The 113,731-nt window shown below is 47.5% G+C and overlaps 2 protein-coding genes and 1 pseudogene across 2 annotated transcripts; 2 read left to right on the top strand and 1 right to left on the bottom strand.

The window, feature by feature from the left end:
• Positions 1-7,501: 7,501 nt before the first annotated feature.
• LOC132808007 (zinc finger protein 585A-like) lies at positions 7,502-110,500 on the bottom strand. The gene is made up of 5 exons (XM_060821896.1): positions 110,357-110,500; positions 90,983-92,764; positions 57,391-58,422; positions 16,551-17,451; positions 7,502-8,697 (listed from the first exon to the last, which is right to left on the bottom strand). The coding sequence occupies exons 2-5, from the start codon at positions 92,354-92,356 to the stop codon at positions 8,663-8,665; spliced, it is 3,342 nt and encodes a 1,113-aa protein (XP_060677879.1). The 5' UTR covers positions 92,357-92,764; positions 110,357-110,500; the 3' UTR covers positions 7,502-8,662.
• Positions 33,667-38,305, top strand: LOC132808024 (zinc finger protein 229-like). Its single transcript, XM_060821921.1, has 2 exons — positions 33,667-33,754; positions 36,417-38,305. Exon 2 carries the CDS (start codon positions 36,825-36,827, stop codon positions 37,875-37,877), a length of 1,053 nt encoding a protein of 350 aa, XP_060677904.1. The 5' UTR covers positions 33,667-33,754; positions 36,417-36,824; the 3' UTR covers positions 37,878-38,305.
• LOC132808015 (zinc finger protein 239-like) lies at positions 76,472-82,523 on the top strand (annotated as a pseudogene).
• Positions 110,501-113,731: the final 3,231 nt, after the last annotated feature.

The following is a 113,731-nucleotide window of genomic DNA, read 5'->3' as shown; positions in this document are numbered from 1 at the left end:
TTAGAATGGGTGCGGGCTTTGGTTCATTACTATGTAACAATGTTCTTGATATGACTTAAGGTTTTATAAAACAAAGATATCTCCCCTCAGACAATGCATTAAAGATGTGAGATTTGAGTCTGTCAGTATTCCAATCTTGAGTCAGTTTCTGTTTCCAAAGTCGGAATTTGTAAAATATTACATGCATTGACAGCCTGCAGATTGTGTGCTTTTTGACCAAAATTGAATGTATCTGCAAATATAATTCTGCCAATACAATTTCACCCCAAAGAGTAGTGTGTGTGTGTGTGCATGAGAGAATGAGAGCATATGCATGTGAGTTTGTGTGTGAGTGTGCACAGAAGTGTGTGTGTGCATGCTTGGGAAAGTGAGAGTGTGATGGAGTATGAGGCTGCGAGTGTGAGAGTGTTGAGGGGGGTGTGTTGTCTGTCTGAGAGAGAGAGTATGTGTGTGAGAGAGAGGCTTAATAAAAGCAAGGGGTTGCATTTTTGCTAAAACAAGGACGTGTACAGATAATGATCGGGCCATGAGTCGTGTTATGGAACAGACAGACATGGGGCGGAGGTGTTCAGGTACATAGTTCTTTGGAGGTTGCATCACTGGTAGACAGGGTGGTTAAGGCGGCGTTTTGCAACATTGTCTTCATTGTTCACACCATTGAGGAGAGGAGTTGGGACATCATGTTGAGGTTGTACAGGATGTTGGTGAGGCCACTTTCAGAGTACTGAGTACAGTTCTGGTGGCCCTGTAATAGGAAGAATACTATTAGTGAGGGTTTAATAAAGATTTACCAGGATGTTGTAAGGACTGGTGGGTTTGAGTTATAAGGAGAGGCTGGGACTTTATTCACTGGAGCACAGGAGGTTGGGGGTTGACCTCATTGAGATTGATAAAATCATGAGGAGTGGAGGTAAGGTGAATAGCAAATGGCTCTTGCTTAGCGTAGGGAACTCAAAACTAGTGGGGGGGGGCATTTTTTTTAATGTAAGGAGAGAGATTTAAAAGGAAGCGGAGGGGCAACATTTTGAAAGAGGGTGAGTTGCATGTGGAATGAACTTGCTGAGGATGTGGTCGATGCAGGTACAGTGACAACATTGAAACAGCATTTGGATGGGTACATGAATAGAAAGGTTTAGAGGGAAATGGGCCAAATGCAGGCAAGTGGGATGTGGGAATATGTGTTTAAATGGAGCGGTGAGCTTTCCCAATGTAGACAGGGCTCCTCGAAACGTGGCAGTGTCCCCCCCTGCAGCTGCAGAGCGAGACAGGAGAGTTTGTTTTTGTGAATGAGCAGTTGTAGCGCGAGGTGGCTGTTGCTTGGTGACGGTGAGGCTCCCCCGGCCCCGCCCATCCCCCCGTGCAGACGTCACGCGGGGGCGAAGGCGGTTGGGAGGAGAAGTCGCTCGAGCGAGGAAGCGGCGGGAGGGCGGCCGTTAGGAAAATGGCTCCGTGCGGCCCGGGGCAGACACCGGTATTTTACACTCACTTTCCATCTGCTTTTACTGGCGCTTGTGCTGTTTACCCCTCACTGTGTGTTTAATCCTTGTGCTGTTTACCCCTCACTGTGTTTTTAATCCTTGTGCTGTTTACCCCTCACTGTGTGTTTAATCCTTGTGCTGTTTACTCTTTGCTGTTACTTGTGCAATTGCTGAGGGTAGTGTGTAAATACTAGTGAAGGATACTATGCACCAGCATGTACATGTTCCTCAGTCATTGAAGGGGCAGGACCTGTTGAGAATGGTTTGTGAAGCAGGTTGTGCACTAAGCCTTGTTAACATGGATATAGTTTGTTCATTGGAAAAGTTGACTTTTTATTATTGAGAGTCAGATGTAAAGCACGGAATCAGACCCCTTCAGTCCAACCTGACCACACCAACCAGATATCCTACATTAATCTAGTCCCCTTTGCCAGCACTATATCCCTCTAAACCATTCCTATTCATATACCCATCCAGATACCTTTTAAAGGCTGTAATTATACCGGCCTCCACCATTTCCTCTGGCAGCTCATTCCATATCTGCACCACCCTCTGCATGGAAACATTGCCCTTCAGGTACCTTTTATATCTTTGTGGCCTCACCCTAAACCTATGTCCTCTAGTTGTGAAGGTCACCCCAACACGGAGGAAAAGACTTAAAAACATTGCTTTTGCATTTGTCTGGCTGTTCAATCAAATATCGAGCCACATGGGGGAAAAAACTATCACTCTGCCCTTTTTGATCTCCGATAGACATATGGAAACTTCAAATCTGTCAATAACACCAGCATTGCTGCAGAGCATGTTGTGTACACTCCTCGGTGTCAACAAGCAGGGCACATGTTTGCCAGTGTCACCAAAACATTGGGTGTGTTCCTCATTGTCGGCAGAAAAGGGGCGAAACCTACTTTTGACACTGGAGGACCGGAAGGAGACTTGTCTTTTTGCCATTTGGAGCTCCCCTATTGGTGAATGCGGAAGTTGGGCCATGAGGTTCTGAAGCTCCTGCTCCTCCCCCTCTCTCATGATGAAGTGAGGATAGGTGGAGACAGGTAGAGGGTACAATAGACCATAGGTGCAGGAGTCGGCTCTTCTGCCCTTCGAGCCAGCACCACCAATCATTATGATCATGGCTGATCATCGTCAATCAGTATCCTGTTCCTGCCTTATCCCCATAACCTGGTTGGTGAATGGGAGGAAGGAATCTAGTTGGCAGGGAAGAGTGGAAGGGGCTGGGAATTGAGTTGGGGGATGGGATGGGAGATTATTTGAAGTTGGAGAACTCAGTGTCGAGTCCTCCGGGCTGTGGACTGCTCAGACAAGATGAAGTTTTGTTCCTCCAATTTGTCAGAAGGGGAGTGGGAAGCGACATTAAAATGGGTGGAGACTGGGAAGTCCGCTCAGCGTCTGCAGACCCGGCTGTGATGCTCGGCAAACCATTCCCCAAGTTTACGCTCGGTCTTCCTGATGTAGAGACGACCACAACTGGCAAAGCACAGTGGGTCGAGCAGTAGGACAGTCGTATTTTGGGGCACAAGCTCTTCATCAGGAATGATGCGTGGATGTTCCGAGGGGCATCAGTGTCCTTCTGTGCCAGTTGTCAGACAGGAGCAGCAGGCAATGAGCAAGGCAAGTGGTGTATTAGCAAGAGGAATTAAGTTCAGAAGTGGGAATGTCTTCCAGCAGTTAGGGGGTCATTGAATATATTCAAGGCTGAGTTCACATGATTTTTATGTGGATGCTTGTGGGGGAAGGCAAGAAAATGGTTTTAAGACCAGTATCCCGTTTTAAGACAGTTCCAGAGTCAGACAGCACAGAAACAGACCCTTCAGTCCAACTAGTTAATGCTGTCTATGTTCTCAAACTAACCCAGTCCCACCTGCCAGTGTTTCGGCCCATATCCCTCCAAACTTTTCCTATTCATGACGTTACTGTACCTGCATCCACCACTTCCTCTAGACATTTAGTCCTCACGTGAACCACTCTGTGTAAAAAAAATTGTGCCCTTCAAGTCTTTTCAAAATCTTTTTCTCCTGTCACCGTCAAAATTTGCTCCCTAATCTTCAAACCCCAACCCTAGGGGAAGGACACCCTTCGTTCACCTCATCTCTCCCCTCATGATTTTATAAACCTTGATAAGGTCACATCTCCACTTCCAATGCTCCAGTGAAAAAGTCCCAGCCCATCCACCTAGATGAAGGTAGAATCCTGTCTCTCGAGATTCCCTCCAACAATGTGCCCACCACTGATGTCAGGCACACTGGTCTATAGTTCCCTGGCTTGTCCTTACCACCCTTCTTAAACTGTGGCACCACGTTAGCCAACCTCCAGTCTTCTGGCACCCCACCTGACATGCACAGTATGCTCTATGGAGGTGCAGTTTCTGATGGATTTAAAGTGTCCAAATGCCACAATTTCTCCCCCACTCACTTGATATAACCGTGCAGGCTCTTCGCTATTTGATGTTCATGTTACTTAGAGCCCTCATGATTATATCAATCGCAATGAGGTCACCCCTCAACCTCCTGTGCTCCAGTGAAGACGGTCTCAGCTTCTCCTTATAACTCAAACCCTCCAGTCCTGGCAACATCCTGGTAAATCTTTACTGAACCCTCTGTAATAGTATTCTTCCTATTACAGGGCCACCAGAAGCCTTCTCAGTACTGTACAAGTGACTTCACCAACATCCTGTACAACTTCAACATGATGTCCCAACTCCTTTATTCAATGGTGTGAACAATTAAGGTAAGTGTGCTGAATGCTTAACATCAGTCTACATTTGTCAATATATCATATCAGTTGCATGACACTGTGACCTTTTGCTCTTAACTCTGCGTCTTATGATCCTGCTCCACAGCTACCCGCTGAAGGAGCAGCACTCCGAAAGCTAGTGCTTCCAAATAAAACTGTTGGACTATAACCCAGTGTTGTGATTTTTAAACGTTGTCCCACCTCCTTTCTCGTGAACACAGCCCATACCTCCCGGTGCTGCTAGTAAACTGCCAATGAAACGATGCAGTGCCTGCACTCCTGAAAAGTTTATGATTTCTAATGAAACCAGCTACTCATTCACTGCTCCATCTGATACACGACATTGGGAACGTAGTGCAGGAGGCTGCAAGAAATGAGCAGCTTTAAAACAAAAACCGCTTGGAGCTTTCAATGAGAGCCCGAGCCCAGCAGTACGTTCTGGTTACCTTTATTGTGGCCCAACATTGTTACAGCTTCAGATGCCCCCAGCAAAAGGGCAGAGAAAGAGTAGCTGTTTTTTAGACAGCTCAACAACAGGGGGAGGAGCAAGGGGCAGGGCAAGGCCAACAGCAGGCCCCCGCACTACGTCTGCATTGCCCTGCACAGTTTACAAAAATCCCTTCCCCTTCAGAGACTCCCCACAGTGTGGAAGCAGGCCACTCGACCCAAAGACTACACACCGATCCTCCAAAGGGTAACCCACCGCGCAATTCCCCTTACCCCTATTGCTCAACATTTACCCCTGACTAATGCACCTAACCTGCACATCCCTGGGCACTATGGGTATTTTAGTCCTGTCAATCCACCTGAACCTGGACAACTCGTATATGCCGACCAGATATCCCAACCCAATCTAGTCCCACCTGCCAGCACGGGGCCCATATTCCCCCAGTTGCCTTTTAAATGTTGCAATTGTACCAGCCTCCACCACTTCCTCTGGCAGCTCATTCCATACACGTACCACCCTCTAAATGAAAAGGTTGCCCCTTAGGTCTCTTTCATATCTTTCCCCTCTCACCCTAAACCTATGACCTCTAGTTCTGGACTCTCCCATCCCAGGGAAAAGACTTTGTCTATCTATCCTATCCATGCCCCTCATGATTTTATACACCTCTATAAGGTCACCCCTCAGCCTCTGACGCTCCAGGGAAAACAGCCCCAGCCTGTTCTGTCTCTCCCTATAGCTCAAATCCTCCAGTCTTGGCAACATCCTTCTAAATCTTTTTAGATTAGATTAGATTAGATTACTTACAGCGTGGAAACGGGCCCTTCGGCCCAACAAGTCCACCCCGACCCATCGAAGCGTATACCACCCAGACCCATACTCCGGGGGTTTGCAGGGACTGCCACAAACACTACGTAGGACAAACAGGAAGAAAGTTAGCCACCAGGATACACGCACACCAACTAGCCACAAAAAGACACGACCTTCTATCCCTCGTAGCCCTACATACGGATGAAAAAAAACCACCACTTCGACTGGGACAACATCTATCCTGGGACAGGCTGAGCAAAGACATGCCAGAGAATTCCTAGAGGCCTGGCACTCCAACCACAACGTCCTAAACACACACACAGATCTAGGTACCATCTATCAACCCCTCAGAAAATGAACAGGAAATGACATCACCACAAACCCCAGGAACCCTATCCAGGACAAACATATAAATCGAAAGCAGGAGACAACAGCTTCGCTTCATTTGGAAGTCGCCACTGATGATGTTACCTGGCCAGGTAATGAAACGTCTGGATATCAAACCTACAGTTCAGTGAGCAAACCTACACCCTAAACCTCAACCTGAGCTACAAACCTTCACAAACCTTGCAAAGTAGAATGTATTTGCAAACAGCATGCTGCAAAGACAAACTCACCCCCATGGATGATCTATCTCGTGTGTGCATGAGATAGAGAAACAGTCTATTTCCGTGCTGTTTATCTCTATTTGATAACCGATGCTTTATTTCTGTTGGTGTAAATGTTGTTGTAATTCATAGCTGGATCCTAATAGGTGTAAGGGTGACAGAATTCCTCAAGTAGGTCACTGTAAGATTCCTGGGAGACCTCTATTTCTGGTTTACTTCCTCATGAACAAACATTAAGCACGTGCACCTATTTATTTATGATTTTGCTTCATTTTTCTTGTTTAATTCCCTGCTATGACTACACCATCTAATAGGATAGTTGACAGGCTGGGAGATTGTGGCTTGGGTCTTGAAATATCCAATCATCATTCCAGAAGTTATAAAAGGCGGGGTCAAAACCTTAGCAGAAATCCAGCAGAGCTGAGAACAGACCGACATCTTAGTCTGTGGGAACAGGGAGATCAACAGAGGATAGAGCAATCAGGTCCTGAAACCAGACCAGCCTGTGATCAGTGCTTTGATTAGCAGCATCCTTCTACATCAGTCAATGCCAGTTGTCAGACAGGTGCAGCAAGGCAAGTGGTATATTAGCAGGCTGGACTGAGATTAGAAGTGGGGATGTCTTCCTGCAGTTAGGGGCTCATTGAATTTATTCAAGGCTGAGTTCATCTGAGTTTTTGAACAATAAAGTGTGGATTTTTATGTTGTGTGCATGAGGGTTTTTTTTTGTGGTTTGTGTTGGATGCAGGTACAGGAACCACATTTAAAGTGGAAGGCAAGAAAATGGTTTTAAGACCACGACAGAACAGTTACGGTCAGACAGCACAGAAGCGGACCCTTCAGTCCAACTATTCCATGCTGACGATGTTCTCAAACTAAACTAGTGCCACTTGCCAGTGTTTGGCCCATATACCTCCACACCTTCCCTATTCATGTACTTATCCACATGTCTTTTAAACGTTGCATCTGAACATGCATCCACCACTTCCTCTTTACATTCACTCAATACATGAAACACACTGTTTATAAACAAACTTTTCCCGATTCTGTCCATTCCATGGATTCATTCTCTTTCCTTTCAGTTGCTGCAAGTCATAAATTGAAGTCCAGAATGAAAAAAATGGAAAAGGAGTTGTGAAGAGAGTACCTTACTCACAGATGGTTGACAGAGTAAGGAGGTTGCAGTCTGGAGCAAACCCGAAATGTCGATTTTCCTGCTCCTCGGACGCTGCCTGACCTGCAGTGCTTTGCCAGCACCACTCTAATCTTGACCCTGATCTCCAGCATCTGCAGTTCTCACTTTCTCCTGTAAGAAATCAGCAGTTTTAAACCAAAAACCTGTTGCAGTTTAAAGCTCTCATTGAGAGTCTGAGCTCAGTGTGAAGTTCAGGTAATCTTTATTGTGACCCAACTTTGTTACAGCTTCAGAATCTCCCAGCAGAAAGGCGTAGAAAAAGTAGCAAATTTTAAAAAACAGCTCAAGGTCAAAGTGCAACCCCTCACTTTCTCCATTATTGGTCACCACTGAGTTGTCCCTTTGTAATTGGATCCTTGGTGTAGCCTTAACCTGGAGGAAGTATTGCCTCACTCAGCAATTTCAACCTGTATCCAAGTAAGTTGGATGAGCAGCGTAGAGTCAACCAGACTACTGTGGGTCTGGAGTCACGTGTAGGCCAGACCGGGTAAAGGATGCAGCTGGGACGACTGCTCTAATAACTGCTCAAGTCTTCCCTAAAAAAGAACTGAGTGAATCAGATGGGGGTTTTCTTCCACCCCCACCCCACCGACAATGGTTTCACCGTTAGATTCTGAACTCCAGATTTCTGACCAAATTCCAATTCCACCATCTGTCGCGGTGGGAATCGAACTCAGGAGCCACTGGAACTGGGTTGATAGTCCAGTTGGTAAAGGCACTCGGCCATCTTTCTTTCAATCCCCCTGCAATGCCACGTGATCCCGCTGGGAGGTCAGCAAGGAGGCGGCCTGGGTAAAGGCCTTCCTGCCTTAAGGGCCTCTTCCCCATGTGGATCCACTGGTGGGTCTGGAGGTTGGAGGAATCGCTGAAGTCCTTCCCACAGTCACGGCAGAGGAACGGCCTCTCCCCAGTGTGACTGCGCCAATGAGTCGCCAGGGCAGACGGGAAACACGCCTTTCCCACAGTCGCCACACTTCCATGGTTTCTCCACAGGGCGGGATTCCCCGGGTTTCTCCATGGCCGAAGCTTCAGCGCCACACAAACGCATGTGGGGCTTCTCTCCACCGTGAATTCCTCTTTCCAAACCGTATAGCTGTTACACGCTCCTCACTCAGTGCACTGCAACGGTAGGGTCTCTCATCCAGTCCCACTGATGCTGAAAACGTACCCAAACAGGAACCAAAAAGCTTTGCTCCTTCTCACAGAATCATAGTTGAAAACTGTTGCGGTTCTGATGGATTGAATGATTGTCAGACATGGACGTCAAAGTAAGGACTGCAGATGCTGGAGAGTCAGTTAGTGCAGTGCTGGAAAAGCACAGCAGGTCAGGCAGCATCCGAGGAGCAGGAGAGTCAACGTTTTGGGCATTAGGCCTTCATCTGTTGATTTTGAAACTTCCATCTTCAGATCCTGAAATGTAAAAAGAGATTACAAAAGTCATCACTGTCAGTGCAGGGTAGGAATTCTGAACAAGGAATTCTGCGGAAAGTTCTTTTCTTTTGTTATTCCACAAAATTGAAAGCACCATCCCACTCTCTCTTCCCCTCTGTTCTCACTCTGATCTAACTCATTCCCCTGAAGGTGCTGATTCAGGATCTTCCAGGGGCAGAAAAGCAAAAACGTCAAGACTGACATCTCTCTGAATTTTGGATAACTCCACCTGAAAGTTAATATCTTTCACAACATTGGGATACTGCTGAGAGGTGAGGAGGTCTGATTTTGGGAAGCAAAAAAAAAGATAATGAGTTTGTGCCAATCCCTTCCCTTCAGAGAATCCCCAGAGTGTGAAAGCAGGCCACTCAGCCCCACAAATCCATACCGACCCTCTGAAGGGTAACAGACCCACACCTATTCCCCTACCCCTATTGCTCAACTTTTACTCCCTGATTAACGCACCTCACCTGCACATCTCTGGGCACGGTCAATCCATTCTAACCTGGACAAAGTGAAAAATCACACCACCAGGTGAGTGTTCAACAGGTTTATTTGGAAGCACTCGCTTTCAGAGCGCTGATCCTTCAGGTGGTTGTGGAGAATAAGATCATAAGACACAACTTATAGAAAAACGTTATAGCGTCCTGCCACCGAAATGATATATTGAACAAACCTGGATTGTCAAGTCTTTAATCTTTTAGACTGGGTTGCAGCTATCATTCACATGTAAATCCCAGACCTTCCTGCAAGGCACCTTATCAAGGTAACTCGAGGTTTTACCGCAAAATGTGACATCTCAGTTCAGACAACGCATTAAAGGTGAGGTCAGAGTCTGTCTGTGTCCCAGTCTTGAGTCAGACTGGTTCTATTTCCAAAGTGGAATTTACAAAATATTACATGGATTGACTGCTTACAGGTTGTGTATTTTTTGAGCAAAATACAATGTATCTGCAAATATCATTCTGCAAATACAAATAGAGCCCTATTTCTGGTTTACCTCCTAATGAATAAACATTAAACGCGAGCACCTATTTATTTCTAATGTTGTTTCATTTTTCTTGTTTGATTCCCTGCTGTGACTATACTGTGCCTGGATGGTTCACAGGCTGGGAGATTGTGGGTTGGGACTTGATTGACTGAATGTTTTATTGTCCCAGAAGGTGGAAAGGGAGGTGGCGGGGGGTGTCAAAGCTTCAGCAGAAATCCAGCAGAGCTGAGAACAGACCACATGCCTTTTAAATGTTGTAATTGTGCCAGTCTCCACCACTTCCTCGAGCAGTTCGTGCCATACATGCACCACCCTCTGTGTGAAAAGGTTGCCCCTCAGACCCCAGTTAAATCATTCTGTTCTCACCTCAAACATATGCCTTCTAGTTTTCTTGGACTCCCCTACCCTGGGGAAAAGACCTGAGGTTTCCTCCCACTATCCATGCCCATTACAAAGGTCCATAAGTTTACCCCTCAGCCTCTGATGCTCCATGGAAAATGTCCCTGGCCTATTCAGCCTCTCCCTATAGCTCAATCTTTTCTGACCCCTTTCAAAGTTTCATAACATCTTTCCTACAGCAGGGAGACCAGAACTGAATGCAGTATTCCAGAATTGCCTTAACCAACATCCTGGACAGCCACAACATAACCTCCCAACTCATCTACTCAATGCTCTGACCAATAAAGGCCATCCTACCAAATGCCTCATTCACTATCCTGTCTACCTGAGACTCTACTTTCAAAGAACTATGGAACCTGCACTCCAAGGTCTCTTTGTTCTCCAACACTCCCCTTAACTGTGTCACTCCTGCCTGGATTGCTTGACCAAAATGCAACAACTCTCATTTCTCAAAATTTAATTCCATCTACCACACTTTGGCCCATCCGATCAATTCTAATTTATAGCAAACTCACTTTTCTCTCTCATTCTCTAGAAGCTGAAAATCTCCATCCCACACACTCTCCCTCCATTCTCAGTTTACTGACCCTAATCCCTGCTGTACCTCATCCTGAAGGGTCTGGTTCATGCTGATTCATAGGCCCACACTCGGGAGGGGTGGTGGGTGTCGGGGGTGGGCGGGTCTAAATGAAACATACATAATCCTGAACAGCCCAGACAGAGTGGACATTGTGAAGATGTTTCCATTGGTAGGACAGACTCAGACCAGAGGCACTGCCTTAGAGTAAAGGGAAGTCCTTTTAGAAAGGAGAAACTTCTTCAGCCAGAGAGCGGTGAATCTGTGGAATCTATTTCCATAGAAGGCTGTGGAGGCCAGGTCACTGGGGATATTTAAAACTGAGACAGATAGGTTCTTGAGTATCAAGGGGATCGAGGGTTACGGGGAGAATGGGGTTGAGAAACCGAGCAGCCACGATTGAATGGGGTGATTAGACCTGATGGACTGAATGGCCTAATTTCTGCTCCTCTGATTTAGGGCCTCTTGTTGTCCTGGACACAGAGTGAGAGAGTTGGGAGCAAGACTAGGCCATTCGGTCTTTCCAGTCGGCACCAGCATTGAACAATTCATAACTGGATATGAATATACCTACAGCTAGGTGGATAGGCTGGGACTTTTTTTCACTGGAACACATGAGATTGAGAGGTGACCTTAAAAGAGGTTCATAAAATCCTGAGGAGGGGAGATGAGGTGAACCGCAGGTGTCCTTTCCCTAGGATGGGGGTTTCAAGATTAGGGAGCAAATGAGGAAGGGGAGTGGAGAAAGATTTTCAAAAGACTGGAGTAGCGCCTTTTTTTTTGAGAGTAGTTTGTGTGTGGAATCAATGTCCAGACACGGTGGTGGATGTAGGTACAGTAACAAGGTTTAAAAGACATTTGGATAAGGACATGAATAGGAAAGGGTCAGAGGGATATGGGCCAAATACACACAGGTGGGACTAGTTTAGTTTGTGAACACAGTCAGCACGGTTTAGTTGGACTGAAGGGTCTGTTTCTGTGTTGTCTGACTCTGGAACTGTTCTAAACTGGTCTTAAAACCATTTTCTTGCCTTCCTCCATAAACATCCACTTCTTTCTTGTTCAAAGATCAGATTAACTCAGCCTTGAATTTATTCAAATGACCCCCTAACTGCAGGATGACATCCCCATTTCTAAACTCAATTCCTCTTACTAATTCCTGATGAAGGGCTTGTCCCTGAAACTTTGACTGTCCTACTGCTCAGATGCACCTTGTATGAATCTACCGTCCCCTCCTCTGCTGGCAATGCGTTCCAGGCACCTATCACCCTCTGAGTAATGTACTTTCTGTGTGCATCTCCAACATGATGTCCCAACTCCTGTACTCAGCATGTGAACAATGAAGGCAAGTGTGCTGAACACCTTCTTCACCCCTGTCTACCAGTGATGTAACTTTCAAGAACAATGAACCTGAACACCTCCAGGTCTCTGTTCTACAACATGACCCAGGGCCCTACCATTACCTGTTCAAGTCTTGCCCTCCTTTGTTTTAGCAAAATGCAACCCTCACTTATATCCATACCTCTCTCAGACACACACGCGCTCTCTCTCAGACATACACATACACCACCCCCTCAACACACACCCTCTCGCAGGTTCATACTCCATCACAATCTCACTTTATCAAGCAGGCACACATGTAAATACACACTCACAGCGCACAATCTTATACACAAACTCACACACACACACACTTCCCTGAAGGGAGTTTCCCCGAAACGTCAATTTTCCTGCTCCTCGGATGCTGCCTGACTTGCTGCAGCACCACACGCTCGATCCTAAACTTATTACCCTCTAGTTCTGGACTGCCCCATCCAAAGGAAAATACCACGTCTATTTACCCTATCCATGCCCCTCATGATGATATAAAAGTGTATAAGGTCACTCCTCAGACTCTGGCAAGCTACGGAAAACAGTCCCAACCTGAACTTCTGTCTCTCCTCACCCGGGTCACCCAGACACATACCTGAGGTCGCAAAGTCTGCTCCCTCTCTGGATTCACTCCAGTTGCTACAAGTGAGCCTGCTCCATCATTCATTAAGATCATGGCTGATCTATCCATCGTTTCATCTTCTCCTCCCTGCACTGTCACAAGGAACAGCACAAGGATTAATCAAAACAGTGAGGGGTAAACAGCACAAGGATTAAAAAACACAGTGAGGGGTAAACAGCACAAGCGCCAGTAAAAGCAGATGGAAAGTGAGTGTAAAATGTCACTATGATAGGACAGGCCCCACATTCCTTCCCCCCTCCCCGCCTCACCTTTCATGTCCCGGGCCCAGTACCTTCCAGGTGGCCCCATAGTTGACACAGGGGCCGCCCCACGACCAGTAGAACTCCACCACCCAGGCGCCTGACGAGTTTAGATTAGAGTGTAGGTTAGGGAGAATTGGCCGTGCTAAGTTACCCATAGTGACCAGGGATGTACAGGTTAGGGTGGATTGGCCATGGGAAATACGGAGTAAGGGGTTGGGTATGGGTGGGATACTGTTCAGAGGGCCAGAATGAAATAGATGGGTTGAATGGCCCACTCCCACATTGTCGGAATTCGAGACCCTCCCCACCAAGAGGCATTTTATCTGCATCTATCCTGTCAAGCCCCTTTCAGAATTCTACCGGTTTCAATAGAGGTATGCAGCCCAGAAACAGACACTTCGGTCCAATTCGTCCATGCCCACCACGATTCCAAACTAAACCAGTCCCACTTGCCTGCATTTGGCTCATATCCCTCTAAACCTTTCTATTCATGTACCCATCCAAATGCTGTTTCAATGTTGTCACTGTACCTGCATCTACCACATCTTCAGCAAGTTCATTCCACATGTAAATCACCCTCTTTCAAATCGTTGCCCCTCCACTTCCTTTTAAATCTCTTTCCTCATATTTAAAAAAAGTCCCCTAGTTTTGAGTTCCCCTACGCTAAGCAAGAGCCATTTTCTATTCACCTTCCCTCCACTCCTCATGATTTTATCAATCTCAATGAGGTCAACCCCCAACCTCCTGTGCTCCAGTGAATAAAGTCCCAGCCTCTCCTTATAACTCAAACCCTCCAGTCGTTACAACATCCTGGTAAATCTTTATTAAACCCTCATTAATCGTATTCTTCCTATTACAGGGCCACCAGAACTGTACTCAGTACTCTGAAAGTGGCCTCACCAACATCCTGTACAACCTCAACATGATGTCCCAACCCCTCTCCTCAATGGTGTGAACAATGAAGGCAATGTTGCAAAATGCCACCTTAACCACTCTGTCGAGCAGTGATGCAACTTGCAAAGAACTATGTACCTGAACACCGACTCCCCCCACCTCCATGTCTATCTGTTCTCTTACATGACTCATGGCCCAACCATTATCTGTTCAAGTCCTTGTTTTAGCAAAAATGCAACCCCTTGCTTTTATTAAGCTTCTCTCTCACACACATACTCTATCTCGCAGACAGACAGACAGACACCCCTCAACACTCTCTCACACTCACAGCATCATACTCCATCACACTCTCACTTTCCCAAGCATGCACAACACACTTCTGTGCACACTCACAGACAAACTCACATGCACACACTCTCACTCTCTCATGCACACACACACACAGTACTCTTTGGGGTGAAATTGTATTGGCAGAATTATATTTGCAGATACAGTCAATTTTGTTCAAAAGCGCACAATCTGCAGGCAGTCAATCCATGTAATATTTTACAAATTCCGACTTTGGAAACAGAACCAGTCTGATTCAAGATTGGAATACTGGCAGACTCAAATCTCACACCTTTAATGCATTGTCTGAGCGGAGATGCCTTTTTTTTAATAAAACCTTAAGTCATCTCAAGAACATTGTTACATATTAATGAACCAAAGCCTGCACCCATTCTAAGAGATGAAGAATATCTAAGTTTGTTCAATATATTCTATCAGTTGCATGACACTGATCTTTTGATATAAGTTCTGTGTCTTATGATGCTGTTCCATGAGGCTTATGTGTTGATGAGGCAAGATGGTACAGATGAGGCAATAGAGAATTACAGATCACCGAGGAAGGATTTAAAGAGAGAGTTAAGAAGAGCAAAGAGAGGACACGAACAGTCTTAGGCAAATAGAATAAAGGAGAACCCTAAAGCTTCCCATAGGCATGTGAGGAATAAAAGGTTGATTAGGGTAGGAATAGGGCCAGTCAAAGACAGAAGCAGGAAGTGGAGTGTGGACACTGTAGAGATCGGAGAGGTGCTACATGAACATTTCTCATCAGTTTTCACTCAGGAAAAGAATGAGGCACGAGATATTAGACTCGATAGGATCGAGGTTAGTTCCACACAGGTGTTATCAATTCGAGAAGGAGTGAAAGTAGACAAGTCCCTGGGCTGGATGGGATTTATCCGAGGATTCTCTGGGAAGCTAGGGAGGAGATAGCAGAGCCTTTGGCTTTGATATTTGAGTCGTCATTGTCTACGGGTTTAGTACCTGAGGACTAGAGGATTGCAAATGTTGTGCCCTTATTCAAGAGAGGGTATAACTACAAATTGAGGAGTGATAGCTTTAAGACAGATGTCAGAGGCAAGGTCTTTACACAAGAGTGGTATGGGCGTGGAATGCCCTACCTGCTAAGGTAGTCAACTCAGCCACATTAGGGAGATTTAAACAATCCTTAGATAAGTGCATGGATGATTTTGGGATAGTGTAGGGGAACGAGCTGAGAATAGTTCACAGGTCGGCGCAACATCAAGGGCCGAAGGGCCTGTTCTGTGCTGGATTGTTCTATGTTCTAAACTTAGTGCAGGAGGCTGAAAGAAATGAGCAGCTTTAAAACAAAAACCTCTTGGAGCTCAAAGCTTTCAATGAGAGTCTGAGCCCAGTGGTAAGTTCAGGTAACCTTTATTGCAACCCAACTTTGTTACAGCTTCAGATCCCCCCAGCAAAAAGGCAGAGAAAAAGTAGTTGCTTTTTGAACAGCTCAAGGTGAAAGTGCACACACCACACCTCCCCTGGCCCCATCCCCACCCCCCTCACTGTCTTTACTATTGGTCAGCACCAAGTTGTCCCTTTGTAATTGGATCCTTGGTACAGCCGTAACCCGGAGGAAGTATTGCCTCACTCAGCAATTTCAACCCATACCCTGTCTCCAACTAAGTTTCTCTCCGCTCTTTTGCCAGTGGGGGGAGGGCAGTGTAGAGTCAACCAGACTGCTGTGGGTCTGGAGTCACGTGTAGGCCAGACCGGGTAAAGATTGCAGCTGGAACGACTGAGTGTATCCTTTCCCACAATGGCCGTTCCCTTCCCTAACAAGGGAGAGAGGGAATCAGATGGGGGCTTTCTCCCCCTACCACCCCCTCCCTGAAATGATCTCATTGTTAGATTCCAAACTCCACATTTCTGACCGAATACCAATTCTGCCATCTGTCGTGGCGGGATTCAAACCCGGGAGTCCCCGGAACTGGGTTGATATTCCAATCGATAATGGCACTCGGCCGTCACTCCTTCAATCCCCCTGCGATGGCACGTGAACTCGCTGATGCTCCGCAGGTGGGAGGAGCAGGTGAAGCCCTTCCCGCACTGAGAGCAGATGTACGGCCTCTCCCCGGTGTGGATCCGCCGGTGGGTCAGCAGGGCGGAGGAAGTGCTGAAGGCCTTCCCACTTCCGGGGCAGCTGAAGGGCCTCTCCCTGGTGTGGACACGCTGGTGCCTCAGCAGGGTGGAGACCTGGGTAAAGGCCTTCCCGCACTGAGAGCAGGTGTGCGGTCTCTCCCCCGCGTGGACCCGCGGTGGTTCAGCAGGTGGGAGGAGCAAGTGAAGCCCTTCCCGCACTGAGCGCAGGTGAACGGCCTCTCCCCGGTATGGACCCTCCGGTGGGTCAGCAGGTCGGAGGAATACCTGAAGCCCTGCCCGCACTGAGAGCAGGTGAACAGCCTCTCCCCGTGTGGATCCGCTGGTGTCTCCGCAGGTTGGAGGAGCAGGTGAGGCCCTTCCCGCACTGAGGGCAGGTGTACGGTCTCTCCCCCGTGTGGACACGCTGGTGTCTCCGCAGGTTGGAGGAGCAGATGAAGCCCTTCCCACACTGAGAGCAGGTGAACGGCCTCTCCCCGGTGTGGACGTGACGGTGACTCCGCAGGGTGGTGGAATCGCTGAAGGCCTTCCTACACTCAGGGCAGCTGAAGGGCCTTTCCCCGGTGTGGACAAGCTGGTGCCTCAGCAGGATGGAGGCCTGGGTAAAGGCCTTTCCGCACTCTGGGCAGCTGAAGGGCCTCTCCCCAGTGTGGACCCGCTGGTGGGTCAGGAGGTTGGAGGAACAGGTGAAGCCCTTCCCGCACTGAGAGCAGGTGAATGGCCTCTCCCCCGTGTGGACATGCCGGTGGGTCAGCAGGGCGGAGGAATTGCTGAAGGCCTTCCCGCACTCAGGGCAACTGAAGAGCCTCTCCCCCATGTGGCCCCGCTGGTGGGCCAGCAGGTGGGAGGAATACCTGAAGGCCTCCCCGCAGTCAGTGCAGGGGAATGGCCTCTCCCCGGTGTGACTGCGCCGATGAATCTCCAGGGCAGACAGGAAACGGAAGCCTTTCCCACAGTCCCCACACTTCCACGGTTTCTCCACGCGGCAGGATTCCTCAGATTTCTCCATGGCCACAGCTTCAGCTGCACACAAACACGTGTAGAACCCCTCCCTGCCGTGAAATCCCCTTCCCAGGCCGTATAACTGTTTCAGGCTCCACACACAGTGCGCTCCAACAGTGGGATCCAGTCCCACTGATGCTGAAAATGTCCTCAAACAGGAACCAAAAAGCGTTGATCCCTCTCACAGAAATCACAGTCAAAAACAGCTGCTGTCCCGATGGATTGAGTGACTGTCAGACATTGACATCAAAGTGAGGACTGCTGACGCTGGACAGTCAGTCAAAAAATGTGGCGCTGGAAAAGCGCAGCAGGTCAGGCAGCGTCCGAGGAGCAGGAGAGTCAATGTTGCGGGCATAAGCCCTTTATCCGTTGATTTTGAAACTTCAGTCTTCAGATTTTCAAATACTCTGCAAAAAGAGATTACAAAAGTCATCACTATCAGTGCAGGGTAGAAATTCAGAACAAGCAATTCTACTTTCTGTGGAATATTCATTTGCTGTTCCACAAAATTGAAAGCACCATCCCACTCTCCCTTCCCCTCTGTTCTCACTCCGCTCTAACTAATTCCCCTGAAGGTGCTGATTCAGGATCTTACAGGGACAGAAAAGGCAAAAACATAAATACTGACATCTCTCTGAATTTTGGATGCCTCCACCTGAAAGTTAATATCTTTCACAACACTGGGATCCTGCTGAGAGTGAGCAGGTCTGATTTTGGGAAGCAAAACAAAGTGCCAATTCAGGGTGAACCTGCAATGCAGCTTCTTGAGGAAGGATCAGACACAAAATGGTTAATGACCCCGGGAAGGTGGGAGCAAAATGAGACATCAAGGCATTAACACCGACACACTTCAGTCAAACTCTTCTGCTCCCAGTCAGGGCAAAACATGCCCTGAAAGTCCAGCCTTCACAACCACACTTCTGCTTTCACTGAATTAGAATCTCACAGCACGGAAACAGACCCTTTGGCCCAACCTGCCCAGATATCTGAAATTAATCTAGTCACGTTTGCCATCACTTGGCCCCTATATGGGCCGGGTGCTGGCAGCTGGGACTAAATTGGGTTGGCTATCTTGTCAGCAAGGACGAGTTGGACCGAAGGGTCTGTTTCTGTGCTGTACATCTCGATGACTCCAGTTGCATTTGCCATCACTTGGCCCTGACCCATCTGAACCCTTCATATTCAGATGCCCGTCCAGGAGCCTTTTAACATATCATCGTACCAGCACCCACCACTTCCTCTGGCAGCTCACGCCATCGCTCAAGCGACTCCACGTTGAAAGTGTCTGGTCTGGTGCACCAGATGACATCAGGATAATCTCAGATCGTTCCAGATCGCATCGATACTCAGTCAGTGGCTTTCCCGATCAGGATGTTGTACGTGATCATACAGGTCAGTGGGTAGGCGATCCCCCACCTCTTAATTCAAGTATCTCTACGAGAACTCCCTTGTTGGAGGGTCCCTTGGAGACACTTCAACTGGACTTCATTGAGTTGTAGAAATGAGTTGAGTTGCTATAAATATGTTTTGCTTATTGTTGATGTCTTTTCTAAGTGGATTGAAGCCTACCCTCTTCCTAACGCTACTGCTGAGTCTGTGGTGAAGATTCTGTTTAAGGAAATAATTCCTTCAGTATACCTGCGTGCATTAGCTCGGACAATGGACCACACTTTGTAGGTAATATTAACGGAGAACTCTGTTCCCAGCTTTGTATTTGTCGGCAACTGCATGGTGCTTATCATCCTCAGGGGGCCGGCCTTGGTGAATGTTTTAACCAGAGTCAAGACTAAACTTGCCAAATTAATGGCTGAGTCTGGCATCTCCTGGTTATGCTAATCCCTGTGGCCTCATTCCAGATGGGATCCATGTCTGTGGGCAAGATACGACTGTCTTCAGCTGAGAATCTCTCTGGTCACCCCCTCCGTACCCCTTGGAACGATTCGGCTCCCTTCTCAGTCCACCTCCACCACATGACCGAAGAAATGGTTGGTTATGTTCTTGCTTTAACTAGTGTTATGCGTGCCTATCACTCCCAGGAGCGTGCGGCCTACAGCGATGTTCCCTCCCTTTCAGCCTCGTCACGGGTAGAGCCTGGTTCGTTGGTGCTCGTCAAGACCTGGACTTGCAAAGGTCTCCAACCTTGTTGGGATGGCCCCTTCCAGGTTTTACTTCCCATCCCTACGGTGGTCAAAGTCGCTGGGCACTCAGCTTGGGTCCAACTGCACCATTGTAAATTGATTGACCGCACCAATCAAAAGTGGGGAAGAGGAGGAGAGAATACTGGAATCCCAACAAAAGGAGTGGAACACTGTCCAGTTGGGTTTTTGAATTTTGCTGTTGTTCTAATGTTAATCTTATTACAGATACTTGAACTAAGAGGAGGGACATGGGGGGGGATCGCCTATCTCCTCACCTTTCTGATCACATACAACATCCTGATGGGGAAAGCCACTAAGTATGGATGTGACCAGGAATGATCAGAGATTATCCACCACCCATGCTGAGGAGATGTCGTCCAGTGCACCGGACCAGACGCCTTTGACGTGTGGGACGTGATGAAGATTGATTATTGCAATGGACTCTTACATCAGAAAGACCAGATGGTCCATCTGGACAGTAGAAATCAGTGGGAGTTACCATGTCGTTACCATGGTTTTTTGATTTTACCTGCAGACGCAAGCCTAGTGAGGATAAAAATGGTCAACCCCGTTATTATAAGGATGCCTGGGAACACCATCCCTTTTTGCAGTACGGGCCGACTCGAGAAAAGGGAAGCTTGATAGGGGAAACTCCACAATGCGCAAACAACTTTAATTTATACAGGCCCACAGAACGCTCTTCACCCCAGAGGCAGGAGTATGTTACTCCTCTCGATCAGGAGATGACTTACTTGCCCAGTCCCCAGTCCCCGATTCCGTACTATTCGTCAGTCTTCCTGCTGCCGACCCTGCGAAGTGAAATATCACGTTCCAATACCTCCGGTCTGTGTATACAACCAGCTGGAGTAACACTGGCTGGGGTACAGCAGGCCTTATGCGGTACATGAACCTGGAACGGAACCCTTCCCTTGCGCATTTATAGGCCTTTTCTCTTTTCAGAATCTGATATTGTCACCAAGACCACGTACAATAGAGCTAAGGGAGAGCCCAATGGGAACAGCATTCTGAGGACCATTGTCTCCTATACAGTGCGGGTGCTCGAATCACTTGGCCCATTTTTTACAGCGCTCAAGCGAATCCTCTTGCAAAACATCGACCCTTTGCTCCTGTATATCTGACCAGACCCCCTGCTGTAACATTTCAGTAACCTATTTTGACAAACTCTCCCTAATCTACCCCAAATCAGACTATTATTTCTTCAGCTGAGGTAAAGCTACCAATTTCCTTGTCATGGATGGCAAAGATGTCCCTCATAGCATCAATATCGGAGCCCTTGTTCCCACAACAGTACCTTGTCCTGGTCAGTGGACAAGTCGATGGAACCTCCATCTGAGGAGAATGCAGCGGTCGGTCTCAGCCAACTTTACTCCGACTGGAAGGATCCCAATGGACTGGGTGACAATACAGGACACCCAATAGGCTGGGGAATCCAGAATACCCTGAGGTTGGAAGGATCAGCAGGGGTGACAAGTCAAAAGAACCGCAATTCCCTTATTTGTGGCCTGACCATTCGAGGAAATAAGACTAAAGAGGCGCTGGAACAGAGTAACCTGGGATTATCAGACCTGTGTCTTTACTCTATGCAGAATCGGTATGGCCTAGACAATATACTCGCCCAGGAGGGTGAGGTCTGCACCACTGTCCAAGGTAAATGCACTATGGGCATTCCCGATCTAACTGGCAATATTACTAAGATACAAGAAGACATCCAGGTATTCCTTGACAGAATGACTGAAGGGACCAGTTGGGGAAACTGCAGGTCGGGCTGATGGTACAATTGACATATCAATTTAGATATTTATGTTTGTCGGTATTGGTATTGTTAGGTATTTAATTGCTCGGCTTATGAGGTCCCTTAGTGATATAGACTTGCCCCAGAAGATGCTCCTTTTGTGATCCGATGGCTCACCCACATGTGTCGATGGCGATGATAAATATGACCAGATGAGCCGTGAAGATGGTGGTGCCGCTCTACAGGATGTTGATGGCTGGACCACCTTGAAGGGCATTCGTTTGGACTAGCCTTCTCTTTCAGTGATCGCGGTGCAATCAAAGGGAGGAATGAGGGTGTGGGCATCTGGGTGATAAAGTCTACAGCCTTAAAACTTGTCATTAAACATTTAGACTAAAATGTAATGCTGAATTATTGAACACATTTACTGCACTAGAAAATAAACAGGCAGGAAGGCTCAGAAAGAGGAGAGAACTTAAAGATAGGGACACCTGGGCTCACCAAGTGATAACAGGATGCTGTAAGGCAATTAAGAAGGTTTGCCTCAGCATCGGTGAATCTGTGTGAACAGGACACCAAGTGATAACATTCACAGCCGTTCCCTTGTGAGACCATTTTAGTGCTGAGGCTGTTGAATCCCGTAGAAAATTAACTCTTAGTGCTTATCTGCTCTGGATTGTAATGAATGGCATTTTGGGACTTTATGATGATATTGAGTAGCCATTACTGGTTATTAAATACAAACTCTGTAAAAGGAAATATTGATAAAGTTTGACCTTACTTGCTGCAGCCGAGACTCCAGCGGAGGCAATAGGCCGCGGACACACTTCCGTCTTCGGGACGGCCTCGGCCCCGCCCCCTCCGGCGCCAATGCGACACGTAAACCCCGCCCCTTCCGAACAAAGCTCGAAAACCCCGCCCCTTCCGAACGCAGTGAACCTCGCCCCTCACGAACGCAGCTCATAAACCCCGCCCCTTCCGAAGGCAGCCCGTAAACCCCGCCCCTTCCGAACAAATCTCCTAATACCCGCCCCTTCCGAACGCTGACAGTAAACCCCGCCCTTTCCGGATGCAGCACGTAAAACCTCGCCCCTTTCGAACGCAACTCGTAAACCCTGCCCCTTCGAGACAAAGACCCGCCTCTTGGAACCACACCTCTTTTCCCGTCGCGCACGAAAACCCACCCCTTCCCTTGGTCCCCGCGTGAATCAAAACCATGCCACCTTCCCCCACGAGCAACCGCGCGGCTCCAGGCTCAACGCGCCGCATCGCCCGCTGAGCCTCGTCCCGCCCACTAGCGCGCGACCCTCTCCCGAGACACGCCCCGCCCATGAGCACCGCCCTCCCGCTAAAACCCGCCCCCAGGCTAAACCCCGCCCCTCCTGGTAAACCCCGCCCCCCAGGTGTATTTGGAAGCACTAGCTTCTGTCGCGCTGCTCCTTCTGCGAGGAGCTGTGCTGCAGGATCATAAGACACAGAATTAATAGCAACATACCACAACGTCATGCAACCGACGCAATATTTGGAACAAACCTGGATCGCTGCTGAGTCCTTTTCCCATTGTTCGGATAGCGTAAGAATGGTTGGACGGCTGTTCACAGCGCACACGCCAAAGACGAACTGAATGAGATCACGCGGGGCCCGAGAGCTTTTCTGTTCGTATCTTGAATTTCGTATGTACGTTGAAGCAAAATTTTCGTACAATCCTGTTCGTAAACCGATTTGTACGTGAACGGGTTTGTTCGTTTGTCGAGGCGCTACTGTGCTCTGTAAAAAGAGATTACAAAGGTCATTAGTGCAGGGTAGAAATTCAGAACAAGCAATTCTACTTTCTGTGGAATATTCTTTTCTTTTGTTATTCCACAAAATTGAAAGCACATCCCACTCTCTCTCCCCCTCTGTTCTCACTCGGCTCGAACTAATTCTCCTGAAGCTGCTGATTCAGGATCTTACAGGGACAGAAAAGCAAAAACATCAAGACTGCCGTCTCTCTGAACTTTGGATACCTCCACCTGAAAGCTAATATCTTTCACAACACTGGAATACTGCTGAGAGTGAGCAGGTCTGATTTTGGGAAGCAAAAATAAAGTGTCAATTCAGGGTGAACCTGCCACGCAGCTTCTTTAGGAAGGACCAGAGACAAAACAGTTAACGACCCCAGGAAGGTGGGAGCAAAATGAGACGTCAAGGCATTAACATTGAAAGTAGAGAGAAAGTCAACCTCCTGACTCTGGCAAATGCCAGAGTTATAGAGATACATAGCACAGAAGCAGACCCTTCTGTCCAACACAATTGTACTGACCAGATATCCTAAATTAATCTAGTCCCATTTGCTGGCATGTGGCCCATAGCTGGGATCATCCCCACCCCCTGTCCTGAGACCTTGATGCCTCCAAGCTGACCCTCGCAGGTTTCGTTTGTCCTCCATTCTTTCCCAGTTGTCTTTTGTAGGTTTTGAAAACTTTCCCAATCCTCTGAGTATAGGATTTGGGAAGTTATGTTGTGGCTGTACAGGACATTGGTTAGGCCACATTTGGAATATTGTGTGCAATTCTGGTTTCCTTACTATCAGTAAGATGTTGTGAAACTTGAAAGGGTTCAGAAAAATTTACAAGGATGTTGCCAGGGTTGGAGGATTTGTTCTATTTGGAGGCTAGGGCTGTTTTCCCTGGAGCGTTGGAGACTAAGGAGTAACCTTTATAGAGGTTTACAAAATTATGAAGGGCATGAATAGGATAAATAGCCAAGGTCTTTTCCCAGGAGGGGGTGGGTCCAGAACTAGAGGGCATAGGTTTAGGGTGAGGGGAGAAAGATACAGAAGAGATCTGAGGAGCAACCTTTTCACACCGAGGGTGGTACATGTTTGGAATGAGCTGTCAGAGGTGGAGGTTAGTACAATTGCAATATTTAAAAGGCATCTGGATGGGTATATGAATGGGAAGGATTTTGAGGGATGTGGTCCAGGTGCTGACAGGTGGGACCAGATTGTTGGTCCCACCATGGATGAGTTGGACCAAAGGGTCTGTTTCCATGTTGTATATCTCTATGACAGGTTGGACTAAAGGGTCTGTTTCTGTGCTGTATGACTCTGGAACCATTCTATACTGGTCTTAAACCATGTTCTCGCCTTCCCCCACAAACATCACTTCTTTGTTCAAAAATCAGATTAACTCAGCCTTGAATATACTCAATGACACCCTAACTGCAGGAAGACATCCCACTTGTGAACTCAATTCCTCTTGCTAATATAACGCGTGCCTTGCCGATTGCTTCCTACATCTGTCTGACAACTGGCAGTGACTGGAGTAGGAGGACACTGAGGCCTCTTTGCCCATCCACACATCAATCTAGATGAAGGGCTCGTGCCCAAAACGTCAACACTCCTGCTCCTAAGATGCTGCCTAACCTACCGTGCTCTTCCAGTACCACAATGTTTGAGCCTGATCTCCAGCATCTGCAGTTCTCACTTTCTCCACATTCAAATACATCTCCATTTAAACAATGCACCTCCTTTCTGTTTTTCTTTGCCACAGCCAAAGCTATAATTTCATATCGTGGTTCTGTGTTTGCCAATTGTGGTCCTCTCTATATCGGGGAGAGCGAGCGCAAACTTGGGGAACGGTTCACTGAGCATCACAGCTGGGTCCACAGAGCCGACCAGACCTCCCAGTCACCACCCATTACAATTCCCTTTTCTGACATGACCATCTTTGGCCTCCTCCATTGCCACAACGAACCTAACTGCAAATTGAAGGGACCACACCTCATCTTCCAGGCAGCCTGCAGCCTACAGCCTGAAGGACTCAACATTGAGTTTTCCAATTTCATAAAAACCTCCCTCCTTGTTCTTTGCCAGCAACCACATGCATTCCTCCCATTGACCAACCAGGTCGTAGCCTCTACCTGTCTTGACCTATCTCCACTTCACTCCAACCCCCTTCATCTGCAGCTTCTCCAGCCAGCCCCAGCCCCAGCCCCGAGGAAGGGTTACACCTGAAACGTCGACTTCTCCACCTCCTGTCTATTTTGCAAATTGAGACACAGACCTGGACCAGTGTTTCCAGAGTCTGTCCCCTTCCGGATTCACTCTCTTTTCTTTCAGTTGCTGCAAGTCAACAACTGAACCCCAGAATGAAAAAAGACATGGAATGGGAGCAAAATAGTACCGTACTCACAGATCTGGGACAGAGGAAGGAATGTGCAGTCTGGGTAAAGCTCTATCTTTATTCAGACAGAGAGGAACAGGAGCTGCAGCTTGAGTCCGACTTCCGCATTCACACAATGGGCTGCCTCTGATTGGCAGGAGGACCAGGCCCCTTCCGGTCCTCCAAGGTTGCCTATTGGTCAATCAAAAGAAGGTTTCGCGCCATTCTTGCATACAGCGATGAGCATGCTCAGTGTTTTGCTGACACTGGTAAGCATGCGCACTGCGTTGCTGACACCGGCAAACATGCGCAGTATGCTCTATGGGGATGTTGGTGTTCCTGACAGATTTTAAGTGTCCAAATGCCAACAGGGGAAAAAAGATAGAGCCACAATTTTTTTTTCCTTGCGGCTCGATATTTTATTCCTTTTGCATTTTGTCTGGCTGCTCAACTTTTGTGTGTCGTTTCCCCTTGTTGTGGGGGCAAGGCACCGAGACCAGAACTGGAGGGCATAGGTTTAGGGTGAGAGGGGAAAGATTTCTGAGGGTCCTAAGGGGCAAACCTTTCGCACAGAGGGGGTATGTGTATGGAATGAACTGTCAGATGACGTGGTGGAGGCTGGTACAATTACATCATCTGGATGGGGATATGAATAGGAAAGATTCAGAGGGATAAGAGGCGACATGCTGGCATCTGGTCGGGATAGACTGAAGGGTTTGTTTCTGTGCTCTACAGCTCTGTGACTCTATTTTTAGATAGTATGGAAAATAAAGGGCATGAAAGCATGGGAAGTGTTAGAGCATGGAGACCATTTCCGGTTCATAGAGTCATAGAGAGATGTACAGCATGGAAACACACCCTTCGGTCCAAGCTGTCCATGCCGACCAGATATCCCAACCCAATCTCGTCTCACTTGCCAGCACCCGGCCCATATCCCTCCAAACTCTTCGTATTCATATACCCATCCAAATGCCTCTTAAATGTTGCAATTGTACCAACCTCCACCACTTCCTCTGGCAGCTCATTCCATACATGTACCACCCTCTGCATGAAAATGTTGCCCCTTAGGTCTCTTTAATATTTTTCCCCTCTCATCCTAAACCTATGCCCTCTAGTTCTGGACTCCCCAGGGAAAAGACTTTGCCTATTTATCCTATCCATGCCCCTCATAATTTTGTAAACCTCTATAACGTCACCCCCCCCACCCAAGTCTCTGACACACCAGGGAATCAGCCCCAGCCTGTCCCTATAGCTGAAGTCCTCCAACACTGGCAACATCCTTGTAAATCTTTTCAGAACCCTTTCACGTTTCACAACATCTTTCCGATAGGAAGGAGACCAGAATTGCATGCAATATTCCAACAGTGGCCTAACCAATGTCCTGTACAACCGCAACATGACCTCCCAACTACTGTACTCAATACTCTGACCAATAAAGGAAAGCATACCAAACGTCTTCTTCACTATCTTATCTACCTGTGACTCCACTTTCAAGGAGCTATGAACCTGCACTCCAAGGTCTCTTTGTTCAGCTACACTCCCTAGGACCTCACCATCAAGTGTACAAGTCCTGCTAAGATTTGCTTTCCCAAAATGCAGTACCTCGCATTTATCTGAATTAAACTCCATCTGCCACTTCTCAGCCCATTGGCCCATCTGGTCCAGATCCTGTTGTAATCTGAGGTAACTCTCTTCGCTGTCCACTACAGTTGCAAAGGATCGTGGAACACTCTTACACCAATTAGCAGAGTAAGGTTGAGACTGAAAGGTCACTATGGCAAGATGAGATAACACAGTCAGTAAAGTTAGCCTCATCTGCTAACTATCATTATTGGGACAATAAATATTTGGGACATGACATTAAATATCTAATTGTTAGTGAGTAGAGTCAGCCTGCTTGAAACTACTGACAATAAATATCTAATCATGACATGAGGAAAATATTAAGTTGGGTCTAGAATGAAAGACCATTTTTGCAAAAGCTGACATTAAATCTCTGAGACATTGGAATAACATGAAGTAGAATGTACAACGAAAGAGATAATAGGAACTAACATCACTGGCTTATTGTGTAGCTCGGCTGAGGTACGTTGATAAATATAGTTGGACATGCTGATAAGCTAACACAAACATGATTAAAAAAAAGATATTTTAAAACCACAGACCCTGAGGTTTGTGGGCATTCGAGAATCTGCTTTTCGAGTGTCACGGTCTTTTTGTTTGCAAATAAACGACCTGCTTCTTGAAGAACTCTCTGCGTCTCCTGGTCGTTCTCTACATTTTATCCACGACAACAGTCGGAACCAATTTCATGGTACGAGGAGAAAAAGACTCGGGGGATGGGGGGCAAAGGGTGGGGTGAGAGAAAGACTGGGGGGGACAATGGTGGTGTGAATTTTAACTTCGTACACCCCAGTCCAACACCGGCATCTCCAAATCGGGGACATAGTTCTTTGAAAGTTGCATCATTGCTGGACAGGGTGGTGAAGGGGGCGTTTGGCACACTTGCCTTCATTGTTCACACCGTTCAGTGTAGGAGTTGGGACATCACGTTGAGGTTGTACAGGATATTGGTGAGACCACGTGTAGAGTACTGAGTACACTTCTGGTCGCCCTATCGACGACCACAAGTTGACTGGTGACCTTATTTCGACTTATAAAGACATGGGGCGTGTAGGAAAGGTAAATATCACAGGGGGGAAGAAAGGGTGGATCTCCTCTTTTTTTACTTCTCTTGGCACTTGGACACAAATTCTGTCAGTAACAGCAGCATCACCAGAGAGCATACTGCGCGTGCTCCTCGCTGCACGCATCGCGACTTTCTTTTGGTGGGCCAATCGGAAGCCCTGGAGGACCGGAAGGATATAGGTCCTCCTGCCAATCAGAGCCTTCCTACTGTCTGAATGCAGAAGCTGGAACACGAGCTTCGGAAGGTGCTGCTCCTCTCTCTGAATGAAGATTGAGTTTGTTCCAGACTGCAACCTCCTTACTCCGCCAGTACACCGCTCTCTTCTCAACACCTTTTTCTTTTTTTCTCATTCTGGGCTTCAATTTTTGACTTGCACCAACCGAACGGAAAGGGAAATGAATCCACGAAGTGGACAGAATCTGGAAAAGGTTTTCATAAACAGAGAGTGGTTCATGTATGGAATGAATGTCCAGAGGAAGTGGTGGATGCACGTACAGATGCAACCTTTAAAAGACATTTGGATAAGTACATGAATAGGGAAGGTGTGGGGGGATATGGGCCAAACATTGGCAAGTGGCACTGAAACATAGTCAGCATGGAATAGTAGGGCTGAAGGGTCCGTTTCTGTGCTGTCTAACTAACTGTTCTGTCGTGGTCTTAAAACTTTCTTGCCTTCCACTTTAAACGTGGTTATTGTACCTGCATCCAACACATAAACCACTGTCAACAAAAAAAATCACCTCATCCACACAACATAAAAATCCACACACTGTTGTTCAAAAAACAAATGAACTCAGCCTTGGATATATTCAATGACCCACTAACTGCAGGATGACATCCCCACTGCTAATCCCAGTTCATCTTCCGAATATACCACTTGCCTTGCTGATTGCTTGTGCATCTGTCTGATGACTGGTGGAGAAGGACGCTGAGGCCCCTTTGTACATCCATGCATCATTCCTGATGAAGGGCTCAGGCCTGAAATGTCGACTCTCCCACTCCTCCGATACTGCCTGTTCTGCTGTGCTTGTTCAGCCCCACACTTTTAGACTCTGATTCCAGCATCTGCAGGTCTCACTTTCTGCACATCGGACGCTGAGGGTTAACCTTTATAAGGGGCAAGGTCTTTCCCCAGGGTAGGAGAGTCCAGAACTAAAGTGGCATAGATTTTAGGTGAGTGGGGAAAGGGACATGAGGGACAACATTTTCACACAGAGGGTGGTGCATGTATGGAACCACTGCCAGAGGAAGTGGTGGAGGATGGAACAGGTACAACATTTAAAACCCATCTTGATGGGTACATGAATAGGGAGAGATTAGAGGGATATCTGGGCAAATGAGACAAGGTTAATTTCGGATATTTGGTCAGCACGGACGTGTTTGGCTGGAGGGTCTGTTTCTGTGCTGTTATCCTGGAATTGTCTCTGGTGAATGCAGAAGTCTGGTTGACTTTCAGAGCAGCTTTCCAAGATGGGTTGCCCTTACTGGGAGCAAAAGAAGTTACAATGAAGTATTTCGTTTGTGAGACAGCAACTGAGTGAGTGTGTACATCTGGGAGTTTGGTGGAAAGTGGGAATTTATTGCACTGTGGGGATGAAGCCCTACCCTACCCAGGATGAGACCAGGCCTTGAGTTGAGGAGAGTAGATTTAGGACAGAGATGAGGAGGAACTGCTTTTCCCAGAGAGTAGTCAATCTATGGAATTCCCTGCCCAAGGAAGCAGTAGAGGCATCTTCATTAAGAATATTCAAAACACAGTTGGATGGGTATTTGCATGGTATGGGAATTAAGGGTAGTTGGGACAATGCAGGGAGGAGGATCTCAGATGACGCATATATCAGCCATGATCATAATGAACGGTGAAGCAGGTTCGATGGGCCAAATGGCCAACTACTACTTCTTTTACTATGAAACTCTAACCCTGCATTTCCCATGGCTACCCCACCTAACCTTCACATGCCTGTACATTATGGACAATTTAGCATGGCCAATCCAAATCAAGGCCGGTGAGCAATGTAGTGATGTGGAAAATGAACATCAGAGAACGATAGAAAGGGACAAGGTGAGTAAATGTACCAGCAATCAAAACCGGATTCTGAAGATCACAAAACTTGAAACTTAAAACGATGTTTCTGAAAGTGTGCTGCATTGTAACAAAATTGACTGCACACATTGAAGAGAATAATTATGATCTGAGACTCCTTACAGAGGCATGGCTTCAGGATGACAAGGATTGGATCCTGAATATCAAGGTGATAGTCAAATGGGAAGCGAGGTGAAGGTAGAAGCTTGGCGCTGCTCATCAAAGCACTGATCACAGGGAAGTCTAGTGTTAGCTTGGATTCAGGTCCTGATTTCTCTGTCCTGTGATGTCCCTATACCCACAGAGTAAGATATTGGTCTGTTCTGCTCTGCTGGATTTCTGCTGAAGCTTTGACCCCCCCAGCCCTACACCTTCTGGAACAATAAAACATTCAGTCAATCAAGAACCAAGCCACAATCCCCAGCCTGTCAACCATCCAGACACAGTGTAGTCCTAGCTGGGATTTATGATTTATAACAGCTATGATTTATAACAATATTTACGCCAGCAGAATTAAAGCATCTGTTATCAAGTAGACATCGGGATATACAGCACGCAATAGACTTTACTCTGTCTCATTCACACACATAAACACGTAAATCCATGGGGGTGAATTTGTATTTGCAGATACATTCTATTTTTCTCAAAATATGCACAACCTGCAGGCTGTTCAATCCATGTAATATTTTGTAAATTCCACTTTGAAAATAGAACCAGTCTGACTCAAGATTGTGATACACACAATGTCTTTCAGGAATTTCTGGGATTTACAAATGAATGATACGAGCAGCCCATACTAAAAGATCAAAGACTTAACAATCCTGGGTTTTTCAATATATCATTTCAGTGCACTGTAATGTTTTTCCATCCATTCTGTGCCTTATGATTTTATTCTCCACAATCACCTGATGAAGGAGCCATGCTCCGAGTGCTAGTCATAGAGATGTACAGCTCGGAAACAAACCCTTCGGTCCAACCCGCCCATGCCGACCAGATATCCCAACCCAATCTCATCCCACCTGGCAGCACCCAGCCCATATCCCTCCAAACCCTTCCTATTCATATACCCATCCAAATGCCTCTTAAATGTTGCAATTGTCCCCATCTCCACCACTTCCTCTGGCAGCTCATTCCATACATGCACAACCCTCTGCATGAAAAGCTGTCCCTTAGGTCCCTTTTAAATCTTTCCCTTCTCACCTTAAACCTATGCCTTCTAGTTTTCAACTCCCCCATCCTGGGGGAAAAAGAACTAGGCTATTTGCCCTATCTATGCCCCTCATTATTTTATAAACCTCTCTACGGTCACCCCTCAGGCTCTGATGCACCAGGGTAAAATAAATGCCCCAGCCCCTCTCTCAGTCTGTGTAACTGGTTAAAGCTCCTTCCCATAGTCAGCTCCCTGGGACACATACACTCATTCTGTGTAACCAGTTAAAGCTCAGTTCACTGGTGTGTTCCTCTCTGAGTGTTTTCTGCTCACACTGATGTCCAGTACCTTTTGAAGCAGGTCAAATGGATTTCTCTTTCCAGACTCAACTCCCCAATGATATTGAGTGACCCTGTCAGATCTTGTTATGGAATTTCTTCCAAGATTTCTGTCTGCAGATCCTCCCCTTCTGATACCCTGTTAGCAAAGTTGAAACAAGTCATCACTGTCTGTACCGAATAGAAATTCTGATTATGATGCATATGTCTGTGTGTTTAAATTGCTAACCCAGTAACAGACAACCAGTATTATTGATTTAAAATGTACAGGAGACGTGAGGAAGGAGATGTCAGGACCTGGCACACTCTGAACCCTGACAGGGTGTTCCAAGTGGTAGTGAAAACATTTCAAAATGAAGTAGATGGACACAGAGCTGTACAGCACAGAAACAGTCCGTCTCGTCCATGCTGACTAGATAACCGAAATTAATCTATCCTATTTAGCAACACTTGGCTCATATCCCTCTAAACCCTGTCCTTTCATGCCCCCATCCAACTATATTTTAAATGTTGTATTTGGATCAGCCTCCACCACTTCCTCTAGCAGCTCTTTGCACACATGCACCACCCTCTGTGTGAAAAAGTACAAATCTTTGCCTTCCTCATCCCCCATTTGACCTATACTGATACCTTCAGGGATTTCTGAACTTGGACAGCAAGGACCCTTTGTTCCTCAGCACTCTGTAGGGATCTACTATTTATTACTTCCTTCCTTCTCTTATTAAATTTCCCAGAATGCCTGGAGATTAAATTCCATAGTTCTGCCCCATTTACTAGCTGATAGATATCAGAGTGTCGCCGGAGACCATCCTCCTCCCTAGGAACAATACAACCTTTCCAGCGTTTCCTCCTGGACAGAGGAGGCAGTGTTTTCTCCAGCTGAGCAGTGTGTTTGTTAGCTTATCAGCATGTCTAACTATATTAATCAAAAGTTCCTCACGCGAGCTACACAATAAACCAGTGATGTTAGTTCCCATTATCTCTTTATTTGTGCCCTTACAGCTTTTCCTACATTCTACTTAATGTTATTCTAATATCACAGTTGGAGATTTAATGTCAGCTTTTGCAACAACGGTCTTGCATTCCAGACCCTACTTAATATTTTCCTAATGTCATGATTAGGTATTTATTATCAATAGTCTCAAGCAGGCTGACTCTACTCATTATTAATTAGATATGTCATGTCATGTCCCAAATATTTATTGTTCCAGTCCTGTCAATCATATTTAGCAGGTGAGGCTAACTTTACTGACTGTTATCTCACCTTGCCATAGTGACCTTTCAGCCTCAACCTTACTCTGCTAATTAGTGTAAGAGCTTTCCACTATCCTTTGCAACAAATTGGCAGTAGTCTCCATGCTCTAACCCTTCCCATGCTTTCATGCTCTTTATTTTCCATACTATCTAAAAATAGACTCAGAGTTGTAGAGCACAGAAACAGACCCTGCGGTCCACGCTGACCAGATGTCCTAATTAATCTAGTGATCCATTTGTCAGCATGTCGCCCCTTACCCCTCTGAATCTTTCCTATCCATATCCGCATTCAGATGCATTTTAAATACTGTAATTGTACCAGCCTCCACCACTTCCTCTGGCAGCTCATTCCATACACATACCACCCTCTGTGCGAAAGGATTGCCCCTTCGGACCCTCAGAAATCTTTCCCCTCTCACCCTAAACCTATGCCCTCCACTTCTGGTCTTGGTGCATTGCCCCCACAACAAGGGGAAACGTCATACAAAAGTTGAGCAGCCAGACAAAATGCAAAAGGAATAAAATATCGAGCCGCAGGGAAAAAAAATTGTGGCTCTATCTTTTCACCCCGTTGGCATTTGGACGCTTAAAATCTGTCAGGAGCACCAACATCCCCAGAGAGCATACTGCGCATGTTTGCCAGTGTCAGCAACGCAGTGCGCATGTTTACCAGTGTCAGCAAACGACTGAGCATGCTCATCGCTGTACGCAAAAAAGGCGTGAGACCTCCTTTTGATTGACCAATAGGCAGCATTGGAGGACCGGAAGGGGTTTGGTCCTCCTGCCAATCAGAGTCAGCCCATTGTCTAAATGCGGAAGTTGGTCTGTGAACTTCTCAAGCTGCGACTCCAGATCCTCTCTCTCTGAATAAAGATAGAGCTTTACCCAGACTGCACATTCCTTCCTCTGTCCCAGATCTGTGAGTACGGCACTCTCTTATCTCGCTCCCTTTTCCATTCTGGGGTTCAATTGTTGACTTGCAGCAACTGAAAGGAAAGAGTGAATTCGGCAGGGACAGACTCCGGAAACGTTGATCCAGGTCTGTATCTCAATTGGCAAAATAGTTAGGCAGGAGGCATCAGATGGTGGAGAAGTCGACGAATCGGTTGTAATCCTTCTTCAGGGCTGGGGCTGGGTGCAGAAGCTGCAGAGAAAAGGGGGTGGGGATGAAGTGGGAAAAGGTCAAGACAGTTAGAGGGTACGACCTGGTTGGTCAATAGGAGGAATGAATCTTGTTGGTGGCAGGGAGGAGGGCGGGGATGGGAATGGAGTCAGGGAATGGAGAGGGAGGATTTTTGAAATTGGAAAACTCAACGTTGAGTCCTTCGGGCTGCAGGCTGCCCGGAAGATGAGGTGTTGTCCCTCCAATTTGCGGTTAGATTCGTTGTGGCAATGGAGGAGGCCAAAGATGGTCATGTCAGAAAGGGGGTGGGAAGGAAATTGGAATGGGTGGTTACTGAGAGGTCTGGTCGCCCTCTGCGGGCACAGCTGCGATGCTCGACGAATCGTTCCCCAAGTTTGCACTCACTCTCCGATACAGAGACCACAATTGGTAAACACATGCCAAATGCAGTACCACAATATGAAGTTATAGCCTTGGCTGTGGAAAACAAACGCAGAAAGGAAGTACATTGTTTAAATGTAGATGTATTTGAATGTGGAGAAAGTGAGAACTGCAGATGCTGGAGATCAGGGTCAAACAGTGTGGTACTGGAAGAGCACGGGAGGTTAGGCAGCATCCGAGGTGCAGGAGAGTTGACGTTTTGGACATGAGCCCTTTATCAGGAATGATGTGTGGATGGACAAAGAGGCCTCAGCGTCCTTCTACACCAGTCACTGTCATTTGTCAGATAGGTGTAGCAAGCAATCAGCAAGGCAAGTGGTATATTAGCAAGAGGAGAAAGCGAGGACTGCAGATACTGGAGATCAGAGCTGAAAATGTGTTGCTGGAAAAACGCAGCAGGTCAGGCAGCATCCAAGGAGCAGGAGAATCCACGTTTCGGGCATGAGCCCTTCTTCAGGAATGAGGAAAGTGTGCCAAGCAGGCTAAGATAAAAGGAAGGGAGGAGGGACTTGGGGGAGGGGCGTTGGAAATGCGATAGGTGGAAGGATGTTAAGGTGAAGGTGATAGGCCGGAGTGGGGGTGGGGGTGGAGAGGTCAGGAAGAAGATTGCAGGTTGGGCAGGTGGTGCTGAGTTCGAGGGTTGGGACTGAGACAAGGTGGGGGGAGGGAAAATGAGAAAACTGGGGCTCAAGGGCGGAGGAGCGGGAAGTGGTCCAACTAGTCATGGAGATGTACAGCTTAGAAACAGACCCTTCGGTTCAACCCGTTCATGCCAACCAGATATCCCAACCCAATCTAATCCCAACTGCCAGCATTTGGCCCATATCCCTTCAAACCCTTCCTATTCATACACCTGTCCAGATGTCTTTTAAATGTTGCAATTGTACTGGCCTCCACCATTTCCTCTGGCAGCTCATTCCATACACGTAATACCCACTGTGTGAAAAAGTTTCACCCAGATCTCATTTGTATCTTTTTCCCTCACCCTAAACATATGCCGTCTAGTTCTGGACTCTTTTTCCCCCCGACCCCCTCCCCTGGATAAGTCTTTGTCTATTTATCCTATCCATGCCCTTCATGATTTTATAGGTTACTCCTTAGCTTCCAACGCTGAGGGGAAACAGCCCTTGCCTCCCTATCGATCACATCCTCCAACCCTGGCAACATGCCTGTAAATTTTTTCTGAACACTTTGATGTTTCCCAACATCTTACCAATACTAAGGAAACCAGAATTGCACACAATATTCCAAATGTGGCCTAACCAATGTCCTGTACAGCCGCAACATAACTTCCCAAATCCTATACTCAGAGGATTGGGGAAGTTTTCAAAACCTACAAAAGACAACTGGGAAAGAATGGAGGGACAAACTGAACCTTTGAGGGTCAGCTTGGAGGCATCAAAGTCTCAGGACAGGGTGGGGATGACCCCAGCTATGGGCCACATTCCAGCAAATGGGACTAGATTGATTTAGGATATCTGGTCAGTACAGGCGTGTTGGACAGAAGGGTCTGTTTCTGTGCTGTACATCTCTATGACTCTGGCTTTCCACTAACTTTTGCCACGTCAATAGGTTCACTTTCTCTCTAATGTTGGCGTTAATGCCTTGACGTCTCATTTTGCTCCCACCTTCCTGGGGACGTTAACCATCTTGTGTCTGGTCCTTGCTCAAGAAGCTGCGAGGCAGGTTCACCCTGAATTGACACACTTTTTTTTTGCTTCCCAAAATCAGACCTGCTCACTCTCAGCAGGATCCCAGTGTTGGGAAAGATATTAACTTTCAGGTGGAGGTATCCAAAATTCAGAGAGATGTCAGTCTTGACATTTTTGCTTTTTCTGTCCCTGTAAGATCCTGAATCAGCACCTTCAGGGAAATTAGTTAGAGCGGAGTGAGAACAGAGGGGGAGAGAGAGTGGGATGGTGCTTTCAATTTTGTGGAATAACAAAAGAAAAGAATTGCTTGTTCAGAATTTCTACCCTGCACTGACAGTGATGACTTTTGTAATCTATTCTGACAGAATTTTTGAAGATTTGAAGAGGGAAGTTTTAAAATCAACAGATGAAGGGCTTATAACCGAAACATTGACCCTCCTGCTCCTCGGATGCTGCCTGACTCCCCTGTGACTTTCCAGTGCCACATTTTTCGACTGACTCTCCAGCATCTCCGGTCCTCACTTTGATGTCAATGTCTAACAGTCACTCAGTCCACTGGGGCCAGCAAAGATTTTCGCCGTGATTTCTGAGAGAGGAATCAAAGCTTTTTGGTTCCTGTCTGAGTATGTTTTCAGCATCAGTGGGACTGGACGAGAGACCCCACTGTTGCAGCGCACTGTGTGTGGAGCCTGAAACAGTTATACAGCCTGGGAAGGGGATTTCACAGCAGGGAGGGGCTCTACACGTGTTTGTGTGCAGTTGAAGCTTTGGCCATGGAGAAACCTGAGGAATCCCGCCCTGTGGAGAAACCGTGGAAATGTGGGGACTGTGGGAAAGGCTTCCGTGTCCCATCTGCCCTGGAGATTCATCGGCGCAGTCACACCGGGGAGAGGCCATTCCCCTGCACCGACTGTGGGAAGGCCTTCAGATATTCCTCCCACCTGCTGGCCCACCAGCGGGACCACACGGGGGAAAGGTCCTTCAGCTGCCCTGAGTGCGGGAAGGCCTTCGTGTTTTTCTCCGCCCTGTTGGCCCATCGGCGGATCCACACAGGAGAGAGGCCGTTCAGCTGCCCAGAGTGCGGGAAGGCTTTTACCAACAACTCCAAACTGCGGATCCACCAGCGGATCCACACAGGGGAAAGGCCATTCAGCTGCCCTGAGTGTGGGAAGGCCTTCAGCGATTCCTCCGCCCTGCTGATCCACCAGCGGGTCCACATGGGGCAGAGGCCCTTCAGCTGCTCAGAGTGTGGGAAGGGCTTCAGCACATCCTCCACCCTGCTGAAGCACCAGCGGGTCCACAGCGAGGAGAGGCCGTACATCTGCTCTCAGTGCGGGAAGGGCTTCAGTTTTTCCTCCACGCTGCTGACCCACCAGCGTGTCCACACCGGGGAGAGGCCGTTCACCTGCTCTCAGTGCGGGAAGGCCTTTACCCGGTCCTCCACCCTGATGAGGCACCAGCGTGTCCACACCGGGGAGAGGCCGTTCACCTGCTCTCAGTGCGGGAAGGGCTTCACCTACTCCTGCAACCTGCGGAGCCACCAGCGGGTCCACACCGGGGAGAGGCCCTTCAGCTGCCCTCAGTGCGGGAAGGCCTTCAACAGATCTTCCTCCCTGCTGAGCCACCAGCGGATCCACACCGGGGAGAAGCCGTACATCTGCTCTCAGTGCGGGAAGGGCTTCACCCGCTCCTCACACCTGCAGAGACACCAGCGGGTCCACACCGGGGAGAGACCGTACACCTGCTCTCAGTGTGGGAAGGGTTTCACCAGCCCCTCCCACCTGCGGAGACACCAGCGAGTTCACGTGCCATCGCAGGGGGATTGAAGGAGTGACGGCCGAGTCCCATTATCGATTGGATTATCAACCCGGTTCCGGGGACTCCCGGGTTTGAATCCCGCCACGACAGATGGCAGAATTGGTATTCGGTCAGAAATGTGGAATTCGGAATCTAACGATGAGACCGTTTCAGGGAGGGGGTGGTAGGGGGAGAAAGCCCCCATCTGATTCCCTCTCTCCCTTGTTAGGGAAGGGAACCGCCATTGTGGGAAAGGATACACTCAAGTCGTTCCAGCTGCATCCTTTACCTGGTCTGGCCTACACGTGACTCCAGACCCACAACAGTCTGGTTGACTCTACACTGCCCCTTCCTGGTAAAGGAGCGGGGAGAAACTTACTTGGAGACAGGGTATGGGTTGAAATTGCTGAGTGAGGCAATACTTCCTCCGGGTTACGGCTGTACCAAGGATCCAATTTCAAAGGGACAATTTGGTGCTGGCCAATAGTAAAGACAGTGAGGGGGGTGGGGATGGGGCCAGGGGAGGTGTGGTGTGTGCACTTTCACCTTGAGCTGTTCAAAAAGCAACTACTTTTTCTCTGCCTCTTTGCTGGGGGGATCTGAAGCTATAACAAAGTTGGTTTGCAATAAAGGTTACCTGAACTTACCACCGGGCTCAGACTCTCATTGAAAGCTTTGAGCTCCAAGAGGTTTTTGTTTTAAAGCTGCTCATTTCTTTCAGCCTCCTGCACTAAGTTTAGAACATAGAACAATCCAGCGCAGAACAGGCCCTTCGGCCCTCAATTTTGCACTGACCTATGAACTATTCTCAGCTCGTCCCCCTACACTGTCCCAAAATCAACCATGCACTTATCTAAGGATTGTTTAAATCTCCCTAATGTGGGTGAGTTGACTACCTTAGCAGGTAGGGCATTCCACGCCCTTACCACTCTCTGTGTAAAGACCTTGCCTCTGACATCTGTCTTAAAGCTGTCACCCCTCAATTTGTAGTTATGCCCTCTCGTACAAGCTAACGTTATCATCCTAGGAAAAAGTCTTTCTCTGTCTACCCTATCAAATCCTCTGATCATCTTTTATGTCTCTATCAAATCCCCCCTTAACCGCCTTCTTTCCAATGAGAAAAGACCCAAGTCTCTCAGCTTGAAATGTCGACTCTCTTGCTCCTTGGATGCTGCCTGACCTGCTGCGCTTTTCCAGCAACACATTTTCAGCTCATCAATATATAAGCCTCATGGAACAGCGTCATAAGACACAGAACTTATATCAAAAGATCAGTGTCATGCAACTGATAGAATATATTGAACAAACTTAGATAGTCTTCATCTCTTAGAATGGGTGCAGGCTTTGGTTCATTAATATGTAACAATGTTCTTGAGATGACTTAAGGTTTTATAAAAAAAGGGCATCTCCGCTCAGACAATGCATTAAAGGTGTGAGATTTGAGTCTGTCTGTATTCCAATCTTGAATCAGACCGGTTCTGTTTCCAAAGTCGGAATTTGTAAAATATTACATGGATTGACTGCCTGCAGATTGTGTGCTTTTTGAACAAAATTGAATGTATCTGCAAATATAATTCTGCCAATACAATTTCACCCCAAAGAGTCGTGTGTGTGTGTGCATGAGAGAATGAGAGCGTGTGCATGTGAGTTTGTGTGTGAGTGTGCGCAGAAGTGTGTGTGTGTGCATACTTGGGAAAGTGAGAGTGTGATGGAGTATGAGGCTGCGAGTGTGAGAGTGTTGAGGGGTGTGTGTTGTCTGTCTGAGAGATCGAGTATGTGTGTGAGAGAGAGGCTTATTAAAAGCAAGGGGTTGTATTTTTGCTAAAACAAGAACTTGTACATATAATGATCGGGCCATGAGTCGTGTTATGGAACAGACAGACATGGGGTGGGGGTGTTCAGGTACATAGTTCTTTGGAGGTTGCATCACTGGTAGACAGGGTGGTTAAGGCGGCGTTTTGCAACATTGCCTTCATTGTTCACACCACTGAGGAGAGGGGTTGGGACATCATGTTGAGGTTGTACAGCATGTTGGTGAGGCCACTTTCAGAGTACTGAGTACAGTTCTGGTGGCCCTGTAATAGGAAGAATACTGTTAGAGAGGGTTTAATAAAGATTTACCAGGATGTTGTAAGGACTGGAGGGTTTGAGTTATAAGGAGAGGCTGGGACTTTATTCACTGGAGCTCAGGAGGTTAGGAGTTGACCTCATTGAGATTGATAAAATCATGAGGAGTGGAGGTAAGGTGAATAGAAAATGGCTTTTGCTTCGCGGCAGGGAGCTCAAAACTCGGGGGGCATTTTTTTTAATGTAAGGAGAGAGATTCAAAAGGAACCAGCGGGGCAACGATTTGAAAGAGGGTGATTTGCATGTGGAATGAACTTGCTGAGGATGTGGTAGTTGCAGGTACAGTGACAACATTGAAACAGCATTTGGATGGGTACATGAATAGAAAGGTTCAGAGGGATATGGGCCAAATGCAGGCAAGTGTGTTATAGGTGACTTCTGTCTAGGTATTCTAAATCTCCGGAGAATAGTTCCTGACACTCGGCTAACTACTCTACACTAGGGCTATGGTTCAGATCAACCGGGTTCTGCCTCCACACTCTGCTTACCGCGGACTGTCCTTTAACCCTTGACTTCCGTGTGGCGGACAAACCGCTCCCACACACAGTCTAAAGGAGACTGTCCACAAGGTCCCGTCCTAGTAGGCGAACTCCAAGCTGTCAGCACCAGCCCTTATCCCCACCAGCTGCTGCTATCCCGTGGCAAATCGAAATGCTGCGAGACACACCGATGAAGCAACGAATGTTTATTCAAACTTGCAAGTTTGGGCGTCTTCCAAAAGAAAAGGGAAGGTTCGCGCCGAAAGGTTTACAGCAGTAATATTTATACATTATTTTTACATTTGAAAACGTTAGTAACAATTCCATTGGTTAAAACATTTCACGCTTCTCTCTGCCAAATTTTAATTATCTGTATGTTCTTAAACATTATATTGTTTTTAACAATTCTGCTGGCTAATGTTTCTAATATTCTAAAGGACTTCTATTGTACTCTGGACATCTGTGTCTTAATCATTACATCATTTTAACAATTCTGCTGGCTAAAGCATTCCTTGGTTATCTGTATGTCTTTTACATTCTAAAGGCTTCTATTGTATCTTGCTCAAGGTTACTTAGCTTCATAACAGCCTAGTTTTAATTAATAACTTATGTCAGCTTGATCCAAGGTCACAATTCGCCATGTTTTTTTTAACATAACAGTTCCTTCAAATTCCTTCATATTTTTCAAGCAGGCCTGCTTGCTTTTAGTCTCACAGTTAGCCCTTACTTATTAATCCTTAGTTAAACTGCAAAAATTACTTCACTGTGTGTTTGAGTGTGTGTGTGGTGTGTGTGAGAGAGAGAGAATGTGTGTGGGAGTGTGTGTAACTGCAGAAATTACATCATCCATATCAAGTGGGACAGGTTTGGTTTGGAATCCTGGTCGACATGGACGAATTGGACCGAAGTGTCTGTTTCTGTGCTGTATACCTCTATTGAAACCAGTAGAATTCTGAAAGGGGCTTGACAGGATAGATGCAGATAAAATGCCTCTTTGTGGGGAGGGTCTCGAAGTCCGACAATGTGGAAGCAGGTCATTCAGCCCATCTATCTCACTGGCCCTCTGAACAGTATCCCACCCATACTCAACCCCTTACTCTGTATTTCCCCTGGCCAATCCACCCTAACCTGTACATCCCTGGTCACTATGGGTAACTTAGCACGGCCAATTCTCCCTAACCTACACTCTAATCTATAAATTACCTTCTCAAGAATGTAATTTAAGTGCAGAGCTTTTCTAAGAAAAACGTCAGTTTGACTCAACATTGGGACACAGACAGAATTCACACCTATTGTCTCTACTTATAAACAGGGCAACGTCTCTTCGAAATGTAGATTCATTTAGATATAACTGCGTCACTTTACATATTAAGATATCCCTTTGAATGTGCCCACATCCCTTTGAAATGTAATCTCGTCCATTTACATCTCTGTATTTGCGGAAATACCCGTTAAAATGTCCATGTCCCTTTAAAATGCAGATTTCCCCCTTTAGATATGAGGCTGTTCCGTTAGATGTCGGAATATGTGTTTAAATGGAGCGGTGAGCTTTCCCAATGTAGACAGGGCTCCTCGAAACGTGGCAGTGTCCCCCCCTGCAGCTGCAGAGCGAGACAGGAGAGTTTGTTTTTGTGAATGAGCAGTTGTAGCGCGAGGTGGCTGTTGCTTGGTGACGGTGAGGCTCCCCCGGCCCCGCCCATCCCCCCGTGCAGACGTCACGCGGGGGCGAAGGCGGTTGGGAGGAGAAGTCGCTCGAGCGAGGAAGCGGCGGGAGGGCGGCCGTTAGGAAAATGGCGCCGTGCGGCCCGGGGCAGACACCCGGCACTGGCCGCCGCCGCCGCCTTCCTGGCGCAGCTGCTGTGTCACGGCCACCGGCCGGCTGTACAGCAGCCAGGAGCCGGTGAACATTCTGGAGGCGGATGGGGTTAAGGACCTGCTTGGGAACTGGTCGGGCGCCTGGGTGGTGGAGTTCTACTGGTCGTGGGGCGGCCCCTGTGTCAACTATGGGGCCACCTGGAAGGTACTGGGCCCGGGAGGTGAAAGGTGAGGCAGGTTGTGGGGGGGACGGAGGGGAAGGAATGTGGGGCCTGTCCTGTCATAGTCACATTTTACACTCACTTTCCATCTGCTTTTACTGGCGCTTGTGCTGTTTACCCCTCACTGTGTGTTTAATCCTTGTGCTGTTTACCCCTCACTGTGTGTTTAATCCTTGTGCTGTTTACCCCTCACTGTGTGTTTAATCCTTGTGCTGTTTACCCTTTGCTGTTATTTGTGCAATTGCTGAGGGTAGTGTGTAAATACTAGTGAAGGATACTATGCAGCAGCATGTATATGTTCCTCAGTCATTGAAGGGGCAGGACCTGTTGAGAATGGTTAGTGAAGCTGGTTGTGCACGAAGCCTTGTTAACATGGATATAGTTTGTTCATTGAAAAAGTTGACTTTTTATTATTTAGAGTCATAGAGATGTACAGCACGGAAACACACCCATTGAGTCCAACCTGTCCACACCAATCAGATATCCTACATTAATCTAGTCCCCTTTGTCAGCACTATATCCCTCTAAACCATTCCTATTCATATACCCATTCAGATACCTTTTAAAGGCTGTAATTATACCGGCCTCCACCACTTCCTCTGGCAGCTCACTCCATACCTGCACCACCCTCTGCATGGAAACATTGCCCTTCAGGTACCTTTTATATCTTTGTGGCCTCACCCTAAACCTATGTCCTCTAGTTGTGAAGGTCACCCCAACACGGAGGAAAAGACTTAAAAACATTGCTTTTGCATTTCTCTGGTTGCTCAATCAAATATCGAGCCACATGGGGGAAAAAAAATCGCTCTGCCCTTTTTGATCTCCGATAGACATTTGGAAACTTAAAATCTGTCAATAACACCAGCATTGCTGCAGAGCATACTGTGTACACTCCTCGGTGTCAACAAGCAGGGCACATGTTTGCCAGTGTCACCAAAACATTGGGTGTGTTCCTCATTGTCGGCAGAAAAGGGGCGAAACCGACTTTTGATGGACAAATAAGGATCACTGGAGGACCGGAAGGAGACTTGTCCTCCTGCCATTCGGAGCTCCCCTATTGGTGAATGCGGAAGTTGGGCCATGAGGTTCTGAAGCTCCTGCCCCTCCTCTCTCTCAATGAAGATTGAGCTTCACTCAGACTGCAGCTTCCTTCCTCTGTCCAACATCTGTGAGTACAGCATTCTCTTTTCTCACCCCCTTTTCCATTTACGTTTCATTCTGGGGTTCAATTGTTGACTTGGAGCAACTGAAAGGAATGGGAGTGAATCCAGCGAGGGGACAGACTCTGGAAAAGTTAGTCCAAGCCTTTGTCTCAATTGGCAAAATAGACAGGCAGGAGACTGGAAGAACGCAGCAAGCCAGGCAGTATCAGGAGGTGGAGAAGTTGAGGTATCTGGTGGAACCCTTGTTCAGGATTGGGGGTGGGTATAGGGAGAGCTGTGGAACAAGGGTGTGCTGGGGGCAGGGTGATGAAGTGATGATAGGTGGAGACAGGTCGAGGGTACAATAGACAATAGGTGCAGGAGTTGGCTCTTCTGCCCTTCGAGCCAGCACCACCATTCATTATGATCATGGCTGATCATCCTCAATCAGTATCCTGTTCCTGCCTTATCCCCATAACCTGGTTGGTGAATGGGAGGAAGGAATCTAGTTAGCAGGGAAGAGTGAAAGGGGCTGGGAAGTGAGTTGGGGGATGGGATGGGAGATTATTTGAAGTTGGAGAACTCCGTGTCGAGTCCTCCGGGCTGTGGACTGCTCAGACAAGATGAGGTTTTGTTCCTCCAATTTGTCAGAAGGGGAGTGGGAAGGGGCATTAAAATGGGTGGAGACTGGGAAGTCCGCTCAGCCTCTGCGGACCCGGCTGTGATGCTCGGCAAACCATTCCCCAAGTTTACGCTCGGTCTTCCTGATGTAGAGACGACCACAACTGGCAAAGCACAGTGGGTCGAGCAGTAGGACAGTCGTAGTTTGGGGCACAAGCTCTTCATCAGGAATGATGCGTGGATGTTCAGAGGGGCATCAGTGTCCTTCTGTGCCAGTTGTCAGACAGATGCAGCAGGAATGAGCAAGGCAAGTGGTGTATTAGCAAGAGGAATTAAGTTCAGAAGTGGGAATGTCTTCCAGCAGTTAGGGGGTCATTTAATACATTCAAGGCTGAGTTCACGTGATTTTTATGTGGCTGCTTGTGGGGGAAGGCAAGAAAATGGTTTTAAGACCAGTGTCCAGTTTTAAGACAGTTCCAGAGTCAGACAGCACAGAAACACACCCTTCAGTCCAACTAGTCAATGCTGACTGTGTTCTCAAACTAAACCAGTCCCACCTGCCAGTGTTTTGGCCCATATCCCTCCAAACCTTTCCTATTCATGACGTTACTGTACCTGCATCCACCACTTCCTCGAGACATTTAGTCCTCACATGAACCACTCTGTGTAAAAAAAGTTGTGCCCTTCTTTTAAAAATCTCTTTCTCCTGTCACTGTCAAAATTTGCTCCCTAATCTTAAAACCCCAACCCTCAGGGAAGGACACCCTTCGTTCACCTCATCTCTCCCCTCATGATTTTATACACGTTGATAAGGTCACATCTCCACTTCCAATGCTCCAGTGAAAAAGTCCCAGCCCATCCACCTAGATGAAGGTAGAATCCTGTCCCTCAGGATTCACTCCAAGAATGTGCCCACCACTGATGTCAGGCACACTGGTCTATAGTTCCCTGGCTTGTCCTTACCACCCTTCTTAAACTGTGGCACCACATGAGCCAACCTCCAGTCTTCTGGCACCTCACCTGACATGCACAGTATGCTCTATGGAGATGCTGTTTCTGATGGATTTGAAGTGTCCAAATGCCACAATTTCTCCCCCACTCACTTGACATAACCGTGCAGGCTCCTCGCTATTTGATGTTCATGTTACTTAGAGCCCTCATGATTATATCAATCTCAATGAGGTCACCCCTCAACCTCCTGTGCTCCAGTGAAGACAGACTCAGCTTCTCCTTATAACTCAAACCCTCCAGTCCTGGCAACATCCTGGTAAATCTTTACTGAACCCTCTGTAATAGTATTCTTCCTATTACAGGGCCACCAGAAGCCTTCTCAGTACTCTACAAGTGACTTCACCAACATCCTGTACAACTTCAACATGATGTCCCAACTCCTTTATTCAATGGTGTGAACAATTAAGGTAAGTGTGCTGAATGCTTAACATCAGTCTACATTTGTCAATATATCATATCAGTTGCATGACACTGTTACCTTTTGCTCTTAACTCTGCGTCTTATGATCCTGCTCCACAGCTACCCGCTGAAGGAGCAGCGCTCCGAAAGCTAGTGCTTCCAAATAAAACTGTTGGACTATAACCCAGTGTTGTGATTTTTAAACGTTGTCCCACCTCCTTTCTCGTGAACACAGCCCATACCTCCCGGTGCTGCTAGTAAACTGCCAATGAAACGATGCAGTGCCTGCACTGCTGAAAAGTTTATGATTTCTAATGAAACTAGCTACTCATTCACTGCTCCATCTGATACACGACATTGGAAACTTAGTGCAGGAGGCTGCAAGAAATGAGCAGCTTTAAAACAAAAACCGCTTGGAGCTTTCAATGAGAGCCTGAGCCCAGCAGTACGTTCTGGTTACCTTTATTGTGGCCCAACATTGTTACAGCTTCAGATGCCCCCAGCAAAAGGGCAGAGAAAGAGTAGCTGTTTTTTAGACAGCTCAACAACAGGGAGAGGAGCAAGGGGCAGGGCAAGGCCAACAGCAGCCCCCCGCACTACGCCTGCATTGCCTTGCACAATTTACAAAAATCCCTTCCCCTTCAGAGACTCCCCACAGTGTGGAAGCAGGCCACTTGACCCAAAGACTACACACCGATCCTCCAAAGGGTAACCCACCACGCAATTCCCCAACCCCTATTGCTCAACATTTAGCCCTGACTAATGCACCTAACCTGCACATCCCTGGGCACTATGGGTATTTTCGTACTGTCAATCCACCTGAACCTGGACAACTCGTATATGCCGACCAGATATCCCAACCCAATCTAGTCCCACCTGCCAGCACGGGGCCCATATTCCCCCTGTTGCCTTTTAAATGTTGCAATTGTACCAGCCTCCACCACTTCCTCTGGCAGCTCATTCCATACACGTACCACCCTCTAAATGAAAAGGTTGCCCCTTAGGTCTCTTTCATATCTTTCCCCTCTCACTCTAAACCTATGACCTCTAGTTCTGGACTCTCCCATCCCAGGGAAAAGACTTTGTCTGTCTATCCTATCCATGCCCCTCATGATTTTATAAACCTCTATAAGGTCACCCCTCAGCCTCTGACGCTCCAGGGAAAACAAACCCAGCCTGTTCTGTCTCTCCCTATAGCTCAAATCCTCCAGTCTTGGCAACATCCTTGTAAATCTTTTTAGATTAGATTAGATTACTTACAGCGTGGAAACAGGCCCTTCAGCCCAACAAGTCCACACCGACCTGCCGACGCGTATACCACCCAGACCCATACTCCGGGGGTTTGCAAGGACTGCCACAAACACTACGTAGGACAAACAGGAAGAAAGTTAGCCACCAGGATACACGAACACCAGCTAGCCACAAAAAGACACGACCCTCTATCCCTCGTAGCCCTACATACGGATGAAAAAAACCACCACTTCGACTGGGACAACGTCTGTCCTGGGACAGGCTAAGCAAAGACATGCCAGAGAATTCCTAGAGGCCTGGCACTCCAACCACAACGCCACAACCAAACACATAGATCTAGATACCATCTATCAACCCCTCAGAAAATGAACAGGAAATGACATCACCACAAACCCCAGGAACCCTATCCAGGACAAACATATAAATCGAAAGCAGGAGACAACAGCTTCGCTTCACTTGGAGGTCGCCACTGATGATGTTCCCTAGCCAGGTAATGAAACGTCTGGATATCAAACCTACAGCTCAGCGAGCAAACCTACACCCTAAACCTCAACCTGAGCTACAAACCTTCACAAACCTTGCAAAGTAGAATGTATTTGCAAACAGCATGCTGCAAATACAAACTCACCCCCATGGATGATCTATCTCGTGTGTGCATGAGATAGAGAAACATCTATTTCCGTGCTGTTTATCTTTATTTGATAACCGATGCTTTATTTCTGTTGGTGTAAATGTTGTTGTAATTCATAGCTGGATCCTAATAGGTGTAAGGGTGACAGAATTCCTCAAGTAGGGCACTGAGATTCCTGGGAGTCCTCTATTTCTGGTTTACTTCCTCATGAACAAACATTAAGCACGTGCACCTTTTATTTATGATTTTGCTTCATTTCTCTTGTTTAATTCCCTGCTACGACTACACCATCTAACAGGATAGTTGACAGGCTGGGAGATTGTGGCTTGGATCTTAAAATATCCAATCATCATTCCAGAAGTTATAAAAGGCGGGGTCAAAACCTTAGCAGAAATCCAGCAGAGCTGAGAACAGACCAACATCTTAGTCTGTGGGAACAGGGAGATCAACAGAGGATAGAGAAATCAGGTCCTGAAACCAGACCAGCCTGTGATCAGTGCTTTGATTAGCAGCATCCTTCTACATCAGTCAATGCCAGTTGTCAGACAGGTGCAGCAAGGCAAGTGGTATATTAGCAGGCTGAACTGAGATTAGAAGTGGGGATGTCTTCCTGCAGTTAGGGGATCATTGAATTTATTCAAGGCTGAGTTCATCTGATTTTTTGAACAATAAAGTGTGGATTTTTATGTTGTGTGCATGAGGGTTTTTTGTGGTTTATGTGTTGGATGCAGGTACAGTAACCACATTTAAAGTGGAAGGCAAGAAAATGGTTTTAAGACCATGACAGAACAGTTACAGTCAGACAGCGCAGAAACGGACCCTTCAGTCCAACTATTCCATGCTGACTATGTTCTCAAACTAAACTAGTGCCACTTGCCAGTGTTTGGCCCATATACCTCCACACCTTCCCTATTCATGTACTTATCTACATGTCTTTTAAACGTTGCATCTGAACATGCATCCACCACATCCTCTTTACATTCACTCAATACATGAAACACACTGTTTATAAACAAACTTTTCCCGATTCTGTCCATTCCATGGATTCATTCTCTTTCCTTTCAGTTGCTGCAAGTCATAAATTGAAGTCCAGAATGAAAAAAATGGAAAAGGAGTTGTGAAGAGAGTACCCTACTCACAGATGGTTGACAGAGTAAGGAGGTTGCAGTCTGGAGCAAACCCGAAATGTCGATTTTCCTGCTCCTCGGATGCTGCCTGACCTGCAGTGCTTTGCCAGCACCACTCTAATCTTGACCCTGATCTCCAGCATCTGCAGTTCTCACTTTCTCCTGTAAGAAATCAGCAGTTTTAAACCAAAAACCTGTTGCAGTTTAAAGCTGTCATTGAGAGTCTAAGCTCAGTGTGAAGTTCAGGTAATCTTTATTGTGACCCAACTTTGTTACAGCTTCAGAATCTCCCAGCAGAAAGGCGTAGAAAAAGTAGCAAATTTTAAAAACAGCTCAAGGTCAAAGTGCAACCCCTCACTTTCTCCATTATTGGTCACCACTGAGTTGTCCCTTTGTAACTGGATCCTTGGTAAAGCCTTAACCTGGAGGAAGTATTGCCTCAGTCAGCAATTTCAACCTGTATCCAAGGAAGTTGGATGAGCAGCGTAGAGTCAACCAGACTACTATGGGTCTGGAGTCACGTGTAGGCCAGACCGGGTAAAGGATGCAGCTGGGACGACTGCTCTAATAACTGCTCAAGTCTTCCCTAAAAAAGAACTGAGTGAATCAGATGGGGGTTTTCTTCCACCCCCACCCCACCGACAATGGTTTCACCGTTAGATTCTGAACTCCAGATTTCTGACCAAATTCCAATTCCACCATCTGTCGCGGTGGGAATCGAACTCGGGAGCCACTGGAACTGGGTTGTTAGTCCAGTTGGTAAAGACACTCGGCCGTCTTTCTTTCAATCCCCCTGCAATGCCACGTGATCCCGCTGGGAGGTCAGCAAGGAGGCGGCCTGGGTAAAGGCCTTCCCGCCTTAAGGGCCTCTTCCCCATGTGGATCCACTGGTGGGTCTGGAGGTTGGAGGAATCGCTGAAGTCCTTCCCGCAGTCAGGGCAGGGGAACGGCCTCTCCCCAGTGTGACTGCGCCAATGAGTCTCCAGGGCAGATGGGAAACAAGCCTTTCCCACAGTCGCCACACTTCCATGGTGTCTCCACGGGGCGGGATTCCCCGGGATTCTCCATGGCCGAAGCTTCAGCCCCACACAAACGCATGTGGGGCTTCTCTCCACCGTGAATTCCTCTTTCCAAACCGTATAGCTGTTACACGCTCCTCACTCAGTGCACTGCAACGGTAGGGTCTCTCATCCAGTCCCACTGATGCTGAAAACGTACCCAAATAGGAACCAAAAAGCTTTGCTCCTTCTCACAGAATCATAGTTGAAAACTGTTGCGGTCCCAATGGATTGAATGACTGTCAGACATGGACGTCAAAGTACAGACTGCAGACGCTGGAGACTCAGTTAGTGCAGTGCTGGAAAAGCACAGCAGGTCAGGCAGCATCCGAGGAGCAGGAGAGTCAACGTTTTGGGCATTAGGCCTTCATCTGTTGATTTTGAAACTTAGATCTTCAGATCCTGAAATGTAAAAAGAGATTACAAAAGGTCATCACTGTCAGTGCAGGGTAGAAATTCTGAACAAGGAATTCTGCGGAAAGTTCTTTTCTTTTGTCATTCCACAAAATTGAAAGCACCATCCCACTCTCTCTCCCCCTCTGTTCTCACTCTGATCTAACTAATTCCCCTGAAGGTGCTGATTCAGGATCTTCCAGGGGCAGAAAAGCAAAAACGTCAAGACTGACATCTCTCTGAATTTTGGATAACTCCACCTGGAAGTTAATATCTTTCACAACACTGGGATACTGCTGAGAGGTGAGGAGGACTGATTTCGGGAAGCAAAAAAAAATGAGTTTGTGCCAATCCCTTCCCTTCAGAGAATCCCCAGAGTGTGAAAGCAGGCCACTCAGCTCCACGAATCCATACCGACCCTCTGAAGGGTAACAGACCCACACTTATTCCCCTACCCCTATTGCTCAACTTTTACTCCCTGATTAATGCACCTAACCTGCACATCTCTGGGCACGGTCAATCCATTCTAACCTGGACAAAGTTAAAAATCACACCACCAGGTGAGTGTTCAACAGGTTTATTTGGAAGCACTCACTTTCAGAGCGCTGATCCTTCAGGTAGTTGTGGAGAATAAGATCATAGGACACAACTTATAGAAAAACATTGTCGTGTCCTGCCACTGAAATGATATATTGAACAAACCTGGATTGTCAAGTCTTTCATCTTTTAGACTGGGTTGCAGCTATCATTCACATGTAAATCCCAGACCTTCCTGCAAGGCACCTTATCAAGATAACTCGCGGTTTTACCGCAAAATGTGACATCTCAGTTCACACAATGCATTAAAGGTGTGAGGTCAGAGTCTGTCTGTGTCCCAGTCTTGAGTCAGACTGGTTCTATTTCCAAAGTGGAATTTACAAAATATTACATGGATTGACTGCTTACAGATTGTGTATTTTTTGAGCAAAATAGAATGTATCTGCAAATATCATTCTGCAAATACAAATAGAGCCCTATTTCTGGTTTACTTCCTAATGAATAAACATTAAACGCGAGCACCTATTTATTTCTCATGTTGTTTCATTTTTCTTGTTTGATTCCCTGCTGTGACTACACTGTGCCTGGATGGTTCACAGGCTGGGAGATTGTGGGTTGGGACTTGATTGACTGAATGTTTTATTGTCCCAGAAGGTGTAAAGGGAGGGGGTGGGGGGGGTCAAAGCTTCAACAGAAATCCAGCAGAGCTGAGAACAGACCGACATCCACATGCCTTTTAAATGTTGTGATTGTGCCAGTCTCCACCACTTCTTCTGGCAGTTCGTGCCATACATGCACCAACCTCTGTGTGAAAAGATTGCCCCTCAGACCCCTGTTAAATCATTCTGCTCTCACCTCAAACATATGCCTTCTAGTTTTCTTGGACTCCCCTACCCTGGGGAAAAGACCTTCGGTTTCCCCCCACTATCCATGCCCATTACAAAGGTCCATAAGTTTACCCCTCAGCCTCTGATGCTCCATGGAAAATGTCCCTGGCCTATTCAGCCTCTCCCTATAGCTCAAATCTTTTCTGACCCCTTTCAAAGTTTCATAACATCTTTCCTACAGCAGGGAGACCAGAACTGAACGCAGTATTCCAAAATTGGCTTAACCAACATCCTGGACAGCCACAACATGACCTCCCAACTCATCTACTCGATGCTCTGACCAATAAAGGCCATCCTACCAAATGCCTCATTCACTATCCTGTCTACCTGAGACTCCACTGTCAAGGAACTATGGACCCTGCCCTCCAAGGTCTCTTTGTTCTGCAACACTCCCCTTAACTGTGTCACTCCTGCCAGGATTGCTTGACCAAAATGCAACAACTCACATTTCTCAAAATTTAATTCCATCTACCACACTTTGGCCCATCCGATCAATTCTAATTTATAGCGATCTCACTTTTCTCTCTCATTCTCTAGAAGCTGAAAATCTCCATCCCACACAGTCTCCCTCCATTCTCAGTTTACTGACCCTAATCCCTGCTGTACCTCATCCTGAAGGGTCTGGTTCATACTGATTCATAGGCCCACACTCGGCGGGGAGTGGTGGGTGGTGGGTGTCGGGGGGGGGGGAGGGAGGGGAGTGGTGGGTGTCGGTGGGGAGTGGTGGGTGGTGGGTGTCGGGGGGGGGAGAGGAGTGGTGGGTGGTGGGTGTCGGGGGGGAAGTGGTGGGTGTCGGGTGTGGGGGGAGGTCTAAATGAAACCTACATAATCCTGAACAGCCCAGACAGAGTGGATGTTGCGAAGATGTTTCCATTGGTAGGACAGACTCAGACCAGAGGCACAGCCTTAGAGTAAAGGGAAGTCCTTTTAGAAAGGAGAAACTTCTTCAGCCAGAGAGCGGTGAATCTGTGGAATCTATTTCCATAGAAGGCTGTGGAGGCCAGGTCACTGGGGACATTTAAAACTGAGACAGATAGATTCTTGAGTATCAAGGGGATCGAGGGTTACGGGGAGAATGGGGTTGAGAAACCGAGCAGCCACGATTGAATGGGGTGATTAGATCTGATGGACTAAATGGCCTAATTTCTGCTCCTCTGATTTAGGGTCTCTTGTTGTCCTGGACACAGAGTGAGAGAGTTGGGAGCAAGACTAGGCCATTCGGTCTTTCGAGTCTGCACCAGCATTGAACAATTCATAACTGGATAGGAATATACCTACAGCTAGGTGGATAGGGCTGGGACTTTTTTCACTGGAACACATGAGGTTGAGAGGTGACCTTAAAAGAGGTTCATAAAATCCTGAGGAGGGGAGATGAGGTGAACCGCAGGTGTCCTTTCCCTAGGATGGGGGTTTCAAGATTAGGGAGCAAATGAGGAAGGTGAGTGGAGAAAGATTTTCAAAAGACTGGAGTAGCGCCTTTTTTTTTTGAGAGTAGTTTGTGTGTGGAATCAATGTCCAGACACGGTGGTGGATGTAGGTACAGTAACAAGGTTTAAAAGACATTTGGATAAGGACATGAATAGGAAAGGGTCAGAGGGATATGGGCCAAATACACACAGGTGGGACTAGTTTAGTTTGTGAACACAGTCAGCACGGTTTAGTTGGACTGAAGGGTCTGTTTCTGTGTTGTCTGACTCTGGAACTGTTCTAAACTGGTCTTAAAACCATTTTCTTGCTTCCTCCATAAACATCCACTTCTTTCTTGTTCAAAAATCAGATTAACTCAGCCTTGTATTTATTCAAATGACCCCCTAACTGCAGGATGACATTCCCATTTCTGAACTCAATTCCTCTTGCTAACACACCACTTGCCTTGCTCATTGCCTGCTGCTCCTGTCTGACAACTGGCACAGAAGGACGCTGATGCCCCTCGGAACATCCATGCATCATTCCTGATGAAGGGCTTGTGCCCAAAACTTTGACTGTCCTACTGCTCGGGTACACCTTGAATGAATCTACCGTCCCTACCTCTGCTGGCAATGCGTTCCAGGCACCTATACCCTCTGAGTAATGTACTTTCTGTGTGCATCTCCAACATGATGTCCCAACTCCTGTACTCAGCATGTGAACAATGAAGGCAAGTGTGCTGAACACCTTCTTCACCCCTGTCTACCAGTGAGGTAACTGCCACGAACAATGAACCTGAACACCTCCAGGTCTCTGTTCTACAACATGACCCAGGGCCCTACCATTACCTGTTCAAGTCTTGCCCTCCTTTGTTTTAGCAAAATGCAACCCCTCACTTATATCCATACCTCTCTCACACACACGCTCTCTCTCAGACATACACATACACCACCCCCTCAACAAACACACCCTCTCGCAGGTTCATACTCCATCACAATCACACTTTATCAAGCAGGCACACATGTAAATACACACTCACAGCACACAGTCTTAAACACAAACTCACACACACACACACACACACTTCCCTGATGAAGGGCGCTTCCCTGAAACGTCAATTTTCCTGCTCCTTGGATGCTGCCTGACTTGCTGCAGCACCACACTCTCGATCCTAAACTTATTACCCTCTAGTTCTGGACTGCCCCATCCAAAGGAAAATACCACGTCTATTTACCCTATCCATGCCCCTCATGATGATATAAAAGTGTACAAGGTCCTCAGACTCTGGCAAGCTACAGAAAACAGTCCCAACCTGAACTTCTGTCTCTCCTCACCCGGGTAACCAAGACACATACCTGAGGTCGCAAAGTCTGCTCCCTCTCTGGATTCACTCCAGCTGCTACAAGTGAGCCTGCTCCGTGATTCATTAAGATCATGGCTGATCTATCCATCGTTTCATCTTCTCCTCCCTGCACTGTCACAAGAAACAGCACAAGGTTTAATAAAAACAGTGAGGGGTAAACAGCACAAGGATTAATAAAAACAGTGAGGGGTAAACAGCACAAGGATTAATCAAAACAGTGAGGGGAAAACAGCACAAGCGCCAGTAAAAGCAGATGGAAAGTGAGTGTAAAATGTCACTATGACAGGACAGGCCCCACATTCCTTCCCCCCTCCCCCCAACCTGCCTCACCTTTCACCTCCCGGGCCCAGTACCTTCCAGGTGGCCCCATAGTTGACACAGGGGCCGCCCCACGACCAGTAGAACTCCACCACCCAGGCGCCCGACGAGTTTAGATTAGAGTGTAGGTCATAGGCAGAATTCGCCGTGCTAAGTTACCCATAGTGACCAGGGATGTACAGGCTAGGGTGGATTGGCCATGGGAAGTACAGAGTAAGGGGTTGGGTATTGGTGGGATCCTGTTCAGAGGGCCAGAATGAAATAGATGGGTTGAATGGCCTGCTCCCACATTGTCGGAATTCGAGACCCTCCCCACAAAGAGGCATTTTATCTGCATCTATCCTGTCAAGCCCCTTTCAGAATTCTGCCGGTTTCAATAGAGGTATACAGCACAGAAACAGACACTTCGGTCCAATTCGTCCATGCCCACCACGATTCCAAACTAAACCAGTCTCACTTGCCTGCATTTGGCCCATTTCCCTCTAAACCTTTCTATTCATGTACCCATCCAAATGCTGTTTCAATGTTGTCACTGTACCTGCATCGACCACATCCTCAGCAAGTTCATTCCACATGTAAATCACCCTCTTTCAAATCGTTGCCCCTCCGGTTCCTTTTAAATCTCTCTCCTCATATTTAAAAAAAGTCCCCTAGTTTTGAGTTCCCCTACGCTAAGCAAGAGCCATTTTCTATTCACCTTCCCTCCACTCCTCATGATTTTATCAATCTCAATGAGGTCAACCCCCAACCTCCTGTGCTCCAGTGAATAAAGTCCCAGCCTCTCCTTATAACTCAAACCCTCCAGTCCTTAGAACATCCTGGTAAATCTTTATTAAACCCTCTCTAATAGTATTCTTCCTATTACAGGGCCACCAGAACTGTACTCAGTACTCTGAAAGTGGCCTCACCAACATGCTGTACAACCTCAACATGATGTCCCAACCCCTCTCCTCAGTGGTGTGAACAATGAAGGCAATGTTGCAAAATGCCACCTTAACCACCCTGTCGAGCAGTGATGCAACCTCCAAAGAACTATGTACCTGAACACCGCCACCCCCCACCTCCATGTCTATCTGTTCTCTAACATGACTCATGGCCCAACCATTATCTGTACAAGTCCTTGTTTTACCAAAAATGCAACCTCTTGCTTTTATTAAGCCTCTCTCTCACACACATACTCTATCTCTCAGACAGACACACACACACACACACACAGCTCTCAACACTCTCTCACACTCACAGCCTCATACTCCATCACACTCTCACTTTCCCAAGCATGCACAACACACTTCTGTGCACACTCACAGACAAACTCACATGCACACACACTCACTCTCTCATGCACACACACACACACTACTCTATGGGTTGAAATTGTATTGGCAGAATTATATTTGCAGATACATTCAATTTTGTTCAAAAAGCACACAATCTGCAGGCAGTCAATCCATGTAATATTTTACAAATTCCGACTTTGGAAACAGAACCAGTCTGATTCAAGATTGGAATATTGACAGACTCAAATCTCACACCTTTAATGCATTGTCTGAGCGGAGATATCTTTTTTTTCATAAAACCTTATGTCATCTCAAGAACATTGTTACATATTAATGAACCAAAGCCCGCACCCATTCTAAGAGATGAAGACTATCTAAGTTTGTTCAATATATCAGTTGCATGACACTGATCTTTTGATATAAGTTCTGTGTCTTGTGACGCTGTTCCATGAGGCAAGATGGTACAGATGAGGCGATAGAGAATTACAGATCACCGAGGAAGGATTGAAAGAGAGAGTTAAGAAGAGCAAAGAGAGGACACGAACAGTCTTAGGCAAATAGAATAAAGGAGAACCCTAAAGCTTCCCATAGGCATGTGAGGAATAAAAGGTTGATTAGGGTAGGAATAGGGCCAGTCAAAGACAGAAGTAGGAAGTGGAGTGTGGACACTGTAGAGATCGGAGAGGTGCTAAATGAACATTTCTCATCGGTTTTCACTCAGGAAAAGAATGAGGTACGAGATATTAGACCCAAAAGTATCGAGGTTAGTTACACACAGGTGTTATCAATTCGAGAAGGAGTGAAAGTAGACAAGTCCCTGGGCTGGATGGGATTTATCCGAGGATTCTCTGGGAAGCTGGGGAGGAGATAGCAGGGCCTTTGGCTTTGATATTTGAGTCGTCATTGTCTACGGGTTTAGTACCTGAGGACTGGAGAATTGCAAATGTTGTGCCCTTATTCAAGAGAGGGCATAACTACAAATTGAGGGGTGATAGCTTTAAGACAGATGTCAGAGGCAAGTTCTTTATACAGAGAGTGGTAAGGGCGTGGAATGCCCTACCTGCTGAGGTAGTCAACTCAGCCACATTAGGGAGATTTAAACAATCCTTAGATAAGCGCATGGTTGATTTTGGGATAGTGTAGGGGGACAAGCTGATAATAATTCACAGGTCAGCACAACATCGAGGGCCAAAGGGCCTGTTCTGCCCTGGATTGTTCTATGTTCTAAACGTAGTGCAGGAGGCTGAAAGAAATGAGCAGCTTTAAAACAAAAACTTCTTGGAGCTCAAAGCTTTCAATGAGAGTCTGAGCCCGGTGGGAAGTTCAGGTAACCTTTATTGCAACCCAACTTTGTTACAGCTTCAGATCCCCCCAGGAAAAAGGCAGAGAAAAAGTAGTTGCTTTTTGAACAGCTCAAGGTGAAATTGCACACACCACACCTCCCCTGTCGATAATGGGACTCGGCCGTCACTCCTTCAATCCCCCTGCGATGGCACATGAACTCGCTGGTGGCTCCGGAGGTGGGAGGAGCGGGTGAAGCCCTTCCCGCATTCAGGGCAGCTGAAGGGCCTCTCCCCGGTGTGGATCCGCTGGTGGGTCAGCAGGGTGGAGGAAACACGAAAGGCCTTCCCACACTCGGGGCAGCTGAAGGGCCTCTCCCCGGTGTGGATCCGCTGGTGGCTCTGCAGGTGGGAGGAGCGGGTGAAGCCCTTCCCACACTGAGGGCAGGTGTACGGTCTCTCCCCCGTGTGGACACGCTGGTGGGTCAGCAGGTGGGAGGAACTGCTGAAGGCCTTCCCGCACTGAGAGCAGGTAAAGGGCCTCTCCTCTGTGTGGACCCGCTGATGCCTCATCAGGGAGGAGTTGTTGGTAAAGGCCTTCCCACACTCGGGGCAGCTGAAGGGCCTCTCCCCGGTGTGGATCCGCTGGTGCCTGAGCAGGGTGGAGGAGCAGATGAAGCCCTTCCCGCACTGAGGGCAGGTGAACGGCCTTTCCCCCGCGTGGAAACGCAGGTGGGTCCGCAGGGTGGAGGAATACCTGAAGGCCTTCCCACACTCTGGGCAGCTGAACGGCCTCTCTCCTGTGTGGACCCGCTGGTGGGCCAACAGGGCAGAGAAAAATATGAAGGCCTTCCCACAATCTGGGCAGCTGATGGGTTTTTCCCCCGTGTGGCTCCGCTGGTGGGCCAGCAGGTGGGAGTAATCTCTGAAGGCCTTCCCGCAGTCGGTGCAGGGGAATGGCCTCTCCCCGGTGTGACTGCGCCGATGAGTCTCCAGGGCAGACGGGACACGGAAGCCTTTCCCACAGTCACCACACTTCCACGGTTTCTCCACAGGGCGGGATTCCTCGGGTTTCTCCATGGCCACAGCTTCAGCTGCACACAAACACGTGTAGAGCCCCTCCCTGCCGTGAAATCCCCTTCGCTGGCCGTATAACTGTTTCAGGCTCCACACACAGTGCGCTCCAACAGTGGGGTCTCTCGTCCAGTCCCACTGATGCTGAAAACGTCCTCAAACAGGAACCAAAAAGCATTGATCCCTCTCACAGAAATCACAGTCAAAAATTGTTGTGTTCCCGATGGATTGAGTGACTGTCAGACATTGACATCAAAGTGAGGACTGCAGACGCTGGAGAGTCAGTCAAACAATGTGGCGCTGGAAAAGCGCAGCAGGTTAGGCAGCGTCCGAGGAGCAGGAGAGTCAATGTTTCGGGCATAAGCCCTTCATCCGTTGATTTTGAAACTTCAGTCTTCAGATTTTCAAATACTCTGCAAAAAGAGATACAAAAGTCATCACTATCAGTGCAGGGTAGAAATTCAGAACAAGCAACTCTACTTTCTGTGGAACATTCTTTTGTTATTCCACAAAATTGAAAGCACCATCCCACTCTCCCTTCCCCTCTGTTCTCACTCTGCTCTAACTAATTCTCCTGAAGGTGCTGATTCAGGATCTTACAGGGGCAGAAAAAGCAAAAACATCAAGCCTGACATCTCTCTGAATTTTGGATGCCTCCACCTGAAAGTTAATATCTTTCACAACACTGGGATCCTGCTGAGAGTGAGCAGGTCTGATTTTGGGAAGCAAAACAAAGTGTCAATTCAGGGTGAACCTGCAATGCAGCTTCTTGAGGAAGGACCAGACACAAAATGGTTAACGACCCCAGGAAGGTGGGAGCAAAATGAGACATCAAGGCATTAACACCGACACACTTCAGTCACACTCTTCTGCTCCCAGTCAGGGCAAAACATGCTCTGAAAGTCCAGCCTTCACAACCACACTTCTGCTTTCACTGAGGACAATTAGAGTCATACAGCACAGAAACAGACACTTTGGCCCAACCTGCCCAGATATCCTAAATTAATCTAGTCACATTTGCCATCACTTAGCCCCTATAATAGGCCGGGTGCTGGCAGCTGGGACTAAATTGGATTGGCTATCTTGTCAGCAAGGACGAGTTGGATCGAAGGGTCTGTTTCCATGCTGTAGATCTCGATGACTCCAGTCACATTTGTCACCACTTGGCCTCTCTCTGTCTGAACCCTTTGTATTCATCCGCCCATCCAGATGCTTTTTAACTGTAGGAATTGGACCAGCCCCCTCCCACTTCCTCTGGCAGCTCATTCCATATACGCACCACACTCTCCATGAAAAAGTTGACCCTGAGGTCTCTTTTCCATCTCCCCATTGCCCTCACCCTGAACCTATGACCCTCCAGTTCAGGACTCCACAATTCCAAGGGAAAGACCTTGTCTATTTACCCTATCCATGCCTCTCATGAAATTAGAAATGTCTCAGGCTCTGGCGCGAGAAGGAGAGGCACCATCCTTCCGTTCCTCCTCACCCGGGTAATTAAGACACATACCTGAGTTTGCAGCATCTGCTCCCTCCTTGGATTCATTCTAGTTGCCACAAGTGAACATATTTCCACCCCCCCACGCCCACTTGCTCCCAGGATGAAGAATTGCCCAGAGGGAGGGGGTTCATGCAAACTGACAGGGCCACTTCCACGTTGTGATGCCTTCAATGGGTCGGGGGTGGGGTAGGGAATGGGAGAAGGGGCGAGAGGAAGGGGTGCGGTGCGGTCGGCTGGCTGGCCATCCCACACTGCCCTGCACAGTTTGCGGGAATTCCTTCCCTTCACAGAATCCCCACAGTGTGGAAGCAGGCCACTCGGCCCGACGAGTCCACACTGACCCTCCGAAGGGTAACCCACCCACACCCATTCCCCTACACCTGTTGCTCTACTCCCTGACTATCACACCTCACCTGCACGTCCCTGGGCACGATGGGTAATTTAGCATAGCAATTCCCCCCTAACCTGGACAAAGTTAAAAATCACACAACACCAGGTTACAGTCCATCAGGTTTATTTAGAAGCACTAGCTTTTGGAGTGCTGTTCCTTCGTCAAGTGGTTGTGGAGAATAAGATCATAAGACACAGAATTTATAGAAAAACATGACAGTGTCCTGCCACTGAAATGATACATTGAACAAACCTGGATTGTTAAGTCTTTCATCTTTACAAATGGGTTGCAGATATCAGTAAAATGCAAATCCCAGAACTTCCTGGAAAGCACCTTATCAAGTGAACTTAAAGTTTTATTACGAAAAGTGACATTTCTGCTCAGCTCTGCAAATGTTCATTCACTCCCGCGGGGGTGTGTGTGTGTGTGTGTGTGTGTGCACATGAGAGAGAAAATGTCTATTTCCATCCTGTATATCTCTCTGTCTATTTGAGAACAGATGCCTTACTTCTGTTGACGTAAATATTGTTGTAAATCATAGCTGGGTTCTCATAGATAGATGCAAGGGAGAGAGAATTCCTCAAGTAGGATAGTATAAGAATCCTGGGAGACCCCCATTTCTCATTTACTTCCTAATGAATAAACATTAAACAACAGCTCCTATTTCTTACAAATTTGGTTTCATTTTTCTTCTTTGATTCCCTGCTAAGATTTAAGGGAGACAAAATTCCCCTGAGAATCCTGGGGGAGCCCTATTTCTGGTTTACTTTCTCATGAACAAACATTAAACACGAGCACCTATTCATTTCTAATTTGGTTTCATTTTTCTTGTTTGATTCCCTGCTGTGACTACACTGTACCTGGATGGTTGACAGGCTGGGAGATTGTGGGTTGGGGCTTGATTGACTGAATGCTTTATTGTTCCAGAAGGTGTAGAAGGGGACAAAGCTTCAGCAGAAATCCAGCAGAGCTGAGCACAGACCGACATACTCCTTGGGAACAGGGAGATCAACAGAGGACAGAGAAACCAGGACCTGAAATCTGAGCTGACACCAGACTACCCCGTGCTCAGTGCTTTGATTAGCAGTGCCAACCCTCTACCTTAACCAAGCTTCCCATTAGACAACACCCTCAATATACAGGATCTAATCCTTGCCATCCTGAAGCCATGTCTCTGTGAGGAGTCTCAGACCATAATTCTTCACTTCAATGTGTGCAGTCAATTCATTCACTTTTGTCACAATGCAGCACATATTCAGACTCACCATTTTTAGTTTCAATTTTTGTGATCTTTTTGATTGCTGGTACATTTACTCTCCTTGTCCCTTTCTCTGATGTTCATTTTCCACATCACCTCACTGCTCATCGGCCTTGGTTTGGATTGGCCATGCTAAATTGCCTTTCATGACAACGGATGTGCAGGTTAGGTGGGTTAACCATGGGAAATGCAGGGTTACACAGTTACATAGCAATAAAAGTAGGAGAAGGCCATTTGGCCCGTCCAACCTGCTCTGTCATTCATTAAGATCATGGCTGATCTATTCATCATCTGAGATCCTCCTCCTTGCATTGTCCCAACTACCCTTAATTCCCTCACCATTGCAAAAACCCATCCAACTGTGTCTTGAATATACTTAACAAAGCTGCGTCTCCTGCTTCCTTGGGCAGAGAATTCTATAGATTCACTACTGTCCAGGAAAAGCAGTTCCTCCTCATCTCTGTCCTAAATTTACTCCTCCTAATCTTGAGCCTGGTTTCATTCACCAGTAGAAATGACTCAATAAGTAGAGCTTCATCCCCACATTGCAAAGAATTCCCACTTTGCACCAAAACCTGGGATTTACTCACTCACTCAGTTGCTGTCTCACAAATGCAAGATTTAATTGTAGCTTCTTCTGCTCCCATTAAGGGCAAAACATCTTTGAAAGCTGCTCTGAAACTCCAGCCTTCACAATCACACTTCTGCTCTCACTGAAGATGATTAGAGTCATATAGAACGGAATCAGACCCTTTGTCCATCCAAACATCATTCCTGATGAAGTGCTCGGGACTGAACTGTCGACTCTCCTGGTCCTCAGATGCTGCCTGACCTACCACCTTTTCCAGCGCCACATTTTGACTCTAATCTCCAACATTTGCAGTTCTCACTTTCTCCACATCCCAAAGTATCACCATTTAAACAATAAACCGCCTTTATGCTTTTTTTTCATAGCAAAGGCTATAACTTCACATTGTGGTACTGCATTTGCCACGTGTTTGCAAATTGTCATCTTCTCTACTTCGGGGAGACCGAGAGTAAACTTGGGGAACGGTTTGGTGAGCATCACAGCTGGGTCTGGAGAGGCCATCCTGACCTCCCAGTCACCATCCATTTTAATTCCCCTTCCCACTCCCTTTCTGACAAAAATATCTTAGGCTTCCTCTATTGTCACGACAAACCACCTGCAAATTGGGGGAACAACACCCCATCTTCCGCCTGGGCAGCCGACAGCCTGCAGGACTCAACATCGAGTTCTCCAATTTCAAATAACCTCCCTTTCCATCCCCCGACTCCCTCCTCAGCCCGGTGCCCCTCATTTCCACTCCTTCCTGCCACCAACCTGATTTCTTCCCCCCATTGACTAATCAGGCCGTACCCTCTCCCTGTCTTCACCTATCCCCACTTTAGCCCCAGCCCGAGCCCCAGCCCCTGCCTCAGCACCCACCTCCAGTCCTGAAGAAGGGTTCCACCCGAAACATCAACTTCTCCACTTCCTGATGCTGCCTGGTTTGCTGGGTCCTTCCAGCCTCCTGTCTGTCTATTTTGCCAATTGAGACACAGACCTCGACCACGTTTCCAGAGTCTGTCCTCCCCCTGGGTTCACCCCCTTTCCCTTCAGTTGCTGCAAGTCAACAATTGAACTCCGGAAAGAAGTAGAAATGGCAAAGGGGGCGAGAAAAGAGAGTGCCGTACTCACAGATCTTAGACAGAGGAAGGGGTTTGCAGTCTGGGTGAAGCTCAATGTGGATTCAGAAAGAGAGGAGCAGGAGGAGCACCTTCAGAAACTCATGGTCCAACTTCCGCATTCAGACAATGGGATGGCTCTGATTGGCAGGAGGATCAATTTCGTTCCGGTCCTCCACGGTTCCCTATTGGACCATCAAAGGAAGGTCGGGCGCCTTTTTTTTGCGGAACGCGATGAGCATCCCCAGAGTTTTGCTGACACCGATAAGCATGCGTACTGCGTTAATGACACCAGGAAACATGCGCAGTATGCTCACTGGGGATGCTGGTGTTCCTGTCAGATTTTAAGAGTCCAAATGCCAACAGGAAAAAAGGGGTCGAGCTACAATTTGTTTTTCCCTGTAATTAGACATTGTATTGTTTTTGCATTCTGTCTGGCTGCTCAACTTCTGTATGTCTTTTCCACACGTTGGGTGGCGAGTCCGGAACTGGAGGGCATGGGTTTAGGGTGAAAGGGGGATGGTTTCTGAGGGGTAACCTGTTTACACAGACGGTGGTGCGTGTCAGCCAGAGGAAGTGGTGGAGGCTAGTACAATGATAATATTCAAAATGTATCTGGATGGGGATATGAATAGGACAGATTCAGAGGAATAAGGGGCCAAATGCTGGCAAATGGTTCACTAGATTAATTTAGGATATCTGGTCGGCATACACCGAAGGGTATGTTTCTGTGCGCTGTGACATTATTTCTAGATAGTTGGAACAACTTCACAAGACAAAGACTAGACCATTCACCCCTTACATTCAAGATCAGAGTGGTGCTGGAAATGCACAGCAGGTCAGGCAGCATCCAAGGAGCAGGAAAATCGACATTTCAGACAAAAGTCTCGAATGCTGCCTGACCGGCTGTGCTTTTCCAGCACCACTCTAATCTTGACTCTCATCTGCAGTCCTCACTTTCGCCCATTCACCCCTTCCAGCCTGTCCTGAGCAGTGGCCTGACTGTGCTGATTTCAGTGAAAGTTTCAGATGGATTTCAGCAGCTCTTTAAAAAAAAACTTGAACGTGCTTTCTGGCGTTAACGGTGTTTCTGAAGATATCATTTTAGGTATTCTCAATTTTGAAGATCAGCCATTTCTCACCCCTCCGGACTCCCAGGTAGAGTCATCGCGACCCATTCTCTCTCTTTCTCTCTCTCTCTGTCTGTCTTTTGAAGGGCTTGATACAGAGGTCAAAGATGGTTCGAGGCTCGAGAAAGGATGGGTGGGGTGTGGTGTGGGCTGGGGAGGAAAGAGACAGAATGGATGGGGGACAGAGAGAGAGAGAAAATGGAGGGGGTAGAGTGAAACTGTGGCGGGGGGGGACAGAGAGAGAGAATGAGTGGGGTTGATAGAGAGATTGAGCGGGGGAGAGAGAGTGGGCGTGGCGGAGAAGTGGGCGATGGCACAGGGCAGGGTGACACTAGGCACACGGATACACAAGATGGTCACTGAGCCATCAGTTGGCCAAGTTGACACACAAGATGGCCGCCGGATCACAATACTGAGAGAAACAGCAGAGCAGATACAGACACTGCCTGGGGGCCACCAGAATGCCCGCACAATGGTCTCACAACCCAGGTGATTAGTTTAAGGCGGGTGGGGGAGAGAATACACATGAGTAATGAACACTGCCCGCCGAAGTGTCTGGGTCCGGCCAACACCTCTTATAGAAGTGCGAACAGCTTGATACAGACTCAATCCCAAATGCTAATAGCCAGGGCTGCAGGAATCCTCCTTCTCAGGAAGAGCAATTAGCGCCCATTACTACAACAATGGGTTTCCATTCAGACATTGAAATGGACAATGTCTTCACTGAAACTGACAACGACTGTGCGGAAATTAACAAAGGCTGTGCCTGAACTGACAATGATTGTATCAACTATCAACGATTTTGCAAGGACTACCACAAACACATCATGTTACAAAGACAAGAATCTCATCCCTGACCGATTGTATCACAAGATGGATCAAAGTTTCTTGACGTGTGCTCCGGGTGGAGAGAAGTCTCGCAGCTGACACTGTGCTGTTGGTGTCTTTCTCTCCCCGGAGCCCCGGGATTTCCTTGTGCAATAAACTCTGTCATTGAACCGCAATTCTGACTCCGAGCCTGGTGTTTTTCCCCACAGCAGGGGAGAGAGAATGGGGGTGAGGGGAGAGAGAATGGGGGTGGGGAGAGAGAATGGGGGATTGAGGAGAGAGAATGGGGGGTGGGGAGAGAGAATGGGGTGGAGGGATGGGGGAGAGAGAATGGGGGTGAGGTGCGGAGAAAGAATGGGGGGTGGAGAGAGAGAATGGGGGTGGGTGTGGAGAGAGATTGGGGGGTGGGGAGAGAGAATGGGGGGAAGGGGAGAGAGAATGAGGGAGGGGAGAGAATGGGGGTGGGGGAGAGAAAATAGGGAGGGGAGAGAGAATCGGAGAGAGGAGAGGAAATGCGAGGGTGGCAGAGGGGAGAGAGAATGGGGATGGGGGAGAGAGAATGGGGGAGGGGAGAGAGAATGGTGGGAGGGGAGAGAGAATGGGGGGAAAGGGGAGAGAGAGAAATGGGGGAAGGGGAGAGAGAATGGGGAGGGGAGAGAGAATGGGGTGGGGAGAGAAAATGGGGAGGGGGAGAGACTGAGGTGAGAGAGACTTGGGGGAAGGGAAGAGAGAATGGGGGAGGGGACAGAGAATGGGGAGGGGGAGGTGAGAGAAAATGGAGAGAGATAGAATGGGGAGAGAGAGAAAGGGGGAGAATGGACATTGGACAGAGGGTATGGTGAGAGAGAATAGTAGGGGACAGATGGTGGGGAGAGAATAGATGGAGGGGACAGAGGATGGGGAAAGAAACGACAGGGATGCAGAGGGTTGTGTGAGGGAGAATGGACAGAGTGTTCAGAGGAAAGAGAGAATGGACAATAAGCTGGGGCTGGAGAGAGAATGGACGGGGGCACTGCAATTGGCGGGGGCAATGGACAGTGAGCACTGAGGGTGGTGGGCAGAATAGATGAGGGGCTGTGAGTGGCGGGGAGAATGGATAGAGGGTGCTGGACTGGCGGGGAGAATGGACAGGAGGCACTTTGAATGGCGAGGGCTAATGGACGGGGACACTCAGAGTGGCAGGGGATAATGGATAGGGAACGCTTGAGTGGCAGGGGAGAATGGATGGGGGTGCTGTGGGTGGCAGGGGAGAAATGGCCAAGATCAAAAGGGTTCATGACAGTCAACACTTATCAGATTGTTCCTGGAACAGAAAAACTTGCACTGAAGGCTCCCAGAAGAGGGGTGTCTCATATGTATTCCTTCAATTAGTTTTGAAATATTATTGTGTATCTTAAGTGTTAAGGTATACCTGCCATATAGAGAGATGGCTGTGGTTGTTGGAGGTCACTCATCTCAGTTCCTGGACGTCTATGCAGGAATTCATAAGGTAGTGTCTTAGGCTCAATCATCTTCATCAATGACCTTCCTCCATCATAAGGTCAGAGGTGGTGATATTCCCCAATAATTGCACAATGTTCAGCACGGTTCACAACTCCTCACAAACTGAAGCAGTTCAGTTTGAAATGCAACAAGACCTTAACAATATCCAATGGGCTGATGAGTGACAAGTAACATGTATGCCATTCCAATGCCAAACAATGACTCATCCCCAAAAGAGATAATCTGACCACTGCCCCGTGATATTCAACAGTGTTACTGTCATTAAACACCCCACTATCAACATCCTTGGGGTTTACCATTGACCTGAAACTCAAATAGACTAATCACAGACACAATGGCAACAAGAGCAGGCAACAGGCCAGGGATACTGTGGCGAGTGTCTCACCTCCTGACTCCACAAACCCTGCCCATCTTCTACAAGGCACAAGTCAGCAGTGTTATGGACTACTCTCCCACCAGCTTGGATGGGGGCAGCTTCAACAACATTCAAAAAGCTTGATACCATCCAGGACAAAGCCGCCTGCTTGATTGGCCCCATCTCCACATACACCCACTCCCTCTGTCCCACTGTTAAGAAGCAGGAATGTGTTCAGTGTGTAAGATGTACCATGGAAATTCACCAAATATCCTGAGAAAATACCTTCCACACCAACAACCACTTCCATCCAGAAGGATCAGGGCAACAGATACTTGGGAACACAACCTCTTGCAAGTACCCCTCCAATCCACTCACCATCTTGACTTGGAAACATATTGCTGTTCCTTCTGTGTCCCTGGGTCTAAATCCTGGAATTCCCACCCAAAGGACATTGTGGGTCACCGTACCATTATGGATCACAGCAGTTGAAGAAGGTGGGTCACCACCACCTTCTCAAGGGGAACTAAATGCTAGCCAGCTCCACATACACCCACTCCCTCTGTCCCACTGTTAAGAAGCAGGAATGTGTTCAGTGTGTAAGATGTACCATGGAAATTCACCAAATATCCTGAGAAAATACCTTCCACACCAACAACCACTTCCATCCAGAAGGATCAGGGCAACAGATACTTGGGAACACAACCTCTTGCAAGTACCCCTCCAATCCACTCACCATCTTGACTTGGAAACATATTGCTGTTCCTTCTGTGTCCCTGGGTCTAAATCCTGGAATTCCCACCCAAAGGACATTGTGGGTCACCGTACCATTATGGATCACAGCAGTTGAAGAAGGTGGGTCACCACCACCTTCTCAAGGGGAACTAAATGCTAGCCAGCCAGCGATGCACATGTACCATGAGTAACTTTTAGTAAATGATTGAAACAGAGGGTTGGAACCCGCAAACTAAACAAAAATCGAGGTTCTCGTGGAACAGATATAGGGCTTTGATTCTGTCCTGATGTAAGGACAAATAAAGAGTGCTGCACTGACACTGAATTGGAAATAGTGTTTAGAGTTGAATGCCTGCAGTGTTTCACTCAGTGTATCAATCTAATATCGATTAAAGATTAGTTCCTGACGAAAACATCACCAACATACAACAAAAGACGTTTAAGAAGGCATATGGAACACTTGATTACATCTCTTTAATGGTTGATGTAACACCCACAATCCCATGCGATCAAGAAACCATTCTATCGGCCCTGAGCAGTGCTTATGGTGCGCATGTGTGAAATCGATCTGGGGCCCCGCCCCTCATCGCTCTGATGGACGGAGAGACGAACCTTTGGGAAACCCTGAAGGACCGGAAGGAACCTGGTCCTCCTGCCAATCAGAGCCCTCCTATTGTCTGAATGCGGATGGGTTTGACCATGAGCTTCTGAAGTTGCTGCTCCACCTCTCTCTCTGAATGAAGGTTGAGCTTTATCACCGATTGCAACTTCCTTCCTCTGTTTAACATCTGGGAATACCGCACTCTCTTTTCTCGCTCCCTTTCCCATTTCTTTTCACATCCTTGGGTTCAGCTGTTGGTTTGTAGGAGCTGAGGGAAAAAGAAAGTCAATCGAGGTGAAGGGACAGACTCTGGAAAAGGTTGGTCTAGATCTGTGCCTGTTAATGTTTGACAGGCTTTGTTTCCTGAGTTTGAGACATTTACTTGTCTGGCAAAAAAGGATGGCCTCTTGATCCATGTTGGGGATGGAAGGGGATTATGCTGTGGGTGACTTGCTCGTAGTAGTCCAATAAGTATTGGATAAGTAATCATGACACACAAACCTTGAGTTATTGACTGTTTATTCGGGAGCTCACAGGGAGAGCCAAGACAACCTAATAATCACAAGTCACTCCGATGACAAACAAATTTGTGTGATTATACAGGTCACAATCATTTAACAATTAGCAATCTGTTAATTGCAGGATATTGAGCAAACTGAGGCACTTTGCCCAGTCACGTAGTGTCTGGACAGTGTTGGTTAGAATCTGTTAAGTATACAATAGGTCCTTGCAAAGAGAAGGATATTCCCAGGGAAGGAAAGAATTTGTTTATCAGGTAGCAGTACAGCTGCAAGGCCGAGTGTCTCTGTTGAGCCTGGGAAACACAATCTTAGCCTGGGAAACAGAAGCTTTGGCAAGCAGGCACTAAGCTGAGATTGAAAGTGGTTTCCAGGTTTTTAATATGTGACAAAATGGCTGACCAGAATATAATAATTCTCCCACAATTCCTTCCTCCTTTCCTTTCACCAAATCAGGAGGTCAGTTCAGAGGAACCGGCAAAAGGAGGGATGTAGCAGACCCAGTGGGGCTTGTTGGCGATGGGGGTTTAGAGTCGCCAAGGTAACTGTCATAGTCCAGGTCACCAGGATCAGGAGAGAGAGTGTCAGTGAAACCATCCATTGGTGCGGAAATGTCAGAAATGAGAAGCGGCACAAGTTGGGAAGATGCTGGAATATTCGGCATCAGAAGGCAGCTGAAATGGGCACAGCACTGTTTCTGGAAAATAATGCCATGTGCCCGCAGAACAAAACCAGCAATGAGAAGCACAAGGCCCTGGGAGAGAGCGGTAGCCCAAGAGCCAAGCCAGCCACCCATCCATGTCCAAAGGCCCCAATGGGGAGTAGTGTCATGGAGGGAGGAGGCTGCCTTGCCAATGTGGGCGGCAATGTTAGTAATGTTGTCACTGGAGTCAGGGATGTAGGTACAGCAGTCAGAGTCGATAAGGGAACAAGTGCCTCATTTCTCGACTAACAGGGAGTCGAGGGCCATGTGACTTTGGAGAGCAATGGTGCGGACAGTGACCATCCCTGCATTGAGCAGGTCAAAGGCTGAAAATGTGGCATTGGCAATCTCTTCCAGAGTGGTAGCAATTCACTAACCCTCAACCTCAAGGTGGAGGGTAACATAGGGAGGGGAGAAGGTAGAGAAAAGGTGCTGAAAAGTTGTGAGCGCTCTCTTGATTTGTGGTTTGGAAGTCTCAAAAGGCAAAGTGTGGGAGTGGTAAAGGAAAGGGACAACATAACTTAAATCCCAGCTGCCAGTCCAGGAGGTAGGCAGCCAGGGGGAGGCCGTATGGCCACAAATGAAATCAGTGCCATTGAAGGGCAACAAATAATTGCATTGGGTTCCAATCCAAAAGGTGGGAAATGGGGAATTGATGGCAGTCTTGTTGGGAACCCTGAGGTTAAGTATGCTCCTGTCTGCAGTGGGCTGGTAAGCAGTTAAAGTAAGGAGTAGGGAGTGCAGACACTTACTGAAACCAGCCTGCCATCCTGAGGGATGCTTCCTCTTGATGCAAATACTTCCTAGATGTGGAGTCCTGGCTGTGAGATTGGTGAGGAACAGGGAGGGGGGTGTACGGGAGGGGTTGTATTTTTTCTCTTCTCTACTCCCACACTACTGCCTAACTGCGGGAGTGCTTATATTTCCCCCCCACACCCATGTTGTGTATGTGCAGGTGTGAGACACAGTGAGAGACAACAAGTGCACAAATCTTTATTCACCTTCCACAACCAGGAAGAAAGGAAACACCTGAGTGGCCAGTGACAAGCAGTGCCCCTCTCAGAGGGCAATGCTGCATGATCACATAGTGAGGGGGAGGGCAGGGATCAAATCCAAATAGAGTTGGAGGGGGAAATAATACACTCCACTCCCTGCGGTGCCCACCTCTCTCTGAACAGCCCAAAGATGTTGGTGGGCACCGCGTGCTCCTTCTCCAGAGACACCCCGGCTCTGACATACCCACAGAGGAGTGGCAGGCAGTCAGCCCTAATGACCCCCTCCACGGCCTGCTGCCTGGACTTGTTTATGGTCAGTTTGGCCAGGCCCAGGAGCAGACCCACGAGGAGATCCTGTGACCTGTCCTCCCCACTTCACACTGGGTGCCCAAACATCACAGGAGTGATAGTATTGAGGCTGGAACCAACCCTTGAATGTATCCATTGTATATCCCACTGATTGCCAGCGGAGGTGGGTATTATCCCCGTCAGAGTTTGGGGTGCTCACCCACTTAGGAAACCAGGGGGATGTGAAAAGTTGTGACAGCAGCAGAATGACCCTGATGCAGCCCCCATTCAGCCGGGTCAGACTCATTAAAAGGTATGGATCTCAGGGGGATCCTTCCCTTGGAGTGGGTGGGAATATGGGCACAAACCCAGCAGCTAGAGCGGCTGTCCTTTTCTGCATAAAGGTATGTCCTGTAATGAAAAGTATTACACAGTAATTCCCATTTACTACAGGTTATCAGGCTATCCATTGTGTCCCAATCAAACATAGTCAGTGACAGAAAGATAAGGAAGAGTGCAGTGCCAGGCAGAATGATGAGACTGAGCCATTCACGGATGAAGGCTGAAGATGTGTCTCTGACGGGGTCTTCTGGTGTTCCTCCAGGAGGTGGCGCTGGTTTGCATTGTGTAGTGTGTGTCCATGCGGCCTCCCCATGACCTTGCCTGCTGAACGGGGAACCAGCAGGACTAGGGACAGGCCTTTCCATCTCAGCTCCAATATACCCCGGGGCCTAATGCTGAGGCTTGGCGGACCCGTGAATGTAAACTCTGAAGAGTTTTGGTTAACTGATGCAAATATTTCCCACTTGTCCAACACCGTAGTGGCAGTTGCTTCAGTCATTGGGATGGTTTTGATTCATCTACAAAATACATCTAGTCTCATTAGACAATATTCATAACAATGTACACGACATAATTCTATAAAAGCAAGTTGTAGACAGGCAAAAAGGCTGACCAGGCAAGGAGGGGGTTAACAACCTCAGGGCATCCCTCTTACAACATGCATCCTGTTTGTTTACAAATTAAACACCCTTCAGCTCTTTTCCCAGCTGCTTTCTGGAAATCTGGGTGACACCAGGTTTGTAATACAGTATTAACCATTTCCTTCTTGCCCAAGTGTGTACAATAAAGCACATAATTAACTGAAGTGAGCAGCAGCAAAGAAGGAACACAAACCAGTCCATCAGGGATCACCCACATTTCAGTTTGAGTATCGAGGGAGTACCCTATTTGAGGCCATAGTTTGTGCTGCTCAGCAGGGGGCTTCCCCTGTGATTTCAGTCCCATACCCAGGCCTGGCATTCCTATCCCCATATTGTCTCTATCCGGGTTTTACTGGGGACCCAATGGGACCAGAAGTTTGGGGTGTAAGGCTGCCTGCTTGGCAGCAGCATCCATCTGCTCATTCCTTTGGAAGACTGTATCCATTGCCTCAGCGTGAGCTGAACATCTTGATAGCTGCCAGATTGATTGGACAAAACAGCATTACTATTCGTCTGCCCCGTGGGGGTTACAAATCCTCTAGGTTCCCACAAGGCTCTGTAATCATGGGTCACACCAAAAGCTCAGTGAGAGTTGCAGATCTCAACCCCGGGAGGGGTCTCTCAGTTCCGAGATCAGTTAAATGAACACTAGGAGTATGGTCTGCTTCAGTAAGGTTTCACACTTTAATTAGTAACAGCCGGGCAAAGATTTGTCCAGCAACACAGATATTAAAGATTCTGTGTTCCTTGGAGAAAACTGTGTGATTAACTTGGAATGAAATATCAATTTTCATATGTTTCTTAAGAGACTGTACAGCCTTAATTACAGAGTAAATCCAATAAAATTTAATAAAATTACATAATGAACAACAGCTTAACCCAATGATATTTCCTGGGAACAATCTCCTCATACCTGTGCTTCAAGGCTAGCTGGGATGGTCAGTAATGCCCTATCTAGCTTAATTAGATCCATACTATGAAGAAGACATTGTTTGCTTAATCTGTGATTCAGTTAGCTCAGGAATGCAGACATGCAGCTTTTAGCCATTTTAAACACAGTGTTAATTTACAGCCTGAAGCCATGTTGTTATATTACTTTATATTGAGATGCCATTTTGTGGTTAATAAAAGCTCCTGACAACAGCCTAAATCCAGGTATTAGATCCTCATCTGGTGTGGACCTGCTCTGTCACTCAAAAGAAAACTAGATTTACAATTTAAAGCCATACGTGCTATTCTGCTAAATTAATCCAGTTGATTTGTTTTTGTTTAAAAATATGAAAACCTCATGAATAGTTCTTCCAGTTAATCACTGGATATTCAAATTTCTCTTCAAAATTGAAGATCACAACAAAACTGGGTGTCATTGTGGGATTTTGAATCTGGAGGGTGTGCTTGGTAAAGTTTGAATGAACAATATTTCAAAGTGAATGTTATCGTGTTCAGTACTAAGACTTTCTGGAGATGAAAAATTTGCCCCTGTGTGTTTTGCAACACTGAACCAAGGTCAGTTCCATAGAATATGCAGTCAGGTTGATGCGAGAGTTAAGAGCTGGGGCAAACCTCAGAAATAATGGAGGCAGGAGCACAGCAATTAGAGTTAGAAAGTTAGCCAAAAATATAAAAACAGGAAGGAAAGTTTCATCAGCTTTTCTTAAAAAAAACTAACAAATTAAGTGTTGGTTCATTTAAAAATGAGTCTGGGAATTCAATAACAGAGGATAAAGAGATGGTCGGAGAATTGAAAAGAGCTTGAATCTGTCTTCACTAGAGAGGATGCAAGTAACCGCTTAGAACGAGATGGAAATCAGGAATTGAAAGGGAAGGAGGAACTGAAGACAATTACAATTCCAGGGAAGTAGTACTGAGTAAACTGTTTGGAACTATGAGTTCACAAGTCCCAGTTGGCCAAAGTATTTCATTCTAGACCCTTAAAGAAAAACTAGCTAGTGAAATAGTTAATGCATTGGTTTTAATTTTCCAAACCTCATTAGTTTCAGGGAAGGTTCCTTTAGATTGGAAAACTCCTTTCTTCAAAAAGGCAGCTGAGAGTCTACCTCCTTCCCAAGATCCACAAGCCTGACCACCCTGGCCGACCCATTGTCTCAGCATGCTCCTGCCCCACTGAACTCATCTCTACCTACCTCGACACTGTCCTTTCCCCCCCAGTCCAGGAACTCCCCACATATGTTCGAGACACCACCCACGCCCTCCTCCTCCTCCAAGACTTCCGTTTCCCCGGCCCGCAACGCCTCATCTTCACCATGGATATCCAATGCCTCTACCTCCATCCACCATGACCAGGGACTCCAGGCCCTCTGTTTTTTTCCTCTCCAGACATCCCCAACAGTACCCTTCCACCGACATTCTCATTCTTTTGGCCGAACTGGTCCTCACCCTTAACAATTTCTCCTTTGAATCCTCCCAGTTCCTCCAGACCAAAGGGTAGCCATGGATATATGTATGGGCCCCAGCGATGCCTGTCTCTTTGTTGGTTGTGTAGAACAGTTGATCTTCCATAATTACACCGGCACCACTCCCCACCTCTTCCTCCGCTACATTGATGACTGCATTAGCGCCACCTCATACACCCGCGAGGAGGTTGAGCAATTCATCAACTTCACCAACACATTCCACCATGACCTTAAATTTACCTGGACCATCTCTCACACCTACCTCCCCTTCCTGGACCTCTCCATCTCCATTAATGACGACTGACTTGACACTGACATTTTTTACAAACCCAACGACTCCCTCTTCCCACCCTACCTCTTGCAAAAATGCCATCCTGTATTCCCAATTCCTCCGCCTCCGCCATATCTGCTCCCAGGAGGACCAGTTCCACCACGGAACACACCAGATGGCCTCCTTCTTTCGAGACCGCAATTTCCCTTCCCACGTGGTTAAAGATGCCCTCCAACACATCTCGTCCACATCCTGTACCTCTGCCCTCAGACCCCACCCCTCCAACTGTAACAAGGACAGAACACCCCTGGTGCTCACCTTCCACCCTACAAACCTTCGCATAAACCAAATCATCCACTGACATTTCTGTCACCTCCAAAAAGACCCCACCACCAGGGATATATTTCCCTCCCCACCCCTTTCCGCCTTCCGCAAAGACCATTCCCTCCGTGACTACCTGGTCAGGTCCACGCCCCCCCCACAACCCACCCTCCCATCCTGGCACTTTCCCCTGCCACCACAGGAACTGTAAAACCTGGACCTACACCTCCTCCCTCACCTCTATCCAAGGCCCTAAAGGAGCCTTCCACATCCATCAAAGTTTTACCTGCACATCCACCAATATCATTTATTATACTAGTTGCTCCCGGTGCGGTCTCCTCTACATTGGGGAGACTGGGCACCTCCTAGCAGACCGCTTTAAGGAACATCTCCGGGACACCTGCACCAATCAACCACACTGGCCCGTGGCCCAACATTTCAACTCCCCCTCCCACTCTGCCGAGGACATGGAGGTCCTGGGCCTCCTTCACCGCTGTTCCCTCACCACCAGACACCTGGAGGAAGAACGCCTCATCTTCTGCCTCGGAACACTTCAACCCCAGGGCATCAATGTGGACTTCAACAGTTTCCTCATTTCCCCTTCCCCCACCTCACCCTAGTTCCAAACTTGCAGCTCAGCACTGTCCCCATGACCTGTCCTACCTGCCTATCTCCATTTCCACCTATCCACTCCACCCTCTCCTCCCTGACCTATCACCTTCATCCCCTCCCCCACTCACCCATTGTACTCTATGCTACTTTCTCCCCACCTCCACCCTCCCCGAGCTTATCTCTCCACGCTTCAGGCTCATTATTCCTGATGAAGGGCTTTTGCCCGAAATGTCGATTTCGCTGCATCTTGGATGTTGCCTGAACTGCTGTGCTCTTCCAGCACCACTAATCCAGAATCCGGTTTCCAGTATCTGCAGTCATTGTTTTTACTTCGAGAACAGGAAACTGCAGACCATTTAACTTAACATGTCATAGGGAAAATGTTCAAAGCTATGATTAAAGATGTGATGACAAGGCACTTGTATAAGTTCAGGCAGCGTGAATCTGTTTTTGTCAATGAGAAATAATGTTGTAATAATGTTTTGAAGAACTGCCTCTCCGCACTGCGACGGAGCTGATGAATCTCCAGTGCTGACAGGGAATGGAATCCCTTCCCACTGTCCCCACATGTCCAGGCTTCTCCCCAGTTCTGGTATCCTTTTAGCTCCCTGTTTCTGATGAACAATTGAAACTGTGACCACACTCAGGAAACGTGTACAGTCACTCCCTGCTGCGAACAGGGTAATGTTTCTTCACCTGTGTAACTGGTTACAGCTCCTTCCCACAGACAGCTCACTGGGGCACACTCTTTCTCCCAACAAGGGGAAAAGACATACAAAAGTTGAGGAGTCAGACAAAATGCGGAAGCAATAAAATGTCGAATCACGGGGGGAAAATATTGTGGCTCTCCCCCCTTTTTTTCCCTGTTACCATTTGGACACTTAAAATCTGTCAGAAACACCAACATCCCAAAGAGCACACTGCGCATGTTTGCCGGTGTCACCAACGCAGTGCGCATGTTTATCGGTGTCAGCAAACATCTGGGCATGCTCGTCACTGTGCGTTAAAAAAGGTGCGCGATTAAAAGTCGATTGCCCAATAGGGAGCCCTGGAGGACCGAAAGGACGTTGGTCCTCCTGCCAATCAGGGTCACCCCATTGTCTGAATGCGGAAGTCGGACCATGAGGTTCCGACGCTGCTGCTCGTGTCTGAATGAAGAATGAGCTTTATCCCAGACTGCAAATTCCTCTGTCCGTTATCTGTGAGTACGGCACTCTCTTCTCCTGCCACCTTTTCCATTTAATCTTCATTTTGGGGTTCAGTTGTTGACTTGCAGCAACTAAAAGAGAAGGGAGTGTGTCGGGGTGGGGACAGACCCTGGAAACGTTGCTCCAGGTCTGTGTCTGAATTGGCAAAATAGACAGGCAGGAGGTTGGAAGAACACAGCAAGCCAGGCAGTATCAGGAGGTGGAGAAGTCAATGTTTCGGGTGTAACCCTTCTTCAGGATTGGGGATGGGTGTAGGGGGTGATGCAGATAAAGGGTGTGTTGGGTGGTGAAGTGGGCATAGGTGTAGACAGGTAGAGGGTTCGACCTAGGCAAAAGTGAGGACTGCAGATGCTGGAAACCAGAGTTTAGATCAGAGTGGTGCTGGAAAAGCACAGCAGGTCGGGCAGCATCGAGGAGCAGGAAAATCGACGTTTCGGGCAAAATCCCTTTATCAGGAATTTCCCCAGGTTAGGGGAGTCCAAAGCTAGAGGGCATATGTTTGAGGTGAGAGGGGAATGATTTAAAAGGGACATGAAGGACAACGTTTTCACAGACAGTTGTGCGTGTATGAAACGGACTGCTAGAAGAGTTGGTGGAGGCTGGTACGATTATATTTAAAATGCATCTGGCTGGGTACATGAATCGGGATGGTTTGGAGTCGTGTGGGTCACGTGCTGCCAAACGGGACGAGATTAATTTCAGATATGTGGTCGGCACAGACAAGTTGGGCCGTAAGGTCTGTTTCCATGCTGTGAAAGCAGAAGTGTGGTTGTGAAGACTGGACTTTCTGGGTTTATTTGGAAGTACTCGCTTTTGGACACTGCTCCATCATCAGGTGGTTGTGGAGTACAAGATCATATGGAAAAAGATTAAAGTGTCCTACCACTGAAATGATGTATTGAACAAACCTAGATAGTTACGTCTTTCATCTTTTAAAGTGGGTTGCAACTATCATTCATGTGTAAATCTCGATAACATAAGGTTTTATAACAAAAGGTAACAACATCTGGGCGGCATGGTGGCTCAGTGGTTCTTAATTCTGCCTCACAGCGCTTGGGACCCAGATTCAATTCCAGCCACTGGCCACAGTCTGTGTGGAGTTTGCACATTCTCCCCGTGTCTGCATGAGATTTCTCCAGGTGCTCCGGTTTCCTCCCACAATCCAAAAATATGCAGGTTCGGTGAATTGGCCATGCTTAAATTGCCCATTGTGTTCCATCCATTGGTCAGGGGTAAATATGGGGAATGGGGCCTGGTGGGTTACTCTTTGGAGGGTTGGTGTGGATCTGTTGGGCCAAAGGGCCTGTTTCCGTACTGTACAGAATCTCATCCAATCTCAGCTCAGACAATGTGTTCAAAGTGTGAGGTCAGAGTCTGTCTTTATCCCCATCTTGAATCTGACTAGTTCTGTTTCTAAAGTAGGAATTTATAAAATGCAACATGTTCTGATAGCTTGCAGATTGTGCATTTTTGAGCGAAATAGAATTTATCTGAAAATATAATTCTGCAAATGCAAATTCACCCCCATGGACCTGTGTGTGCTTACATACATGAGACAGCAAAAACGTTTATTTCCGTGCTGTGTATCTCTGTCTATTTGGTAACAGATGCTTTATTTCTGTTGGCGTAAATATTGTTGTAAGTCATAGCTGGGTACTAATAGTTAGATATAAGGCAAAGAGAATTCCTCAAGTCGGGCACTATCAGAATCCTGGGAGACCCCTATTTCTGGTTTACTTCCTATTGACAAACCTTAAGCATGAGCACCTATTTATTTCTATTTTTTTGTTTCACTTTTCTTGTTTGATTCCCTGGTACAACTACATTCTGTGTCTGGTCGGTTGTCAGGCTGGGAGATAGTGGATTGGGTTTCGATTGACTGAATGTTGTATTGTTCTGGAAGGTGTAAAGGATGTGGGGGGGGTTGGGGAATCAAAACTTCAGAAATCCAGCAGAGCTGAGAACAGACCAACATCTTATTCTGTGGGAACAGGGAGATCAACAGGACAGACAAACCAGGACCTGAAATCCGACCTGACACCGGATTACTGTGATCAGTGTTTTGATTAGCAATGCCAACCCTCTTCGGGCATGAGCCCTTCTTCAGGAATGAGGAAAGTGTGTCCAGCAGGCTAAGATAAAAGGTAGGGAGGAGGGACTTGGAGTAGGGGTGTTGGAAATGCGATAGGTGGAAGGAGGTCAGGGTGAGGGTGATAGGCCGGAGCTTCCTGTTTGACTACCCCCTCGATATTCAAGATCCAATTCTTGTCAGCCTGAAGCCATGTCTATGTAAGGAGCCTCAGATCATAATTATTCTCTTCAATGTGTGCAGTCAATTCATTCACTTTTGTAACAGTGCAGCACACATGCAGACGCACTGTTTTCGGTTTTAATTTGTATGATCTTTGCAATCCGGTTTTGATTGCTGATACATTTACCCTCCTTGTCCCTTTCCATCATTCTGTGATGTTCATTTCCCACATCACTACATTGCTCACTGGCCTTGATTGGGATTGGCCGTGCGAAATTACCCATAGTGCCCAGGGATGTGCAGGTCAGGTGTATTTGTCAGGGTAATGTAGAGCAGTAGGGGTATGGGTGGGTTCCCCTTCAGAGGGTCGGTGTGGACTCGTTGGGCCGAGCGGCCTGCTCCCACTCTGTGGGGATTCTCTGTAGCGAATGAATAGGAGCAAACGGTGCAGGACAACGCAGGCGCAGTGCGTGCGCCCGGCTTGGCCACGCCCACCCTCTCAATCGTCTGAGTACAGGATTTGGGAGATTACGTTGTAGCTGTCCAGGACATTGGTTAGGCCACATTTGGAATATTGTGTGCAGTACTGGTCTCTCTGTTGTAGGATGTTGTGAAACTTGAAAGGATTCAGAAAAGATTGGCAAGGATGTTGTCAGGGTTTGAGCTGATCAGGATGGGGCTGTTTTCCCTTGAGTACCAGAGGCTGAGGGGTGACCCTACAGGTTTCTATAAAATCATGAGTGACATGGATAGGATAAATACACAAGGCATTTCCCTGGAATGGGGGAGTCCAGAACTAGAGGGTAATAGGTTTAGGGTTGGGGGGAGATTTGAAAGGGCCCTAAGGGGCTACTCTTATATTCAGAAGGTGGTATTATGTAAGGAATGAGCTGTCAGAGGAAGTGGTGGAGGCTGGTACAATTACAGCATTTAAAAGGCATCTCGCTGGGTATATGAATAGAAAGGGTTTAGAGGGATATGGGCCATGTGCTGTCAAATGGGACTAGATTGATTTAGGATATCTGATCGGCATGGATGAGTTGGACTGAAGACTATTTCTGTGCTGTACATCGGGTAGACAACGGTCCTCAAAATTCTGATCCCATTAGGCTCTCCCTTAACTCGATTGCACATGATAGCCGACCCAATTTAGTCCCAGCTGACAGCATCCGGCCCATATAGGGGCCAAGTGATGGCAAACGTGACTAGATTACTTTAGAATATCTGGTCAACTGGGACAGATTGAGCTAAAGGGTCTGTTTCTGTGCTGTGTGACTCTAATTGTCTTCAGTGAAAGCAGAAGTGTGGTTGTGAAGGCTGGACTTTCAGAGCATGTTTTGCCCTGACTGGGAGCAGAAGAGTTTGACTGAAGTGTGTCGGTGTTAATGCCTTGATGTCTCATTTTGCTCCCACCTTCCCAGGGTCATTAACCATTTTGTGTCTGGTCCTTCCTCAAGAAGCTGCATTGCAGGTTCACCCTGAATTGGCACTTTGTTTTGCTTCCCAAAATCAGACCTGCTCACTCTCAGCAGGATCCCAGTGTTGTGAAGGATATTAACTTTCAGGTGGAATTATCCAAAATTCAGAGAGATGTCAGTCTTGATGTTTTTGCTTTTTCTGTCCCTGTAAGATCCTGAATCAGCACCTTCAGGGGAATTAGTTAGAGCGGAGTGAGAACAGAGGGGAAGGGAGAGTGGGATGGTGCTTTCAATTTTGTGGAACAACACAAGAATATTCCACAGAAAGTAGAATTGCTTGTTCTGAATTTCTACCCTGCACTGATAGTGATGACTTTTGTAATCTCTTTTTGCAGAGTATTTGAAAATCTGAAGACTGAAGTTTCAAAATCAACGGATGTAGGGCTTATGCCCGAAACATTGACTCTCCTGCTCCTCGGATGCTGCCTGACCTGCTGTTTTGCCAGCGCCACATTTTTTGACCGACTCTCCAGCGTCTGCAGTCCTCACTTTGATGTCAATGTCTGACAGTTACTCAATCCATCGGGACAGCAACTGTTTTGGACTGTGATTTCTGTGAGAGGGATCAACGCTTTTTGCATCCTGTTTGAGGACATTTTCAGCATCAGTGGGACTGGACGAAAGACCCCACTGTTGGAGCGCACTGTGTGTGGAGCCTGAAACAGTTATACGGCCTGGGATGGGGATTTCACGGCAGGGAGGGGCTCTACATGTGTTTGTGAGAAACTGAAGCTGTGGCCATGGAGAAACCCGAGGAATCCCGCCCTGGGGAGGAACCGTGGAAGTGTGGGGACTGTGGGAAAGGCTTCCGTGTCCCGTCTGCCCTGGAGACTCATCGGCGCAGTCACACCGGGGAGATGCCATTCCCCTGCACCGACAGCGGGAAGGCTTTCAGCACATCCTCCCACCTGCCGGCCCACCAGCAGCACCACACAGAGGAGATGCCCTTCAGCTGCCCAGAGTGCGGGAAGGCCTTTACCCGGTCCTCCACCCTGCTGAGGCACCAGCGTGTCCACACCGGGGAGAGGCCTTTCAGCTGCCCTGAGTGCGGGAAGGGCTTCAGCGATTCCTCCACCCTGCTGACCCACCAGCGGGTCCACACGGGGGAGAGGCCATTCACCTGCACTCAGTGCGGGAAGGGCTTCAGCGATTCCTCCAACCTGCGGAGCCACCAGCGGGTCCACACGGGGGAGAGGCCCTTCAGCTGCCCTGAGTGTGGGAAAGGCTTCAGCAATTCCTCCACCCTGCTGACCCACCAGCATGTCCACACCGGGGAGAGGCCGTTCACCTGCTCTCAGTGTGGGAAGGGTTTCATCTGCTCCTCTACCCTGCGGATCCATCAGCGGGTCCACACGGGGGAGAGGCCCTTCAGCTGCCCCGAGTGCGGGAAGGCCTTCAGCACATCCTCCACCCTGCTGAGGCACCAGCGGGTCCACACCGGGGAGAGGCCGTTCAGCTGCTCCAAGTGTGGGAAGGCCTTTAACCAGGCCTCCACCCTGCTGACCCACCAGCGGGTCCACACCGGGGAGAGGCCGTTCACCTGCTCTGTGCGGGAAGGGCTTCAGTACTTCCTCCCACCTGCTGACCCACCGGCGGATCCACACGGGGGAGAGGCCCTTCAGCTGCCCCGAGTGTGGGAAGGCCTTCAGCGATTCCTCCACCCTACTGACCCACCAGCGGATCCACACCGGGGAGAGGCCCTTCAGCTGCCCCGAATGCGGGAAGGCCTTCACCTGCTCCTCCAACCTGCGGAGACACCAGCGAGTTCACGTGCCATCACAGGGGTATTGGAGGAGTGACGGCCGAGTGCCATTATCGATTCGATTATCAATCGACCGGTTCCGGGGGACTCTCGGCTTTGAATCTCACCACGACAGATGGCAGAATTGGTATACGGTCAGAAACATGGAGTTTGGAATCTAACGATGAGACCGTTTCAGGGAGGGGGTGGTAGGGGGAGAAAGCCCCCATCTGATTCCCTCTCTCCCTTGTTAGGGAAGGGAACCGCTATTGTGGGATAGGATTCACTCAGTCGTTCCAGCTGCATCCTTTACCCGGTCTGGCCTACACGTGACTCCAGACCCACAGCAGTCTGGTTGACTCTACACTGCCCTCCCCCCACTGGCAAAGGAGTGAGGAGAAACTTAACTGGAGACAGGGTATGGGTTGAAATTGCTGAGTGAGGCAATACTTCCTCCGGGTTACGGCTGTACCAAGGATCCAATTACTAAGGGACAACTTGGTGCTGACCAATAGTAAAGATAGTGAGGGGTGGGGGGGGGAGGGACAGGTTAGGTTTGTGCGCTTTGACCCTGAGCTGTTCAGAAAGCAACTACTTTTTCTCTGCCTCTTTGCTGGGGGGATCTGAAGCTGTAACAAAGTTGGGTTGCAATAAAGGTTACCTGAACTTACCACCGGGCTCAGACTCTCATTGAAAGCTTTGAGCTCCAAGAGGTTTTTGTTTTAAAGCTGCTCATTTCTTTCAGCCTCCTGCACTACGTTTAGAACATAGAACAATCCAGCGCAGAACAGGCCCTTTGGCCCTCGATGTTGCGCTGACCTGTGAACTATTCTCAGCTCATTCCCTGACACTATCCCAAAATCATCCATGCGCTTATCTAAGGATTGTTTAAATCTCCCTAATGTGGCTGAGTTGACTACCTTAGCAGGTAGGGCATTCCACGCCCTTACCACTCTCTGTGTAAAGAACTTGCCTCTGACATCTGTCTTAAATCTATCACTCCTCAATTTGTAGTTATGCCCTCTCGTACACGCTAACGTCATCATCCTAGGAAAACGTCTTTCTCTGTCTACCCTATCTAATCCTCTGATCATCTTGTATGTCCCTATCATATCCCCCCTGAGCCGCCGCCTTTCCAATGAGAAAAGACCTAAGTCTCTCAGCCTTTCCTCATAAGACCTTCCCTCCAGTCCAGGCAACATCCGGTAAATCTCCTCTGCACCTTTTCCAATGTTTCCACATCCTTTCTATGATGGGGCGACCAGAACTGTACACAATATTCCAAGTATGGCTGCACCAGTGTTTTGTATAGTTGCCGCATGATATTGCGGTTCTGGAACTCAATCCCTCTCCCAATGAAAGCTAACACACCGTGTGCCTTCTAAACAGCACTGTACACCTGGGTTGCAACTTTCATGGATTTATGCACATGGACTCAAAGATCCCTCCGCACATCCACAATGCCAAGAATCTTTCATTGACCAACTACTCTGCCATCCTGTTATTCTTCCCGAAGTGCATCATCTCACATTTAGCTGCATTGAACTCCATTTGCCACCTCTCAGCAGTTTATCCAAATCCCCCTGCAATCTGTAACATTCTTCCAAACTGTCCAGTTCTCCACCGACTTTAGTGTCGTCTGCAAATTTACTAATCCATCCACCTGTGCCTTCATCTAAGTCAGTTATAAAAATGACAAACAGCAGTGGTCCCAAAACATCCTTGTGGAACACCACGAGTAACTTGACTCCAGACTGAGTATTTTCTATCAACCACCACTCGCTGCCTTTTTCCAGTTTCTCATCCAAACTGATGAAGGGCTCTGGCCCGAAACGTCAAATTTCCTGTTCCTTGGATGCTGCCTAACCTGCTGTGCTTTAACCAGCAACACATTTTCAGCTCTAATCCAAACTGCTAAACCACCCTCAATTCCATGCCTCTGTACTTTCTCCATCAGCCTACCATGTGAACCTTATCAAAGGCTTTACTGAACCAAGTATACCACGTCAACTGCTCTACCCTCATCTGCATGCTTGGTCACCTTCTCAAAAAACTCAATGAGGTTTGTGAGACACGATCTGCCCTTGACGAAACCATGTTGACTATCTGAAATTAAATTGTTGCTTACTAGATGATTATAAGTTTTATCTCTTATAATCCTTTCCAAAATCTTTCATACAATAGAAGGAAGGCTCACTGATCTATAATTACCTGGGTCATCTCTGCTGCCCTTCTTGAACAAGGGCACAACATTTGCAATCCTCCAGTCCTCAGACTAAACCCGTAGACAATGATGACTCAAATATCAAAGCTAAAGGCTCTGCTATCTCCTCCCTAGCTTCCCAGAGAATCCTCGGATAAATCCCATCCAGCCCAGGGACTTTTCTACTTTCACTCCTTCTTGAATTGATAACACCTGTGTGCAACTAACCTCGATCCTTTCGAGGAGAAAGTGAGGACTGCAGATGCTGGAGATCAGAGCTGAAAACGTGTTGCTGGAAAAGCACAGCAGGTCAGGCAGCATCCAAAGAGCAGGAGAATCGATGTTTCAGGCATAAGCCCTTCTTCAGGAATGAGGAAAGTGTGTCCAACAGGCTAAGATAAAAGTGGGGGAGGAGGGACTTGGGGGAGGGGCGTTGGAGATGCGATTGGTGGAAGGAGGTCAAGGTGAGGGTGGTAGGCCGGAGTGAGGTGGGGGTGGAGAGGTCAGGAAGAAGATTGCAGTTTAGGAAGGCGGTGCTGAGTTTGAGGGATTTGACTGAGACAAGGTGGGGGGAGGGAAACTGGAGAAATCTGAGTTCATCCCTCGTGGTTGGAGGGTTCCTAGGTGGAAGATGAGGCGCTCTTCCTCCAACCATCGTGTTGCTATGGTCTGGCGATGGAGGAGTCCAAGGACCTGCATGTCCTTGGTGGAGTGGGAGGGGGAGTTGAAGTGTTGAGCCACGGGGTGGTTGGGTTGGTTGATCCGGGTGTCCCAGAGGTGTTCTCTGAAACGGTCCGCAAGTAGGCGGCCTGTCTCCCCAATATAGAGGAGGCCACATCGGGTGCAGCGGATGCAATAAATGATGTGTGTGGAGGTGCAGGTGAATTTGCGGTGGATATGGAAGGATCCCTTGAGGCCTTGGAGGGAAGTAGGGGGGGAGGTGTGGGCGCAAGTTTTGCATTTCTTGCGGTTGCAGGGGAAGGTACCAGGAGTGGAGGTTGGGTTGGTGGGGGGTGTGGACGTGACGAGCGAGTCACGGAAGGAGTGGTCTTTCGGAACGCTGATAGGGGAGGGGAGGGAAATATATCCCTGGTGGTGGGGTCCGTTTGGAGGTGGCGGAAATGACGGCGGATGATACGCTGTATATGGAGGTTGGTGGGGTGGTAGGTGAGAACCAGTGGGGTTCTGTCCTGGTGGCGGATGAAGGAGTGGAGCTCAAGGGCGGAGGAACGGGAAGTGGAGGAGATGCAGTGGAGGACATCGTCGATCACGTTGAAGAAGGAGGCTATCTGGGTTGTATGGTATTGAAACTGGTCCTCCTGGGAGCAGATGCGGCGGAGACGAAGGAATTGGGAATATGGGATGGCGTTTTTACAGGGGGCAGGGTTGGAGGAGGTGTAGTCTAGGTAGCTGTGATCGTCAGTCGGTTTATAGTAAATGTCCGTGTTGATTCGGTTATCCGAGATAGAAATGGAAAGATCTAGGAAGGGAAGGGAGGGATCTGAGACGGTCCAGTTGAATTTGAGGTCAGGGTGGAAGGTGTTGGTAAAGTGGATGAACTGTTCAACCTCCTCGTGCGCTGATACAGTCATCGACGTAGCAGAGGAAAAGGTGGGGCTGGTGCCAGTGTAGTTGCGGAAGATGGACTATTCCACATATCCTACGAAGAGGCAGGCATAGCTGGGGCCCATGCGGTTGCCCATGGCTACTCCTTTGGTTTGGAGGAGTGGGAGGATTGGAAAGAGAAGTTGTTCAGGGTGAGGACCAGTTCAGTCAGTCGAAGGAGGGTGTCAGTGGAAGGGTACTGGCTGGGTCGATGGGAAAGGAAGAAGCGGAGGGCTTTGAGTCCTTCATGATGGGGGATGGAGGTGGAAAGGGACTGGATGTCCATGGTGAAGATAAGGCGTTGGGGACCGGGGAAGCGAAAACCATGGAGGAGATGGAGGGCGTGGGTGGTGTCCCGAACTTATGTGGGGAGTTCTTGGACTAAGGGGGACAGGACCGTGTCGAGGTATGCAGAGATGGGTTCAGTGGGGCAGGAGCAGGTTGAGACAATGGGTCGGCCGGGGCAGTCAGGTTTGTGGATTTTGGGCAGGAGGTAGAAATGGGCAGTGCAGGGTTGTGGGACTGAGGTTGGAGGTGGTGGATGGGAGATCCCCTGAGCTGATGAGGTTATGCATGGTCTGGGAGATGATGGTTTGGTGGTGGTCAAGGGGGCAGAAGGAGGAGGTGTCCATGAGCTGGCGTTTAGCCTCACCGGTGTAAAGGTCAGTGCGCCAAACTACTACCGCACCTCCCTTGTCTGCCAGTTTGATGGTGAGGTTGGGATTGGAGCGGAGGGCTGCATATTCAGTGGGTGAGAGGTTGGAGTGGGTGAGAGGGGTGGAGAGGTTGAGGCGGTTAATGTCGCGGCGGCAGTTGGCTATAAAGTGATCAAGGGCAGGTAAGAGGCCAGCACGGGGCGTCCAGGTGGATGGGCTGTGTTGGAGGCGGGAGATGGGGTCATCAGAGGGTGGGCGAGAATCTTGGTTGAAGAAGTAGGCAGGGAGGCGAAGGCGGCGGAAGAATTGTTCGATGTCTCGCCGTGTGTTGAACTCGTTAATCCAAGAGCGTAGGGGAATGAAGGTGAGGCCTATGCTGAGGACTGATTAGACTTACAGTGTGGAAACAGGCCCTTCGGCCCAACAAGTCCACACCGACCCGCCGAAGTGCAACCCACCCATACCCCTACATTTACCCCTTACCTACCTCTACGGGCAATTTAGCATGGCCAATTCACCTGACCCGCACATCTTTGTGACTGGGGGAGGAAACCGGAGCACCCGGAGGAAACCCACGCAGACACGGGGAGAACGTGCAAACTCCACACAGACAGTCGCCTGAGTTGGGAATTGAACCCGGGTCTACAGGCGCTGTGAGGCAGCAGTGCTAACCACTGTGCCACCGTGCCGCCCATCTTTTATCCTCAGAGACGGGGAGGGCTGGAGGGATGGTGAAAACACGGCAGGGCTGGGAGCTAGGTCCTGCTGTGGGGCTGGAGCTGGGAGTGAGGGTGGGTTTAGGGGCGGGGACGGGGACGAAGATCGGTGTGGGGGCGGAGTTGGGCATGGTGACAGAGATCGGCATGGGGGTGGGGGTGGGAGCGGTGACGGAGATCGGCGCGGGGGCGGAGACACATGCGGCGTTGTGGTCGTGCGGGTTAGTGATGTCACTGGGGGGTGGAAGTGGCTGCGGCGATGGCAACCCAAGGGGTTAAAGCGGCTGTGGCGACGAAAGAAACCATGTTATTCCCGATAGCCGCGGAGGTCGCAAATTGGCCACAAACAGGTCCAGGCGGTGGGCCGTGGAGGGGGTCGTTAAGGCCGACTGCCTACCCCTCTTCCGCGGTTACGTTAGAGCCCGGGTGTCCTTGGAGAAGGAGCACGCGGTGTCCACCAACACCCTGGAGTTGTTCAGGGGGAGGTGGGCGCTGCAGGGAGTGGAGTGCATCATTTCCCCCTCCAACTCTATTTTGATTGAGTCCCTGCCCTCCCCTTCACTGATTGATCACACAGCATTGCCCTTTGATGTGAAGGGCGCTGCTTGTCACTGGCCACCCGGGTGTTTTCCTATCTTCCTGGTGGTGGGAATTGAATAAAGATTGGTGCACTTTGTTTCTCTCACTGTGTCTCACACCCGCTCACACACAACATGGTCAATGTGACTATGACAGGACAGGCCCCACATTCCTTCCCCTCCGTCCCCCCCACAACCTGCCTCACCTTTCACCTCCCGGGCCCAGTACCTTCCAGGTGGCCCCATAGTTGACACAGGGGCCGCCCCACGACCAGTAGAACTCCACCACCCAGGCGCCCGACCAGTTCCCAAGCAGGTCCTTAACCCCATCCGCCTCCAGAATGTTCACCGGCTCCTGGCTGCTGTACAGCCGGCCGGTGTGGCCGTGACACAGCAGCTGCGCCAGGAAGGCGGCGGCGGCGGCCAGTGCCGGGTGTCTGCCCCGGGCCGCACGGCGCCATTTTCCTAACGGCCGCCCTCCCGCCGCTTCCTCGCTCGAGCGACTTCTCCTCCCAACCGCCTTCGCCCCCGCGTGACGTCTGCACGGGGGGATGGGCGGGGCCGGGGGAGCCTCACCGTCACCAAGCAACAGCCACCTCGCGCTACAACTGCTCATTCACAAAAACAAACTCTCCTGTCTCGCTCTGCAGCTGCAGGGGGGGACACTGCCACGTTTCGAGGAGCCCTGTCTACATTGGGAAAGCTCACCGCTCCATTTAAACACATATTCCCACATCCCACTTGCCTGCATTTGGCCCATTTCCCTCGAAACCTTTCTATTCATGTACCCATCCAAATGCTGTTTCAATGTTGTCACTGTACCTGCATCGACCACATCCTCAGCAAGTTCATTCCACATGCAACTCACCCTCTTTCAAAATGTTGCTCCGGTTCCTTTTAAATCTCTCTCCTCGCATTAAAAAAAAATGCCGCCCCAGTTTTGAGTTCCCCTACACTAAACAAGAGCCATTTTCTAGTCACCTTACCTCCACTCCTCATGATTTTATCAATCTCAATGAGGTCAACCCCCAACTTCCTGTGCTCCAGTGAATAAAGTCCCAGCCTCTCCTTATAACTCAAACCCTCCAGTCCTTACAACATCCTGGTAAATCTTTATTAAACCCTCGCTAACAGTATTCTTCCTATTACAGGGCGACCAGAACTGTACTCAGAACTCTGAAAGTGGCCTCACCAACATCCTGTACAACCTCAACATGATGTCCCAACCCCTCTCCTCAGTGGTGTGAACAATGAAGACAATGTTGCAAAACGCCGCCTTAACCACCCTGTCTACCAGTGATGCAACCTCCAAAGAACTATGTACCTGAACACCCCTGCCCCATGTCTGTCTGTTCCATAACACGACTCATAGCCCAACCCTTATCTGTACAAGTCCTTGTTTTAGCAAAAACTGCAACCCCTTGCTTTTATTAAGCTTCTCTCTCACACACATACTCTATCTCTCAGATAGACACACACACACCCCTCAACACACTCTCTCACTCACAGCCTCATACTCCATCACACTCTCACTTTCCCAAGTATGCACACACACACTTCTGTGCACACTCACACACAAACTCACATGCACACGCTCTCATTCTCTCATGCACACACACACACGACTCTTTGGGGTGAAATTGTATTGGCAGAATTATATTTGCAGATACGTTCAATTTTGTTCAAAAAGCACACAATCTGCAGGCAGTCAATGCATGTAATATTTTACAAATTCCAACTTTGGAAACAGAACCAGTCTGACTGAAGATTGGAATACTGTCAGACTCAAATCTCACACCTTTAATGCATTGTCTGAGCAGAGATATCTTTGTTTTATAAAACTTTAAGTTATCTCAAGAACATTGTTACATATTAATGAACCAAAGCCTGCACCCATTCTAAGAGATGAAGACTATCTAAGTTGCATGACACTGATCTTTTGATATAATTTCTGTGTCTTATAATGCTGTTCCATGAGGCTTACATATTGATGAGCTGAAAATGTGTTGCTGGAAAAGCGCAGCAGGTCAGGCAGCATCCAAGGAGCAAGAGAGTCGACATTTCGAGCTGAGAGACTTGGGTCTTTTCTCATTGGAAAGAAGGCGGTTAAGGGGGGGATTTGATAGAGACATAAAAGATGATCAGAGGATTAGATAGGGTAGACAGAGAAAGACTTTTTCCTAGGATGATTACGTTAGCTTGTACGAGGGGGCATAACTACAAATTGAGGGGTGATGGATTTAAGACAGATGTCAGAGACAACTTCTTTACACAGAGAGTGGTAAGGGTGTGGAATGCCCTACCTGCTAAGGTAGTCAACTCAGCCACATTAGGGAGATTTAAACAATCCTTAGATAAGCGCATGGATGATTTTGGGATAGTGTAGGGGAACGAGCTGAGAATAGTTCATAGGTCAGCGCAACATCGAGGGCCGAAGGGCCTGTTCTGCGCTGGATTGTTCTATGTTCTAAACTTAGTGCAGGAGGCTGAAAGAAATGAGCAGCTTTAAAACGAAAACCTCTTGCAGCTCAAAGCTTTCAATGAGAGTCTGAGCCCGGTGGTAAGTTCAGGTAACCTTTATTGCAACCCAACTTTGTTACAGCTTCAGATCCCCCCAGCAAAGAGGCAGAGAAAAAGTAGTTGCTTTCTGAACAGCTCAAGGTGAAAGTGCACACACCACACCTACCCTGTTACCCCCACCCCTCTCACTGTCTTTACTATTGGTCAGTACCAAGCTGTCCCTTTGAAATTGGATCCTTGGTACAGCTGTAACCCGGAGGAAGTATTGCCTCACTCAGCAATTTCAACCCATACCCTGTCTCCAAGTAAGTTTCTTCCCACTCCTTTGCCAGGAAGGGGCAGTGTAGAGTCAACCAGACTGCTGTGGGTCTGGAGTCACGTGTAGGCCAGACCGGGTAAAGGATGCAGCTGGAACGACTTGAGTGTATCCTTTCCCACAATGGCGGTTCCCTTCCCTAACAAGGGAGAGAGGGAATCAGATGGGGGCTTTCTCCCCCTACCACCCCCTCCCTGAAATGGTCTCATCGTTAGATTCCGAATTCCACATTTCTGACCAAATACCAATTCTGCCATCTGTCGTGGCGGGATTCGAACCCGGGAGTCCCCGGAACCGGGTTGATAGTCCAATCGATAATGGGACTCGGCCGTCACTCCTTCAATCCCCCTGCAATGGCACGTGAACTCGCTGGTGGCTCCGCAGGTTGGAGGAGCAGGTGAAGCCCTTCCCGCACTGAGAGCAGATGTACGGCCTCTCCCCGGTGTGGACCCGCTGGTGGGTCATCAGGGAGGAAGATGTGCTGAAGCCCTTCCCACACTGAGGGCAGGTGTACGGTCTCTCCCCGGTGTGGACCCGCTGGTGGGTCAGCAGGGTGGAGGATGTGCTGAATCCCTTCCCGCACTGAGAGCAGGTGTAAGGTCTCTCCCCAGTGTGGATCCGCTGGTGGGTCAGCAGGGAGGAAGATCTGCTGAAGGCCTTCCCGCACTCGGGGCAGCTGAACGGCCTCTCCCCGGTGTGGACCCTCCGGTGGGTCAGCAGGTGGGAGGAGCAGATGAAGCCCTTCCCGCACTGAGAGCAGATGTACGGCCTCTCCTCGGTGTGGACCCGCTGGTGGGTCAGCAGGGTGGAGGAATACCTGAAGCCCTTCCCGCACTGAGAGCAGATGTACGGCCTCTCCTCGGTGTGGACCCGCTGGTGGGTCAGCAGGGTGGAGGAATCCCTGAAGGCCTTCCCGCACTCAGGGCAGCTGAAGGGCCTCTCCCCCGTGTGGACCCGCTGGTGGGTCAGCAGGGCGGAGGAGCACATGAAGCCCTTCCCGCACTGAGAGCAGGTGAACGGCCTCTCCTCGGTGTGGACTCGCTGGTGCCTCATCAGGGTGGAGGAGCAGATGAAGCCCTTCCCGCACTGAGAGCAGACGTACGGTCTCTCCCCTGTGTGGACCCGCTGGTGGCTCCGCAGGGTAGAGGAGCAGGTGAAGCCCTTCCCGCACTGAGAGCAGATGTACGGCCTCTCCTCGGTGTGGACCCGCTGGTGGCTCCGCAGGGTAGAGGAACAGATGAAGCCCTTCCCACACTGAGAGCAGGTGAACGGCCTCTCCCCGGTGTGAACATGCTGGTGGAACAGCAGGGCGGAGGAATTGCTGAAGGCCTTCCCACACTTGGGGCAGCTGAAGGGCCTTTCCCCCGTGTGGATCCGCTGGTGGGTCCGCAGGTTGGAGTTGTTGGTAAAAGCCTTCCCGCACTCTGGGCAGCTGAATGGTCTCTCTCCTGTGTGGACCCGCTGGTGGGCCAACAGGGCAGAGAAAAACACGAAGGCCTTCCCGCACTCGGGGCAGCTGAAGGGTTTTTCCCCCGTGTGGTCCTGCTGGTGGGCCAGCAGGTGGGAGGAATGTCTGAAGGCCTTCCCACAGTCGGTGCAGGGGAATGGCCTCTCCCCGGTGTGACTGCGCAGATGAATCTCCAGGGCAGACAGGAAACGGAAGCCTTTCCCACAGTCTCCACACTTCCACGGTTTCTCCACAGGGCGGGATTCCTCGGGTTTCTCCATGGCCACAGCTTCAGCTGCTCACAAACACGTGTAGAGCCCCCCCCTGCCGTGAAATCCCCTTCCCAGGCCGTATAACTGTTTCAGGCTCCACACACAGTGCGCTCCAACAGTGTGGTCTCTCGTCCAGTCCCACTGATGCTGAAAACATACTCAGACAGGAACCAAAAAGCGTTGATCCCTCTCTCAGAAATCACGGCGAAAATCTTTGCTGGCCCCAGTGGACTGAGTGACTGTTAGACATTGACATCAAAGTGAGGACCGGAGATGCTGGAGAGTCAGTCGAAAAACGTGGCACTGGAAAATCACAGGGGAGTCAGGCAGCATCCGAGGAGCAGGAGGGTCAATGTTTCGGTTATAAGCCCTTCATCTGTTGATTTTAAAGCTTCCCTCTTCAAATCTTCAAAAATTCTGTCAGAACAGATTACAAAAGTCATCACTGTCAGTGCAGGGTAGAAATTCTGAACAAGCAATTCTACTTTTTGCAGAACATTCTTTTCTTTTGTTATTCCACAAAATTTAAAGCACATCCCACTCTCCCTCCCCCTCTGTTCTCACTCCGCTCTAACTAATTCCCCTGAAGGTGCTGATTCAGGATCTTACAGGGACAGAAAAAGCAAAAATGTCAAGACTGACATCTCTCTGAACTTTGGATACCTCCACCTGAAAGTTAATATCTTTCCCAACACTGGGATCCTGCTGAGATTGATATGGGTGATGTAATTTCTGCAGTTTCACACACTCACTCACACACACACACACACACACACACACACACACACACACATCACACACACACACATCACACACACTCTCTCTTTCTCTCTCTCACTCTCACACACACACACTAATACACTCACACACATCTCTCTCTCTCTCACACACACACACACACACACAGTGAGGTAATTTTTGCAGTTTAACTAAGGATTAATAAGTAAGGGCTAACTGTGAGACTAAAAGCAAGCAGGCCTGCTTGGAAAAAACATGGTGAATTGTGACCTTGGATCAAGCTGACATAAGTTATTAATTAAAACTAGGCTGTTATGAAACTAAGTAACCTTGAGAAAGATACAATAGAAGCCTTTAGAATGTAAAAAAACATACAGATAACCAAGGAATGCTTTAACCAGCAGAATTGTTAAAATGATGTAATGATTAAGACACAGATGACCAGAGTACAATAGAGGTCCTTTAGAATATTAGAAACATTAGCCAGCAGAATTGTTAAAAACAATATAATGTTTAAGAACATACAGATAATTAAAATTTGGCAGAGAGAAGCGTGAAATGTTTTAACCAATGGAATTGTTACTAATGTTTTCAAATGTAAGAATAATGTATAAATATTACTGCTGTAAACCTTTCGGCGCGTTCCTTCCCTTTTTCTTTTGGAAGACGCCCAAACTTGCAAGTTTGAATAAACATTCGTTGCTTCAGCGGTGTGTCTCGCAGCATTTCGATTTGCCACAGGATAGTGGCAGCTGGTGGGGATCAGGGCTGGTGCTGACAGCTTGGAGTTCGCCTCTTAGGACGGGACCTTGTGGACAGTCTCCCTTAGACTGTGTGTGGGAGCGGTTCGTCCGCCACATGGAAGTCAAGGGTTAAAGGACAGTCCGCGGTCAGCAGAGTGTGGAGGCAGAACCCGGTTGATCTGAACCATAGCCCTAGTGTAGAGTAGTTAGCCGAGTGTCAGGGACTATTCTCCGGAGATTTAGAATACCTAGACAGAAGTCACCTATAACATTGATCCGCCGAGAGAGTGAGGCCGAAGGCTCGGAGCCGCGCGCTTATATAAGTAAAAACCCTACCCAGGTAACCTAGCGCGACACCAGCTTCCGGGTCCGCTAGTCCCTTAAAAAGAAAACTGTAAATTTTTAGCTGTTTAAAAAAAAAACACGAACTGGAACTTACCCGCGACTCAAAAACACCACCGGACAGCCGTTACTTGATCCGCCAAGAGATAACACCGTTAGTAAAGTTAGCCTCATCTGCTAACTATCATTATTGGGACAATAAATATTTGGGACATGACATTAAACATCTAATTGTTAGTGAGTAGAGTCAGCCTGCTTGAAACTACTGACAATAAATATCTAATCATGACATTAGGAAAATATTAAGTAGTGTCTAGAATGAAAGACCATTGTTGCAAAAGCTGACATTAAATCTCTAACCGAGACATTGGAATAACATGAAGTAGAATGTACAACTAAAGAGATAATGGGAACTAACATCACTGGCTTATTGTGTAGCTAGACTGAGGTACGTTGATAAATATAGTTGGACATGCTGATAAGCTAACACAAACATGATTAAAAAAAAGATATTTTAAAACCACACACCCTGAGGTTTGTGGGCATTCGAGAATCTGCTTTTCGAGTGTCACGGTCTTTTTGTTTGCAAATAAACGACCTACTTCTTGAAGAACTCTCTGCGTCTCCTGGTCGTTCTCTACATTTTATCCACGACAACAGTCAGAACCAATTTCATGGTAATAGGAGAGAAAGACTCGGGGGGGGGGGGGGGGGGGGGCGGGGGGGGGGGGGGGGGGCAAAGGGTGGGGTGAGAGAAAGACTGGGGGGGACAGAGGGTGGGGTGAGAGAAAGACTGGGGGGGGGGCTGATAAGTTGGAAATAAACACAGTGACCATATAGAAAATGGCGCCCGGCATGTCGGGTAAAATGGTCAATGTTTGTGGGGCATTGGCTGTACTGACCGACATGCTGAGCGACACATAAAACTGCTAACACTGCAACTTCATATAAACTGCTAACACTGCAACTTGTAAGCTTCCCAGAAAGAAGTCCGAATAAACAAGTCCATAGTACACCCACCAAGTCAAGGGGCAGTCACCAGAACAATGCTGATGTCTGAATGATTAACTTTAGAAGAATGTTGATGTCTAAATGTTTAACTTTAGAGTGATTCTGATATCTGAATGTTTAACTTGAGAGCAGTACAAGAATGCTGATCTCTTAACTCAAGAAAATGTTGATAGCTTATCTTCAGAAAAATGCTAATGTCTTAACTTGAGGTAATGCTGGCGTCTGTATGTCGAACTTAGAACATTCCTGATGTGTACGTTTACATTTAAGTATAACTTGATTAACATACTTTGTGATAACCCCATGATACGGGATTCTGCCTTGCGTGAGAAGTTATGTATAAATATGACAACGTTCCCAATTGAGAGCGAGAGACCACTGTCTAGCAGCCGGCGTGGGCTAGAGTGGATCTTCTCCCAAGCTTGTTTGTATACGTGTATACTGGCAATCTTGAATAAAGACTGTACTGTTGACTCTATTAATCAAGTGGTGGTTCTCTGTTCTTGGACAGGCGTTCACAAGAAGCCAGCAAGCTCGGGGCTGGGCTTCCACATTTTGGTGGCAGCAGTGGGATCCCAATGGAAGGCGGCTCCTGGTGACGGTTGAACAGGATACGGTCTTGCCGAGGCAAGGTGGACACGGGCCCAACTAGGACGTGAGTGTACCATTTGGGACTCGCGACTAGTGTCTCCCCAAGCCAGGGGCGGACCTGGATCCAACTCACCGCAGCAGGAGCTTCTACCGGACGGGATCCAGAACGAACCCGTGAACAGCTTTTGGGAGCGCTATAGAAGGCAGGAAACTTTAAAAAGCGCTGGGAGCGCGGGTAGAAATAAGAGTAGTTAGATACATACGGGTTTAAAGTCCCTTGGGGTTAGAGTCCCCATAAAAGCACCACAGTACCTTTGTGTGAGAGGGTTTAAGGTCCTTTGAGCAGAATCTCATAAAAGCACCACACACAAAGTTTAGGGAAAGTTTAGGGAACATTATGGGACAGTTCATGGATAAATGTGAGGATCCGGGATCATTGATTGTAACAATATGTGCAGAATATCCTGAGGATGCACAATCACTTAGGAAACTATCAGGATGGCTAACAGAAAAATTGGGACGGGGGTAAAAAGGGCAAGAGAATTATGGCCAAACTAAGAAATGCATGCTTAAGAAAGAGAGAGGAAGCTAAACAACAACATGAAAAGGAGGTATACAACAGTTGGTTAAATAATACTGCAAAAAGAGGGTTAAGTGTTACCAACGATGGGCTTCCTTTGACCCTCCATGACCTCAAGGTTGCTTGCGCAAGGTTTAACGAGAACACCAATGAAACTAAACGACTGGCCAGTTAGGCGGTGGGGACGGCCTTGTCCGACCTGAGGCTAGGTACGGGGTGGGAGGATAAGGGAACCAGCACAAGGAATAGGGAGTCTCACCCTCAACCCCCACCACCGGGCACAACACCCCCGAAGACACGTAGCGAATCAGGCTACGGAGCTCCCTTGCACCTCTATGATGGTTCAGAGGAAATCTATTAGGGCCTCGGTTCCTGACAAGCAGCCTCCCTCCACCGCTGATATTGTTGCTTTACAGGGGGACGCCCCTGACAATGTACTTCATGAATGGACTGATCTGGGATGTTTCAAAGACGTTGACGGTCTTTGGAAAACCCCAGCAGGCCAGGTGTGTATGACTGATGTTTTAGCCGTCTGGGTGGTCGATGTCGTCCATCACTTAACGCACTGTGGGGCTAGACAAACTGCAGATTTAGTCTGGGAATCTTGGTGGCATCCCACTGTTTTGCAATTGGCTAGAGCACAAACCAAAAAATGCTTGACATGCATGCAGCATAACCCCGGCAAGGGGGTCCCCTGTGAACAGGGTAGAACCCCGCTGCCTGAAGGCCCCTTCGACACGTTGCAAATGGACTTCATTGAGCTACCCAGGACGGCCAAGTGTAAATATGTTTTAGTTATTGTGGATGTTTTTAGCAAATGGATTGAGGCTTATCCTGCAGCCGATAACAAGGCTGACACTGTTGTTAAGACTTTGCTCAAGGAGATTATCCCTAGATTTGGTGTGCCGCGGACACTCAGTTCTGATAACGGCCCTCACTTTGTGGCCCTTGTTAGTCAAGAACTTTGTAAAGTTCTTAATATCAAGCAGCAGTTCCACTGTGCTTACCACCCTCAGAGCGCGGGGGTGGTGGAACGTGCTAATCAGACCTTGAAATCCAAATTGGCCAAACTGTCAGCTGACAACAGTCTCTCGTGGCTCCAAAATTTGCCCATTGCCTTGTTTCAGCTCCGGGTGTCTCTGGCAGGGGCCCACCGTCTCTCCCCTGCCGAGATTTTGTATGGCCGGCCCCTTCGCACTCCCTTTAGCTCTGACTTCTCTGATTCTCATGTTAACATCCATCAGATGTCGGATGGCATGATCTCCTATGTTTTATCCTTAACTGATGCCTTACGCATGAACCATGCGATGGTTAAAGCTGCCGTCCGGCCTCTGCAGTCGGATTTGTCTTTGCCTCCAAACATCCGACCTGGCACCTTTGTATTGATCAAAAACTTCACCAGAAAGCACGGCCTGGAACCCCGGTGGGAGGGTCCTTTCCAAGTCCTCCTTACCACCCCTACTGCTGTTAAGGTTGAGGGTCATAAAGCCTGGATTAGCCTACACCATTGCAAGCTTATTGGGGAGGAATGATAATAAGGGGCAGCTACTGCTGTATGTATTTTCTCTTCCCTTGACATAGGTGCCACTAAGGAAGGAAAGTTGAAACGATGAAAACTACCATCTTCCTCTTTGGCCTCTGCCTAACTGTGGCATGGACATTGACGCAAATCAGTAATACCACCAGCGGTGCACCTTCTACTCTCCAAGGGTCTACAAGCAACTCCAGTGCAGTCACCGCGGATACTTCAACAAGAACAGGCACCCCTGCGACAACTTCAAACTCTACGGCTGCTACTACTAATATGACTAATGATTTTGAGTATGGCATCAAGCATCGTTTCTGGTGATCCCAATGGTGCAGTGACAACCACTAATAACTTGTTCATGCCAGCCACCCTCGCGAGAAATATGATTGACAATCAGACCACCAGCACCCAACCAATAAGCTCACCACTGCCAAATGTGACAGATACCCAGTCTAATAATATAAGTGATTCCAGTCAGGCCCTAGCTATCCCTTGCAACCTTACCGGGGATTGGTGGGTATGGAAATAGGAGAATAGCATAACGCTGAATAACACAGGCTCCACGAGAATAGTTCAGGTCAGATTGAACGCCACGTGTATCATCATGGCTCAGATAGCAGTGGTTGCAACCAGACGATTTGTCCCTTGGTCGGCTCCCCCGACTACCCCAATGCCACTCTTAACTATAGCAGCATAGTCATCCAAAATATTACATGGTCGCAGGATTGCGTAAAGCATTTACAAAACTTAACAGGACTTAGACAGTGATGCCCTGAATATAATATCACAACTCTGAATGCCATGACAGAATGTCCCCATAATATAACAACTCATAACACTGGCACCTGCCAGGAAGTAATGTATGTATGCCTACGGGGAATACCGGTGATACTTATACACACCTAAATGATACACGTACTTGTTGCCATGCCTTTGTGAATGATACCTCAGCAGACCCCAGAAACTATTATTTTAACTTTCCCGGCTGCTTAAATTCCAAAAACCTCGCCCACCTACCGCACCGTTTCCTTGAGATCCACCGAAAGAAACGACGCTATCAACCTGACGCGACGGGTCTTCTTGGCAACACCTTTACTGGTTTCATTGAAAAATTAAAAGATCATCGCGACAATCAGACTAATGAAGGAAAGAATACCAAAATAGTCTGCGTCCCAGGCCCACACTCAGTAGGGTCAGGATTCCTCATGATGGCAGTCCCTACGAGTCAGGATGAACTCTGCAGTCTTACCTATAGGCGTACCCATCAAACCCCAAAACTTATTCCCTATAGAGACATTTCTGACCAGTACCCGATCCAGTATGGTTACCTCAGGCATTGCTATAACACCTGGCAAGTGATACCGAAAGGTTTTTGCAGTCGCGGTAATGCCAGAATTTAAATGGTGCATTCACAGTGCTACAGTAAAACATGCCATGGGAGACTTAGAAGACAACAGATGCCAGGTAAAAATATCTCATGACCAAACCAAGTCAGACCCCTTTGGGGGGCTTCCCTGAAGACGATTGGGACGATTGTGTTAACGAAAAGACTCGCCCCGACGCACCTACAAGCCGCATGGGTGCCATTCTTTTTCATGCCAAACACTGCATTACGCCTGCACTTAACAGGACATTTTGGTTATGCAATCACACAGCCTATGAATATCTACCCATTGACTTTAAGGGCACCTGTGCGCCTGTGCCTGGTGGAATCTATTGTGTCAGTTGCTAAAACGGCTAAAGTCTATTGGACTGGACATTCTCTCCATTCTGGCCACCATTCTTGGTATCTACGTTGGTATCCAAATCGCTTGGGCTCTTATCATAAGACGCGGTTGGACTTGTCCCTCACGATGTCGACGTGACAAAAAAGCAAACTTGATATAGGCTCCGGGGAAAGGGTTGACATCTACGCCTATGGATGATGACGGTTCAGATGTCGAGACGGGCAAGGAATTTCACAGACTTCAACGTATCGATATCTGAGGTTTATCATAAAATGATAAAAAGGGAGGAATGATAAAGATAAATTAAGGATAAAACATTGACCATATTGACCGACATGCTGAGCGACTCAAACTGCTAACACTGCAACTTGTAAGCTTCCCAGAAAGAAGTCCGAATAAACAAGTCCATAGTACACCCACCAAGTCAAGGGGCAGTCACCAGAACAATGCTGATGTCTGAATGATTAACTTTAGAAGAATGTTGATGTCTAAATGTTTAACTTTAGAGCGATTCTGATATCTGAATGTTTAACTTGAGAGCAGTACGATGGGGGATCCAAGATGGCGGCGACCCAGCAAGACTGAGTCCACAGTGCTCTACCCAAAACTTGGGAAAAGTGGGCTATCCACCCCCACCACACTCACTAAACCATTTATAATAGTTGTTAACCTTAAATAGTTACCTATTAGTACATTTAAATAGTCTAATACTAGCTGGAAAATGAGTAAAAGGAAGGGAACAGGCGGCTCTAAGAAAGCAGGGACCCCTTCCCCACCCTCTCCCTCTTCAGCTGCAACAAAGGTGTCTTCAGCTACTTCAGGAGATTTACCAATGAAGATGAGCTTTGAGGAGATGTTTGCCAGGTGGGAGGCGAAGATTGATGCTTTTATCGATGAGTCTCGGCAGAGCAGAGAAGCACTATCAGCCGAGCTGCAGAAGCAGGGCAGAGACATTCAGGAATTGGAGTGCCGAGTCAGAGAGGTGGAGTCGAAGGCCGCAGCCTCAGAGACTGCGATAAAATCAACAGCCGACCACATCCGTTTTCTCGAGAATCGAGTCCAGAACCTAGAAAACCACATTGATGACCTCGAAAATCGATGTCGTAGAAAAAATATTCGGTTGTTGGGCCTGCCCGAGCAGGAAGAGGGAGGTCAGCTGACAGCATTCTTAGAGCATTGGTTGCCACAACTTTTAAATCTGCCTGCTGGATCAGGCCAGGTAAGGGTAGAATGGGCCTACCGGGTCACAGTACGTGGGCCCGGCTCAACCCAGCGCCCACGCCCGGTCCTGTTCCAGCTGCAGAGCTATAGGGAGAGGCAGATGCTCCTGGAAGCCTCAAGAAATCTGGGAAAAGATCCCCAAGCTATGACCCACAAAGGATCCAGGATCATGCTGTTCCAGGACTTCTCCCCAGCTTTGGTCCGAAAGAGGAAGGCATTCGATGAGGCGAAGAAGCGTTTAAGGGACTTAAATATTCAGTACTCCTTACGATATCCAGCGACGCTACGCCTTAGCCACGAAGGATCCATATATAACTTCGGATCACCGGAGAAGGCTAAGGAATTCTTGGACTCTCTTAAATAAACTGTAAGAGATTGTGGACGCTGGTCTGCCTTTCCCATTATTTTGGTTTACATCCCTTCATCTTTTCTTATCTTTCCCCCTATGTGTGTATGTGTATATATATATATAGGGGCGTTTGGTTAATGTTGATGGGGAGAGGTGGTTACCTTATTCTATTTTACTTCTGTTTTTAGGAGCGGGGTTGTTTTTCTTTCCCCTGTTATTTTGTGGTATTATATTTAAGTATTACATGTTGAGATTGTAATCTTATAGTTATATATGGTATTAATATTCCCAAATATATTTAGATGTGGGTGTGGGTGGGGGTGGGGTGTTCACTGTTAACTCTAGCTTTATATTATATTTGAATTCTCCTCATTTTATTGAGGAACACCTGGGTCAAGGGTGGGGCACTGGTTGGAAGAGGGTAGGATGGACTGTGGGAGAGGAAGTGACGCTCCCTGGGAACAAGGGAGAAAATCTCCAATTCGGAATGTTTTATATTTTTTATACTTAGAAAGAGTTTTTTGTTATATTGTTTTGAGTGTATCAGAGAATCTTTACTTTTGTAAATCTTGTATGCTCCATGCTCGGGATGTTCTAGATAGGGTTTCCCCTCCCGAGGGGTCTCGGATCTGTCCAGATGATTATGGCTGAACAGTCGGTTAAGTGGTGCACCTGGAATGTCAGGGGGAGTAATTTGCCAGTTAAAAGGAAGAAAATATTATCAAATCTTAAGAAGGAGAGAGTTGATATAGCTCTCCTACAGGAGACACACCTGTCGGATAAAGAACACTTAAAATTACGACAGGGCGGATTTGATCAGGCCTTTTTTTCCTCTTTTAATTCAAAAAGCAGGGGAGTCGTTATCCTTGTCCGGAAGAACTTCCCTTTGAAAATTCTAAATCAGATAAAAGACGAATCTGGACGATATATTTTGATTAAAGCCCTCATAAATGGAGAGGAATATGGGATCTTAAATGTATACTGCCCCCCGGCACACCCCTTTAAATTCATAACGGAAGCCTTTTCAAAACTGATGGCCTTTGGTGCCCGTCATACAATTATAGGGGGAGACTTTAATTGTATTATGGATCCGGAAATAGACAGGATTCCCAAGAGTGCCGCTGGAGTATCTCCCAGATCTAGACAACTGGCGGACCTGAATAAAGAATTAGGATTGGTAGATGTATGGAGATGTCTCCATCCACAGGGTAGAGATTTTTCTTTCTACTCTAATCCACATAAATGTCACACAAGAATTGATATGTTTTTTGCCCCATCGATTTTTCTAAACTCTATAGCAACCTGTAAAATAGGTACTATAGCAATCTCTGACCATGCCGCTGTATACATGGAAACTAAGGTAAAGAACAATGGGACATCTGCTCGGCATTGGCGTATGGACCCCTTCCTGATAAAAGATAGCAAATTTTTAAAGTACTTCTCCCAAGAACTTAAAACTTTTTTAGAAATTAATACTGGTACGGCTAGCAATCCGTCAATGATGTGGGAGACCATCAAAGCTTATGCACGAGGTTTGATCATCTCCTATTCAGCGACCCAGAGGAAAATGAAGGGAGAGCAACAGCGTCTGCTCGAAGCTCGCCTAAAAGCAGCCGAAACAGCATACGCTGAAAAACCTTCTATCACAAAATTGCAGAGGATTACAGCTCTTAGGACAGCTTTAAACACCGCGCTTACTCAAACGGCTAAAAGGGAAATATTATTTGCGAAACAAAGATTATATGAATATGGCGACAAACCGGGTAGATACTTAGCATTTCTTGCAAAGAAAAAGAAAGCCCCTCAAACTATTCCGACCATCAAGGAAAGTACAGGTACCCTGACTCATGATCATAAAAAGATCAATGCGACCTTTAAAGAATTTTATTCTGAACTATATAGATCGCAGGATTGTGAAGATAGGATTAGGAGGATGCAGTCATTTTTAAAAAATTTGACCTTCCCGGGCCTGACTCCGGAACAGGTGTCGGCCCTAAATACCCCTTTAACAGTCCAAGAAATACTTGAGGCAATTAGGCAACTTCAGAGCGGAAAAGCACCGGGCCCGGATGGTTTTCAAGCTGAATTCTATAAAGAATTTACAGGAATATTGGTTGACCCACTTATGGATATGTATAATTTTGCGCATAGTCAGGTCTGTCTCCCGCCCACGCTGAAAGAAGCAAATATTTCTCTTATCCTCAAAAAAGGAAAAGACCCAGAAGATTGTGCATCTTACAGACCAATATCCTTACTAAATGTAGACTTTAAAATTCTCTCAAAAATGTTAGCACTAAGACTAGAAAGGGTACTGCCATATATTATAAAGGAGGACCAGACGGGATTTATTAAGGGCCGCAGATCATCCAATAATATCAGAAGGGTCTTGAATATGATCCAAGCCTGTCATCAGGGAAAGATACCAGGAGTAGTAATTTCATTGGATGCGGAAAAGGCATTTGATAGGGTTGAATGGTCATATTTATTTTACACATTGGAAAGGTTTGGCGTTGGACAGGTGTTTACCAAATGGGTTTCAACATTGTATAATGACCCCAAAGCAGCTGTTATTACTAATGGGTTAAGATCAGATGGCTTCAGTGTGGGTAGGGGCTGCCGTCAAGGATGTCCTCTCTCACCATTGTTGTTTACGCTGATAATCGAACCATTAGCAGAAGCCATCCGGACTGATCCTAATATAATGGCCCCGAGGATTGGTACAGGTAAACACAAAATTACCCTCTATGCAGATGACATTCTCATATTCCTCAGTAATCCTTTAATGTCAGTGCCTCGTCTAATTCAAGTTATTAATACATTTAGTGCATTCTCAGGCTATAAAATTAATTTTTCAAAATCGGAAGCCATGCCAATGGGTGGTCTGGCTATGATACCCCACTTAATGGACGGATCCCCTTTTCCCTTCCGTTCGTCCCTGGAGGGCTTCTTATATTTAGGTATTTTTATCACGCCAGTATTTGATCAGCTGTATAGGGCTAATTTTGTACAATTAATGGAAAGGATAAGGCAGGACCTCCAGCGATGGAGAGACCTTCCGATTTCCTGGCTAGGGAGAATAGCATTAATTAAAATGAATGTTCTGCCCCGTCTCTTATATCCTATGAGAATGCTCCCGCTGATGCTGCCAAGGCTAGCCCTACGTAAATTATATGGCTGGTTGGGCTCCTTTATTTGGAACCATAGACGGCCCCTTATTAAGCTGAAGAAGCTACAGCTTCCACAGGCAAGGGGAGGACTGGACTTCCCAGACTTTAGGAAATATATCAGTTAAGCTCCCTACTAAGTTACATAGCTGATTGGGTTTCATCTGATCCACAATCAATTTGGCTGGATATCGAAGCCTCCCAAGTAAAATACCCACTTATTAACCTTTTATTTTCAGATAAGAGGAAAATCATTCCAGACCACTGTAAAAATCCCATAATATTAAACACAATTAAGGCCTGGAATATAATGCGGCAAAATGAGGGTAACTCACATAAAACATCCCCCCATGCACCAATAGTAGGCGCATGGGGATTCCAACCGGGGATTACAGATGCGACCTTTAAACTCTGGAGATCCAGGGGCATCTCATGCTTAGGGGACCTATTTAAAGATGGGACCCTGATGTCCTTTGAGCAGCTGCGTCTGAAAATCGGAATACCTAATGGGGATCTCTTTCGATACTTCCAAGTTCGAGATTATATACAGAGGAAGACTACATTAATAGATAGTCTTTATAAATCAGACAGAGAACGTAATGTCTTACGACCAGCGGGGGCATCCTCCGTTAGTACTATATACCATTTGCTACATGATGGAGTCTCAGGAGACATGGATGACCTGCTTAAAACATGGGAGCAGGACTTGGGGCTAGAAATCTCTGAGGATATGTGGAATGACATTTGGGAAAATGCTAGAAGAATTGCTATCTGTAACAGAACTCAGGCTATCCAACTAAAGATACTTCATAGGGCCCATATAGCTCCGGCTCGACTGGCAAAATTTAAGGCAGGAGCATCTCCAATGTGTCCTAAATGCAAAATAGAGGTGGGTACTCTTGTACATTGTCTATGGACTTGTCAGAAAATCCGCAGATACTGGACTAAAGTGGCAAATACCCTGACAGAAATTTTAGGAACGGAAATTAGGGTGGACCCTGTATCTCTCCTTTTGGGCTTTTCGAACCTCTCATCTCTGGATATGCATGGGAAGAGACTATTTTCTATTCTCTCTTTCTGTGCAAGGAAAAATATTTTGGTGAACTGGGTGGCTGAGGGCCCCCCTGGATTTTCAAATTGGCACAGATTAATTATGGAATATATCCCCCTTGACTTCCTCACAAATATGGTGCACCGAAAGACTGAATTATTTTATAAAATATGGCAGCCCTTTTTGAATTATATAAATGCAGATATTTCGGCTATCCTAACAAGGGCTTTTATTTAGTGAAGATTTCAGACCGGGCTGCTCCGGGGCCCCTTGGGAGAGGAATCCTGCGCGAATACGGGTTTTATTATATTTGATGTTTATACATTCCGAGCATGTAAGAGACTTAGGTATACACTCTGGTTAGTTATAGGTTAGATTAGTAGAAAGTTGAGGTTTTTTTTTCTTTCTTTTTCCATTTTTTTTTGTTTTCTTTCTTTCTCTTTTCTTTGTTAAATTATGACTATTGTATATATGATTTAATTGTACATCAATGTTTGTATTTGAGAGTTTTGTTTATTTTTGTAAATTTGCAAAAATGTTAAATTTCAATAAAAATATCTACAAAAAAAAAACTTGAGAGCAGTACAAGAATGCTGATATCTGAATGTTTAACTTGAGAGCAGTGCTGATGTTTGTATATCTGACTTGGAACATTGCTGAGGATTGTACTTTTAAATCTAAACAAAATATGACTAAAGTATCTTGTGATAATCACGCAACATGAGAAAAAGGGAACTGCCTTGCATGAGGATTTTGTATAAATATGACAATGTTTCCATTTGAAAGTTGAGAGACCACGGACTAGCGCCCGGCATGGGCTAGCGTGGATCGGCTCCCAAGTTTGTTTGTATACCAGTATACATGCAATCTTGAATAAAGACAGTACTGTTGACGCTAATTATCGAGTGGTGGTCCTCTGTTCTCGGACGGGCGTTCACAAGAAGCCAGCAAGCTCGGGATGAGTTTTCACACTTAAATCAGACAAATAAGCTCGCCCATCTACAGTATTGTGATCCCAATTAGGATTATTCAGGGGAAACTTTATTTCAGGTCTAACGCCCCCTTCTGGATGATCCCGTTCCCATTTTTCCATAGCCCTTTTTCGGATTGCAGTTCTCTCATCGTGAGTAAATAAAATATTCATTATTGACTGTAATTCCTGCCAAGTGTATAAGTTAGGACCCAGGAACTGGTCCAACTGGGTAGAGACCGGAGTCGGGTCTTCCATGAGAAAGGGCATCTCTTTCTTAAGTTGCCTTATGTCATTTGAGTTTAATGGGGCTACGACAAATCCCGTGGTCCGTTCCCCAAATGGGACCTCCCGCAGGGAACACAGCCTTGTTACATTTTCATTATCCCTTTCCCTTATCTCTTTCTCCTTCAGACGTGCAGACTTCCTAACCCCCTCAGCCCCTGCAGCTGTGGCTCCCAAGTCCCCTTCGCCTGACTCTTCAGATCTCTCTTCCTGACTGTCCTGATTCCCCAGCGGCTGTTGCCGTTGTTCATTCTGAAGATTGTATGGTGGGGGCGCCACAGGCGGGGGTAAATTTTCTAAAACTTCCCACTTACTCTTTTTCTCTTCCCGTGGGATTTGGGGATATAAGGGTACTGGGGTTGGGGCGGTTGCTGTCGGGCTTCCCTACCCAACATACAGCGTACTTGCTCTCCTTTAAACCTGGATTCTGTTTATTCTTTACATAAACATTTAAAATTTGACAAACCCAATCCTTGTCCGATCAAAATTTTGGCCAAAACACTGATGGCGGACAGATGGGTTCTTTTACCCAAACAAAACAACAGTATTTTATCATTTCCCTTTTCTTTAAGCCCAGACTTTCGTAGGGACCCCAATTCTCCAATTTTCATCCCAGCGGATTATCGGGGGAGATTTTCGGGGTTTCGTCTTCCCGTTCCTTTTTCGACCCGGAACATTGGACACCCATGGTTGGTCTTCAGGCTAACCTATTTTCTATACCCTGGTTACTTAATTAACCCTTTTATCCCAGTTACCTAGTTAACCCTTAATTTCCCGGTTACCTGTCACAACCACGGAGTCGACAAGGCAGTGTACACTTCTCTCAACAATTCTGCGAAAACCCCAAAAACAGAGAAGGTTCTTACCTTGATCCGTGCACGGAGTTGTCTGACTCAAAATAAAAACTTCAACCTCACTTTATCAAAACATTAACCTTTTACTTTATTGTGTGCGCTACCTATTCACATCGTTTGCTCAAATATCTGTGTGTGTCACAATGTCCCAGAATCATTCAGAGCCTCCCGTGGGAGTTCTTTTAAGATCCCAGACACGAGCCCCCAAATTTGTTATTGGTGACTTCTGTCTAGGTATTCTAAATCTCCGGAGAATAGTCCCTGACACTCGGCTAACTACTCTACACTAGGGCTATGGTTCAGATCAACTGGGTTCTGCCTCCACACTCTGCTGACCGCGGACTGTCCTTTAACCCTTGACTTCCGTGTGGCGGACGAACCGCTCCAACACACAGTCTAAGGGAGACTGTCCACAAGGTCCCGTCCTAGTAGGCGAACTCCAAGCTGTCAGCACCAGCCCTTATCCCCACCAGCTGCTGCTATCCCGTGGCAAATTGAAATGCTGCGAGACACACAAATGAAGCAACGAATGTCTTTTCAAACAGCAGTAATATTTATACATTATTTTTACATCTGAAAAGGTTAGTAACAATTCCATTGGTTAAAACATTTCACGCTTCTCTCTGCCAATTCTTTGATTAAACATTATATTATTTTTAACAATTCTGCTGGTTAAAGCATTTCTTGGTTATCTGTATGTTTCTGATGTTATAAAGGGCTTCGATTGTATCTTGGCCTCTGTGTCTTAATCATTACATCATTTTAACAATTCTGCTGGCTAAAGCATTCCTTGGCATCTTGCCCAAGGTTCCCTAACTTCATAGCAGCCTAGTTTTAATTAATAACTTATGTCCTTTTATCCAAGGTCACAATCCGCCATGTTCTTGACATAACAGTTCCTTCTGACTTCTTTCATGTTCCCAAGCAGGCCTGCTTGCATTTTAGTCTCATAGTTAGCCCTTACTCATTAATCCTTAGTTTTAGTACAGAAATTACCTCATCCATACCAAGAGAGTGTGTGTGAGAGAGAGAGAGAGAGAGAGAGAGAGAGTGTGAGTGAGAGAAAAAGAAAGAGAGAGAGAGAGCACGAGAGATAGTGAGAGTGTGTGAAACTGCAGCGAGTGTGAGAGAGAGAGAGAGTGTGAGCACGCGCGCGAGAGAGAGAGCGCGCGCGCGTGTGTGAGAGTAATAGAGAGAGTGTGTGAAACTGCAGAAATTACATTACCCATATCACTGCTGCCTCACAGCACCAGGGTCCCAGGTTCAATTCCAGCCTTGGGGGAGCTGGCTGTGTGGAGTTTGCACATTCTCCCCATGTCTGCGTGAGTTTCCTCCCACAATCCAAAGATGTGCAGGTTTGGTGAATTGGCTATGCTCAACTGCCCATAATGTTAGGTGCATTAGTTAGAGGGAGATGGGTCTGGGTGGGCTGCCCTTCAGAGGGTCGTGTGGACTGGTTGGGCCGAAGGGCCTGTTTCCACACTGTTGGGAATCTAATCTAATCCTTCTGGGCTGATCAGAGTCTACCGATCCGGCCTTATCAAAGAATAAACTATTGCTTGTGTGATTGACAAAGAGTCATTTCCAGGAGTGTTTATTGACCAATTCCAGAAATCCGAAGATCCGGACAGCAGTCCAGATCAGAACCAGATAGGAAATGGTTAATGTCCCCAGGAAGTGGGGAGCAAAATAAGATACCAAGGCATTAACACCAACACCAAGAAGAAACTGAACATACAGACGTGACAAACATTAGTGGCAAGCCAGAATCACAGATGTACAGCACAGAAACAGTCCCTTCTGTCCAATTCGTCCATGCTGACCAGATATCCTAAATCAATCTAGTCCTATTTACCAGCACTTGGCCCATGTCCCTCTAAATGCTTCCCAACATATACCCATCCAGATACCTTTTAAAGGTTGTAATTGTACCAGCAGACACCACTTCCTCTGGCAGCTCATTCTTTACACACACCACCCTCTGTACACAGGAGTTGCCCCTTAGGTTTCTTTTAAATCTCACCCTAAACCCATGAGCAACCGCAGATCAAAGATCTTGTCTGTGTACCCTCGCCATGCCCCACATTATTTTATACAAGGTTGTAGGGTCACCCCTGTGGATATAGGTAAAGCAGTGTTACTTCTGTAACCATAATTGCTTCTGCAAGGTAAATGAACTAACGCCAGGGTATAATTGCTTCAGCTAAGAGTGGAGTTAACAAGAGTGAAAACTATGTGAAGGAAATATATGATTGCTTTTGTATTAGTTAAAATGTGCACACAAGAATGAAATGTGCCTGCAAACAATGGTAGATATTACAGACAAACAGATAAAGGTGCTGTGAGGCGAGGGGGTGTAGGTTAAACTAGATATGCTCGTACAAACAGTTATAAGCATCTGTTTCCTGCTTCTGCAAAAACAAAATAAATCACAATCAAGGAGGCCAGAAGGCTCAGTGTCGGCGAAAAATGGGAGGAAAAGTTGCAGCTGGCAGTGAAAGAGGATATACGCTAACACTTTGTTCACGCACATGGCCGGATAAGGCAAGAAATAGACAAGAGTAATGGGCGCCACCGGGAAAGAATGGAGGGACAGCTTGGTACATCAGGGCGGGGGAATGGGAATGAGGGAAGGAAGCTGAACGTGCTGGAGCCAAACTGGAGGAAGATCAGAGGATGCAAACCCGGCTTGAAGCTGCAATGAGGAATACTGCATGTGCTGTACTTGTACCTGTTGCAGTTACTGGTGGGAATCGGGTGCATTTTAAACTTAAAAATAGACAAGATATCCAGCCCTCCCCCTTCCAAATCTCTATCCTTCCGTCCCTCCTCACCCGGGTAACTAAGACACATACCTGAGTTTGCGGAGTCTGCTCCCTCCCTGGATTCACTCCAGTTGCTACAAGTGAACAGTTTCCCCTGCTCCCATCTCTGTCTCCCTCCCAGGATGAAGAGTTACCCAGAGGGAGGGAGATTCACTTTGAAACTGACCGGGCCACTTCCGCGTTGTGACGTCACAAAGGAACTCGGGGCGGGGAAAAGGGACGGTGCAGGGGGCGGGGCAAGACCGACAGCGGGACGCCGCACTGCGCATGCGCCTGCAGCAGAAGGTGGGGGGTAGAACATACTTTCCAAAACCCCCTCCCTTCAGAGAATCCCCACAGTGTGGAAGCAGGCCACTCGGCCTCACCGACCCTCCCAAGGGTCACCCACCCACACCCATTCCCCTACATTTAACCCTGAGTCATGCGTCTTACCTGCACATTATGCCTAATTTAGCATGGCCAATCCACCCTAACCTGTACATCCCTGGGCACTATGGGGAATTCAACATGGTCAATCCACTTTTGATTAGAGTGGTCCTGGAAAAGCACAGCAGTTCAGGCAGCATCCGAGGAGCAGGAAAATCGACATTTCGGGCAAAAGCCCTTCATCAGGAATACAGTCGGCAGGGTGGAAAGATAAATGAGAGGAGGGTGAGGGTGAGGGTGGGGAGAAAGTAGAACACAATAGGTGAATGGGGGTGGGGGAAGGTAGCAAAGAGTACAAAGGGTGATTGGGGTTGGGGATGAAGGTGATAGGTCAGATAGGAGGGTGGAGTGGCCTGTTCGGATCCGAACTCTGCTGGTTTAAAGGTGGTCCGGAGTCCGTGTAGGATGAGTTGGTTCCGGAGGCAGGCACTGAGGAAGCAAATGTGGCTGTGGTAGCGAGTCTGTTTCAGGACATGGTTGAAGAGCTTCAGGGCAGAGGAAATGACCTGGGAGATGCAGTGGGAAAGGGTCTCCCTGAGATTCTTGTCGAGAGAGGAGGAAAACTTCTTCAAGGCAGGCATCCTTACAAGAGGATTCACAGTAGGGTTCAAATCAACTCGGTAAAAACAAGGACTGCAGCTGCTGGAAACCAGATACTAGAATCACACAACTCCAGGTTGTAGTCCAACAGGCTTCTTTGGAAGCAGTAACTTTTGGAGTGCTGCCTCTTCATCAGGTGGTTGTTGAGGATAAGATCCTAAGACACAATTTAGAGCAAAACATTCCAGTGTCCTGCCACTGAAATGGTATATTGAACAAACCTGGATTGTTAAGTCTTTCACCTTTTCAAATAGGTTGCAGGTCTCATTGCAATGTAAATCCCAGAACTTCTTGTTGTCACCTTCTCGAGATTACAAGGTTTTATAGCAAAAGCTCACATCTCAGCTCAGACAATGCATTAAAGGTGTGAGATCAGAGTCTGCCTGTATCCCAATCTTGAGTCAGACTGGTTCTGTTTCCAAAGTCGAATTTACAAACTATTACATGTATTGCCTGTCTGCAGATTTTTTCTTTTAAAAATGCACATAGAATGTATCTGCAAATAGACATCCCCACACACACAAACAAATTTGTTGGGTGAATTTGTACTTGCAGAATTATGTTTTACTTTGCTGAAAAACTGCATGAATCCATGTAAGATTCTGTAAGTCAGTTTAACCATTGTGGCACAGACAGTCTCACACAGGGGAGCTCACTCCTTCAATACATTACCAATTGGTGTCACGTCAGCCCAGATAAAGTCCACTTGAGGATTTAACTATTTAAAAAAGTTTTGTAATTTACATTTGAAAGAACTGAAACTATCATGGTAATTCAAACAGATGAGAAACTTAAATAATCCAGGTCTTTTTCAATATATAATTTCAGTTACATCACACTATAAACTGTTGCTATAAATTCTGTCTTACAATCTTAAATTCCATAATCCCCTGATGAAGGAGCTGCACTCCGAAAGTTAGTGCTTCCAATTAAACTCGTTGGACAGAATTCCTCAAGAAGGGCACCATAGGAGACCTCTATTTCTTGTTTACTTCGTAATGAACAAACATTAAGCACGATCGCCTATTTATTTCTCATTTTGTTTCATTTTTCTTGTTTTATTCCCTGCGATGAAGTGGGAGACTTGTTAGATTTGGGTCAGCCATTTTGTCACATATTAAAGCCTGGAAACCATTTTGAATCTCAGCTTAGTGCCTGTTTGCTAAAGCTTGTGTTTCCCAGGCTCAGCGGGGACGGTTGGCCTTGCAGCTGTACTGCTTCCTGAGAAACAAATTCTTTCCTGAGATGGGGCTTTATTTCCATCCCCTACAGTTGGCGTGTCAGGCAGGAGATACCCTGGTCCTCTCAGGACACCGGCCGATATCCTTTGAGAGATGAAATATAGAGGGTGGTTGCTACTTTTGTTGTGTCCAAAATAAAAAGGAAAGCTGGCCAGGGACAAAAGTGCTGTTAGAAATGTTGATACAATTCTCCCTACTCAGCCACAAGATACTAGTGAGAGAACTCAACAGGGTCCTAGTGTCTGGACGTAATGTTGCTAAGAGCACTTGCGCTTTACAAAGTTAGTAATAATGAATTTACTTGCCCCGGAGTTACGAGAGGTGAAACCCTATTTGATAAACCCTGAACCCACACTGAGGACCGTGGCATGTTTCAAGATGCCCCCGATCTGTTCGAGTTCCCAACATCAGATTTCTACTCGCAATTAAAACTAAAGTATAATTGCTCACTTCAGGATGTCCAGACTTGAATAAATTTGGCACACAGGACACATTGGGCAACTATTAAAGACTCCGTTGTATTTCCCCGGGTTGTGGATTAATGCAGAGACATGAACAACTTGCCTTGAAAACAGTGTTCGATTTGCAAATGGAACAGCTGAGAGGTATTTAGAGTTTGCACACTTGGTTAAGCAGCGATGTGTCACAGCCAGGATTTATGAGGCTCAACTCCCTCACTTGGGCTGTTCTGGAATGTGAGTGCCTCGTTACCCTTGGAAGAAAGGAAGAAATAAACAAAAGCTGACAAACTGAGATATGAAGAAAGTTGGAAAATGTTAGAGAGAGACACACACAGGCAGAAGTTTGCAGAAAAGTTAACACTTCATAATCTGGTTTCAATGCAGATTAGCCTGGGGATGGTACTGATATCACAGGGGCCTCAAAAAGGGTACTCTCCCTCAATCCTCAAACCAAAATGTGGGTGCCCCCTGCTGGACTGGTTTGTGTTCATTCTTTGCTGTTGCCTATTTCTGTTGATTACGTACATTATTGGACACACTCACAAACCTGGTGGCACCCAGATTTTCGGAAAGAAGCTAGGAAAAGATCTGAAGCGTGTTTAATTTGTAAACAAAGAAGATGCATACTCTAAGAGGGATGCCCTGGGTTTGTTAACCACTTCCTTGCCTGGTCGGCC

This window comes from Hemiscyllium ocellatum (genome assembly GCF_020745735.1).
Source record: "Hemiscyllium ocellatum isolate sHemOce1 chromosome 27 unlocalized genomic scaffold, sHemOce1.pat.X.cur. SUPER_27_unloc_3, whole genome shotgun sequence".
NCBI lineage: Eukaryota > Metazoa > Chordata > Chondrichthyes > Orectolobiformes > Hemiscylliidae > Hemiscyllium > Hemiscyllium ocellatum.
The sequence above is the reverse complement of the archived record's forward strand: the minus strand, read 5'-3'. Positions and strand labels throughout refer to the sequence as shown.

Bases quoted from the DNA above. Each gene is read 5' to 3' on its own strand.
- LOC132808024 (XM_060821921.1), top strand. From the start codon at position 36,825: ATGGAGAAACCTGAGGAATCCCGCCCTGTGGAGAAACCGTGGAAATGT.
- LOC132808007 (XM_060821896.1), bottom strand. From the start codon at position 92,356: ATGGAGAAACCCGAGGAATCCCGCCCTGTGGAGAAACCGTGGAAGTGT. The intron at 58,423-90,982 runs TTGCAGGGGGAT...GTTCCTGTTTGA, and splicing joins ACCAGCGAGTTCACGTGCCA to GGACGTTTTCAGCATCAGTG. The intron at 17,452-57,390 runs TGAAGGAGTGAC...GGATCAACGCTT, and splicing joins ATGTGCCATCGCAGGGGGAT to TTTGGTTCCTGTTTGAGGAC.